This window comes from Centroberyx gerrardi, chromosome 3, assembly GCF_048128805.1.
Source record: "Centroberyx gerrardi isolate f3 chromosome 3, fCenGer3.hap1.cur.20231027, whole genome shotgun sequence".
In the NCBI taxonomy this organism is placed as follows: Eukaryota; Metazoa; Chordata; class Actinopteri; order Beryciformes; family Berycidae; genus Centroberyx; species Centroberyx gerrardi.
The window spans coordinates 6,104,834-6,236,090 of NC_135999.1; the positions used below are offsets into that span (position 1 = coordinate 6,104,834).

Below are 131,257 nucleotides of genomic sequence, written 5' to 3' on the forward strand. Positions count from 1 at the left end.
TCATTGGTAGAGTGCCACTCTGGTTAACCTGATTGGGTATCTGTGGGCAGCCACTCCCTATATAAGATGGCCTCTCATTGTGGAAAAGTATTTGTCTCTTCATATGTTCTGCCGGCTTCCCAGTCCTCTCCTACGCACCTGTCTCCTGGTATAGGTGTGCGAAGAACCTAGTTTCCTCAGTTTATAAGATTGAAATGCATATGTGATTCTGAAATGGATTTTGATAATCAAGCAATCGAGATGAAACATAGATTTCTCTAAAGGGGCTACAAACCTGATACAATTAACAAGGCTTTCAATAAAGCAAAAAACACAAATAGGGAACAGCTACTGACCAAGAAACAAAAGCCTCAATCTGATACTAATAAACCTTTTTTTGTTGCGGTCATACAGCGGTCCAAATTAAACATATCATTAGAAGAAATTGGGATATTATTCTCAGTGACACACAATACTTTATATTTTTAAATGGGCCAGGCATTGGTTTTAGAAGAGCCGCTACCATCCAGGACAAAGCGGTTAACAGCTATCTCCCTCCTACTATAAATAGAACCAGCAGGCAACCACAGCTGTGGTAGTTGTAACCACTGCAGCAACATGGTAAAAACAGACACATTTACTGACATCACAAGTAGCAGAGTTTTTAACGTTTATTCTTTTATTAATTGCACACTACTTATGTGGTCTATAGACTTACAGTTTTTTACGATCGCTAGCAAGCGTTTTTCAATACTTATAATACTTTTTCTAAACTCTTCACACACCAACTCACCTACAACACACAGTTGGCAAAACAGTTAATTTTACACTAACTCTACCAAAACACTGCAAACATGTCTCAAAATCAAATAATTCTTTCAAAACTCTAGCACATGTTTTCTTCCAACAGGAACATTTAGTCAATCACAGCACAATGACATACAAAATACTAACAGCAGATGGTATTACAGACAATGCATCACTTTACATGTGTCAGTTCTACCCTTATACAATAGACAGTATATTGATAATCAATTGTTTTTCGCACTGCAGTTACTTTTGAAGTCACTCTACATTTTTCTTTTGTTGAGTGTAGTAAATGTTTTGCAAACATTCTATATCAGAAGTGAATGACTCATCTTTACTTTATAGAATGTACAGTATATGAAAAAGGAATAAGTGACAGAATTGCTGCAGTAAAGGCTTTACAGTATTTGCAATAGGAAATTACTGCAAGAGATCAACAAAAAGCTGCAGTATAGCTGCTGGTTACAGTGGTGTAAAAATAAAATATACAAACAGAAAATGGCACAGAAGAAAAAAAAAGAAAAATACACAGTCCTTTTCTAATCTACCCGGTCTTCTGCATTTGGCCACATGTTCTCGTCCACATCACTCCTTATATTTTCTCTGGCTATACACCTTGGGAAGTATCTTTTGGCGTGCCTTATCCACCCCTGGCAGTGTTCAGCTGTGATTGGTCTATTTGCATAACTTCAATCAGCTGTTTCTCACTAGCAATAAAAATGTACATGTTTCAATGTACAATGTGAACTGCTGTTCACTTCAACTTTAGCCTATAAGTTAGGTTTAGAACATGAGGTTATCTGTTCTGACATACAGTGTGAAAGCATTTGTAAATTTGGCAGTAAAAATCCATAGTTTTGGTCTTGGTTGAGCTTGTGTGTAAAAGAAATTCAAGAGTTTTTCAAATGTGTTCAGTGAATGCATTTTGTGTCAAAGGAACAAGAAATGTGTTAATGGTATGGCCCGCAACAGACCGATGTTGTGCTAACTGTGTTAAGAGTTATGAAAATGTGACTACAGAACTGATAAAAGGTTGCTAGCAATCGTAAAAAACTGTAAATGCCCTTGCCCTTGGTGCTTCTACATAGGGAGAACTGAAGGAAAATTACAAGCAAGCGTGGCAGAACATGAATTTGCCATTCATACCTGTAATCCGGCACTGCTACTGAGAGACTTATTGGATTCATTCTCTCAAGGCAGCTCAGTACCCAGGTTTAAATAGGGAAATAGATTTTTCACTATTTCTGTAACAATTTGTTGTTTGCTGGGTGTGACACGCTGATGAAGGCCTTTGTAGCCACAACACGTAGGTCACCAGCTATTTCAATGTTTTAATAAAAGCTTTTATAATAACCAAATCCACTTGAGTACCTTGGACCTCTCCTTTTTTCCAGCAAAACAACCAATTCCGGTTCAGTTTATTGCACTTGTCTTACTCTTGTTATGAACACAGGTGGGACCCAAACGCAGGACATGGACAGGGTGGTGTTGGTACGGAAAGGTTTTATTGTAAGGGAGGATCTGGATGAGGAGCTGGCAGGGAGCGGGGATCCGGTGGCTGCAAGGGTGAGTGATGGTAGGGAGGAGCGGGGCTTGGGGTGAGCGTGGGATGAGGGGAAGCGTGGCAGGCAGGGGTAGCTTGGAGGCTAGGAGGTTGCTAGCAGGCAGGTAGGGAGACAGGCAGGAGGACAGGCAGGCGGGTGATGATCCTGGGATACAAGAAAAGCTGGTTAGTAACATGAAACACGAAGGGACAAAGTCACTGGGAGTTTAAACTAGATTTGGCCTGGAAGCGTAACTACCACTATGGTTGAAACAACAATCTGGCGAAGAATGGTTGAAGAGCCAGGGTAGATACTGCAGGCAGATGAGAGGCAGGTGAGCAGACTGGGAGAGGGGATGAGCCGATTGCAGACAGGTGTGCAGGATGAGCAGAGCCGGGAGCCAGGAGAACGAGGAAGGGAGACCACGCCCACGCCAATACACACACAAACAAAACATAGACAGAGAGAGAGACAGACAGGGGAGCGCTGGGAACACAGGGAAGGGGAAACACAAGGAAACACTAGGGAACCTTCTGGGGGTACGGCCACGGCCGTAACAACTCTTTGGGTAAAACTACCATATAAGGCCAAAAGACTTTTTCCCACAGCAACAGTAACACTCCAAGCACGCTCCTCGCTCCCGCCCTTCTCCTGCTTCCCTGGCTGACACAACAACATGGGCTGGCTGTTAGCTGCGTGTCTGTCAAAATAGATCACAGTAAACTCAAACTCAATCTACAGTTACTACCAACAGGCAGGACTTAAGCACAACAAAGGATGGTTTTAACTAGCTCCACATAGCCTTATTCTACAGCTCTGTGCCCCTAATGCTATTTATTACAGTTTTTTACGATCGCTAGCAAGCGTTTTTCAATACTTATAATACTTTTTCTAAACTCTTCACACACCAACTCACCTACAGCACACAGTTGGCAAAACAGTTAATTTTATGCTCAAAATCACATATTGTAAACTAAACACCAACACTAATTTTCAAAATGCATGAATACTTTGTCAAAATACACTAACTCTACCAAAACACTGCAAACATGTCTCAAAATCAAATAATTCTTTCAAAACTCTAGCACATGTTTTCTTCCAACAGGAACATTTAGTCAATCACAGCACAATGACATACAAAATACTAACAGCAGATGGTATTACAGAAAATGCATTACTTTACATGTGTCAGTTCTACCCTTATACAATAGACAGTATATTGATAGTCAATTGTTTTTCGCACTGCAGTTTCTTTTGAAGTCACTCTACATTTTTCTTTTGTTGAGTGTAGTAAATGTACGCATTTTTATCTTCTTTTTTGCAAACATTCTATATCAAAAGTGAATGACTCATCTTTACTTTATAGAATGGACAGTATATGAAAAAGGAATAAGTGACAGAATTGCTGTAGTAAAGGCTTTACAGTATTTGCAATAGGAAATTACTGCAAGAGATCAATAAAAATCTGTAATATAGCTGCTGGTTACAGTTGTGTAAAAATAAAATATACAAAAAGAGAAAGGCACAGAAGAAAAAAAAAGAAAAATACACAGTCCTTTTCTAATCTACCCGGTCTTCTGCATTTGGCCACATGTTCTCGTCCACATCACTCCTTATATTTTCTCTGGCTATGCACCATGGGAAGTATCTTTTGGCGTGCCTTATCCACCCCTGGCAGTGTTCAGCTGTGATGGGTCTATTTGCATAACTTCAATCAGCTGTTTCTCAATAGCAATAAAAAAATATAGGACATATATTTGTGTTTCAATATATAATATACAATATATATATATATATATATACAATGTGAACTGCTGTTCACTTCAACTTTAGCCTATAAGTTAGGTTTAGAACATGAGGTTATCTGTTCTGACATACAGCGTGAAAGCATTTGTAAATTTGGCAGTAAAAATCCATAGTTTTGGTCTTGGTTGAGCTTGTGTGTAAAAGAAATTCAAGAGTTTTTAAAATGTGTTCACTGAATGCATTTTGTGTCAAAGGAACAAGAAATGTGTTAACGGTATGGCCCGCAACAGACCAATGTTGTGCTAACTGTGTTAAGAGTTATGAAAATGTGACTACAGAACTGATAAAAGGTTGCTAGCAATCGTAAAAAACTGTAAGTTCTTAATACTGTCCGTTTCTAGAATAGGCCTATGTACTTTACATTTTTTCTATTAAAGGTATGAATATATATTGGCTTAGAGGGTCATTCTAATTTTGTTTATTTGCTGTAACTTTATTTTCAGATGTCCAACTTGACTTAACCTGCTTGAGTTACGTACTGATAGTTATCAGTCAATGGCATTGAGTCTATTTCTAAACAGGTGCATTTGTGGACACTGTATAGGTTCAACCATATAGAAATATTGTTATGACAGACTCCTTAGAAACTCATTCTGTATAGTCTTATCAAATTATCGTAGCAAAGTGTTAAACCTTCTGTTTCATAAGCTGGCTTCACACCATGCAGCTTGTGTGCAACTATTTCCAAACTCAAATAAACCATAGTGTTGCTGTGACACCCAAGCAACCCTAAATATCCCTAATGATAATACAAATTAACTGATTTTTTTTTTCCATCAGCAAAACATTCAAGTTGCATAATGCAAACCCATCTTCATAGACTGTTCACATATGATTTCACCATTTGTTCCTGGAGAGCTCTAATGTCATTTAGATCATGGCCAAATGTTGTAAGGTCACCCACCTTTGATCCAGTCTGTGTACAATCCCATGACTTCAATCCATTGGTACAGCAGAATAATAAGGGCTACAAGCAACAGGTTGTGTCCACCCCCTCTCGCTCCAATTGTGCAGAGAGTGTGGCTGATGAGTAGAGTCCTTGCTAAAGAAAGCTTTCAACTCCACTGACTGGAAAAGGAAAGGTTGAACACTTCTATTTTTGCTGTGAAAGGATCCGCTTCCTTAGAGGGCACAAAAGACAAGCCTTTAGACCACAGAGTCGCCTCATGAATATTCAACGGTCTGTTAGATAAATGTTTTATGTTGGAGGCCGCGGGGCGTCCTTGCTGCGCCCGTCTGCGCCTCTTACCCCCCCGTCGTGTCGTATGTACATTTTTCCAGCTATCATCCAGTTAATTCCCCCTCCTCTAGCAACCACTCCACTGTGTTTGCTACCACCTTTTCCCCCGTCTCTCAGTCAATTATGCTGGTAGTTGTGAGACACTGGCACATATTGACCAGCAACCGAACAGCCGAGTCCTCCTTTATTTGCTACCAAGCATGCCAGCAACCTGGGAGACAGGCTAGCAAAGAGTCATTTATGTTAAGGCCGAAACATTTCTTCCTCCTTCCTGGTAATTTCCCCTGTTCCAACTGTGTTAATTGCAATGCCATGACCAAGGGTGATCACTTTATACACCCACACACAGGCAAAAAAAAAAAATCAAAGTTGGGTAGAATCACATGTAAAACTACGCATGCAGGGTACTTATTGAAATGTGCTTGTGGCTTTTGTCATGTTGGGAAAACGAGTTTTCTTTATTTTCTGAACATAAAAGTAACATCAGGAGCAGAGATGAGTGTTCTCTCCTTGCCAGACATTGCAAAGCTACTGGCCATGAGGTCTGTAGACTGCGTTTTCAGGGTTTTGAGTGCCACTGAGGAGGGGAGGAGACGGATAGAAAACTTCTGCAAAGAGAAGCTTAGTGGATACATCAGCTAGTATCCCAAGGCTTTGAATGAGGAGTTAACATTGTCCTGCTTCTCATAAAACTGATCGATGATAATGTGTCCATAAAATGTGACTGCAATTGGGTTTTTTTTCATACTTAAGACCGTATAGCCTATATGTAAATATGTTTGTTGTATTCTTATGTTGATTATGATCTAAGCATGGTTATTGCTTGATTGATAATTGAGGACCCTGGTTCTTTATAAATATGGGTCACTCCCATTAGGGAAATAGAAACGCTGAGGAAGGCCAAGGGCTGAAACACATACATTGCTCTTGCTGCTGCTGTGCAAATAAAAGACTGTCAAAAATACATACGGTACTTCTATAGCTTCAAAGTACTTGACGTGCTTACTTGTATGTAAGAACTCCTTCGCGCTACCCATGCCAGGCAGGCTACTTCGATTTATTCCTTAGCAAAGGATAAGTACTACACTGAATTTTAGGTGGAAATAGTTAGACAGCGGGTGAGATCCAACTCATCAGTCAAGCAATAACCACAGCAGGGTGGAGTGACTCAGAGTACACAGTGGTAAAATAATAATGATAACAATAGAAGTGCATGTAGCTTGTAGTGTGGTGTTCTGGCACTGGGTCTCTGGCGAAACAGAAAAAATAGAAACACCAGTGAGGTATCGACCTTGGGTCCCCTCTTTTTCTGATAAAAAGCTCTTTGTTACAGAACAATACAAAATGTGACAATACAGGGTACAGAAATGGTGCTAACAAACACCTGAACACACTGAAGTGAAAAGAAACTGGAAGCAGTTTGAGGTGCAAGGCTTACTCCGTGAAGTCTTTCATATTGATTGGGAAAGAATATTCTTGACTCCAGGTACTGAATTGGCATTGTCTTACTTTCATAAACAATTGCTGGGTGTGTGTGACAAACATGCTCTATTAAAGAAATACAGAATTAAAGGAAGAGATCATCCCTGGTTTACAAATTAATTGTCAAAAGTCATAAAGGAATGTTATGTGGGCAAAGGCCAGGAAATCCAACATTTAGGTACTTAAGAAATCAAAGTGTTGCCTTGGTTGGGAAATCGAAATCAGACTTTTTTCTCAAATACACCTCAGATAATCTGAATAACCCATCGGAATTTTGGAAAATTATTAAATAATAAGAATGGATGATTCTAAGAAAATTACAGAGAAACACTCTATGCTTAATGTGTTCAATACCCATTTTGCGCAAAGTGGATCTTTATTCAATCAAACAAACATTAAACAAACTTGAACATCTCAAATCAGAAAATACCTGATGAATCTGTTGCACCTCACAATTCCACAAGTCGAAATTCTCCTTCAGAAACTTTAGCACTTTGAAATCAATCAATACCAAACAATCTCCTGGCCCATATGAATTAGATCCTCACTTCTTGAACATGGCAGCAGAAATTATTGCATTCCCTCTCACTCATATATTTAACCTTACATTGTCAACTAGTAAAATCCTGAGTTTGGAAATCAGCATATGTTTTACCTCTGCATAAAGGTGGAGACCCCTCGAATCTGAATAGTTATCGGCCTATTTCAAAACTTGCTCCACTGGCCAAAATACGGGAATCATTAGTTAACACACAGTTAAAGGAATATCTCCAAGAAAACAACATTTATATGATCTCAAGCTTGTTTTAAATGCTGACAAGACAAAATACATGGTTTTCTCCTATGCAAAATCTGAGAATTCATGTCAAAATCACATTTACACCAATTCAATTACATTGAATGATTAACCAATAGAACTCGTCAATTCATATAAATATCTGGGGATCTGGATTGACAACAAGCTGAATTATTCAAAACACATAGAGACCCTGGTGAAGAAACGTAAATTAAGAATTGGTTCAAACGCCTTTTCCTTCAGTTCTTGATTACAGAGATTCTGTCTACATGCATGCCTCTGCTACAAGCTTAAAGGTTTTGGATTCAGTTTCTCATGCAGCACTCAGATTTAAAACACATGCAAAACAGTTAACACATCACTGCAATCACAGTCCATTCTACTGCAGAAAGGTCATTTAGCTATCCAAGGGCGTAGGTTTACTTTGGAAAGTGGTGGGGACAAATCAGTAGGGTGCCTTAAGGTCGTCCCTCAAAAAAGTTATTATGCTTTAAACACATTTACTGCAATTCTACACAGCTTTCTATGCCTATTTAGTACTCTTGAACACAATAAAAGTTGGATAATTACCAGTCCAAACACATATACACATTTGAATAATTTATTTCAATTAAGCAGCCCTTCAATCACTACAACACTATACAAGCCCTCAATCACTATGACACTAACAAGCCTCCAATCTCTAACACTGGCACCAACACTCCCTCCACTGAGGATGACCCTGCCTGCACCAATGTCTGTGTATGGCCCAAATACATGCCTGCACCTGTCACTGACAGACACAAACCTAAATTCATGCGCAGGCGTCGACCAGGACGGCCACTTGTTGCAGTTGCTCTCGCTCTTTTCGCACTTTTTCCTAAATATCTCTTTCTATCTTGTTCTTTTTAGCTTAGCTAAGTAACTACTTAGGTTTCTAAGTTGTGCCCTTCTGTAACCATGCAGTTTAGAGGAGTTTTAATCACTTTTCTGGTGGTTGGATTACTTTTTTCTGAGCGTCATGCCGCCAGTGCACAACAACTCAGCGGCTCCATTGTTATTGTTTACAGCCGGGATCAGCTGATGGCGCTCCGACCGGCCGGCATGGCCGACGTAACTCACCAAATTCCTGAGGAGCTTAAGGCCCTGACACACCAAACCGACGTCAAAGAACCAGCGGCGACGAAGGCCGACTGTTGCGTCGCCTCACGTCGCCTGTGTCTGGTCCAAAAAGTTGCACTTGAACACACCGCAAAAACTACAGCCGACGGCCAACTAGCACGTACGTTCTGCGCCTGCGTGAAGGGAAATAATCATATGTCTGATAAGAAGTTGCAAATGGCACTGGCGTTGTCAGCCCTTGGTCTTTGGTTGTGGAAGAAGAAAGGAAGAGGCGGAGGTGAAAAATAAATAATACCGCACTAAATGGGTGAAATCATGAATAACGTTACTCCAGCGACAGGCTCAAGGGGCTTTCCCGAACCTGTGTCGAGAGCTGGAGATAAATGAAACCTCCGATTTTAAAAATTTCGCTCGGCTCTTTCCTGTTCAGTTCCACATGTTGAAGGAATTTATCAGTCCAATCATCCAGAGGCAAATCACGAACTACCAATCAGAGTGATCTCTCTCACCGACGGCTCCGACGCCGATTCAACATGCTCAATCGGCCGAAAAGCCGCCGACAGGGTCCGACTAGTGCCGACGGTGCGGGACACACCGCAAAAACTAGGGACACCGACGCTTACCGACGGCCCGACATTGGCCGACGGCCGACTGTCAGTTTGGTGTGTCAGGGGCTTTAGGAGAACGTTTCGGGGACGACGGGGTAAGGGAAGGAGGTCAAGAGAGCGGAAGGCAGAGGCATGGAGGGAGAGAAGGAGACACAAGCCATATCTCCCCTCTCTCATCATGGGCAACGTAAAATCACTGGCTAATAAGATGGATGAGCTGAGTCAGAGGGAGTTCCGGGAGTGTAGTATTATGTGCTTTACTGAAACATGGCTGCACCAGGATATCCCCGACCACAACGTTTCCATCGATGGCTTTCAGACTGTTCGGGCCGACAGGGATCGCACCGAGAGCGGTAAGCGTAAAGGCGGGGGGGCTTGCTGTTCTAGTTAACAACAGGTGGTGCAATCCTGGTCACATTACGACCAAGGATCATATTTGTTGCCCGGACATTGAACTGTTAGCCGTGGGACTCCGGCCATATTATTTGTCCAGGGAAATTTCACATGCTATTGTGGTGGCTGTTTACAACCCGACGTCGGCGTGTAACGTCATTCACACCACCATAGCTCGACTCCAGTCTCAACACCCGAGCGCCCTCATCGCAATTCTCGGGTGACTTCAACCACGTCACCATGGCAACAACCCTGCCCAACTTCACCCAGTATGTGAGCTGTCCAACCAGAGAGGAGAGGACCCTGGACTTGCTGTATGCTAACGTGAAGGATGCATACAGCTCTTCTCCCCTCCCCCCCCGGGTAGGTCAGACCACAACCTTGTACACCTCAACCCCTGCTATGTGCCTCTGGTGAAACGACAGCCTGCGACCACAAGGACAGTGAGGAGGTGGTCGGAGGAGGCCTATGAGACACTTCAGGGCTGTTTTGAGGTGACAGACTGGCAGGCACTCTGTGAGCCGCATGGAGAGGACATTGATGGGCTTACTGAGTGCATAACAGACTACATTAACTTCTGTGTGGACTGCACTGTCCCAGCAAAGACTGTCCATTGTTATTCAAATAACAAGCCATGGGTAACAAAGGACATCAAGGCCATCCTCAATACAAATAAGAGGGCTTTTAGAGCTGGCAATAGGGAGGAGGTGAGGACAATCCAAGGGGACCTGAAAGTGAAGATCAGGGAGGCTAAAGAGAAGTACAGGAGGAAGCTGGAGCGGAAACTCCAGCAGAACAACATGAGAGAGGTCTGGAGTGGCATGAAGACCATCACTGGTTTCAGGCCGACTGGCGGCAGAAGGGCTGAGGGCGGCTTGGACAGGGCCAATGAACTTAATCTGTTCTTCAATAGATTTGACACGGTGGCCCCTGCCCATCCCCCCCCCTGACTCATCTGTTGTCTGTCTCCAACCACCATCTACTCCACCGCCCCCCCCTCCCCCTCCTTACAGCCCCCCATCCTCCAGTGAGGGTTCTACTCACCCCCCCTCTGGCTCCAAGCAAGCACTCAAGCAAGGCTGCAGGCCCTGATGGTGTCAGCCCCAGGGTGCTCAAAGCCTGTGCCCCCCAGCTATGTGGAGTGCTTCACCATGTCCTCAACATGAGCCTGAGACTTCAAAGGGTCCCCGTGCTGTGGAAGACGTCCTGCCTCGTTCCTGTGCCAAAGACGCCGCGTCCCAGTGGCTCCAAGGACTACAGACCGGTGGCTTTGACCTCCCACATCATGAAGACCCTGGAGAGACTTGTCCCGGAGCAGCTCCGACCCATGGTCAAGCCACTCTTGGACCCCCTCCAGTTCGCCTACCAGCCCCGACTTGGAGTTGAGAACGCCATCATTTACCTGCTTAACCGTGCCTATGCCCACCTGGACAAACCGGCGAGCACTGTGAGGGTCATGTTTTTTGACTTCTCCAGTGCTTTCAACACCATCCGGCCGGCTCTACTGGGTGAGAAGCTGACAGCGATGCAGGTGGATGCCCCCCACGTCTCCTGGATTGTCAACTACCTGACTGGCAGACCACAGTATGTGCGCTTGCAGCACTGTGTGTCGGACAGAGTGGTCAGCAACACTGGGGCCCGGCAGGGGACAGTCCTGTCTCCCTTCCTCTTCACCATCTACACCACGGACTTCAACTACCACACAGAGTCCTGCCATCTTCAGAAGTTCTCTGATGACTCTTCTATAGTTGGATGTATCAGCAAGGGTGAGGAGGCTGAGTATAGGGCTGTGGTGGGAAACTTTGTCACATGGTTTTGAGCAGAACCATATGCAGCTCAACGTGGCAAAGACAAAGGAGCTGGTTGTGGATCTGAGGAGGGCCAAGGCACCGGTGAACCCTGTTTCCATCCAGGGGGTCAGTGTCGACATTGTGGAGGACTACAAGTACCTGGGAGTGTACACTGACAATTAACTGGACTGGGCTAAGAACACTGAAGCCCTCTACAAGAAGAGCCAGAGCTGTCTCTACTTTCTGAGGAGGCTGAGGTCCTTCAACATCTGCCGGACAATGCTAAGGATGTTTTATGAGTCTGTGGTGGCCACTGCTCTCCTGTTTGCTGTTGTGTGCCGGGGCAGCAGGTTGAGGGTAGCGGACGCCAACAGACTCAACAAACTGATCCGCAAGGCCAGTGACGTTGTGGGGGTGGAGCTGGACTCTCTGGCGGCAGTGTCAGAGAGGAGGATGCTGTCCAAGTTACGTGTCATCTTGGACAATGTCTCCCACCCACTCCATGACGTGCTGGTCAAGCACAGGAGTACATTCAGTGCAAGACTCATTCCACCGAGATGCACCACAGAGCGCCACAGGAAGTCATTCCTGCCTGTGGCCATCAAACTTTTCAATTCCTCCCTCAGAGTGTCAGACACTCTGAGTCAATAGACTCAATAGACTGGACCTTGGACTTATTTCACCCCTGTCAGCAGCTTAATAACCCCATAATTTATAACTTATATTTTAAACTGTGCAATACTGATTCCGGTAATAATTTTGTGCAATAATTTAAAACAAAGGGGAAGGAAAAAAGCAGGAGTGAAAGGCCCAGGTCAGGGATTTCCTCCTACTCCTCCTCCCCCACACCCACCCACAAATTCTTATTTTCTTATTTCTATATTATTGTTGTTATATATTGTAGTATAATGCACATACTTTACATATTTTTATTTGCACATATTTTTAAAATGCACATACTTTACATATTTTTATTTTATTGTAGTATAATGCACATATTCTGCATATTTTTATATTTATTTTCTTATTTTCTTATTTCTATTTTTCTTATAATTTCTCTATGCCTATATATATGTCTGTGAGCAACTGCAACGAAACCCAATTTCCCCTCGGGGATCAATAAAGTATTTCTGATTCTGATTCTGATGGCCCTGAGATCCAGTTTGTCCACCTTGTCCTGAGGGACATGTTCATGTTCATACCTGAGCCTCAGCTGTAGGAGAGCTGCTGCCTGCCCCTGTGCTGCTGCTCCACCCTTCATCCTGGATCTGAAATTTATATTAATTTATCTGAGTGACTACAAGCAATCATGCTTACATGAAGATAAAATATATGCTACCTTTCTTTGCTGGATATGCATCATTAGACTACAATTTCTAATGTAGCCTGCTTCAACTATTATTATCACTAATTCATTATACACATCAACCGCAACTCCTTGCTTCACTCATCTGCTAACATGAATCCAATATGAATAGAAAACTCATTAAAATAGGATTAGTGTTTATCTATCACTTAAACAGTTCCATTAGGCCTTCTTACATGTTTACTGTTATGTCCCCTTTCCTTTTTTTGCCTGCCATCCTAGAGTGAAACTCTGTTGTTAGTTCTAATATCAAAACATACAGCCACACACTGACGGGACCACCAGCTGCTGAGCCAGTGCTGCTAGCTGTTGGCAAAATACAGTGGAAGCTGGAAACAGATAAGTCACCAAAACAGCGACTGGCTGAGGTATGAGGAAATTAAGTATTTCATATTTTAGTATGTGAATTAATTCATAATATTGTATAAGGTTTATTCAGTGAATATGTAATGTTAGCTGACGACCTGAGTCTGACCATACCTTACATTCTGTCCAGTCCCAGTGGTAACTAGCTTCGCTACGTCACCAGCAGACTGCCAGCTAGCTGTTTTGATTGACTCTGCCAATACAGGGGCACGTTCAAAGTTTGCACCATTTTGCTACGGTCCAAAACATGCAAAAGGATAGTTCAACGCACTGCCGTTTCCTTTTAAACTTTCTGGGGCGAATTCACAAAAGGATTGTGCGGCTTTTGCTGACGCTAAACCTGTGCAAATAAGACAAAAAGAAACCGTGTAATTCACAAAGCACTCGCAAAGGGTGAAATGCCCCGCTAACTGTGCTGCCACGCAAACAGCGTCTCGGTGCTCCTGTGCTATTTGCACATATTTAAATTAGGTAATATGCATACATTTGGCGCAAAATTGGCCCCTTTCTGTGCAAATGAGCCTCATTGCAAAAACAGTCCAATTCACAGAGATTGGCGCTAATTGCCACACGCAGTTAGAGTGAAATTATTAGCGTCTTCAGAGAGTTGGTGGTAACTGAAGCGCATTTATAAGGGGTGTCACGCCCAGACTTTCCAGTGATCATGGCAGCAGTGATTGGAGCCAGGCGAAGGCATCGTAATGCCAGGCGTGCTCGTGAGCGGATATTTCCAAGGAGAATATCACTTGTTGATTTAACTGAGAATTGAATTGAATTGACCTTGCAAATGTCTCTGCAACAATTCCACCTTTGTGTGACCTAGAAAATAAAATTGTCTGTAAGTACAGTCTGTAAATAATATTTTGACATTATTTTTATTATTACTATAGAACTTTAACACAGATTGCTTCACAAACAAAAGCAAATAAATCAGTACAACCAAACAATCAATACAACTCAATTTCTCACTCTGAAAATATTTTTACTTATCTTACTAGTCAGCACAGTGGGCTTTAGTTTGGCCTAAAAATTCAGCACCATGGACAGCCCCGCTCAAACTCATTTATTTATTTTGGGATGCAGTGACAAACAAAGGATGCAGTGACAGGATGTAATTGAAAAAAAATAAATGAATAAAGCTCCCCTACATTCTCCTTTGTTCTCCGCTTCAAATCATGCCATCTTCTTTTGCAGTCTGAAGGTGTGCGCACCAACAGCACTGACAGACTGGGATATTAAATCCCAAATATGGTTTCTCGCAGTCCCGGTTAAATTTCTTGCCTGAAGTTTTGAGAAATGCCTCTGCACCTCGTCCGTCAGGACTTGCAGCTCGCGGTCTAAAAATTTCATTTTTCTCTTTCTCTCTGCCATTGTCCTGCCTACTGTGTTCTTGGCGCAAAGGCAACATTTATACTTTGCCACATTGATAATTGAAATCAGACGCAAAACAGGGGCAAATTGCACTCAGTTGCAACAGGTTATGGGCGTGTTTGCGCTGGCATATCATTAGTGCAATATCTTTTGTGAATCGGTCCTTGAGACGGAGTAAATAGCGGTTGCAAATGATACGCAATTCATGGTGCTATTAGCGGCCGCAATCCATTCTTTGTGAATTCGCCCCTCAGTTTGCTACGTTTTGGGGCAATAGAACGTGCCCAACGTAGCGCATGTGATGGGAGCAAAATGGGTTAACCCTTTGTGGAGCCAATAAAATGTTGGCTCCACAAAGGCAATTATGACAAAGGCAAAGGCAAAATAACAATTAAACAGGCCGTCAAACGTGGTAGGGACATATCCCTACCTAAAATGACACCCATGTAGCTATCACGCTCCCTGGTCGTGAAGAGAGTCTGAAACTGCAGCTTCTTGTTACTCTCTCAGATTTTAAATCCATGATAGCTGATTACATTCCAAATCAATGTGTGTGCTTTGCAAATATAACATAAACTGAGTCGCTCTGTGAAGATCCTCCGACTGGAAAATCTTTTGGGGCGGTTTCGTGGGTGTCTAGTCCTAAAAAAATTAAAATTCCACTCTGAATGGAGTTCTCTGTTTGGGGTGCGGTTTTTGATCCGGGCCTGGGCTGGATCCTTGCCCTGATTCCACAATATGTTTAACGTCGTTATGTATATTTGTATCTAATTTTGTATGTATTGTGACATGTAACATTGCTGCTGGTACTGCCATTTCTTGAACCAGGTCTCTCTTGAAAAAGAGATTGCATCTCAATGAGACAACCTGGTAAAATAAAGGTTAAAAAAAAAAAAAAAGTGCTGTTATGTTCTTTTACTAAATCACATGAGTAGAATTAGGCTCGATGGATCCACAAGAGTCTCAGGTTTACAACCATGAACAATATAAGCAGCTCCACAACTGTTGAGAGGTGACAGTATGCAGAAAAGGGGCTACCATTATTTTAAAAATTGTGGAAATCATTGGCATTATCATATTTTAAAATACTGCTTGGTTTAAGCTCTAAAGTGCATTGGACTGTCATGAAACGTACAAAATGTCATAGTTGTTGCGGCTGCAGCAACAGCTGTAGCTACAAGCTCTGAATCAGCCCACTGTAGCTAGATAAAGAAAGAGCCAAACTGAATAACATTAACTGCCAAGTGATTGCTGTCTGTTATCGATGTGTGAACCATCTCACATTGAAAATGCTCAACACGGAGTTCAAAATAAATCTCCTTACCTGGCTATGCATGAGTACAAACTCAGAGCTCAGCGGTCTGGGTGCGTGCCGTTTGATCCAGATTGAATCACTTCACATCAGATGTAACATTTATACAAATGAAGCCAATGTTATATGGAGCAAGAACCAAGCCACAATAGCTGTCAGATGGCTGTTTAAAGTGGATTTGACCTCTGGGCTAATGTTACTGTGAAACACCTGTGAATTGTTTTTTTAGTTGTTTAGTGACTTGTGTACTTTATGGGTTAAGTAGTGTATTCAAATTTATTGCATACTGAATTAGGTTATTGTGCTTTCTATTATTAGTGTGCTTGCTGTAGGCAAAGCACACTATTACTATTGTCTTTTTTCTGGCAGACATTTTTTTGGGACCTTTCTTCGTCTACCGTTATGACGTTACATAGACATATCATACATCAAAATGTGCGTTCTACGTCGGGCGAGTGCGCGTGTATTTTTCTAAGAGATCTGTCTCGAAGTTTCGGAGATATTAACTATAAATCTAAGCTGACACTTATATCAGACATGGCAACCCTTAATGGCAGCAACCCAGACAGGCTGACAGTGAACTTCCGCTTTGTCTGTGGACTCAGGGAGAGACTTCGCTGCTACAGCTTAGAAGATGTCGAGAGCAAGAGCAAAGCACGCTAAATGTCTTGTTGTTGGATGCAAGGTTGAACACAAATCAATACATTCCCTTCAGCATCTCAAGAAAAAAAGGAAAGAGTGGTTAGAATGTATTTTTGACAATACGTTCCAACTACAGTTAACTTAGTCCAAGTTTGAGCAAATGAGGTAAGCTAAGGTTAGCTCCTCTGGCTCATTTTGCGGACACATCTCCTTAAACAAGACAGCCGCACCTGTGACGTGGCAAAACTCGAACAGTACTTTGTTTATCGGGGACTTTTGTCAACGCGAACATTTCACTTCTAACGTCCAATGAATGGAAGAGAGTTATTGGTTGATGAGATGTAACATTTCACGTTCTGTCTTTGCACCTAGTCTGGTGAGTCTAGTCTTGTAAGCTGTCAGCTGGGGTTGTGGCAAAACATTACTAGAAAACCTGAACACCAAGACTACAATAAATGCTACCTTTCTGGAGGTTATGATGTCCTATTTTTCTTGAGACTGTGTTGGAGACATTTAGAATCAACTACATAGTAATTATTGAGGCTGTAGTTTGTGGTAATGTAGTACTGGATTGCAGTATATTGTAAGGTATAGGTCATGATGCAGTATCCTAAAAAAATATTTGAGATAATTGATTGCAGTAAACATTTCTATTCCCTGCTATTAGGCCAGCACATTGCAGACATTCCCAATGGTACAACATGTTGGCTACAGACCACTTGGCACACAGCTATCACTGAAAACTCTGCAGCATCACATCAGAAGTGCAGGTTAGTGGTCTGACAGACGAGATCATGTGTTGAATACACCAGTTATTGTGTTCAGAATTTTTTACAGGAATGACTCATTGCAGCTCAGACATGAAAAGTCAGAATTTTCATTACTTCATATTGCACAGTCTGATGTCACTGACAGGCTTTTCAAAATCTGCTTCTGTGCATACAAGGTACCCAAGCAGCAGTGTCCTGCAGAGATTTCAGAGTTGGCACTTCAACTGTCCCATTTGTTCCTCCACAACCTAGTCTGACCTCCCCACCTATCAAGAGACCATCCAGGAGGAGGACCCTGGGTCAACTGAGCTGACCCCCTGAGCCAACTTTCAGTATGTTTACCAACACACATTTTTACTGCACACACAACACTTTGTAAGTATAAAAAATTTAATAAATATACAAATGTCATAACAAAGTATAAACTATAGTAGGGCTTCTCAAGCTCCGGACCAAGGTCCAGATCCATACCAAACTACAAATCAATCCGCACTGCACCTTGTGTCACATTAGACATAAGTTAATGTAACATTAGTTAATGTAGGAATATATTTTCTTGTGTCCGACGCATTGTGTGATTGAACGTACATATATTTAGTTGTGTGTGCGAGCACATGTGTGACACGCATTGTAGAGATAATGTAGAGATAATAAAAATTGATTTTTACTTTCACGGAGTTGCTTGTGTGTGTGTTTGTGTGCCGCGTGCCCGTCGTCAGTTTCTGTGGATGCGTTCACTCTGGTCCAATCACACAAAGCGTAATGTCGTTGCTATGACAACGAATTGTCACTGTCAGTCAAATGTTCCCCACATTCAGAAGGTGGCCAATCATGTCCTCACCATGTTTGGTTCCACATATGAGTCTGGATTTTCCACGATGAACATTGTGAAAAACTCCTACAGCAGCAGTTTGACCAATGAACACTTGGGTCAAGGCCAAAACACACCGGCGCCGCGGCGCGTCATGTGCCGCCCCGAGCACCAATAGGAAGCGTTGCGCTGCAGCGCGTCAACAGGAAGACGACCGACCACACACAGCGCGGGACAACGGGTTTTTTCAGGGGCGGCGATGCTGGAAATAGGACAGTGGCGTGAAGGGCGGCGGCGCGGTGTGAGGGTTGTACATAGAAAATAATAGGGGCGGCTGTTTTGACGCACGGCGTACGGCGCCGGTGTGTTTTGGCCTTCAGTGCCTCCGCCTGGAAATCACACCATTTGTGCCCAGGTTGGAGGCATTGGTTACAGGCAAACGGTGCCATTTCTCCCACTGATTCAAGCCACCAGACTGTGCTATTGAATGTGTGTACTTTAAGTTATGTTTAAGTTATGTTATGGACAAGTTATGGACGTTGATTTATGTCGGCGTGTTTTACTGGTATTGTTCCGGGCCATTGAAATTGTGTAAAATTCATAAGTGGACCTTAAATAAAAAGTTTGGGTACCCCTGAACTATAGTATAAAATAATCTATAAATCAAAATTGTACATTTTGCTACTTGCCAGTGTCAGGCCACACTAGTATGCAATGTACATTCTCTTGTAATGGAACAACTGATGATTTCTGTGTTTCTGTTACTCCACAGATTACGTTGATGAGTTGATGGACCTCATCTTTGATCACGTGTTCCAGGACCCTGCACCTTATGTGAGCCAGGTTTTGAAGATCCCCATCCCAGAAGACCTGTACGCCCAGTCTGACAAGCCAGAAAAGGAGGATGTCATTGCGGTCACGTATCTCAGTTCAATCAAGAGGGAGTCTGAACCCAATGCAGCTGGGTACAGTACAGCACCACACACACTGGTATCACTACTCTGACCCTGTGACCTAGAATCCCCCAGCACTAGCTGACAAAGCATCTGTAGTCTAGATACATGTAACCACTGAGCAATGGTACACATACTGTCAATACATGTCATTTGAATACTTAGCCTCTTCCTCCTTCGTTTTAATTAACTGGCATGAGGTCAGGTTGTAGTTAGGTGTTTTCCACGAATATGTAACAAATAGCTAAACACATTAAATTATAAATCATTTTTGTGATTGATACTGCACTACTTTACTACACTGCAGTAACTGCTACAGTGGAACATTCCCCTGTGTACACTCAGATATGTTTTTACATGTGCCTTTTTTAGCCTTTTCTATAATAAAATAATTGTATTCTGTATGAACAGTCAGTGTTGTGGTTACTTATTAGTTTAACATTTAATTTACATGGGTGCATAAGGAAAAAAATATATAGCCCCACCATGCAAATGTAGACAGTTTGTGGGATTATATTACTTTTTCAGTAACTTTTTTGTCCTATGTCACTAAAAGACTTTTAGGTGTGGTAAAGTTGTTTTTCTACATGGATGTGTAACAAAGTATAACAACACAGAGTTGTTTTACTCAAATTTCTTGTCATGTACAGTATTATCCAAAGTCACATGAGTAGATGTGAGTACTGTACAAACTAATGTAACTTAGGACATAAACAATTGTAGCGTGTAGAGTCAAAATTATCAAATCTAGAATTTAGTAAAGGTATGAAAATATGAAACTTTGATAAAGATATCAGTTTACACTCGTAAGGGGCACCACCTTCGTAGATGAAGGACCTTTACTTATACTAATCAGTCATCAGTCTAAAGATCGTGAAATCTTTTCAATTCAGGGATTACTTTACTCTGCAAGTAAGGAAGCACATAGCAACTTCTCTGTAATAAATGGGAATATTTATTTAACTATTCAAGCATAACAAATTCAATGAGATAAGCAATATAACGCACGTATATTGATCACCAGAATGAAGCACGGAAACTATAGACTAAAAATAGACATGAAATGCAATGAAACAAAATAAGAATGAAAGGGAAATGATAATGAAATATGGGAATGAGAATTGGCAGCAGTAAATGGAGGTATGTATGGATCAATCAACCAGAGAAACGAGGCGGAAAGCTACGGGGCAACTAGACTATAAAAGCCTAACTTTTCCTGATCTATTTAAGTAATTTGAATCTAAACTTTTGCATCAACTCTCAGCAGTAAAGACGTGGATAATCAGAGCCTACTTTGTTCAGTTGGGAAGTCCTGCCGGTCGGGTTGTCTGGTCCCGCTGAGCTCGGAGAGACGGACTCGGCTTGGCCGGTTACCTGGCAACGGCAGACGCTGTAACAGCTGGTCTCTGATGTGTTATCGTCACGTCGAGGCAAGCAGCGCTACCGGCTTTTCACAGCTGTAGACAACAGGCCTCTCTGGATGTGGAACACTGCGGCGATGTTGAACCAGTGTTTGACTGCTGGTCTTGGAAGAGTTGACGTTTCTAGCTCTTCCAACTGTTATAAAAACTAAACGATCTCGTTCCTAAATAGCTTCGAAAATGATCTTCGCTTGGCCGAGCGTTGATAACTTCTTAACTATTAGACGCGAGGTTCAAACTTCTTGTACGCGATTCTTAAGTTCATCTGGAGAAGACGTCTCTAACTCCAGGTTCAAACTCTAAGTTTCAGCTAAAGTCGAATTGTAGCTAAATTGTTGGTCTTGGCTTCAGCAGGTTTCTTGGCGAGGGCGGAATGTTGAACTGTCTGAAAACCCAGATAAGAACATTTTATAGCTCTTTGAATTCTCAGGCGTGGTTTGCCATGCAAATCACGCTTCGCGCTCTTTTTCTGTTTACTAATTAATTTCTTTGTTCGAGAAGATTTCACCCCGAACCAAGAGGGAGGGGGGAAAGGAATGCAAGAGGAATCATTCCTCTAGTCTATTTTATTTTGGGATCCATTACTAAGTGATCTTAATAAAGATTTCTTTTAAAATAATACGTCGGTATTTTACATCTCCACCAATTACTGTTGTCAATTGATCGAAATAATAAAAACCTGTCAACTTACATTCAAACTTGTATAGCTAGCACATCAATATAAGGACATCAAATAAACCTTCCTGGTAAAATCTGTAGCTATAAAGTCTTCACCAAGTTAACTCATATATGTGACTTGTGTCTCTAACTGCGTGATTAATATCAAAAGACGCACTGACATTTTATACTGACATGTCGTTGCTATAAATGACCACAAGGTGGCAGGGTAGGACCATGAAAATGGGAGTGTCTCTGGATGAATATCTGATACACTTCAATTATTTAACACATCATGGTCCATGCATGTAACTTTAGCTATTGAACATCTTCAACATATATGGGCCTATAGTTAACACATCTAGTATACTTCAAACTACAAAATAGATTAGTTGAAGACATTTGGAAAATATAGTTGAAAGTAGGTTTTAAAGGAATGTGAAAAGGGAAGAGATTTATGACTGTCCTGATTCAGAGAGGGGGTAGTGATGAGACTCTGGAAAGTGTCAACAGCCGTCTTTGGTTCCTTCGTATTGACACGGTGTGTATTCCCGTTCTCACCCAATGCTGACTGTCCCTTCTGATTAACCAGAACAGTCTGGTACTCCAAATGAAGAAAGGAGGGTGATTCCCTATATTCAGATGTGTGAAAAGTATGGGTGTCTGATTGCATAGTTCATTAGTATTCCTGAGTCCTTCTCCTCCTGATGGCTGAAAGATAAAGGTCGTTAATTGTGGAATGTGTGAGAGTTTCAAATCTCTCTGCCGGGTTGGTATCCTGTCGTTAATTTCTTGAGCTGTCCTGTGGAGACATCTCTGGCTGGCATAGACTCTACTCCTTGAGCCATGGACTGTGTCAATTCGACACCTTTACAGCCTAGAGGTGGGAGGCCATTTGTGCTGATTCAAGAAAGCAACAGAAAGGTCGTGGGCTTTCTGCAAAGTGGTGTCTTGTGTCTCGCTACACAATAAAGGTGTCAACTCCAAAACTGGTAAGATGTGCAGTGTTATGTACAGGGGGAATGACCAGCAGGCCTCCATGAGATGCAATGTTTGAATATTTCAGCTATAGTTGTACGTATACGTTAGATCTCAAACTGTTGAACTATGGCTGAATAACACTGGCACTGGAACATATGTCCAAACGGTAGATAGCATGGGACATAACCATATGGTTTGCCAGTGTCATGACAATATTTCTATTCCCTGAAGATGATTTTTTCTTTTGCGTCACATCAATTTGATGTAATTGAATGTAATAACTACATAATGTCTGGTGTTGATTTGTTTCCTATCGCTGGCCAGTACGACGACAATTGTAAGACATTTCATGGAATAACATTACAGCAGCTATCAAAGTAGCCAGCAAAAAAAACTACTGCCACCTACTATGTTGACGAGCTTACTAGACAACCTCAAACCACCGGCACCGGTGAACGTCATGCTAAAAATGTATCAAACCATACGGTACGGTAACGTAATGACAAAACAATACACTTCAACAGGTAACATTAGATATCATCTTTACAGGACACACATTTATCTGCTATGGCTAGCCAGCAGGACAACATAGCCGACACAACCACATACACACGCACAGTGAGAAAGCACCAACAACACACTCAAATTTCAACCTACCAGTCAGAGACATCCACAGCAGGATGTCTCTGACTGGTAGGTTGAAATTTGAGTGTGTGACAGTGTCTGTAAAACTTCGACAGCTGCCTCTCGTTCAGTTGACAGATTCCGCCTCAAACATGTACGGTCTTACATGTTCTGTCACTGAGTTTTCTCCTGTAGCAGCTGCCATGTTGGTTTTGGAGTTTTTCCACGTCTGCACCCTCACCCCTCACCCAGCCGATCAGGCAACAAATCACAGCATCCCCGCCCACTCAGAACAGCGCATAGTTAATGAGGGGAGAAACTGAGAGGATGGAGAGGCACCACAGAGGCTGGATTTGTGTGTTTGTTTGGAACAGAATTCAAAACCATGTTTGAAAGACCACTGGGAATTTTTTTAAACTGCTAAAAAGAGCATAATATGGGACCTTTAACATTCAAGTCCTGTATTAAGTGATTTGATATAGTCACTGCCACCTGTAGTTTTTCTATAGTTTTTGTGTGTTCCAGTCATTAGTCAATGCAAATATGACCATCTACAGTGTATTTTCGGATAAATTAACACACAGTAATAAATATCCAAATCTAAAAACTGTCAGAGACTATCAATAAAAACCAGGCAAAGTGCTTAACTAGGTTCTTTCGATCAGTCAACACAACACCACATAGAACCGTTGTTTTACCAAGGACAATAAGGTTATAATAAAGTATTACAATACGACAACTCAATTGGATTTGCATTGCGGCAGCCATTTTTGTTGTTGTACCTTTGACTGATTGATAGAAAGTCCAGCCACTGACAGCAGTTTCAGTGTGAAAGGCGGTATATGATTGGCTTGGATTATGACAGAGGGCAGATGATTGGCCAAGAGCAAATGGCCCCACCCCCAAGCCCCACTAGTTTACAGGACTTGAAGTACAAGCTGACAAAACCTGAAGTTACAAACTGATCCCCTGAACGCTGACAGAAATTCCAGGATCCGTAGCTCTGAAAGTGATGCGCTGAAACTTCGTAAAAAGACTGTTGTAGCATTGCATGTAAAAGTTTTGTGATTTCATTACATGTAACCATTAATTAGACCAATACAAACATTTAGTTAGAAACATTCAATTTTTCTTCACAAGTATTCATATTGAACTTACAAAGACCAAAGACATTTTTTTTTTTATGACCACAGAATCTCAAACACAAGCACAAATTCCAGTAACACTTTAGATTAGTGAACATATATTAATTATTAATAAGTTTCTTATTAAGATACATATTAGTAGTGTGTTGGTTCTTTATTAGTAATTACAAACCACTTATTAGCACCTTATTCTGCACTGTTGTATTCTACAAGTATAGCCCATTAACTATGGGTTTTCACTTTCACAATAGCCTCCTAATTAGTGTTTATAGCAGGTTGTTGCACATGAATTGAGCTCTTTGCTCAGTTTGGGGCTTATAAAGTGCTAGTATCACATATTATTGAGGGAAATTATTAAACTATTGAGGGAAAACCCATAGTTAATACTTAATATGTGTTCCATAGTCTAAAGTGTTACACAAATTCCTTCCCACAAAGATTCAAAACTGAGCTTCAAACTTTAACATTCAAAAATAAGTGTCAACCTTTGAAAACATAGCTTTAAGCTTTCGGTCAGCCTTGTTGTTACCTCCAAAAGACCGGTGTGAGCTTCACATTTCATTAGGCAGTAAAACTGAGGACAGGAGTTTCACAACCAATGTGGAGCAATTTAATTTAGGGCCTGAACTTCATTCACTCATGAATGAATACATTTTTTATATAGACGGAAGGCCATTGGTGCGCGTTATACAATAATTGAATGAAGAACCTATAGGAAGATCTTTGTAGACATATAAATTCTTCCGCAATAGAAAAATAAAATAGAAATTGGTTTGCAATGGGACTTCCTGTTAGAGGTGCATGCTCTCGTGTTTGTATATGTTTTCTCTGAGGGCTGCACTTACTTTCCCACCACTGTCCAAGGACAAGCCGTTATTTGGATTGGAGAGTGAATCTGAGAGTGAGTTTGTCTGTCTGTGTTTGCCCTGACTTCTGCCCAGTGCATGCTGGAAAAGGCTCCAAAACCCACACAACTCTGAATTGGATATTCAGGTCATGATAATGATGTTTTATAATGAATTACAGCAGCAAACTTTCATAATGATGATGAATATAAACAGTGAATAGTATCTGTGCTGCCTGTGATTTCTTTTACAACAATACAATACAGTAAAATGTCCACGGCAATACAAATCATTCTGTGGTGGGATTTTTGGAAGTGGGAGGTTTGGAACACTTAATGGTAATTTCTTAATATCTAGGACATTTATTGTGGAATGAATGGCATAAAAACCAGATTAGTGGTTCCAGTAGATGAGTGAGAGAGGGTAGGTCAGGTTTTGTTGATACTGTGAAGGTAATACATTTTTACCAAACACTGTCAGACAGCATGCTCCGAACAGGCAACATAACAGATCAATATCCCAGGAAACATGCCACTAAATGCCACAGCAGCCCTGCTATTAGCAAATAATATCAGCTCTGAATTGGTCATTGTTTGAAATCGTGTCTCTTTTGAAAATAAATCTGCAGGAGAGACAAATATGAAAATTTTTAAAAAAAATTAATAAAGGGATGTCAAACACTGATTGCTAAATTCTGGCTCTAAGGGCAGTGAAAATAAATCTGCATAGTTAGGAATAGGAGGATAGTATAGGAATAGTTAGGATAGGAAACCATAAAAAAGTAAGCTCACTCTAGCTTACTCTTTCAGAAAGATACCGCAGCTTTGCAGCCAAGTGAATCAAAGGCTTCAAGGCTTGACAGGCCTTCCTGTTGTGCTGTTCTGTGGAGGATTAGAAGGAGATGCAGCATGCCTGTTTAAAAAGAGGAGCATGACAGAGTCGCTCAGTGAGACATCTATTCACAACTCGCTTTAATATCACCCACACTCTTACCATGGCCTTTCACTGACACCCATTAGTTTTTCTTAATCCCTGCACTGCATCATGAGCATTTTTCAGTTTTGCAGTTTGAAGGACATACAACTAGCATTTTGTGTGAAAATGGCTCAATATATCAAGTACAAGCTTTTGAAGAGCCTGAATTTAGACATTGCAACAGGTGTAAATCTCGTGCTTTGCCGTAAACCAACTTGGTTAACCCTCATATCGCTCAAATATCACTGGGCTATAAGCACAACCCACTTTTAGCTCCTCTAAAGAAATGACTTATAAAATCTTAAGATTAAAGGAATAATTCACCCAAAAATGGAAATTCTGTCATTATCTACTCACCCCCATGTCAGTAGAAAATCGGTTAAAGTTTGTTAGTCCATACAACAGCCCGGGGGCTTCCCAGCTGAAGTATGTTGCAGCATTCTCCAAAACAACTGAAGTTGCTGGGGTCCGGTCTTCAGAGTTAAAAAAAAAAACGGAAAATAACCATAAAATGGTTCATGCAGCTCTTCCAGGATAATCCAAGTCTCTTGAAGCCAAAAGATCCCAAAGTGACTTGAAAAGACCGACATTTACACCATTATTTAGCTGAAATCATCAGCTGTTGATTTCAAAAAACGTCACGTTTGCGTGCACCCTGGCCTCAAAAACTAGATAGGTAAGAGTAGCTCAAATAACCAGAAACAAGGCTTCCCGTTTGTCCGTTTAGCCTTCAAAATAAAAGCGCGAGATTTTAAACTGGTACAAATACTGTTTTCACTTTGTATTTAATCATCAAATTCAATAAGTGAGCACCCATATTAATGTTTGATGTCCACTTTAGTCTCTGTTCTGTATGTATTCTGCACAGTGTAATACATGTAGTGTTTATAGTTAAAATGTCACATTTTATGGCATTTTTCATTATTATTATGACATCAAACATTAATGTGGGTGCTTGAGGTAATTGAGAATTGAAAAATGCAAAAAAAAAAAACTCTGATACCAGCGAAAAATACTGATAATACCACCTAACAGTATTAATATCAACAAAGACCAGTAATATCAACATGCAGCCTATTCAACATAAAAAGGCACAAATAGCCAGTAAATGTGAAACAGAACACCCTTTTTCCATGATTTATTAATTTATTTTTCTAAAGGAGTGGGCAGACCACATCTGTCATTTTATTGAACAGTACACAGACAAGAAAGAAAGGACAGGGAGAGAGAGCGGGATGGTGTGTCTCATCACAGCGAGCCACCAGACCACCCCAACCGCCATTTTATTTGAGAACAAATAGCAAGAAACAGCAAAAGATATATTTTATATGAGCAGAGAATAGAAAATCAACATTTAACAAATATATACTACAAAGCACAGGAAGCAAACCAAAAAGGAATCATCCACAGGTCACAGACAGTGTGTAATAAATTCTTCAGTTTAATTTTTAGAAATTGTCTCAGTTGTTCTATTTTACTGTTGAGTCAAAGTGCTATCCTCAAGATGGGTTGCACCAACAAGGATTAAGTCTTAAACTGGTTTAAATCTAGGTTTATCTTTTAATTCTGTTGCACCAATTCTTTATTAAACCTAAACATAGTATCATTTAAACCTGGATTTAATCTTAATTAAATCTAATCAAGTTGCACCAAAATTGTAGACTCATTTTTAAACCACAATCAAGGATTAATTCTAAAGTGCCACTCAAGGTGGTTTAATTTGTTAAAATGGCAGCATACCTACAGTGGTTAGAGCACCAGAGGCAAATTCCTCACAGAAAAATAAGAGATAGGTTCAACCCACTTGAATTCTATGAAGAAAATGAATTTCTTCAATGATATGGCTTTATGAAAGATTCAATTAACAGAAGGATCAAGCACCAAAGTGAGAGGAATTTTGCTGTTCCACCTTTGCTTCAACTTCTGGTTGCCCTGAGATTTTATGCGATTGGATGCTTCCAAATGCTTCAAGGTGACCTTTTTGGAGTGCACAAGTCAACTCTGAGTAGGATTGTCCTAAAAGCTTCGAAGGCCATTCCTGAGCTGAAGCCCCTCAACATCCGATTCTAACATGCATTATCAAGACTTTGGATTTCCAGGTGTACTTGGTACTGTAGAGTGTTGCCACATCCCAGTATCAAACCCTGGAGGAGATGATGAGGAACTTTTGAGGAACAGGAATGGATTTTCTCCCTGAATGTGACTCGAGGTCCTCAATCACAAACATTGCTGCAAGATGGCCCGGGCCGACACATGATGCACGCATATTTGAAAACAGCAATCTCTGTGCTCAAGTAGAGAGAGGGGAGATAGAGGGGCACCTGCTTGGTGACCCATGCTGGAGGTACCTACTGACTCCACCGCTGAACCCCACCACACCTGCAGTGCGGAGATACAAGTCGGCTCATGTCCATGAAAGGCGACCCATCGAGAGGCTGTTTGGTGTATAGAAACTCAGGGTGCGTTCCATTTGATAGCGATTTCTCCTCGTCTCGTGTCTCCTCCGCGACTCCTCGGTCAAAGGTTATACGGGGGAAAGGAGGAGAAGATGCGAGGAGGAGAGGAAGCAAGTGAACCGTGTCCTGTCAAATGGAACATCCACGCACGCGCCGTACTGAAGTGACGTTTGAAGCGTGGCATTTGAGGCCACACTTGAAGGACATACTTTGCATTCGAGGCACAGTACATCCTTCCCCTTCCCCTCCATTGATAACAGCTGTCTAGTTTTATCCACAGAGAAACGTTTCACAAAGATCAGATTGTGTAATTCATCTATGTCAGTCCCTAATGAGCCTCGTCTTCCTCCAGAACTCCTAAAGACATTTCTTACGCTGATGTTTGTCTATGTCTTATTGTCGAACTTGATACTTTTTTGTGCCTTGGGAGGCAATGATCCTGTAGGCTATTTCTCACTAGCAATGAACCAAAGTTTGATTCTTTTTATTCCCCTAGATAACCATAGATCTAGCTGTAAGACGATAATGTGCAAAATAGACAATGAAATGCTGTTATGAGGTTTATATGAAGGTATGAATTTACTCTCCCGGAAGAGAAATTCCATACACGCACAAAGACAATTCACTATTCACAAGAAAGTGGATTGGAACATCCTTAATGATGGAGGCTCATTTTTGGATGGCGAGTCAGCGAGGAGTCGAGACTGCGAGGACAGAGGAGAAGACGCATTTTGGCCAAATGGAACACACCCACAGATTCCCATGCTTTAAAATTTGGCCTACGCACCAAATTGTCCATAATACAGACTTTAATTGTAGCACTTGCTGTGCTTTACAACACTGGAAGGAGAGAGAGAGTGATTAATTACCGGCATCTGTTGAGCACCATGTGGAGGAAGACATGGAGAGGGAGGCAGACCATTAGGCTCGCAACACCAGTGGGAATGCTGTAAGAGGAGCCTGATAGAGCAACACTTTGCCCAGAGGTGGGTACTGTATTGTATCTTAAAACAGATTAAGAAGGTAATAGAAGATTAAGATTATTTAATATTTATATAAGTGTGATTGTATTGTGTACATTTATATCTTCTCAGTGTGTTCATTGTTTTTACAGCTCAAGCGATGTTTGACAGGCTACATCAAGGCAGAAAAAAGGCTCAAGACAAGATCTACATGTTCAAAGAAATTATTTGACTACAACCAATCTTTATATCCACACATCTTACATAAAATGCATTTTCAGTTCATACAGTAACTTTAGTTAATGGCAGAATAGTAAAATGTTTTATTGTGAATCATTTGTAAAATATCTAGCATCCATTAACCTTTCTCTCTCAGCATGTAAGCTCAACTGTTTGAGCACTCTTTCATGGATCAGCTTTTGTTTCTGGAGAAGCAACACCTCTCTCTGAGGCAGGAGCACTTCTTTGTGAAGCTTGGCATTTCCAATTTCAAGCGAGCTCCGCTCCCTCTTAGCATTCAAGACTCCCAGGAGGAGTTCTGTCAGGTCTGTCTCCTGCCGCTTACCTGTCCGAGGGTCTTGGGGCTTATTTATCCTATCTGTAAAGAGAAAAAAAAAACAATCTTTCTTTCTTTCTCTCTCCCTGTTACTCACTGACACACACACACACTTCAAAGTCACATTTGATTGTTTGTTTACAAAACTTACTTGTGGGAGGGGGTTCACAAATAGGATGGTCAGTAAATGGGACTCCATCATCCTCCTTTTTCAGAGTCAATGATAAAAGGGCAGATAGACATTTTGCAGGTTAGCTTTTAATATGCACTTTATTTGCAATTTAGATCTCTCTTTAATGACAGCGTATTAGAGTCACTGTAGGTGAATTTTTGTTTTACTGTAGCCAGAGGAGAGAATTTCTGAGATTAAAGTCAAAAATTTGCAAGAAAAAAACTCACATTTTCTGGATAAACTTGATGTTTGTTGCACCCCCTCACTGACGTGGAATTCATGTTCAGTTTTTTTTTCTCTCGCAAATTTCTGACTTTAATTTAAGAAATTATGAGATTTTTCTCATAATATTACCCCATAATATTATTAAAGTTCAACTTTATTGACCTTTGACCTCTACAAGGTGCGTCCAATGGCATTCCGGCATTTACAGGAGGCGGACGATTTCTAGGCGCTGGTGTACCCAGTTTCTGTCACACTCTAGTGGTCAAAAAAGTTTGCTTATTGCAGCTTTAAAGGAACAATCAGTACTATGGACACTTCAGTAACATCTAACAGCAGCTACAGAAACTACAACAACATCAGCAAGCATGTCCTCCTCCAGAAGTCCCAATAGCCTTTAGCCGCTTACTATAGCAACAGGTTGTTTGTGAGCATATTGCTTGACAGATATTTATGTCCAGCAAAGCTGTGGCAAGCTAGTCTGTAGTTCTTGCTCTTATTTCTATGCGCTGTAGTCTTTGGTGCTCTTGTCATCTATGATAAATGCTACTTAAATTCTTGATTTTTTTCATTGCAATCCATAATCCATTTTTCATTAGGATCGTTTCCCTGTGCTCTTCTCATAGTCTGCCCTTTTCATCCTCTCTGCTTAAGCAGTCTACAGTATATAGGCTACATTTTTTCTTATCATCTGTTGTCTTCTTTTTCAATATCTTCTTTTACTGTCTGTTACATGTTACTGTTGCCAGCTTCTGTTCTTATTATGTTACTTACTGTGTTGCTTATTTCATTTATGCTTCCTACATTTAACCTAATATTACCATTCATGAGCTCATGCCACCTATACAGTACATTATCATGTGTTGGCTATTACACAGCAGAACACAATGGGCCTCATTCACGAAACGTGCGTACGATCAGATTTGATCTTAAAGTGTACTTACGAACGTTTCCACGAACATTTCGGCATTCATCATTTTTTTTCTTACCTGAATTTGTTCTTTGGTACGATCAAAATCTACGTGTGTTTGGATGCGTGGGGCATTACGCATAAAGTGGTTTCTGCTTAAAATGCCTTATTCTTTAAGGGAAATCTATTAAAGCAGTCCCAGACCTCATATCAACAACAAAATGTGTTTCAGGTCATTTGTAAGCCTGGTGATAATAACCATATTAACAAAGCTAGGCCGATATGAACAAATTCATAGGCAATTCTATTCAATTGGAAACATGAGTGATTAAAGTGATTAATTAGTATCGTATATATATTATCATATTATATTATTATATTATTTATTGATCAATAAAGTTCTATCTTATCTTACCACAGGAGCAATAGACTGTGCACATCAAAGCACCGTCTCCAAACGCTTTCCCTATTTAAATCACAAACAATAACACACCATAAACATTCAATTAATTTGTGACGCCAACCTAAACCTCCTACATGTGGTTTCCAGCCGCGACTCGGTGCTGCAGAACAGCATTGTGTCGTGCGTCTTGAGCAGGTGCTGCTGGAGACGCACGGCGCATATTGGACTGAATGGAAGTTAAATTAACCAGAGTCTCAAGACTAACTAGTTTGTCTCCAGGTGATAGAGGTTATACATTGACCACATTGCTAATAACACACCTGATAAACCTTCAGACCCCTCAGCAGAGATCATATAATTATCATATGCGCACTCGCTCCGCCACAGAGCGCAGCATGCTGAGCTGGAAGGCTGTGATGAGTTTGGACACCGCAGGAAGAAAGCTCCTGTCAAGAGCTACAGTCAAAACCAGCAATATTATTATAAAGCCTAAAGTCTGAGCTTACCATCAGATGGAGATGCTGCTTGAATTAAACCAGTGCCCAACTCCGCTGATGACTGGACACCTGACAGCGCAGTCTCCATATTATTTCCCCAAACATTTTGGCAGCGCCCTGCCGTCCGCCTGGAGCTAATAAACTGCATCTATTTGGAGTTAGACTATCGCCCTCGCTTTTTAGATTCTAACTGTAAGTCAAACGGTTTCTTTTTAATTTAATTCAAGGTGTGTGTTTCTGATGTTGCAGCATTGACAGCATCAGTAATTTATTGCCATGTTTTCTTTCTCAGTTGCTGCCACTCCACCGCTTACACTTTTAAAAAGTATATATATTTTTTTCTCTCACTCCCGACAACAACACTTCTATTTCAGATTTTGAATTTTTCTTCTTGGGTCTGTTTGCCATTCTCCACCACTCCAGTAATGCTTTCCATTTGCGCACGACCCTTCAGACAGCAGGCCTTTTATGGAGTTGCCAGGGCGTCTACCTATGCTAATCAGCATCAACAGGCACGCGCATCTAATTAAGGAAGAAGTGGCATTCATCATCAGATACACCTGGAATACGCAAAAATCGAGACTCTGCGCATGCTTCATGAATCCCACGTTGGTTTTGCGTAGGCATGTTTCTTAAGAACAAAAGTAAGAACAATTTAAGAAAAGTTTCGTGAATGAGGCCCAATTTTCTTCATAATCTGTGAACTTTCTTCTTCTTTTACTCATCTCTGTTCGCATCTGTACTTTTCCTTTTATTGATTTGATCTGATATCATCTGTGCTCCCTTTTCTGTTTCTTTTTTTACTTTCTTCATACTGTGGTGTGGCTTGTTTGGCAGATTTAAGCAGTTTCTCAGATGTTTCAAGGTCATAGCAGTCTGTATCAACAAATTTGTTGATTTTGCATCAGATTTGCAAATGTCTCATGAGCCAGCTGATGTCTGAATTTGATCTTTATATGACGCACGATGCTGAATGCCTTTTCTACATCACAGTTGGAATTTGATTGCACCAAAAGTAGCTTCATCAACTGGCACAACTCACCTGCCCTGTGGAAACCGATTTTACACTGGCCAACTTTCCCCAAAATTCATCCACAGGTAAACTTTTATAATTTGGCAAGTCTCTCAAGATTAGTAGAGACATAGTCCATATGAAGCTTCCAAATGTGGCTGTTCTCTGGCATCTTCCTCCATAAAATGTAATAACATTTGGAAATATTTCAGCCAAAAGCAGAATACGCTCTGGGGCAACTTGGTCGACAGATTTTTTAAGACTGGGTCTGTCACTGGGAACTTACCCAGAATTTTTTTTAAAGCTGTTCTCATAGAATGTCCTGACATCTTCTTCACCTCTTAGCAGTCTCTTTGCCAGAGAGCGGATGTAAAGCTCTTCATCTGGGCAGTGAATTTCAGCGTTGGTTATATTTACAGTTTTTTACGATTGCTAGCAACCTTTTATCAGTTCTGTAGTCACATTTCCATAACTCTTAACACAGTTAGCACAACATCGGTCTGTTGTGGGCCATACCATTAACACATTTCTTGTTCCTTTGACACAAAATGCATTCAGTGAACACATTTTAAAAACTCTTGAATTTCTTTTACACACAAGCTCAACCAAGACCAAAACTATGGATTTTTACTGCCAAATTTACAAATGCTTTCACACTGTATGTCAGAACAGATAACCTCATGTTCTAAACCTAACTTATAGGCTACAGTTGAAGTGAACAGCAGTTCACATTGTATATTGAAACACAAATATATGTCCTATATTTTTTTATTGCTATTACGTAAGAAACAGCTGATTGAAGTTATGCAAATAGACCAATCACAGCTGAACACTGCCAGGGGTGGATAAGGCACGCCAAAAGATACTTCCCATGGTGCATAGCCAGAGAAAATATAAGGAGTGATGTGGACGAGAACATGTGGCCAAATGCAGAAGACCGGGTAGATTAGAAAAGGACTGTGTATTTTTCTTTTTTTTTCTTCTGTGCCTTTTTCTGTTTGTATATTTTATTTTTACACAACTGTAACCAGCAGCTATACTGCAGATTTTTGTTGATCTCTTGCAGTAATTTCCTATAGCAAATAAAGCCTTTACTGCAGCAATTCTGTAACTTATTCCTTTTTCATATACTGTACATTCTATAAAGTAAAGATGAGTCATTCACTTCTGATATAGAATGTTTGCAAAACATTTACTACACTCAACAAAAGAAAAATGTAGAGTGACTTCAAAAGAAACTGCAGTGCGAAAAACAATTGATTATCAATATACTGTCTATTGTATAAGGGTAGAACTGACACATGTAAAGTAATGCATTTTCTGTAATACCATCTGCTGTTAGTATTTTGTATGTCATTGTGCTGTGATTGACTAAATGTTCCTGTTGGAAGAAAACATGTGCTAGAGTTTTGAAAGAATTATTTGATTTTGAGACATGTTTGCAGTGTTTTGGTAGAGTTAGTGTATTTTGACAAAGTATTCTTGCATTTTGAAAATTAGTGTTGGTGTTTAGTTTACAATATGTGATTTTGAGCATAAAATTAACTGTTTTGCCAACTGTGTGTTGTAGGTGAGTTGGTGTGTGAAGAGTTTAGAAAAAGTATTATAAGTATTGAAAAACGCTTGCTAGCGATTGTAAAAAACTGTAAAAAGGAGAAGAGCGGTTGAGTGAACTAGCAAAGTAGAAGAGGAGTTTATGTAACTAACATTATAGTCTTATGGTATCTGTCTGTGTGGCCGCTTTCAATGTGCTGGTAGAAAACTGATGTTTCTGTTATGGATTTCTTGCAGAACCAGCAAACAGCAGCTTGTTCTTCACACCATAAACACACTCTGTGTTACTGTAATATCTGAACTGGATGATTGCCAACATGTTGCTGATCAGCTTCGCACACGGTTATTGCTGAAGGCAGCAGCAGTAGTCAGAACACAACTGATGAGGAGCATGAAGTTTTTCTTCCTTTTTTTTTTTTTTAATAATGCACTCAGTGGCAGGAAAGGGAATGAGAAGTCCGTAATGGTCTATTAACTGTACATAAAATAATTTGTGAATTTTATATGACTGTTGTTTATGTAGTATCATCTTAATTTCACTAAATACAAATTTGAGAACTTTGACACCAGCGCTCAAGACCAAGAGCGGTCGCAAACTACAACACTGGTATCTGTCTGTTTGTCTGTCTGTCTGTTTTTTGGCTTCATAAAAGGAGTTTTAAGATTTAGAATACACAAAAGACAAGCTGCTTCCTGTCTATGCCAACAATCCAAACAAACTATAAATATCACTGTTAGAAGTGGCCAATTTCCCTATGGGGATCATTAAAGCTTCATCCTATCTTGAAGGGGGAAGGGGACTACTTAGTGATCTTGACGAAACGATGACAGATGACATGTTATGTAAAAAAATATATATATATATAATGAGCCAATTTGCAGTGCAGGAAAGACATCAGGGGGACAGTCATGCATGCAGTTCTCAGTTCTTTCAAATTGTCATATCCATTTTCATAACTTCAGCTTCTAAAAATTCATACAGATCACACAAGTATTCAGAGTATAATGAATACAAATACAGTGTTTGTGCCACACTGTCAGTATTGTAAATGAATCTGTTTTCCTCTCAAAAGTCCCCAGAAATAAGCACGGAGACGCTGCTCTGGAGACTAAGACATTCAGAGAAAATAATAACATTGTCTGCAGTGCAATGTGATAAGCATCTTTATCCATATTGCCTGGTATATATTTTAGCGACAAATGGAAATATCTATTCCATCTTTGTCAAGAGCAAATTATGGAGTGTGTGACTAGACAGACAACTTGCCAGCAAATCTATGAAAGGTCATAATAATTGTCACCTTTGAAAATACCCAATGCCAGTGCAACACTAACAGAGCATTGTTGCCTTGTAATTCATTTCCATTTGACTTTTTTTTTTATCTCTCTCTCTCTCTCTCTCTCTCTCTCTCTCTCTCTCTCTCCCTCTCTCTCTCTCTCTCTCTCTCTCTCTCTCTATTGACATCTTTGGAGCACTTAGCAACAAGTTATTTGAAAAGTTCAACAAAGAACTTGTGAGCTCTGTCAACTTGTGGACCTCAGCTTGTGATCCTTCAGCGTGCAAAGCATGAAAAGCCCTATTAGTAAATGAATGGCAGAAAAAAGATGGAATTTATCTATTGCTTGTGGTAAATAAACTTCATATTTTCACATCAATATGTTTGAAGATATGTGAGGACTGAAAATACTTGTGATAGGAAATGATATAGGTACAGAACTAGCTAGCGTCTTCCTCTAGATTTTACAATTAAGATAATAATGAATTTATCAAGTGATACATGATTTTATTAGCCAAACAGGATTAAAAGGTAGAATTTAGTCTCTGGTCCACACCAGAAGCAGAAGGTGGTGGTAATGCACCTGTGATGCTGGTTGCCAACCGCCGTTAAAAGACAAGAAGAAGAAGAAGTCTTCCTCTATGCCAATGCTTCTGGGCATTCATGAGAGGCGATATAGAAAGATATTTTTAGGAGTGTGTAGTTGCCGAGGCCGTACAACCAAAAGTCCGGACATTCCGAGGAAGTGTAGCAGCCTCTAAACCTTTGGAAGCCATTGCTATTTTTAATTTGTACAATCATATCCTACACCTGATCAGCGAGCCAGCACAGTGGCCCGGGTGCTGACTGAGAAGTGGTTTTACATCTACGGCTATGCCACCTGCATGGAATTGAAAAGAGTCGAACCACTCCATATCATCCTCAAGGCAACTGTCAATGTGAAAGGTTCAGTTGAACTCTACATAATAGGCACTACCAACCTACAGTAACTTCCCTACTTGCCCCTGGCACCCTTTGGGACATCACAAAATTCAGGATGTCTGGGACCCTATGGTATATGAAGTTGTGAAAAACTTGGATGAGGAAGGAAAGGTCTACAAACTTCGCCTGAGAGATGGTTCTGGTCCAGGAAAGAACCTTAACAGATGAGAACTTAGAGTACTGCCTGCTAGAGCTGCTGACCTGCCAGTGAATGAAAATCAGTTTTCACCTGACCCAGGGCTGGAAAGCCAGACAGGATCAAACCCCAGTTTGGAAAGAGATGATGGCAGTGACTCAGAGGATGTAGTGCTCTTCCTAGAACCCGGGGAACCTTCAAAGCATTGCCTTCTCCGCTGTCCTCCAAGAGCCATCTAGCTCCACTATGGGCACAGAGCTGTGTACCCCAGAAACCTCTCAAACAGATTTGGGCTATGACCAGATAGATGGCTTAGGTGAAAATGAAGAGGCAGCAGCTAAACAGCAACCTGACATAGCGTTAAGACGCTTACACAGGAGTACAGCTGGATGTCACACCAACCCTTTCAATCTACCTAGGTCAGCAAATCAACCCCCAGGTACCGCAGCTAGGGACCCACAGGTAGCTCGCCAGGTGTGTAACCAAATGGTACAGGGGATGTTTAGACCTTGGCTATAGCCAAGGGGACGGTGACCTTTCAAAATGGGGGCGGGTGTAACAGGGATACCTGGGACCCTGGGGAGTGATAGGTACAGAACTAGCTAGCGTCTTCCTCTATGCCTTGTGCTATTGCAGCACGCCATTGTTTGGGTACGCCAGCTTTCTTTCAGTATCATGGTAGCAGTAGCCTCATTTGTAACACACATACTCACGGCAACACTGGGCACACATTTCAGCTGGGTTTGACTCTGATTATCTAGAGGTCAGCTTCACAGTTTTTAGAGACTGATTCTGTGTTTTTACCTTATGCATGTGTGCAATCCTCATAGTTGTTATTTTATCTACAGGAAGGTCCTCAGGTGCAACGCAAACGACAAAGTCTGTCACTGTTTTTTCCCACAAGTTACTGTAATTATTGTGTCCTAGTGCTAGGGCAAAAGGGCCTATTATATTTATTGTCATTTTTCTTTTCTTTATTTTTTTTGGGTAATGTGCAATATACGAAGGGTAAAAGAAGGTAGGTACAAGGGCACTTTAGGGCTCAGTGTAGGCACCACTGTTGGCAACAGTGTTTCCAGAGACAAATAAAGGTAAGATAAGATAAGATAGCACTTTATTAATCCCCTTTGGGAAATTCTGGACAACAACCATAGACACTAAAAGCAGCCATAGGTGTTAATCCTGGAACAATTAATGCTGACTGTGGTGGAAGTTTTCTGTAATAAAAGAGACTTGGAAAGTAGAGTTGTCCTTCTGTTGTTTTTATTGTTTGCAAACAAGGCATAAGATGTTCACCCATCAAGTGTGTGGAACAAAAGAGCGCAAAACAGTAGTTTGCCTGCAGTATTAAAAAGGTGAAATCCAGTTTACAAAGGGGGCTGGATCACATTCATCAGAAGTGCTAAGATAACAGTTTTGGTGTCTCACAAAAGCCCTGTTCAGCAACATCCTCTAGACCCAATTACTGAAGACAAGAGACCATTCAACTGAGAATGGCCAGGTTCCGGGGATAAAAGATTTCCTGTTCAAACAAGGACCAATTCAACTAGCCACTATCTTATCTGTCTCAGGTCAGGTCAAAGGCATGAGAGAAGTGCTGAACAGCAGTTTGTAAATTTCCACACAGAGATGAGCTCTCATAATAATACAAAGAGAGTACAGTAAATATATTAAAGACAGAGTAATATATTAAAGACAGAATAGTATAATAGTGTAATTTCCTCCACACTGACCTTACACTAGATGATATTTGAAGACAAATTTTCAAAGAGTAAAATCACACCTGTGCGTGGAAAATCCTGCTGGAGACTTTTATGGGACAGAATCCTAAGACGTGAGCAACTCAAACTCATGACTTGAGACAGATTTTTGTTTAATGTGAGAGTGTGAGACTAAATGTCTTCTAATGTATGGTAGACATAAAAGGCTGGTGCCAGAGGACTGGAGGGATAGAAGGAACTTAGCCTACCTAAGCATTTATGGAGCAATGAGGCAGCACTTTACACCAATCAAATAACTTTTTTTGTTTTGCTCAGCTTTTACTCAGTCACAAAAGCTACATCAAATGAGCTAACTGTTTCTGATGCAGCTGCAGCGATTTTCACACCTCTACATATTCCTCAAGGTGAAGCCATGGCTGCTGGCAATTTGGCTAAGTTCTTAGAGATAGAAGCGCACTACATGACAAAACATGTACTGTAGTTCATTAGACAGTGGAAATCAATAAAATACGATATCATAAAATAGAAAACAACTGAGATAGCAGCTCTAAGAATGAGAACCTCCAGTGAGAAAAAGTACACTCTTGAGCTGTATACACAAACTCCAAGGCACTCTAAATCCAATGAGGGAAGAGACTTGGAGCTTTAAATCTAAAAAGCCTTTATTGTCATGGCTTAGAGCCAGCGCGTTTCAACCATGAGGTCTTCATCAGGGCAAGAATGGCGCCACAATGAGCAAGTCACAATTTAAAAGAACTACAACCAATCAAAGACTAGCAATCAAGGCACATGAAAAAGGTCTGTGTAAAGAAGACCAAGGCAAAATACAAAAACACAATATAGCCGCAAGCGGCGATTGCGGGGTCCAAGCACAATTTGACAGACAGATAGACAAAACATTACAGAAGGTAATGTGTGGCCTGTGACTTCTGTCAAGTTCATCTTTTCATTGCAACCACATTGTTGGAGTTGTTCACAACTCAATGACTAATGACTTTGGAAAGGACAAGTCTGGATTAGAACCCACAACCTTCCACATGAAAGGCTGATGCTTTACCTACTGAGCCAAAGGCCTGTTATACGTTTAATGAGGAGAAACTAACTAATGGGAGAAGTAGTGTGATATTGCAACCTATGATTGACAGACTGACAGTGCTAATCACTTTATAGAACATTGTAGTGCTCTCCATTAACAAATAAAACAATACTAAGTCACATGGACCAGAAAACTGCTGCTGCACTGATCTCTATGGGTTGGGAGGTCTGGCCACACCCCAATCAGTGATGCTGTTCAGATATTTTGCCATTGGCAGATGATGTCAAACACCTGCTTTGAGTTTTCTGCACTGTGTGATTTAGTGTTGATTTGCTTTTCATGAAACTTCAAAATGGTCACAGTTCATCAGGGGCTTGAACGTACAACCTTGTGGTCCAAAGACCTGAGGTTTACTACTCTACCATCTTCCACTTTGGTGTGCCACAATGGGGAAACAAAACAAAGGGACAAGTGATAGGTCACAGGTGCTAGTCCAAACCATATTGAAAGCCTCAGAAAGAATATTATAAATGTACTAGCGTGCCACATTAATCAAGTTACACATGGCTTTACAGACATCATCTTGACAGCCCAGACATCATTTGTATTTAGTTTGATGAAGATTGATCAAACTATCTTGACCATATCACATTGTCAATTTATCAAACTATTTGCAGCTGCACATTTCCATCTACTGTGCGCTCAGTTTTCAAGATATCATTATAATTTTTGGGCTGTTTACTAATTAAGGTATGGCGATTTCAAAAATCATGTTGTTTTTTTCCTGTAACGTACGGTTTAGGAGGACAACACTGTGGGATCAGTCAGTTTTTGCTATAAACAGAGGGGGGCAACTTCAGAATCGGGGGTAGGTACCAGTGTACGCAAGATTTATCTCACTTCAGCCGACATGTTCTGAAACTTTCAGCTCTCTAGGACATACGGCTGATTTTTAATGAATTTTTGAAGTTGTGACTTTAATACCAATGAAGATTTGGTTATTATGCAATAAGCCACACCCACTTTCATCAATAATGACCAAATTTCATGGATCGACTTGGACATCATCCTAGAACATGTGTAAAAATTTTCATAAAAATCTATGCAGTCAATTATGAGATATGAACTTTTTGCATTTGTAGCACCCACTAGTGGTACAGCTGAAAATGCTTTTGTGGGTGTGTTCACGCAACACTGGTCAACGTGTGTTCAAATTTTGGCTTGATTAGATGAATGGTTAATGAGTTATGGCCAATTTAGTGTTATGGCGTGTTTTGTTAAAAGTTTATTGGTCGATAAAAGCCAAACCATTTGACCTATCAATAACCTTCATACAACCTTGAAAGAGGACGGTCCCAAGATTCTCCACACCAATTTTCATGTGAATTGGATGAATGGCCTAGGAGGAGTTGCGAAAAAAGTGTTTCTTAAATAATTCAAAATGGTGGACAATGCAATATGGTGGACATTGAAAGTGGTATATGGGTTGGACTCGGCACATTCCAAAGAATCTAGGAACACAAGAATTTTCAGTCTACGACACACAGTTCAGAAGTTATTGGCCAAAACGTAAAGTTGCTTGTTATAGCGCCACCATCTGGCCAATGTGCATGGGCTGCCTTGCCTGAGTAGTGGCCGCCATAGGAGCCCACCTGCCAATATGGTTGCTGTAGGACTTATTTTCTGAGCTGCAGATACTTTTAGCGGAGAAAAAGAAAGAAAAAAAGAAAGAAAGAAAGAAAGAAGCAGAATAATTCCAGCAAATACAATAGGGTTCCAGCACTACGTGCTTGGACCCCTAAAAATACAGGACAATACAAAAATACAATACTCCAGAGGTGAAAACATCTGAGTGAGAGTGAGAGCAAGACAGAGAAAGAGAAAAAGAGAGAGAAAACTTAAAAACACCCACATAAACCATAGAACACAATCCACTGGATCATTATTGGACCATAACACAAACAGCACTGTAAGCCCATATTATAGGACGTGACAGATGGCAGCAAGATTTTTTACCAACAGCAAAAACTATAAAATCTCTCCTGTCTCAACCATGATCCAAAATACTGTAGACAATACAATCAATCAGCTGATTCATCATTAGATCCTATTAATATAAACCACACTTAAAGCAATAGTATTATATAACAAAACATGACAGATATAGTAACAGATTTACAAGCAAACTTTAAAATCAGTCTCCTCATTTAACCCAGGATAATTACAAGCATCAAACTCATGAATCCAAAAAGTTTCCCTTTGGAGTAACCTCTGAAGTCTTACCTCCCCGTGCCGATGGCTTGATATATTCAAAACCCTCAATATAAGGAAATAATTGCTGTTATTATGACACTATACAAAATGTCTATCCATAGAATAATCCTGTTTGTTGTTATGGATAGCGTTTTTATCCTCGGCTAACCGGTCCTGTAGACGTCGCTTAGTATGGTCGCAGTAAAAACAATGGCATGGACAGCGTCAATACACTGCAAAGGATGTCCTTCAACGAATAAAGCGTTTCTGTTCATATCTCTTGTTAGTTTTAAAATCTTTTAAAAAGTTTCACTGAGAGCAATGCTCTCTTTTTCAGGAACACCCTGATCACATTCACACCTGGAAGCTGACCAGTACCACCACAGTCTGATCTGCTGCCACTGAGCAGCTCCACTGGAGCGGTTGGGGTTAAGGGCGTTGCTCAAGGGCACCTCAGTGGTGGTAATGAGGGAGGGGCAAGCGCTGCTTTCCACTTTCCCCACCCAGATTTATCCTGCCGGTCCGGGGGATTGAACCGACGACCTTCCGGTCACAAGCTCGCTTCTCTAACCTTCAGGCCACCACTGCCCTGTTTTGTACAACATTCCCCCAGCATTACAATTCATGCACCTGTACTGTAAATACCAGTGAGTTTCTTGTAGCTTTTCATTAGGAGAAAGGTAGCTAAGAACCAATCTGTCCCTCAAAGTAAGGGTCACATCCTCAAAGAACTTCAGTCTTTTTTAAATAACTTTCCTTTTCTTGCCTGTCCAGATTGTCTTTGCTTTGGCTACATTCACACCTCCATGCTCAATTCTGAATTGCTGCTCATATCTTATTTTGTTGGATGATTCAAATCTATTCTAGGATCTGCCCCATATCCAAGAGCAAAATTAACTGACAGCCAAACATTCAAAAACGTATGCATGTGCCTTCGTGTTTTGACTCAATTTAGGCATCTCCTCACACACCAGTCAGGCCTGTTGTCATCCATGTTAACACTTGCCCAGCCAAGCTGCCGTGGGTAACAGTTGTCTCAGGTAAGTGATGTGAGATTTACTTATCGTCATGGCAACTGTGACAAATATTGATGCAAGCATTCAAATACAAGTAGCCTGTGGCTTGCATGCCTTGGGATCCGATTTTGTACCACATCTTCATGTGGTCCAGATTGGAAACGAAAAAAAAATTTGAATCCATGAAGCTTTTTGCTGTTCACACTCATTACCAAACATTAGATCTTTGTCACATGAGGGAAAACTCTGAATTGGGAGCCTTTCAGCTGCAGTGTGAATGTTCCTTTTTTTGTTTCTTTTATTATTTCTACCTGTGTATACTTGTTTATGAAAATAATTGATTGGTTTTCAAAATCTTGCAAGTGTTTATAAATACCAACAATTTAAAGTCAGTACCTGTGGGCTTGTGTAGAACATGTTACCATGGCTTCTGAGAATTAACTGTTACCACACCATACACACAGTAGCTAGTTACCATCACTGAGATTTGTTTTTAAAAAGAAGAGAAGGATCAAAAGAGATGGATAGTCAGTGGTAAATCTTGTGGATTTTCCTTTGTTCTTGTCAGCCAAGTCACCATCTGATGCATTCTTGATATTTGCGGTTGACAAGGTAACATCCACGACCTTCATCCATTCTCCATTTTTGGCGTTGTTCTGTTTTGGAATTGTTCTAAGAAGGTTAAACATTACATCAAAGGAAACATGAGAGGACACAACACCCCGTTAGCCTCACGAACGATGTCTGTGTTTCAAATGCTCAGAACTCATTTCTTGCATTCCCATCCATTTCAGTACAACCCAAGGGCGGATATTTCATTTCACTGTTGGGGGGGACAATAAACAGAAAAATTTCTCAAGACCAATTCCTGAAGGGGACACCAAAGGTGCCGCCAAAAGTACTGTTGTATTAAATGTATATAGAGGTCCATTATGAAACATTTCCATAAGCACTTCATTCCTTTGTTATGAAGATTTTATCAAATTGCCTTTGATATTACTGGGGTCTTTCTACTTGGCGTTTCGGTGCACTGAAAAATGATCGGATGTCTGTTTTTCTTTTCTCTGCCATTTTAACTGACCTGGCTGGCTGACAAATAGAGACACACACAAACACACACACACACACACACACACACACACACACAGCATGCAGGTTATTTACAGTAGTAGGTGAGATGCAACACCCATTAACTGAACTAAAGCTAATATATGCCTAATTAGATTTAGTTTTCCCGAAAAAGCAGATCTCTAATGTTTTGCTGTCAATGTGTAAAAGTCCAGAACGCTATGAAGCCTGCCAGAAACTTACTTAATATTTTAACATAGTGTTTGTTGTAATTATGTCTTTTTTATGAATTAAGTCTTCATTTATTTCCAAAATTATAAACAAAATTACATAGTGGCAGCCATTTTACATGCAGTAAGAAAAGAATAATATACTTAGAACCTAATTACGTAGGGTAAGTTAATCTTAAATATTATATTATAGAAATATTACTGTTACCATCTACAAAAGATAATTTTGGTATGAAAACCCGCATTTTAATTTAACCAAGTATCCTGTATCATAAATACATGTCTGGCATTTGTAACAAACCAAACCGCTTGAAAATCGGTTGAAAATTCAGTGAGTTATGATGATTTTAATTGTGGACAGACCTCCTGCCTCCATACACACACATGCATTAGGAGACGCGGCTGCTCCGTACCAACACGCTGACGCACAAGATTCAACCGCGAGGTAACGGAACAAAATGTAGTCTGGTTACAATTGTGAATGTGTTTTATTCTGTTGAGTGGTAGAAGTAAAGAAAAATGTCTGACACATCCTTTGTTTTAAGTTAACCTCAGCTACTTACTGGAGGTCAGCCACCACTGACACACTTCCAGAGATCCTCCACACACACTCGTACCGAGGGCTAATGTGTGTGTGTGGGGGTTCGGGGAGGCAGGTAGGCAGTGGACCAAACCACTGTGAGGCATATGGGGGGCGGGGGGGCGCAATCTTTAGAAACTTAAAAACGCATTGTTTTGTGTCTATAATTAGCACAAGTGCTTTCAATACATATTATTATATTATTTAAAATTATATAGTTATGTTTACAATGATATATTGAGGGGGACAACTCTCTGTTTTTCCCAGGAAGGGGGGGTCCGGACCCCCCTGTCCCCCCCGTAATTTCCGCCCATGGTACAACCGTCTCTTGGTATGTTCTTCCATTGTACTGTTGCATTCTCAGCTACCTAGTGTAAGCCATGCTGCATGAATGCACATAGTGATACAATCTTGATGTATGTAGAGTGATATGTATAGTCTGCTGTCTGTTGTATGACTTGCACTGAATCTGAAGTCCTGTTGTCCCTGTACCACGCATGCCAGTATGAACTTGCGTCACTATGAGAGTCGTCAATGTGTGTGTGTGTGTGTTCTTGTACCAATATCACCAATACAAAGTCCTGCACAATTATTGTACTTGACAAATGAAGTGATTCTGACTGTTATTCTGATTCACTGTTCATTGGCTGGTATCATCTGCTGGGATGACGCGTCGTGCTGAGCTCCCTCAGGTGCCATCCTCAGACTCACACTGCCGCCATCTGTGGTGCTGGGGTGGACGCGGAACTTCCTGTTAACGGGGCGTACGGCCCTGAGGGACTGCCTCTTGAAGGTCTCACTGAGGACAATGTAGAGGAACGGGTTGATGCAACTGTTGGCGTAGCCCATGCTTATGGCTATGTTGTAGGCGTAGGTGAAAGCCAGGCTTGGGTTCTGCACCCCCAAGTGGACCAGCTGGAGGATGTAGTAAGGGGCCCAGCAGACGAAGAAAGCCAGGCAGATGGCCACTGCCATCCGGGTCACTTTCCTGGTGCGTACCCTCAAGCTCCGCGGAGGCAGCGGGGCCACGCTGGTGGACATGTGCTGGAGGATCTTGAAGAAGACCAGGCAGATGATGGCCAAGGGTAGAGCGAAGGCCAAGAAGAACTGGTAGAGCGTAAACCAGTAGGTGTCGGTGACCGGGTTGGGCAGGAGGAGAGCGCAGCCCACCAGGCCGTCCGGCAGGGGCATGAGGCCGGCGTACATCCACACGGGGATGATGGTGAGCAGGGACAGCACCCACACCAGGCCGATGACCAGCGCCGCCACGCAAGGCGTGCGGACGTGGTTGAAGCGGATGGGATGCACCGTAGCCAGGTAGCGGTCGAGGGTCATCGCGGTGAGGATGTAGGTGCTGACAATCTGGCTGTTGGAGTCGAGCGCGGTAATGACGGTGCACATGGTGGCTCCGAAGCGCCACGCGCCGTTGCCGAGCAACTGGTGGATGAGGAACGGCATCCCGAGGAGGAACAGCAGATCGACGATAGACAGATTGAAGATGAAGACGTCCGGAACCGTCTGCTTGGCGCGGCACTTGGTCTTCTTCATGATGGTGTAGATGACGATGCAGTTCCCCAGGATGCCCAGAAAGCAGATGATGCCGAAGATGGTTGGGAGGATGGCGCTGCTGTGTGGCGGCCCGGCCACTGCTGGAGACAAGAGGGGAGGAGCAGCAGTTGAAGATAGAGTCATATCATCATATTGTACCGTATCGTGTCATATGGTATCATATCATATCATATTGTATCATATTATATCATTTTATATCTATATCTATATCATGTAGGCCTTTACATATTATATTGTGTCCCAGTGTATCAGCAAGAGGAGAGGAATATTAACGCTGGGGATTTGCCAGCATTGCCAGGGGATTATAGGTGCACAGTTATATTATCCCAGATAGTACTTTTATGAGGATCTATGAATGTGCTTTCTCCCTTCCTTATATTGGATTTTGTGTGTGGGGGCATGTGTGTGTGTGTGTGTGTGTGTGTGTGTGTGTGTGTGTGTGTGTGTGTGTCTGTGTGTGTGTATGTGTGTGTGTGTGTGCTGGCACCTACGGCACTGCATAAAGCAAAGACAGATGATGACGATGACAAAGAAGATCAGACACTGAACAAAAGGGTTTAAACATAGGTTATGTTTTGCACACATAATCTCCAAGTAAACCACACAAAATATGACAAGCATCTTTGTAAGATTCATATCAATGTGATAAATCCAGCCAAATCCATTCGGTGACTTAATCTTCTTTTTTTTACACTAATAATTCTGAGCAGTAAAAAGAAACCACAATATTTTGCAGGTGCCAAAGTTTAAATTGGTGTATATTGGTCCTGTGAGATAGAGGCTTTCTCCCAGTTTTGCATTTCATGGCATTTCTCATGGATCATATGAGGCTGTAAAAGGTCACACATGTCTGCGTGTCATTACTTGTAAGGCAACTGTGACATTTTGGAGATAAAATAGAATTTAAAAAAGGAAAATGAAATAAAAACATCTATTTGTTTTGTTTTTTAATACATAACTATAATATAAAGAGTTGTTTTCGAAGATGAGATGCTCAGAAACAAGGTGGTCGATATACATTGCTGGAAGGTGGATGCTGTTTTACCAGCGTGCCGCTCGGCTCAGCCTACCTGTTGTTGTGGAATTGGCATCTCCGATAGAAACATTCTCGCAAGAACCGTTAAGGAAATGCATTGGTAAAAATCCCAAGTATACCCAAAGACAGCTCAGTTTAAAAAGTAGCAACAAGTGCTTGCTTGCCAAGTGTCCAAAAAAGACACCAGTTGAAGTACAAGCTTCCCCTTGACTCTTTTAAGAGTGATTGCAGATATTTTGAAATAGTTGTGTCATCTTTTAAAGCATAAGCATTTTGTCACCCACTGTCAACAGACCAGCGCGCTCCCTGCCTTCACTGAGGATAAAAAATATCCATCCGTGCGCTGCTGAAGAGCGTCAGTGAATCTCCACGCTGTGTCGCTCTCTCCGGTGCGGACTTGCGACTGCGTTGCAATTTTATTTATTTTTTTCCTCAAGTGCTGGTGAGAGGGAAAAAAAAACCCAATTTATTTAGATGGTTTCCTCGCTCGGAGAAAATCAAGTGTAGATCAAAGTGGTCCCTTGCTGACATTCAATTCAGATGTAACAGTTTATTGCCATATCGGACAAGGTGAGTGCTCAGGATAGACACATCATGCAGGACAACAGGTAGGCTACACACAGACATAATATATATGCCCAATGCAATACCGATTACCAGTGTCAGCAATAAGTAAACACATAGGCTGTTGATATAGTGATATATCTGAAGTTCACGTTCGATGTTTTCTGTTTTATTTTTCAATGTGTTGTGCATATACTCCGTGTGTGTGTATGTGTGTGTGTGTGTGTGTGTGTGCGCGCGCGGGCGGGTGTGTTTTAAATTAGAAATTGACCCAAAAATGTTTCCTATAGTGAGTGTTTGACTGGCCCAAATTAATGTTGAATAGGCCCATAGCCTACTTGCAGATGTCCACAGCGCAATGGAAGAAGATGTATTCCCAGTGTCCAAAATATATTTAGAATGAATGTCATCTGAAACGTATCTCAACATATTCTGAAGCATTCTGAAGTGTTATTATTTGTGGCATTTAAAGCGCAGTTGGCGCAGCTTTGACTGACGTGTCCAAAACCACCAAAAGGAGCAACGTTTTGTTGCAGACTAATTAGGCTTTTTCTATTCACTTGCAGATTAATCCGTCAAGTTAATTAGACTGGACGGTTTGGAACCGTTTCCCCAACAACCGCAGACAGATCAGTTCACACTTTGAACCGCTAGATGGCCTTCCTGTCCCTCATTTGGAGTCCTCACACGTCTCATTCATGTAAATTGAATGTGACCCTAACATGGTTTGTGGGTCATAAATAGGCCCGTCGAGGAGCCCCAGGCAATGTTGCGCATTCATATGTGACTGGTGGCAACCGAGAGCAATTAAGACTGTAACATGCTTGGAGGTGGAGGTACCCCAGAACACTGAATAAATCAGCTGAAGGTGAATGGAAAACAAGATTGCAGTGTGTGTGTGTGTGTGTGTGTGTGTGTGTGTGTGCAAAATATTAAGGCATACCTCTACTTAAAAATGTATGTTTACTTGCTCAACATAACTGGATTTTACTTTTTGAATTACATTATTTAATGACATGATTTAAGCATTCAAGCGTAGCTGTACCCGCTTCTCCTCATGCTGACTATAGAAGCCACTAATGTGAGCACATCCATGAAAGATAAACACCATTTTCTAAGGACAGCATGTGGTGATGTAGCTGTCACACCTGCTAGCCAACTGTACAGATGAATCATCGTTAAACAACAAGAAAGTGGGAGTGCATATTGGATTAGGTTGGAGCACAAAGAAGTGGTAACATTACAATCGCACAATCGCACAGCATGACATTCCCACCTCATCCCACAGCAAATGTCAGTTTGTTTATTAATTCAATCCACTAACTGATGAACTGCATTCTCATTTAATTAAGTCCTTTATTAATGTCAGTTCAGAATTATTACACCATGTGGTAAGCAACTGAGTTTGCCCCTGTCTGAGCACACAAAAGGGGAGCTGTATATTATATCTAGAGAATAGGCACTCCACCTTGTGATATGTTTTAAACCACTTAATTATTGGGTATAGGGATTGAACTGCATACTCATTTTCATCATAATTCTTTTTTTATTTTTTTTTTATTAGAAATGGACCTATGATTCACCTAACGTACATGCATAACCAGGCTGTATGCTCACGAGGGCCTACTGTGTTATATGTTTACCTGAAAAACTCCAATTGTCATTGTGGTTCTTAAAGCAATATTCCACAGTTTTAACATGGGCGTTATGTGGCACTTGACCGCCATGAAAACCATAATATAAATTAATCACCAAGATTGGATGCAGCTGGACAAGTTTGTAGCGCTCAGATTTTTACTTGCAATTCATTTGAATGAGGCCACGAAAATAGGCTGAAAGATTACCACTGTAATTTTCAACTGACATTTGGTCATATTTTTTAGAGCATAATTTCGCCAAATAGCATTTTTATTGATAGAGGACAACGTAGCGGAGGGATACATGCCTCCGCTATGTCCTCGTGGCGGAGGGATACATGACTCCTTAACTGCCAAATACCCCCATGTCAAAACTAAGTGGACTATTGCTTTAACGTTAATTCTCTTTCCTTCCTTCTCTTGTGGATTGGACTCCACTCTGTCTCGATCTAGACCAGTGGTTCAAAATGAGGACAAGTTTAATTTCACAGTTATTTCACACACTTAGATGTGGGTGCAGTGAGAGAATTGGTAATGACTGTTTTGTTCATGGGTTTCACTGCGCACTATTATCAGCGCACCTACAGAGCAGACAGTTACGCAGTTCCACACTAGGCTACATTGTATCTACTTAGAAAAAGACTTCTCAGATGGCGTTTCTTTGTACAAAATCTTATGAATGATTCTTATGTTTATTTGTGGGTCCTTGACATGAAAAAGTTTGGGAACCCCTGATCTGTAAGTGTATGGACAGACTGAATAACCCAGGGTTGGGGTCAATTCATGAATGAATTTATTAATCCCAGTTCAACTGAGGAATTGGAATTGGAATTGGAATTTGCAGGAAACCGAATTGGAATTGAATTGGAATTTCAGGAAGTTGAATTGAATTGAATATTTTTTTTCTTACCACATATCTGAGATTAAACAATGTTAGTGTTATCAATACTGAATGTCATAAAATGTTAATGTGACCTTACAGGTGGTAAAACATGTAATCATAACACATTATGATTGAATGTATTTGATTTGTTGAACTGTCTTTTATTAGATTCATAATGTTTGATTTATAATGTTTATCAGGTCAACACAACCTCTCTTAGAAGTGGTTTAGAAATTTCATGGAATTAAATTCTGTTTCCTGTCACTCCAATTCAATTCCAATTCTCTTTTCTTAGAGCTGGGTGACATTTCAATTCCAACACCAGGGATTGAAATGGATTTTACCATACATTCTCAATTCAATTCATAAACTAGAAGGGCACTCGGAGAGCGCAGACCTCCGCCAAGGTTCGTGCTATTATTGCTTGATCGTGAGTCGGATCCGGATCCGCTTCAAAATTGAATGGGTTCTTCCTTGGCCCATGCTACACTCTTCCACGAGGTTTCATGAAAATCGGGCCAGTAGTTTTTCCGTAATCCTGCTAACAGACAAACAGACAAACAAACAAACAAACAAACAAACGGCACCGAAAACATAACCTCCTTGGCGGAGGTAATAACCGACATAATAACGCTCCTGACCTACTATTTGGCTACTACCAGTAAGCAACATCTGGCTGTCAAAGCTCTCCACACATTCCCGTTGGTTATTGGACGGGGCTTTCCCCTCACATGCCATTGGCTAATTAATGAGAGCGTGCGCTGTAATTGGCCCGAGGAAACGTCAATCACGTCGTTTCCTTCCTCCGCTGGTCACATTCACCTCTAATGTTGTATTGTCTGGGCGCGGCAGCACGTTAAATACAGCAGATGCTCTGTGTTTGTGAATTGTTATCTAGTGTTATGTGACGATATATTGAATTGTGCTGTAGCAAGTCTATTTCTCGGGTGTTTTTTCTGCTACAAAGGAACTCGCCGTGAAGTTTTTCGCCTCTGCGGGAGCTGGGAGAGAAAACGTGAACCGCGGTGTCTCTTGGTTACTTAGTACATCATTTGATTTACTTTTTGGAGGAATAACTCAGACTCCGCTGGAAACTTCAAAGGGGCCTTTTCTCCGAGTTTTTTAAACCCATAAACGGTGTTTGTACGCTTTTTCTCTATGGAGGCCATAGCCAAGTTCGACTTCACAGCGACAGCAGACGACGAAATGAGTTTTAAACGTGGGACTGTATTAAAGGTAGGCTAAATATCATTTTGTTTACGGCCCGTAAAATGTCAGCGCAAGCATTGCTCTCTGTAATGTTAGTTATTAGGCTGGTTTGTTATAGAAAGAAACTATAGTAGCCTATATAAAACTGGTTTAATGGTGTATTATACTCGCTGTGTTATGCTAAAACTTGTCATGGAAGAGCTAATTTTATATTGGAATGTCCAAGTTTAAAGAAACAGTCACTAAAACATATTACTGACAGTTTTTAAGACTATTTACAAATGGTTCGAAAAGATGATAGTGGTGAGAGCTATTGTCATGCAGAAATGTGGACAACGTTTATCAAGCAAGACCTATTTAATGTAACAATGTAATCCATCAGATCTGTGCATTTTAACCTGTGGTCCCGACAGTGGGAAGCTTTGAAGCTCAAGCTGGGAGGTAAAGTCAAAAAATAAAACTGTCAAAAGTTCACAGAAACCACCGTCCAAAGTTTGTGATGTAGCTAGACTTTCATCAATACATAACAATTTTTGTGGTGAGATATTGGAGCAGGAAATCTTCAGTGTCCTCCTCCTCCTTTCTGATTTTCCCACTCCTTAGTGGAATACTGTGTGTGTGTGTGTGTGTGCGTGTGTGTGTGTGTGTGTGTGTGCAAGTGCAAAAATCTGGCAGTATGTTTACAACCACTCCCCTTCCCTGGGAATTGGACAGCTCTGTAATTTGAGGGTCTGTCAGTACTACACTTCCAACTCACATCACCCGTGACAGCAGGAGTCAGGCAGTGAGAGCGTTCAATCTGTACAACAAAGTGCATGAAGGCAGCCAGTGTGATGGCGCTGCGGCCTGGGCCTGCTTTGCAATCACTGGCCCTGATTAATACTCAGTGGTGCTTCTCACTGGCTTTACCCCATGGCACCAAATTAGGAAATAAGCTTCATCTGAAAGCTTTGCACGAAGCCTTCCTCCAGCCATGGTTGGCCTGCCTGTATTGCTCCTACACTCTGTTTTGCCATGCATTTGGCCATTACCATCTGTCAGGTAGCGAGCACAGTCACTTTACAGTTAGGGGCTACTGCTACTTTTCTCAGATTTTAATGGGGCTGTAAGTAATCTGTGATCCCTCTCACCTCCCCCGTTCCCTTGGGTTACAGTGGCGTGTCACAGAAATGATTATTAAGTCAGCTAATTAGTGAAGTGTCTTGTGAAGAGGTAATATGTCATGATGCAAAAATACTGTAATAATAATACTACTTTGTTATGACCTTTTTTGGCTTGAGAACAAGGCTTTTTAGCTTTCATAGCTGAAATGTGTTGTGACGCTGGACGCTCGCTAGTGCCGTCCTCCATGGTTGAGCAGTTGAAAACACATGGGGAGCAGATAATGGGTGGGAGTGTCTTGAACCTGAATGAGTGATGGGCTTTTGCTCCAAACAAGTATGGGTCAGAAAGTCAGTTTTGAAAAGGTAGAAATCTCAGTACCTGGCGAAGCAATTGTTGAGTCATTGATATAGATCAACAACCCAAACAACCCCTGCAGATGTCATTTTCTGCCACGGGACAGTAAAAAATATAATTTCCACTTTAAACCTATGATTTAAGTCCTTGGCTTACAAGTAAAGTTGCACATTGGCGAAAATCAATCATTACATTCAATCTGCAATTTTTTGTATCCTCTCCTCATTTTTTTTGTGTTTAAGCCCATGGAAAGACATTACATAGAAAACGCTGCATCCATATTCATCCATCCATATCCCAATTCATGTCACAATGACGATATTCAGTAAAAAAATCACTAAAACAGGTCCAGCTGGAAACCTTCATGCTTCAGTAAAGGTATGCTAAAGCTGTGTCAGTCCTCTACCTTTCTATCTGTCAGGCTGTCTGTTCAGGAGAAGGTCGTTTGATGGAGACGGTAGGAGGCATTTGAGCAATGAGCGCATGCTGGATTACACACACAACAAGAAAACACACTTAGAGACATGCAAGCATACACACAGACACGGACAAGCATGGGTAGGCACACACAGACTAGCTCAAGTCAACATTACACACACCACAAACTAGTAAGTCACTGTGACTGCTACATCCACAGAGGCCAAACCAACAGATGTCTTGCTCTCTTGTTGTGCCTGTTAGTGAATTCTGGCCCCTTGGATCAAGTTCAACACGGAAAGCTCTTTTAATCCAAGCTCTATTGAAGCCTACTGGAGAGAAGTGCCAGCCTGCCTGAGTCCCCGGGGCCTGCATGTGGCTGCGCTTGGCAGCTCTGTAAAATATTTATCATTCGAGAGTGTGAAGTGCGTGTGTGTTTGTGTGGCAACCGTTGGCTGATAATACCCCCTTCGCCCCGCGGCCCGGATCTCAGCACTCCACTCCTGTGAGTCCCGAGTTGTGCAAGTGCTCTGTCAGCTTCCCGGGGCAGCGCTGTTGCAAGCCGCCATGCGTGCCAGATCCCGAGGATGAAGGGGGAGGGGGGGGGAGGTGGAAAGGTGGAAAGGGGGAAAAAAGAGAGAGAGATGGTGGGATAAGTGGATGAAAAGAGCATAGAGAAAGTATTCTGGAACGTTAGCTCTCTCTTGTTCCCAATTGAAGAATAGACCGCAGCGGACGGGGCTGTTTGGTCGGGCCGTCCCGGATTCATTGGAACCCTCTGTGTCTTTTCTCTCTCTCTAACCACACATTTCAGAGCTGCCTGGTTTGGGTTTTGGCAGCATGCCTCTCGCTGTGCTCTCCACGCTTTGCGAATGCTGATCATATTATACCATGTGATTCAGTTAGTCCTCAGTCAAATTCTAGAAAAGACTTGCATGTGATTGCACCTAAACATCTTGCTCATTTTTTCTGTCAGTAATAGTTATTGAATTAAAGATACATGTCCTGCATTCCTCCTGGGTGTATTTATATATTTTCCATCACTGTGTAGTTCTTCCACCACTTAATCAAAGGAAGAGATGGTTCATAGACCTAATAGTCAAGAAGTGACCAGTAGTTATTTTTGTATATAGCTGGTAGTTTTTAGCAGTCTGGTAAGGAGTACAACTTTCCATGAAACCTCTTGACATTGCAGAGAGGAGAGGATGAGGCAAGAACACTTTTCCACAAAGGCCCAAGGCTGCTTCTAAAATTGGATTGGTTATACTAATGTGCTTTGAAGGATATGCCGCTTCTGTGCCCACGGTAGCAAACTCTTTCCTCTTCCAGCAGACACCCGTAGCACCTGGGTAATAGTAACTGTGGAGTGTGTGAGACTTCCCCCAGAGCAGAGCTGTCAGGACAGACCCGGCTGCAGACTAAGAACTCACACCTACACATTTCACCTATTTTGCACGGGGCCACCTTTACGTTTCCAGGTTTGTCCCATTAAGATCAATGATTTCTTCTAGAAGGGAAACCTGGCCATTATACTGTAGCAGCAGCACATTTAGTAACAGACAGCAATACAAATACAACAAGAAAAACATTTCATAGTAACTTACAATGTGAGAGAGGCACAGCACTAAAATAATCATCTTTATCAAAGCATCAACAATTTCATTAAGGAACCAGATCTTCGAGTTTCAAATCCTTCTGCAGGCTGTTCTCATGCAGAGGGGCATGGAAGCATTCTTACCCATCACTATCCAAGCTTTAGCCACAGTCAGCAGGAGTGACTCTCGGGACCTCTGACCAAAACGTCCTGTGAGGTCCTTTATGAACTGTACCTGTCCGTTACGCGTCACTGTTATCAGTATTACATTCACCCCTGTTGCTACCGCTGTTATCGGCTCTCCCCTTACAAACCCTTCACCCCACGGTGGGTATTGAGTGCTCTCTGACAGGAAGGTTGCAGGATGTAGGGGGAGGAAATACACCCAAATCAATTGTGGCCATTTATAGAGTTGCTCCAGGACACGGGAATCTATTTCATCCTCCACTGTGACAGCCACACGGCTCCTGCTCTCCCTCAGGCTGCAGCAAACAAAGGTGAGGAAGGCAACTGCATTCGACTACCAGTTTCCTCGCACCTTTTTCCAGCTCATCCGAGAAACAGACAGCGAGGGACAGAGAGGGAGGGAGGCAGGAAATGAGAAGCTCTGGAGAAATGGTCTTGTTTATTTTATTCTCCCCCTCCTTTTGGCCTACTGATAGAGAAGGAGGGAAAGAGGGATATACACAATCACAGAAATAGTGTGGGAGGGAAAAATCAGGCAAGAGAGACAGACAGTCAAGTAGTTGAATTGTGTCAAACCAGGTATTTATGTCTGTGCTGCCTCTCTGTCTGTCACTGTCTCTCTCTTTTTTTTTATATCACCCCCCACCCAACTCTGTCTCTCTCCTTCCCTGCCTATATACCTGCTTCCCTCACTCCCACGTTCTGTATGGATTATGCAAATGAAGAATAAAAATGGAAAAACGTGTGCAAAAAATGGGTTACTCCAAGCATGGCACAAAGAACGTACTCTTCTTCTCCTTCCTGTTCTTCTCCCTCCTACGTCTAATGTTCCTCCTCCCTTTTTACATGATGCAGAGTGAAGAGTAGAAGCCAGAAACAGGAAATGAACAATGAGCGAGCAATCAGTTGTTGTCAGGCTATTAGTACAAATTGAGTTTTTATCCCTTCTTCTCCCACAGCCATGGGAGCATTAATAATACGTATTGACATTGAAACAAGCCTGACCTAATTAAAAGCCCACTTGACTGGAGGGCTAGCGCATGCACACACACAACACAGACACAACAGACACAGATGTTTGAGCACTACCCACGTCGCCACTTTGAACGCTGCTGTGTTATTTATCAGAGAGCGACAGTAAGAGCTGACCGTGTCCCCTGTTCTCCATGTGCTGAGGGACGCCTCTTTGAAGCTCGCTGTCAGCTTTCCTGTGTCTCCTCCTTTTGTGATTTGACGGAGCGGGCAGCGGAGCCGTTTCCTGGGTTTCTACACATCCAGGGGAGGGAGTGAATCCTATAAGGGGGAGACGGGACATTTGGGAGAGTTTCACAGGTTGCGAAAATAAGGAGAAAAAGAGTCCGTTTAAGTGATTCATAGGCGATTCCAGGTAATACTAAAGGATGTGGTGTGCAGAGATGTGGAGACAAAGCCCAGCCGTGGATTTCTGTAGTTTTCTGTGATTATAGGTTGTGATTATTGGCTTTCTAAGGCTCTTGTGACCAAATATGTTTGGTTTGGATTGGCAGAAATTACTTGTCAAAATTGCAATCAAGTGCTATGTATTGTTTATTTGTTGTCTATGCCAATTGCGGCCCATCATTTGAGGACTTGAGGGGCTTCCGGGGGAAATGTTCAAAATTGCAAGCACTTGCGGTATTTGCGGGGAATGATTGAGCTTGAAAAAAACAAAATTACAATCGCAGAAGTCTTGGAATGACTATAATTTGCCTCGGGACGCAAGTGCTGGAGGCGATACACATCATTTTCTTCTGATTGTTTGCTCCACTAGCCAGCTTTATAACCAGGAGCACATTCATGTGTTTGACAGTGTGGAAACAGAGACATGGTTTCCTGTCACACCAAATACCTCTTTGCACACATCGTGGGAGCACACACGCTCGCACATTGCAGGAACACACACAGATATTAGACACACACACACACACACACACACATACACACATGGAAGGTACAATCCTGATGGCTCTGCATAACAATATTGACTGGTGTGTGTGTCCAGTGCTTTAGAGACGCCATCACACTGAGTTGAATGCTGGTTTCGACCTCCACCAAGTGCACCAACCAGTTATTCAAAATGATCACGCTGCCTTGTTCGCCTAACAGAAAAGATGGTGCTCCCTCTCAATTTGGTTTTGTTTGTCCCACTGGGTTTACCTTTTGTGTGATTCCAATAAAGCCACTTTGTGTTATTGGCCAATCTGTGTCTATACCCAGATCTGAAAAAGAACACAATGATATCCTTATGTTGGCTCGTCTGCCTTCAACATCAGGAAATTGCTCCATTGTTTTGAGAACACTGGTTGGCTTGAAGGAAAAATGGAGCAATCTTGCTTTGTCAGCTCTCTCTCTCTCTCTCTCTCTCTCTCTCTCTCTCTCTCTCTCTCTCTCTCTCTCTCTCTCTCTCTCTCTCTCTCTCTCTCTCTCTTAGTGGCTTTAAGGCTATTGTTTAAGTCTGAATAACAGAAATAGATTGGTATTCAGCTGTCTTGACAAACAAGGCCTGTATCAATACTTGAGTGAGGATCTTTTATTTAATTTCTTTTCAAGTTTTGAAGAGAAGGTGAAAATTTGCAGGGGAAAAGACTCTCAGTGGGGATGATGATGATCATCATTGTTCTGGCTTTCTATGTTCCTTTTTAAAATGAAGCCAGTCAGACGCCATACGAGACTTCCAACACGCACATTTAGGTTATCTTCTTACCGTGAGATGAATTTGCTTGTAGGTCTCGTTGTACAGATGAGGTGAATGAATGTTTGAATATGTTATGTAAATGTGTATATCTATGGCGGCCTTACGTCAAGTTCAAATCAAAGTAGCTTAACGTAGGTTAAAGAAAGTTATTCACATGAGTTCAAAGTATCAAAACAACAAACGGTAATAAAAGATAATCAACAAACTTAGGAGCGTGCGGTTGAAAAACTGTTTCTTTGCGGCGTCTCTTTCCTTTGTCGCACACCTGGTTCAATTAACCTCTTGCCGCACGTATGCTACGTCATTGGCTGGTATCAGTCTCAGCCAGTCAACTACAGCCAAAAATATGCTCATTAAATAAAATGGCTCCAACAATCATGCTGATTCATCCTATCGAAAAACACACACTTGCAACACATGTATTCACACCACGACCCCAAATTGCACATGCGTATACACAAGAATACACACCCACACCCACACACATTCAGACTCTTGTGACTCATCTTCATCTTCCTGTCTTCCCGGTGATGTCATTACTGACATCACCTGTGTGTGTGTGTGTGTGTGTGTGTGTGTGTGTGTGTGTGTGTGGTGGCAGTGAAGCTCTAAAGAGTAATTGGCCCTCAAAGTTTGGTTTATGCTATTTTCTGCCCAGTTCATCCGTTCCCCTTGATATATTTTCTCATCGGCTCTGCTCTGCCCGGTCATTAACCCTCTCTTTCCTTTTAAATTCTCCTCCCTCCCCTGTTCCCTCCCATCACTGTGATCCCACCAGTCCAATCTGGGATCCTAGCAGTGCCCAGATCCTGTTCATGTGTTCGCAGCAGGGAGGTTAAAATCCAACTTCCTTTGCGGCTTTCTATGTTAGGCCAGTTACTGGAGTGTGCAGAAACCAGTAAATTAAGGCTTGAGGAATGCAAGATTTGTTATTAACCTCAAGGTGTTTTACATTAAAGTCAGGGTAAGATGTCTTACAAATAGTCTGCTACAAAAAGTAAACAGTTGTCATTCAACCGTGGCTCCACTGCCTTTATTGGAAGACTTGGCAAATCATGCTTTTAGGAGAGAGAGAGATTTTAGGGATTTGGCTGACTTTTTTTTTTGCCCATGATGCTGAACGGCTCAGGAGCTGCTGTTCCCCACAGCTTTTCAGTTAGATTGGTGCGATGACTTTAACACCCCGCTTTGGAGAGAAGGACACACGTTCACAAGGCAATCTAATTGCAAAGCATGGTGAAATTTAAGTTCATTTGTGATTTATGTATTAAAGATGCAGGTAAGATCACATTAAATATTAAATCCAAGTTTTAAATGAGTTCCCTGCATAAAAACTAGATTTGGTGAAAGTCAAGGTCCGTTAATGATACTAGGGCTATACGTTAGTAGAGAGACATTTATGCCCATTTGTGTATTCATCAAACTTTTAGTATACTTATATCTGATCAAAATGTACACCTGACTCACAGAATGAGTAAAGTGTGTGTGCGAACTACACAGTTTGTCTTTTACATCTTTTACTGATGAAACTGGACCTTAAATAGGCTCCTTTGAATGTATGCCTACTTTTTCTCAAATTATAGCCTAGTATAAAAGCATAAAGAGAGAAATTTAAAAAAATGTATATGTTATAGATGCTATTTCAATTAATGATCAATCATTGAATCAATGTTCTTTTTTTCTGTAATTAGAGAGGTTATTTAAAGTCACACTCCAATGAAAAAAAACGTTTTCGCCTTTTTAGCTCATTCAAGCTATCATGCCATGCACTTATTTGACAATTTATGCCAATCCCGCCCCTGTTCCCCTCCTATTAAATAAAACTGTTTCTCCTCCTAACTGATATTCCATTGGCTTACACCTCTGAATGATCCCTCTCCTCTTTATGCCATACCCCGATATCCTGTTTCAAGAGGAAATGCATCACATTAAGGAAGCAAGATGCTCTCAAAATGCCGTTACATTGTGACTTTAAAGGGCTGAAACGCTTGTTCCCTTGAGCCCGTCAGCCAGTGAATAGTTTCAGCGCTGGGCATGATGTCACTGTCCCCGTCTGGAACAATGCCAGAGACCGGCACATCCCCAGCGGTGGCACCGATGTGCTTATCGCTTTGAGAGAGCACAGCAGCAGTTATTCCGTGGCTTCCTCCCATGGCCTTGGTGTTTCTTTGGTTGGCAGCGATGTGCTTTTTAGTGAACAGTTGTTTAAGTCAAACCGCTGTCTTTTCATTTCTTGCACGCTTCTCTGCGAGGATGTAACGGCGTTCACCTGCTCCATGATCTCCTTGTATATGTCAGCTTTTTGTGGGGGCATAATGCCACTGCTTCCACTGCAGAGGAACTGCAACGGTACTGAGCATTACCACAGTTTCTGCCTCGCTGAAGTTCCTAATTTTCACTTTGTTCAGTGCCATTTTGGTCCGGAAGATTATGAACGTGGGCGTTCTCATTTGCATAATATGGCATTTCTGAGGCAGTGCAATTATGTTAATTCATAATTAAGGTCCTGTGAACGCACTTCCCATTTACGAGTGATTGGGATTCATCAACAAACGCATGTGAATACGATTGGAAACAGATGCTTCCGAACATTTGATGAATTCATTTTTAGTTCGTACACTGGGCTCTGCGACTATCCCAGGTCCTGTGTTTGTAGCTGTGGTAGCTAATCTATGTGACCAAAAATTTTTTATTTTGCCAGCGAATATTCGAGCAACAACTACCGAGCTCGCAGATTTTGTGTAAAAGATTTGGAATTTATTAAACTTGTCGCTCTCATGCACACGCATGAGCCTGTTTGGAGGGAGGAGTGTGAGCAGAGAGGGAGAGGGGTGATTCTTGTTTTTTAATTCCTGTTCATTTCTCCGAAGTTGCCGACCCGAGCTTTAAATGGCCAATCCCTTTTTATCCAACGTAGCGTGCTCGCCAGCCAGTGGCATTAGCGGGACAGGAAATTGAGGTTAGGCTTGGGAGCCAAATATCCAGGAACCAACATCCCATTTATTTCAGTTTCAGTTCACTGTATGGATCTATTGAAGTTGAACTGCAGTGTGTTGGCAGCCGCTCCACGGTTCTTTCACTCCATTACTGAGATGAGAAATCTAGTCACTCTAGTCTAGTCTGTCAACTGTGCCTCTTCTCTCATCCTCCTCCTTCGTCCTGCCATGCAAGTCAAAGATAGGCCCTTGACAAATTAGGGTGCCAACTTGTAGCAAGAAGCCAGACATCGGCGTAATTGAATCTGCCCCGCCGAACTAAATTATTTCGCTTAATGACTTCTCAAAAAAGTGTGCAATGATGAAAGGATAGTAAGCTTCTGATGCATTGAGGTCGTCTGTTCTGATCGAGGTGTCGCGTCTGATTGGCTTCACCCAGACCGAGGCTCTGTCGGATAACCAATGGGACGCCCGTCTCACCCTGGATTCTGTCAGTCGCCGCCTGCTGCCTGCCTCTCAGTGAAAACAAGACTTCATTAGCATGCTGTTTTTCTCATTTTCTCGCTCTCCCTCTGCACTGCACTGTGCAAATTTCCTTTTCTGTCTCTCTTTCGCCCTCCCCCCCCCTCCTCTCTCTTCCTCAGCCTTTCTCATTATCGCTTCCTCTCCTTTTTCATCCTTTGTCATGTCTCCGCTGTACTCGTATCGGCGCCTCACCTTTTTGAAGGCAAAAAGCGTGTGAGGACTTCTCGTCTCTCGCCAATTCGAAAACATAAATGTGCAGGAAAACCTGGCAGCAGCTTAGCTTTTGTATTCTCTAAAAGTCGTAGGTTTCAGTCTCTCTGGTGCCTACTGCTCGGTAATTGAATTCACATTCACATCGACCCCCCCCAACCCTTGTTATAATCCAGCGGTTTTGAACCAATCCTCCTCCATGGCACCCTACAGCGCAGTGGCAAATCCCCTTCTTCTCCTCCACTCCCTCTTCTCATCTTCCTCTGCCCTCATCTTCTCTCCCTCTTTGTTCAGGTAGGAGGTAGTCGAACAGGGATTGAAGGGGGAGGGGGGGGGGGTGTATGAATAATCATCTGTGCCCTATATTTAGGTGGAAAATGACAGCTTTGGTGTGTGCATGCGTGTAAAACCGCATTCCATGTGGAGCTGCTGACAGGCGTCCCGTCTGCATTCACGAGATACAGGTGTTCACTTGAATTTGTTAACCTCCTTTTGCTTTTTCAAAACCTGCGTTACCACCCTAGATATTTAATATATCGTGTGTTGTAAATATTGCTGATTGACGTTTACTGAATATGTTTTTATTTTTTGAGGTAGACTGAATCTGCATCTGGAATAGTGTTAATATTAACTCTGATTTAGGACAGGAGTGGTGTTCTCATCCACAGATACTAATGTGGGTCAGGGGGCCAAACATGTTCAGCCCATCATGTGTTTAGTCTTTCTCGAGTGTGATTCCCTTCCTTCAAATAGACATGAGCAGTGTTTCCCATACAGCGGTAATATTTGGGTCAGCCTGCCCTGGTAAGTGGATAGCCCATATTGAACAAGCAACATGTTCAATGTCTCTTCCAAATACCTAGAAATCACTAGACAGACTCCATTTCTTGTGTTAAGAAATGGAGTTAAGGCAGTTTTTCAGACTTGGAAATGAATTTCATTCAGACGTAGCACAGAACATCGCTTTTGATTGCAGTGAATTTGTCCTGGATTTAGGCAGCAGACCTTCAGACACATAAAATAATCATGTCTGTCTGAGCTGAATGATGAGGTTTTATACAGTATCTCTCTCTGTCTGATTGCACATTGCAGGCATTGCACCTTCCTTCTATACTCTTTTTATAATAGCTTCCTGCATTCTCACAAATTGCTGTTTCCAGACTCGCTCTCAGAGCCAAATCTGTGCACATTTTCCACCGCTGGTTCACACGGAAGACCCCTGTCCTAGAATACCTCTTTGAAAAGTGTTGTGGTAAAGTCTGGAGGGTTTCCTTTTTCAACATCCCCGGTCAGTCCAAATGTGTGCGGATTCAATTTTATGCTGTGGCTTGCCAATTGTTCAGCCTTTTCTCTCAATTCATTATTCTCCTGTTGGAGTACCTCATTAGATGTCTGTAGTGGAGTTATCCGACTCTCCATGTTGGACAGCTCCGTGAGTTTCTGACTCATCTCTCATTGAGTTTTACTGTGGTTGTAGCTTGTCAGTTGCAGCCCGTATCTCTGCTGTTATTATAGAGCAAATCAGAGTAGGCCACTCACACTGATTCTCTTCCTGAGTGCTTTCACTTGCCATGTCACCTGTTGTTTCATCTGTGGAATTGGAGCGCTGGTGTAGTAATTACCTGGTATTTTTATTTTATTTCTTTGTTGGCAAAACCTCATACGGCTAAACACTTAAGTTAGAACGTGCACCTTAGTCATAGACTTAACTCAGAGTAGTAATTCTCAGCACTCGCACTTCACAAGCGGACATGACGCTGGACGTGATGTCAGCCGGACATGACTCACGACGTGACAGCTTTTGCCCTGCTATACCCCGAACTAGGTCAGCACTACTGCTGTGAGATACCTGACCCCCTCTCCTCTTTTCTGCCTCCCTCCCTCTCTCTCCCTATCGCTCAAACTTTTTCTCTATCTCATCATCATGTCTCGCTCTCTTTCCTTCCCTCTTTTTTCCATCCCTCTCCTGCCTGTCTCTCTCTCTCTCTCTTAATCTCATCTGTCGGCCACTTTCTTTCTCCTCTGTCTCTCTCTTTCTCTCTTCCGGTTGTCAGAATGCTGCTTCTTCAGTATAATGACTCTTAGGAGTCTGTGTCTGAGCCTAGTAATTATCTCTTCCCGCATTTCCGAAAACAAGCACATACACGTACACACACACACACACACACACACACACACACTAGCTCATGGCAATGTTTGAGCCATCCTGACCCAAACAAACCAAGTCATATCCACTCTCACTGTGACTCAGCAGTGTGTGTCAAGCCTAGACAGCGGGCCTGACCGCCACATTAGCACCTGTTAGAGCCCCAGTGTCTCTGCTGGATCACTGCCATCTCTTTTAGATCCATGTCTAGCTCATTAGCGCTCCCAGGCAAGAAACTGACTGGATGAGTCACTGTTTCTAACAGTTTGCATGTGTGTGTGTGTATTTGTGTGTGTGTGTGCTCCTTCTCTACTTCATTTGCTTTAGCATCCATATATAATTTGGCTGTGTGAGTGTGGGTGAATGGGTAAGTGTGTGTTTAGAAGAGAGAAAGCGGCGGTGTGTTTGCCCAGCTCTCCCTCTCCATTCATTAGTGCATTTGGAGGATAAATTAGCTCTGTGTGTGTGTGTGTGTTCCTCTCCATCATCATTCATTTTAGTATCCATTTTTAAGTTTGGTGGTGTGTGGTTTTCAGGGTGTTTTGTATTCTGCTCTGTCACACAGAATTGGCAATCGCTGAGTAGGACTGGGCGATATGGCAAAAAATATGATCACGATAATTTTTTCCATATTGATCAATATCGATATTTATCACGATATATAATTTGATAATGCTGCCAGTTTGAAGAGTATCCTGATAATGACTGCTGAAGCCTGAAGAAACCAGAGGGTTCATTAGTTAAACTTTAGAATATATTTTATTAACATAAAAAATAGAATAACATCAGAAGAGGGGCAGAAAAGCAGATTTCTACTTCTTTTTAGAAATCTTACTGTCAAAAGTGCCACAACTTGCCATTGTCAGACCATAAATTTTACATTCATCCTGAATACTTCTATTTTGAAAAACATTGACAGGAAGTGTTGTCCTGATCCCGGCTAGCTTGACGCTCGTTGCTGTCACGATGTCGGCGTCGTTCAGCGTGTTGAAAAGCGGTTTCTCTGCTCTCTGGCCCGGTGGTTTCACTACATTCCTACACCGGACACCGCCGGTTAGATGTCCCGGTGGCAGGCGGTGGCTGTCATGCGCACACACAGGTATTTAGTCGGTGCTGGCTAACGTTAGCTGTCCGGTTAGCTTCCACTGTCACTTCGGTTACTATCTGATGAAACGGACAACAACGAGCTCCTCACATGATGAAATAGTATTTCATGTTACCTTTTCTGTTAACAATTTCCTCACCTGAGGATAACGCGAGTTCACTAGTTTCACCGTCGCCTTCGCTGTCCCTCGGCACTCATTTTTTCCCTCTTTTCCACTTTCTTCACCAGTAGCTCAAACACTGCTTTGCGGTAGGAAATGGGCGTGTACTTTGACGTGCAAGCCAGAAACTGCAGACTGACTGGCTGTTGTCGCGTTTATTTCTGCTGTGTGGTAGGCTGTTAGATCTATCCATATCGAGTAAAACATGTCCAAAGTTTATCATCGTTATCGACATGAGTTCTATCGCGATCCCCTATCGAGATCGTTTTATCGCCCAGCCCTATCGCTGAGTGGAAATGAGAGACAGGTGCGCAGGTGAACTCATGCACACAGTGAAGTGAGGGATATGACCAAAAATGGGTCATATCCCTCATTTCACTGTGTGCATGAGGACACTTAATAATCATTTTATTCATTCAATCACTGGAAGTGGGTGACACAGTGGGCTTTCACCATGGCTATTTCTTGCAGTATCAATATCATAAATTTGTGTATTTATGAGAAGCACACTCAGTCATTGATATTCATTGGTCGCAAAGAAAGATTGAAGCACACACACACACATGCACACACCTGCCTGTGTATGTGTGTGTGTGTGTGTGTGTGTGTGGGGTGTGGGGGTGATGCTGTGTGTAGGCTGACAGCTGGTAAATATGCGACAGACCAGACCAGAACAGAACAGACTGTACTAGACAGCTGAGAACTCCTCCAATATCAGTGTATATGTGCTCTGCTAATTACATCGGTCCACCGCACATACACAAGCAACAAAGGAACAGGTCAGGACACTCATGCTCGCATGCACAGATGTGCTCATAAAGATAACAGGCACATATTAGACACACGTGCACACCCACACACACGTACATACACAAACACACACCTTACTCAGTGATGTAGTGGTAAATATAAAAGCAGGCAACAGCAGGTAATAAACTCTATTCGGTGATCACCAGGGGTGAATGACAATAAATAAAAAGAGTGTTAATTTAGGTTTTATTTCTCTGAAAACACCCTATGCTCATTTAACTAACATCAGTCTGATAATATGATTCTGTATACAATAAATATAAGGTTAAACTAAAAAATGGGGTAAAGCATGCTCCAGATAAACTCACTTTATCCATTTTTACACTAAAATTCATTCATTCTCTAATTTCATTCTCCTCACACACATGCATCCACATCTTTCAGGAGTCTTTTTCTCTATTCTTTTCTTCTGGCGATGTGTCCCTTTTAAAGCGTTCATCTCTGGCACTGGGGGGGTTGTTGACAAAAATTGGGTCAGATTTTGCATTAATGCCGATTTCCTTCTACAGGGAAAAAAAAAGGAAAACGTAAGCTTGAATATAAGCTTTAGGCTTTCTCTGTTTTTTTGGAACAAATGTCTACAGTATCCCGCACATGACGAGGAAAACGACAAATGAAAAATGCCAAATAATTATTGCAGATTATCTAAATCTCTACAGAATTCACATCAGCAATAGCCAGAAATAAATGCAGAGCTGCTCTTCTTTGATGGTGTGCATAATTCCCCTCCCATGAATGTTTACAGTAGTAGTCAGTCCACGTTATTTGCGGCCTGGGAACAGTGGCGCCACCACTCAGTAGCGACAGCAGACCAAGATTAATGTGTGTTTACTGGAAGTAGATGCAGGCTACAGGAGCCACAAGCGGTGGTCATTATTCTCCAGTGATTCCAGTGGTCATCTCCCATCTCAAGCTGTCGTCTCGTGTTTCGCTGTGAGTCTGAATGATCGAGCCACTCGAGACCCACCAACTATTATTGCAGTTCTGTCTGTGTGTGTGTGTGTGTGAGTGAACAGGAGGATGCCTATTGGAAAGGACTTGATAGTGGAGGTTCTCCTGCATTGGGTGCCGTTTAGGAAACAAATAATTTCCAACTATGTGAATATCTGTTGATTTACAAATCAGAGCATATAGGCCTGAAGCTGAGTTTCTCAGCACCTGGCCACTTGTTGAGTCACATCCCTATCAATCACCACAGATTTATTACGGTCATTTCGTGCTGTGGGACAGTAAAAATCTTACTTATTGCCCCAATTAAGTGCTGAAACCTGTTTTTTTTAATACACAGAGAAAGTAACATCAGGGCAGGAAACAATATCTTAAGTGAATTCATTCATTCAGTTGTCATACATTTAATACCAGATGACAAATAAACTCTTTGTCTTGATATTTCATGTATTCACGCATATTGCTTTAGCTGGATGTGTATTACTAAATAAAGCATTAAAAGATCATTACAAGTCAACTTCAAAACATCTTTTGGACTGAATGTACTTGGGGTTGGGGTTCATATGGCCACTAAGAACATTACAAGTGCTTTAGTACAATGATCAGGTTTATCAAATATTTTACATGTCAAAATATTACCATAACCTCAATGATCAGTTCAGCTATGGGAGGTTTAAAGGAACGTTTTTGTAATCAATAGCTTGTAATGGCCTTTAATGATAATATTCATCTTCCAATCCATTCTTCTTTAGAGAACCAAATGTCATCAAAAACCTGGTTGTCCAATGTCCAGACATAGAAATCTGCTTCACAGCACTGGAGCAGTTTTTGGAAACCGGATCACAACAGGGGGCACAATCTAGGATTTTGCTATAATCATTGGCAACTAGCCTACAGGTAATAGACTAGGTAATATTACAAGCTGGTCATCCATGACAAGTTGCCTGCTCTTGTCATGATAGTATACATATCATTATACACGTGTTGATATACAGTCTTTAACCAGATAGTGCTCACTGCAAGCTTTTACCCACCATGAATATGAGTTAAAAATAACCATTATATCAATTCAACAGAGATTGTTCTCATGTCTGGCCACTTTAGATGTAATTCCAGTTCATAACAAAACAGTATCACATACATTTATATTTTCATTATCAAACTCACACTTCTCTTTCATCTAATTTGAATAAAATAAATACTGTACACAAGTTAAGTTTGTTGTTTTTGTATATTTATGTAACAACAAACAATCAAACAACAGTAAAACGATGAATATTTGTAGTAAAAGTTTGAAAAAAGTGAAAAAAGTTCATCCTCCAGCTGTGTGTTGATTGGCTAGAGGTTCAGCGGGTTGGATCTGCTCTCGCTCTCTTTCTGGGGGGAATAATGTCTCCCTCACACTTCATGGTCTCCATGGTTCTCTTGTTGGAGGTGGTCTGTGTGTTCAGGCCAGAGTTACAGAGGGACTGAGGTCCAGACGTGAGGCTGAGGTCGGCAAAGCAAGCCGAGAGATCGTCCTCAATCAAAGCAGCCGGTATGAAGGCAGGAGCTGACATGTTGGAGCGGCAGGACGGCTGCCAGTCCATCTCCTCAACAGCATCATCGTCAGTGGCTTGGTGGTAGTTGGCTGTGGGCCAGCTGCTGGCCATGGAGCTATCCAGGTTGTAGTCCACCTCCATGTCCTCCACATCATGGAGAAAAGCCCCACCGTTGCTGCCATGGCCAGGGTTGAAAGGGAGGAAGCAGCTGGAGTTCTGGTAGGAGCCAAAGACTTCAGTCCAGGAGCCTGGGTCAGCAGGACCGCTCAGTCCCAGCTGGCTGCTGTTGGTGATCGGACAGTCAGAGGAAACGCTCTGGACTGGCAGAGACAGACTGCAGGTCTGGGAGGAGCTGGAAACACTCTGGACTGGCAGAGACAGACTGCAGGTCTGGGGTGAGCTGGAAACGCTTTCGACTGGCAGAGACAGACTGCAGGTCTGGGGTGAGCTGGTGCTGTCAGTGCCCACGGTCTGAGTTGGGACAGGAGCAGGGTCAGCAACCGGGTCGCTCAGAGCCTCCAGTAACTGTCTGACTTCAGTGTCGTTGGCCAGAAGCGCTCGGACCATTTGATCAGAATCGTCCTCTTCTTTTTGCTGTCATAAATGTGTTGACCTGCCTGGTTGAATACAATTTTAATTAAAAAAAAAAAAAAGAAACACCCTCTTTGCAACATATATTTAGGAAAGGTGTGAGTTAGTTAGTAAGAAACACTTAAGCTAATGATCATGTTAGAAAACTACCACAGGAAGCCCACACACACACACACACACACACACACACACAAACACACACGCACACAAACAGTGGAGGTTATGTATATGACAAGTGGCCTGTTGTGTGGCGTACACACACACACACACACACACAGAGGGTAACACAGAGTGTAAGTAACTATTGTTTCACATTATGAACTGAATGAAAACCACCTTAACAGTTAATGATTTATTTCCTAAACAGCACCTCATACTCCTGTGTCACATAGTTATGTGTGTGTGTGTGTGTGTGTGTGTGTGTGTGCGCATGCGCTCCCTTTGTGTGCCTCTGGGCATGCAGAAACTGTCCCATTACCCATACCATCCGCTGAGAGTGAGATACTGAAATATAGTCCATAAATAGTTGCCACTTATAATGCATAATACATTTCATCTCTACCACCATTGGAACTTTATGTGCGGTGCCTCCTGTCCAGCTGGATATACTGTATTAATAACTAATTTGTATCACCACTGGAGGTATATCAGTGTATCTGTGTGAGAGACTACCTGCCAAGTTTGAATGTATTATAAATTACTTTAATTTTCATCACCATGGGTAGTATGTCAGCATGTCTGAGTTAGAAGAAAGCCGCTGTCCACTTTTGCTATATAGCATAGATTGATTGGATTTGTACTGCTACAAAAGCTCCCTCTGATGATTAAAGATGATATTCCTGCAATTTCTGCCTTATTACATACATGCTGATTTTCAATCTACCAGTAGCCTGCAACCGGAATTATCGCTTTTGCAAATATAAAAGAAAAAAGGATTTACCACCACCATTGGCGGTGTGTCAGTGTGCCAGCATGAGGGAGCCCTTGACCTGGTGAGAGGGCATCAGTCACCCTGATGGCTCTACTGGTGCATGGAGACAGATGGTGACAGATGGGCTGTCAGTGGCAGTAGGTTGGGAACTGTGGAAGCCTGGTGGGAAACAGTCTGTGGAAACAGATACGTACATACCAGGGTGTCTGCACATCCTGAAAATGTCATATTATCTAAACTCAAGGCCTTCAAAAAGGTCTTGGATACAAATATAATAAATATAGCATTTCAAGTCTTAAAAATATTGCAATTTTTTTGTGCACTGTTTTTATTGGGTGAAAAGCCCAGTCACATCAGCTTATATTCTCACAGGTCTAGAGTTGTTTTCATATTCACATTTACTTAAAGTGTTATACTAAAAGGTCTTGAATTCAACTTGATACTTCGGACTTGATACTTGCGGACACACACACTCACTCACTCACTCACTCACACAGGCACAATCTGGCTGGGAATCTGTGCACTCCAGACAAAGCTGTTCAGGTTGTCTGATTGTGTGATGGCCACATAGGGCTCAGCCTGTCTGCCTCTCTGTCAGTTTGTCTATTTGTCCCAGAGACACGCTCATCAGAAGTACGCCCCAAGTCTCAGGTTGGATTCAAAGTCAGACAGTTTCTGACAGCGTTATTGGAAATCTGTTGCAGAAAAAGAAATAAACCTGCTTCCATTGTTCCTGTCATCTTGGCCATTTTTTCCAACACTTCAGTCAAGTCAGTGTTTTTTTTCTCTTTTCAGGTTTTGAGTGAAGATTGTGACCAGAACTGGTACAAAGCAGAACAGAACGGGAAAGAGGGCCTTATTCCCAAGAACTACATCACAGTTAAACCGCATGGGTAAGTCCTGATAGGTGATTCGAGGGAAATAATTACAATTCAGTATCTATGCCAACATAAATATATAAGTTAAGACTTGAGATACTAGAACTGGTCAACTAATGCTCTTTGAACTAAACTTTGTTAAAACACAGCGGATGAACATATTACATTTTGAACAAAGTGAGCCATTTTAAAGTGTTGTTTGGCTGGTCATGCTAGGTCCTTTGACTACAGTGGTGATTTTTCAGCGTTTATTTATCTTGGGAAAGTTGACTGAGCAGCAACACCCTGCTCCACATTCACACAGCTGCCCATTACAACCAGTCTTACACTGGTGGCCACTGAGCAGCTCCACTGGTTGTTGTTGTGGGAGGGCAGAGCGTTACTCATTCACTTTCCCCTACCGCATTTTGCCAGCCGGGCTTCCACCCACAAGCCCTTGTCTCTAAGCTCCAGGCTACCTCTGCTCACGATGTTGCCTTTCGTGCAAAGATAAGGGAGGATTTGGTGTTACGGTGTGGCCTGCAGTAGGAAGAAGCCTGTTGGAGCTGATTTGTGGCTTAGCCTGGGCTGGTTGTCAGGTCCTTGTGGGCTCGTGTCCCTTTGGTTTGGCTCCCCAGAATCCCTCTATCTGTATGGAAGGTCCTCATCATGTGGCGCCTGGACTTTTTCTACTGAGTCAGCTGCGTCTCAGTTTTCCCTCTAGCCTTGCTACTTTGCCCAGTATAGCCCTCTGTAAATAATCCAGGAAACTTAGACAAGTATTACTTTCATTCACTTGAAACTTTGAAAAAGGTTACGGGCCTAGAGAGAGGCCTAGAGAGTTATTTGTTGGGTGTATAGTATTGTAGGAGCAAATTGGGGCATATGAGGATATGCCAAACTTCAGTTGGTAGCTTGGTCGTTTGTCTTCCTCCTTCTTCCTCTTTCATTTATATTTTCACTGTTTGTCAAAGTCTGCAACTCGTCCATTAGAGGGATCATAAGATACTGTAGGTTAGATACTGCCAGGATTCACGCTGTGAGAATCTTACATTAGTCTGCGTTGGCTGTCCATGCCACACTGTCACTAGTGACTTAAAGGATACGGCTGGTGTTTTTAAATACATTTCTTATCGTCAACAAATCCTATGAAAATAACAAAATCAACAATGCGTTTGCTCTACTCCCATTACTTTCCGACTTCCCACGTACCTTTTTTAGCCTTCAAACCGGAAGTCATTGGCTCCAATTGTAAGATAAAAACCTTTAAATACAGCTCACAGAGACATAGTGTCAATTTTAAAAATCGCTAACTGTTACCATGAAATGTTAGGCTATTGTAGTTATTACCAAATCAAATTCAAATGAGAACAAATTCTTCATTACGACGGGTACTATTTTCGGTGCTAAGGAACTACTCTCCTAAGATGGAAAATGTGTTTACGGTCGGCTTATTAAGTTGTTTGAGGAAAAAGTCGGCCGGCCCGGTGCATCGTGATGATGAAATATGTTGCCCAGAGCAACGGCATGGCTCAGTGACGTGTTTTTAATCGTTTTTTTTAGTACAATGGAGTTCTATGGCTACTGAGACATGGCTTTATCGGGCATCGGCTACATGGACTTGTTAGCAAAACAAATTTATTGCTGATTTTGTTATTTTCATTTGTTGACGGAAAGAAATGCATTAAAAAACACCAGCTTTATCCTTTAATAAAATAGCAAGCACATATTCAGTACAATCCCATGGTACATTCGTAGCAATGATGACTTTCTGATTCGACAAAAAGGCAAAGGTGCAGATTAATTCATTCATTGTTGCGGTTTCAAAGTAATACAACTTTTACTTCCTTTCATTACTTGGATACTACTCAGCTCAGAACAGACATGATTTGTAGAAAATGATTTTCTCAAGTGCTGTTCATCACGATTAGGTTTTTAAAAGGAGTGAAGTGTCTCATCCCTGAATGACTGACCTGAATTTGCCTCTAGATCTCTAAGGAATCAAGGTGACAGCACAGTGGAGTAAATAGTCTCAGCCATATTGATTGTCTTTCACTTCAAAGACCTTTTTTGATGGCGTGAAGTAGTCAAGCCCAATACCACTTTCGCTACAGAACAGGAGGGGCTGAACATAATAGGAGATGTTACTACATGGCTTTGTTGAATACTCAATTCTGATCGGCCAATGAATGCATTCTGAGGTCTGTTATTTCTGAATAACAGACCGCTGTTTCAAACTAATCATGTCACTCCGCAATCAAGAAGTCCGGTCAATCTTGCTGATTCCTAATCAAATTAACTAGCGACACCTGGTGCCAAAACGACGTCACTGTCCTGCTCGACTATTTTTTGGCAGAAGCTTGTAAGTTACATTAGCTCGTAATAAATTTAAAGGGGCATTAAGTAATCTATGACTTTTATCGAGCTCTATCGGTGACGGGTCGGAAAGTGACTTTATAAAGCCATAAATCTCAGCACCCGGTGAAGTAATGGTTGAGTCATTAGTATTGATCAATAATCCTATCAACCCCCTGCAGATACATTATGGCTCTCTTGTACTGTGGGTCTTTGGGGGAGCGCAGCAGGGCTCAATCCGTCTGAAGGGTTGTTGCTAAGGGGAAAGTCCACCCTAAAAAAGCATTTACAACAAAACCTGTGATCTATGAGTGCTGAGCCTGAATTTGTGGACACAAGTCTCCCCTCACAAAATAATAGGAGACTGACTTTGTGCATGCTGTGGCAACACCTAGGGCATAAAAGCTCAAAGATAACACAAAGTCAGTCTCCCATTTCATTTGAAGAGAGCAACTTTAGAGTGTCCCTTAAAACATCTTGGATAGAGCTAAAACATATTCTCTGGTTCCCTGGTTTTGGAAGTAAATTTCCCAACCAAACCAACGAGTTACCAGTGGAATCGTGAGCTTATGAATAGATACAGAAAATATGTATACATATGAAAAACAAAAAAAGACAAGGCTACAAGACATGTGTACATGATGCTTTTCAAGAGCGAATGAACTAGTCATCCCGTACAGAATTGCGAGTGATGTCATCGATTCCCTTTCCATAATCTTTTAAGTGATACTAAATAATATAATCATGTAACTGTGATTTCTATTTGTAATGATTTTTGCCCCTGTTCACACTCTTTTCCTCATTCCTAAAAAAAGTCACCATGTCTGACAGCAAAACCATGCTGGAACGGCTTCAGTCACCGACACAAGTTGCTAGCCCACTAATGTTACTTTGCTCTGATCTTGCTCCAAACATCTGCAACTTTGGAGCGCGTATTGTTTCTATGGTAACAGCAACCTCTCTGATTGGTGGGAACTTCCAAAAGCTTGTGGGTAGGAACTCAGGAATGAAAACACGATTTCTTGACAACAAAGTGGAAATGGGACTGACTGACGGCTTCTACAGGAGCATGTAGAGTCTTTTCACAGGCTGATAGCTCCTGGTAAATCGACCTTACACCTTATTCTCCAGTGTTATAGCTAATAATCAAATTCCCTATTGGAAAAGTGAAGGGGAAATTTACTTCCGGAACCTGATGTTTCAGCTCTATAGCTTCCTGAAAGAGCTTACAAATATTGACTGAACTGTACAAAAGTCAGGAGTCCTTAGCTTTGTCATCCAGCAGTAAACACAAAGTACTCACATTGAGGGTAAAAAAGCATGCAGAAATTGTCTTTGTTTTAACTTTGGCAACAATATTACCATTGTTTCAGCTCAAGCTTCAACGAGGTCACTTGCTCCAAGCAGTACAAAAGTCTAATGTTTTCTCCTAGAAGCTAAGACTGCAGTTGACTGACCCACATATGTCATCTTTATTTTACTCAAGTTGTCTTCCAGCTGTGATGTTGCCTTAGGGATGCTGGAGGTGCTGACATTTGTCAAGTGACATTCACTCAGCTGATTCTCATCAGGTCTTTTTATGTTTAATGTGTAATCTAAAAGCAGCAGAAAAGCTTTGAGCTGCTGCTCCCAAACCCCTACTGCCACAACACAGTCAGGATAGACAAGAAATGACTCCATGGCACTCTGAATTATCAGTTCCTGATACAGCAGAATGTGAAACGCTGTGCTGGCCCAGGAGCAAATGACATTACTTTTTGAGGTGGGAAAGTATGATCGAAATCCTGATTCTATTAGTCTTAAATGATGTCATTGTAGTTTTCTTTTGACCCTGATCAACATCTCTTGACTCATCTGAGGTCACTCCACAGTACACCAGTGTGCCTTGCCAAACCATTTCAGAACCACTGGTGTGAAGCAGACAACAGATTGTTCCCAGAAAGGACTCCGATGGTTTTATTTGACAAAACAGGAGGAGACTCTCTCTCTCTCTCTCTCTCTCTCTCTCTCTCTCTCTCTCTCTCTCTCTCTCTCTCTCTCTCTCTCTCTCTCTCTCTCTCTCTCTCTCTCTCTCTCTCTCTCTGTTTTGTGAAACACAGTTGGACCCTTAGAGGATAGTTCCTGTTATTTTCAACCTGGGTCTTATTTTCCTAGTGTTTTGCCATCATGATGATTCATTGTGTTCAAAAGAATTGCTGCAGTTCATTGATTTTAAGTTCATAATTACAAGTGATTACAAGATTTTGGATGTGGGCGGTCCAACGAGTAAAACACGTCACCGCTTTCAATTTAAAGACGTGTAACTGCAGTGTGAGTGTTATTGTGTTGAAAGGACGCGTTTTAATCACTCTTTGGTTTTGACTGTTGGAGATTGTGTTGACAAGATAAGATAAGATAGCACTTTATTGATCCTCTTGGGGAAATTCAGTTGTGGCCCTCTGGGTGTGTGTTGGAGAGCAGCGCTCCCTGCAAACTGGAGGTATGAACGCTCTACAGTGAAGTAAGTGATATTTTTTTAACACAATGAATCATCATGATGGCAAAAACTAAGTAACTAATTAAACGGTCTTAAAGAGTCTGAAACCTGCAGATATTATGTATCTATATCCTTTGGGGGTATTGGGCATTAGCCAAACCAGGCGGCATCACATAGTTGTCATTTCCAAGTACATTTTTAAAAAAGAAACCCTACCTACCCTCGAGCAGTAACAGGATCAAAGCAATTCTGTATTTCTAGGTCACCTTTGTCTTCAAAGCCGGCTCCTGTGACTGTCTGCATCTCGCTTGTTTTACATGTTCTAAGTGTGAGTTATTGTGTTTCACGCCGCTGATTTTGACAGCTGGTTTCATGGGAAGATCCGGCGAGCCAAAGCTGAAGAACTGCTGAACAAACAGAGGCTGGACGGAGCCTTCCTCATCCGAGAGAGCGAGAGCACTCCGGGGGATTTCTCCCTCTCTGTCAAGTAGGTAGACATTTCATTTACCTCGTCCGCCCTGAAGCGCTACTCCTGCTGGCCGCCGCACACACACACACCTGCTTCCTCTTATATTTCTTTTGATATTGATATTTCTCTTCCCAATGCCACTGCACTAGATGAATTTCCATCCAGGGTTTTTTTCTGCAAATGATGATGTATCAAATTAGAAAGTCTAAATGAAGATGAAGTATCGCAAAAAAATGTCACTCGTTTTAAGTGGATTATTTCTTTTTTTTGTCGATAAAGAAATTATGCAATGAATAACGCATTTGTCGACTAAATAATGCCGAGAGCTTGGCATGATCAACCCGACAAATTGTTAAATTTCATTGTACAACAATTCAAAAATGGCTTTGGACATCCTGATATGTAAAATATCGGTCCACCATGACTTTTTAGAAATGGACCTGCTGCCACTCTCTTATATAAGGTTCCCATTATAGTTGTATGGCCACTAGTTGGTGTTTAAGAATATAGGCAAGTGCAGTTCTTTGTTTTCATCAGCAGGAAACATAGCCAAAATTACTGACACTAAAGAACACTAACTTGAAAGACTAATCAATTCTTGAAAGACATTACATTTTTCTCTTGGATGAGATGTTTTTGATCTTTTTTTCTGAAGTTCGGGAAATTGATTTGTGTGTTTCGACCCAGCTGATGGAGACACACCTAATTAATATTTCAACATTTCAAAAGTTTGTGTAAAATGTGCTTGACAGTTGGATAGAAACACAGCTACTGCTACTCTCTTTATCACCCCAACTTCCAAACAGCGCTGCATACACAGTGAAACACGACAAACGGTTCAACACTGGTTATGATAACCTCTAACATTGCAGGTCCGTTAGGAGTAGTTTATTTATAATAGGACCTGCAGAAACGACTCATTGGCCAGGTGGCATGGCTTGTGTCAAAACGTTAACAGGAGCATTAGCCTGATTAGCTCTGTATCAGCCTGAACAGTTAAAGGAGTGGGACGGGCTCTGGCTAAAGGGGAGGAGCTTTTCACAGCCCAGAAAACAGACATTGAGCTGAATACAGGGGACAACAAGAAGCCAAATGAAGAAAGAATAGAAGTTGATCCTTCCCCCACATCTTTACACCTACTGAGAACTGAGGATACTTTTTTAATGTAAAGTCAGCTCAGCAGTCTGTGTCATCTCTCACAAGGTGACTTGTGCCTTTGTGAGAACTCTTCAGTCTCGGTCTGATGGCGTGATCGTGCTATCAAAGCGAGCTAGCGCTTTCTTCCAAGCTCTTCCGGCTTGATGAAAAATGCAGCTGCCTGGGCCGCACTCTCATCATCTCTCTTTTAATGCAACCAGAGGCAAATGCAGTGGCTGATTGTGATGCTGATGGTGGTGAATGTCAAAGCGGGTCAGCACGCCTTCATGGACACGACGCAAAAATTAATGCTAAAATCGGAGTCGGGGCAAAAAATGAAAGGAAAAAAATTTGATCTGTACTGATTTTGACCGCAGTATAGTCACTTTCTATGCCAACACATTTGGGCATCAGATAAAAGGTTTGAGTTTGAGATCCATTTAATCTCCCAGGAGATAGAAATGATAGAAATCAACCTTCCTGCGTGGTGTGTTGAATTTTTCATGAATCCGTCTAGCCTTGAATAACTGACCATTTTAATTTAACTTTTTCTCCCTTTGTAGGTCAGCAAACATCATGAAGAATTTGGTTTTTTGATATTATAGTGTTTCACGTTTCACCCTCCACAGGTACGGCAGCGACGTCCAGCACTTCAAGATCCTGCGCGACGGCTCGGGGAAGTACTTCCTGTGGGTGGTGAAGTTCAACTCGCTGAACCAGCTGGTGGAGTACCACCGCACCTCCTCGGTGTCCCGCAGCCAGACCATCCTGCTGCGGGACATGGAGGAGATCCAGCTGCAGCAGGTCGGACGTGGCAGAAACGCACACACACACACACAAACACGGTCATACATCATGTAACCTACATGTGTAGCAACTAGGGGTGTCACGATTTCGATTCTAAATCGAAAATCGATCGAAATGAGCGTTCGATTTCGACCTTCGAAATCAAAAGCAGGTTCGCGATTCTCCCAGTATTTTTTTTCTCTCCACCCCTGCCTACTTGCACGCGTCTGAAGAAAAAAAACAACATTTCAATGACGACACAGCGTAGCTGCTAGAGAGCGCCCGTTCTATATTTCACTATAGCGCCCAAGAGCACCCGTCATTTTTAAATCGTTTAAAATGTACCAAAAACTGAAAATCAAGTTATCAGCTTTGTTTTATATATACTTCAAGTTGTCATCGATGAACCGGAACCGGAAAATACTGTATACCTGGTGACACTGAGATGTTTGATTTTCCCCGGGTTTAGTCGTCCTCCACCGGTAAAAATGGCTTCGCCGGCTAAGCGTCACGCTTTTAAAGTCGAGATGAAACGGCATTTCGAGAGTATCTAACTTCCGTATCGTGACGTATTTCCGAGTGAAACAGGAAAGACAGGCGGGACATAACGTTGGGAGGAATTTGATTTGAACGTTGAAAAGTGGGCGTGTCATAACACCCGAAGACACACTGAAGTACCGTGCTGTTGCTAGCTAGCTAACTAATGAATCTTAGCCTCTTAGCTCTGTGTGCTAAAAGTTGAAGATTGATTGATGGGTGGATGTCATGATATTATTGGTTGAAATTAGTTACGGGCATGCTTACGTAAGCACACGGCATATTTTGTTTTACAGGAAGAAAACATGATTGAATTTTGATATAAGAATACAATGAAATTGATTTTTGGTATTTTTTTTGGCATATATTGTTAAATAGGTGCACAGTATGACCGGGGATGTGATCTAAAAGGGTTAAAAAGGCATTTTTCATTTCATCTCGTCTTTAAAACCTTCTGGAAGCTGTCAGATTGTGCTGTGAGACAGAACCTGACCCGCCGTATGTAGTGGAAAGTTACGAAGACATTGTGAGTTGAAGTCTTTTGATCGAAATCGCTTGTTCTTGCTCGATAAAACAAGACACAAGATCACCTTCACTAAACAGCGGGACCTGCCTGCTCTCACCGCCGGAGACGGACGCTGTTTTCCGGGAGGCGGTGCGCCGAAGAGTCGGTAGGAGGACTGGCCGGGTCGCCGCGACTTGTATCCATATAAGTTTGGCGACTTTTTCCATATTTGTTTGGCGACTATTATTGTCTGATCTTATTACTGTGTGGGCTGAAGCGCTGGAGGTTTTGTATGTATTTTGAAAGCTTATCGTTAGCCAAGATAGGAAGGATCTGTTTTGTTGTCATACTGTGAATGTTGACACTGAAGTGAGGAGACACGCTGAATCAACTTGCCATGTATTTGGTACCAAATTAAAGGGAAAGTTGTGTTTTTTTAAATGGAAAAACTTTTTTTTTCAAAAAATTTGACCATATGGCCTTAGTGTGGTACATTCCAAAAAAAAAAAAATATGGCAGTTATATCACACTTGATACCATCTTTTTAAAGAAGAATTAAAAAATGTAAATGACAGTTGTCAGGGCATAAAACCAATGATCTGTTGATCTTTACAAATCAAGACTTGATAGTCTAACAATGGCATAGCCGTCAGTGCTGGAAAAAAAAAAAGTTTAAATCGAATCGAATTGTGACCTTAAAATCGAGAGTCAAATCGAATCGTGGATTTGGAGAATCGTGACACCCCTAGTAGCAACCCACACGGTCATACTGGCTTATACAAGCTAAGAAGAATACACACAGAAAGACAAACACACACACACACTCACAGCCATACAGAAACATGAGCACACAGGCATTGCACATACAGATGTAGACACATACAGGCACAGACACACACACACATTGGCACATGTGTGCACAGCTGTATTAGGGCTGCACGATTAATCGTATTAAAATCTCGATTCATACCTCTGTGCGATCTCATTCCTAAATGACAACGATTCTGCCGCATGTTCATTAGGGACATCCGTTGCATCAAAGCAAGCGCTCCTAACAAGTGACAACACTGCGTTACACCACGTGACGAAATGCGCACATGCAGAGCGGGCAGAAACCGGCAGAAAGGAAAACAACTCCAGAGAGAAACATAAGGGAGCACAGTAGACGCACACAGGAAAACACTTGTTCTAAATAAGAGAGGAAGAGAGATGTAAATTGATTGTTTTTATGATAAGTGTTGGATTCATCAAGCATTTGAATTAAGCTATTTTGGCTGTTAAAAAACAAGGGCATATCTTTGACAGGCAGACAGCGCGTGTGTTGAGCTCAATTCAATTCAATGCACACGGTTATCAATTAAACTACCTAATTCCACTAACATTACTTAACTACCACAAGGTAATGATGCTACCTACCGTTAATGTTTGTAGGGCAGCAGATTATGAGTTATCAGGTTGTTTACACTAGTGATGCTTGGGTCAGGTTTTTTTCAACCCGCGACCGCCCAATCCGACACATGTATCCGAACCCGCCCGACCCATTTTCATACACATAAAACAATGACCCGAAACCCCGAAAAAAAAGATTCGGGAAGCCAGATAATTTTCCAAAGACTCACATAACTCAGGCTGTACTTACTGCTGCACTGTGCAGTGTGTGCAGAATCCTAATGTATGGATGGCGGGATAAACCAGCTGGAGATTGGAGAAGTTTATACTGTTAATTAAATTTAAATTTCATTGGAATTTAGTCTATAATGACATTGTGTGTGTACTGTGTGTGTAGCCCATTTGACCCGCAAAGTTGATGTGACAGTCCCATTACAGTCATTATCATATTTTTTGTTGTTTCTGTCTATATCAGGCAAAAGAGTGCACTAAAAAGTTATATTAAACATGTTTTTGCTTAAGAATCGTGATCTCAATTCTAAGCAAGAAAATCGAGATTCTCATTTTATCCGGAAGCTGTATGCATGTACACAAACTGGGGAAAATCCTCATGTCGGACAAACATTTCAAAATATTGCATAATGTGATATTTTGAGCAATCCTACAAATCTTATGAAAACTGCAAAGCTCCACGGATGATAAAGTAGAGTCGTTCATATCCACCTAATGAGGCAGCATTGTCTGTAAGCAAAGAAGACATGACTTCATCTTATAATAAGTTTCTTTGAAATGATACCATGTTGTATGCAAGTGGCAATTTTCGGGGTGTAAAAGGGGAATCGCATGCACTTTGTTAACATAAATGACATTGATCCCACTTTTTCCATCAGGAATTTGAGAGAAAATTTCCCATCAACAAATCATGCAACTATACTTTATTTATTTATCTCATTACTTTGTGTTCTTGGGATTATAAGGTTCTGTCTGGGTGGAGTGCAGCTCTGAGATATTGAGCATCAAACATTTGAAATACCAGCTGGAAAAAAACTTTTTTAAATATATTTTTAAACCTTTTTAAATATTTAACCCCAAGAGGTTCTTTAAAACAAAACCCTCACAACTTATTTTCTCCACCTTTTGCAGATTAACAGCCAACCAAGTGGAAAACGACAGATGCTAACCCTTGTTTTCTCCATCCATTCCCCATTCAGAGTTTGTGTGTGCAGGCGCTGTTCGACTTCGAGCCCCAGGAGGAGGGCGAGCTGGGCTTCAGGCGCGGGGACATCATCCAGGTGCTGGACAACTCCCACGCCAACTGGTGGAAAGGCATGTGCAGCGGACAGACGGGCACCTTCCCCCGCAACTACGTGACGCCGGTCAGCCATCACATGTAACCGCGCTCGTCCTCGAAAAGCGAACCGGATGGCGGACACACGGAGGCGCAGCACCGTCGCATGCTATATGCTTCAACCATCGCATGTAACGATGCTCGCCTCCCCCGCCCCCCCCCCCCCCCCCCCCCCAAATTTTTTTTTAAAAAAAACTGAAGAGGTGAAGGATGCTTCATTGAGGATGCAGAAGCAGACCGCCGTCACTTGTTCTGCTTCTCTTCAAAATGGAGAGAAGGAGTGGGATGGATGAGGGAGACGGAGCTGAGCGAGCTCACACAGATGGAACATGAAGCAAACAGGTATGGGCCTTCAGTACGGATATATCATACTGTCGGTAGAACTGGGGGAGAAAATAATCATTTATTCCAGAGATGCACTACGCTCACTTCTCCACTCCACCCTTCATTTTTATGTTTTTCATCTTAAAATTGCTTCCTGTCACTGAACACATCTGTTGCAAAACAGATCGATGAAAAGATGTCAGTCGCTTGTGGAGGAGACCAAAGACTAATGTGTTGACGTCAACCCCGCTTTGGGACGCTGGATAGATGTGGGTTTTTTTTATGATTAAGATGTAATGTACAGTATGCTGTATCAATTTGGATGATGGAATCTTTTTTTTTTTACCGTTTTATTATTTTTTACCGTACGTCGATATTAGATTCTGTCTATGAAAGTGATTGGTGTCTTGGAATGTCAAGCAATGTTTTTTTAATCAGGAAAAAAAAAGCAAATCAATATGTTATTTCACATTTCAGCTTGGCATGCAGCGTAAACAAACTTAAACGCTATAATTTATATTCATATTTTCAAACAATTTACTGCGTACGCTTTCATTTGATGAGCACGAGTCGTGTATCATCAAAATCGGTCGACATATGCATGTGAAAATCTCGTCGGATGCGTTTGCTCCTCATTGTTTACATGTCTTCGTTATCTCATTCTGATGCAGCCTGACAAAATGCAGCGGTTACAAGGCTAACGCTTTCTTGAAAACGCCATATTTATTAATGCTTCTTGGGATAACGAATGTAGCCATTTTACCCTATGTGTTGGCATCAGGGAGAGTTTGACTGGATTAAATACATGAAAAACTAACAAGTTTGATGAAAGTCGTGTAGGGGATATGTTTTTTGATAATCTTGAGTGCATTGAAGGTGACACTTTTTTTGACAGTGCCTTCTGTACGGCAACTAAGTACTGACGGCAAAGAAGAAATGTGTTTTGTGCCATTGTGTAGTTGATGAATAACTGTCCAACTCTTTGACAATGTACAGCAGAGAGTGTCGTTCACACAGAAATAGTTGCATGTGAAATTTTAACTGATGTCAATGTGGATGGTGGAGCATTATCAGAAGGGCTTCTGTAGTTTTACTGCAATTAAAGATGTTTGTTTTCAACATATGTACATGTTCAGTGTTTTCAGTGGGTCCAAACTGAACATTGGTGTTTTCATGCTTTCACCCACGTTTCATCTTTCCAATGTTGATGTGACTCCCGACATGGACACCCAACACCCAACATGGACTGCCAGACAGCCATGTTCAGTGTGAATGGTCAGAAGATGGTCTACAATTGAAGCCAGTGTTACGAATGTTCACGTCACAGTGTGATGTCAATTACTAATGACCCCATACTGCGTCAGTTTGTCAACCAACTTCAAAAGCAACATGTGACGAGGGACTTAAGGCCGCGCCTCTTCTTCAAAGCCGATTATTGTGGCACAGGGGAAAGTTCTTCTGTCTTCTCTAGTGGAATTCTCTCATTATTTCACAGCACGGCAATTATGTATGATGTTATGCGGGACATAGAGCTGATATGGATGTGTGTGTGTGTGTGTTTATGGACATTTCAATAGAACCTGTTTCATCATTGAAAACTGGGTTTGTTTCTCAATAATAAAACAATAAAAAAAACTCTGTATCTGCCACCGTGGTCTTGTGCATTGTTTGCGACGAGCTGAGCAGTACGTTCCATTTCTTCATTTTTTGTTTTATTCATTACCCATTATGTGATGGGGATGAAAGCTGATGCACCATGCTTCCGCTCACATGGTCCTCTTCAAATGGCAACCATAAAGCCTTTCTTCATGGCTGTTTTATAGTGTGAACGACAGCGTCTCCCGCCGCTTTAACTGAGATGAATGCTCAAAGCTGAATTCCCTGTGAATAACAAAGAAATCACAATGGGCGCTTTCCTCACATCGATAAAAGCAGGAGCTGAGGAAGCAAAGCCGTGCATTCCCTTCAAATGTTCCTTAAATCCATATTTAATAATGATGGAGGCACATGTTCTTCATCAAATCAGTGTTCCTCCAATCACTGGCCTGCTATGAATCAGCTAAAGCAGCCCACAATGCTTTACACATGAAAAGACTAAGAATAAAAGTGTATTTTAATGACTGATAATACTCAGCTGGGTCCCATGCTGAGAACTTCTATGAACCCTTCATTTACAAAACAAAAAGAGAAAAGCTCTACAAAGTATGCAGACAGCAACTCTCTACTCAGCCTGATCAATCCCCTCGGCTGTCCCAGTGTGTACACAAGCTGCTATTAGTGCAGGCTTGCTTCAAACAAACCTCTACCCGCAGTGCAGTCTAATGAATGAGTGACATCTGACCGCTGTAAACACCCATGACAGGTCCTCTGGGCTGTTAGCGCCACCTAATGGCCACACAGTCATATTGAAATCAGAGCCAGTACACTGTATGATAACTCAGATCCCATGACCATCTCCTTCATTGTCATCTGAATGGTGAAGCTGTTGTAATATTCGCCATACAACTCTGTCATATACTGCTTTAATGAAGTAGAAAATGGCAGCTTCATATCATATAGTTTTACAGTAGTCTGCATAGGACTATCCCTCTATATGTACACTTATAGACTTCAAGTTATAGTTAGAGCTCATTTATTATCACGAGCAATAAGGGAACGTGAACTTTTTTAATTAAATCAATGTTTATAATGAGGCCCGTGATGCTGCCTTCACGTGCTTCTCGTAAGCTCCTACTTCATTCTTCAATCGTAAATCATAATATGATTTGTGGTACATTCAAGAACTTTAGGTTGGAAATAATAACAAAATGGACCAGAAACAAGCGTAGTTTTTTTAAAGGCTTTTGATGACTTGTTTAAATCGAGCGGCACAGAGCTATTTTGTGCTGAAGAGGAGAAAATATCCATCATGCATGTAATTGATGTTTTAGACCCTTTTTGGCTCGTGACACCTTAAAATGAAGCCTACTCTTTAAAAGACAAAGAGTGAAAAGAGAAACATGCAACAGTAGTAATCATTAACATAGAATGGCAAACAATAATATATAATAATAAAATTAATCACTCGTGAAATACATCGTCACATCTCGGCAATAAAGAAAATTCAGACTTTCCCAGTGCTACTTAGCACTTTGTTGGGTCACTTACGTGCGCTCAACCTCTAATACCGATATATCCGACAGCACGTGAAGGCAGCACGAGTCACGCGTTGTTTGCCTCCCCCTGCCCAGCACAGTGCAAATATGGCGGGTGAAGGGGAGTCACTGGAGTCCTGGCTCAGTAAGTACATCCTTAGAGTCTTTTTATTTTACATAATTTATTCAAATAGCAGCTAGTTGCTTATTTGCTTTATAACCGTAGGTGTCTGAAACGTTGCTTGGCCCAACATGACAACGCTGTCCCTGTAAAATGTCCTGCTTTTCGGCAGTGTTGTCAGAAACTGACTGTCGCTGGCTACCATGGCAAAGCTGCTGGCTACTGATGGATGTCGCTAGCCAAAATTAACGTTTAATGTTTGGCTTACTTAGTAATTGGGGTCGGTAGCTAACAGCAGCCAGTAACGGACACTGACTACATTTCTATTCTCTTGCTGTCCCACATAAGCTTGGCTTTTGCTTCTGCAGCTAGCCGCCTGTCGTGCACCTGCTTCATCTCTACCTGTCAGCTTTCACTAGCTCAAGTTCAAACAGGATTTGCGACAACAACAAACTGGATCAGCTGGCTAACATAGGCGAGGTGCCTGCAGGCTTTTAAAGAATGCAGATCAACCGCTGCAGAAAGATGGATAGTATATGTCTGGGTTGGTGTAGGCTCTAAGAGGGGATAGAGCTTGGTAATCGAGGATTGACTAACTCTTAATGTAAAACACCTGTATCACAAAGCACCAGCTATGCCTACATGGGGCAGGTTAGCCAGTTTTCCTATTTAGCTGTCTATTTGCATGTCCTGAAATAACCCAGGCTCTGTGGCTCAATGTTGATGACAGACTGTATCTTGTTCTTTTTACAGACAAAGCCACCAACCCCACCAACAGACAGGAAGACTGGGAGTATATTATGGGATTCTGTGACCAAATCAATAAGGAGCTAGAAGGGTATGGTCGCATTCACTCAATACATTCAATTCTCTCCCATAACATCAGATCGCACCCATCTAATGTTACTCCTCCATGTCCCCGTTGTGGTAAAGAAATAGAATAGGCCTATTAAATCCCAAACGCTGTGTTGTTGTTGTTATTACTGGGATTGTAATAGATTGTTTCCTTCCATCATGTTTTTCAGCCCACAGATATCGGTTAGGCTGTTGGCTCACAAGATTCAGTCCCCACAGGAATGGGAGGCGATACAAGCTTTGACAGTATGTCGCTTAACTTTTTCACAGCATTTCCCATTCTGACATCCATGAGCGTAACCCCGTGCAATTCAAAGATTTTTTTTTAACTAATCCCATTTTCCTTTCTGCAGGTTCTAGAGGCTTGCATGAAGAACTGTGGCAGACGGTTTTATAGTGAAGTCGGAAAATTTCGTTTTTTAAACGAATTAATTAAAGTGGTTTCACCCAAAGTAAGTAACATAGAGGTTAAAAGCCCTCTAGTGGGGACGTGTCTGCTACTAGAAATGCCGTTTGGTGTCATTCTAAGCTGTGCGTCGATTCTTTTTCAGTACCTAGGAGACAAAGTGTCAGAGAGGGTGAAGACAAAAGTGATCGAGATGCTGTACAGTTGGACCGTCTCTCTACCGGATGAGGCAAAGATCTCGGAAGCTTATCAGATGCTGAAGACGCAGGGTAAGATGCCAGTGACTGAAAACATCTGTTACAATATGCTCATAAGACATTATAAAGATTGTGTCGTGCCTGAGACTGTTTTGAAGTAATTCTAATTTTGTCATCTTGTAGGCATGAAGCTGTCACAGTAGCTGACTGTTGTTTATTTTCAGGTATCGTTTCAGTTGACCCAGAAATCCCTCTTGATAACGCACTAATACCGTCACCTCCTCCACGTCCCAAGAACCCTGTGTTTGACAATGAGGAGAAGAGCAGGGTAAGAAGAATTATTTTGGGATGTGATCATTTGAACACTGTGTAACACGTGCATCTCTCCCTCTCTCTCTCTCTCTCTCTGTCTCTCCCTGTCTGTCTCTCTCTCGCTCTGTCTCTTTCTGTCTCTCTCTCTCTGTGTCTCAATTTTTCAATTCAGTGTGCTTTATTGGCATGACAGTTTGAAAACAAAATAGGTGAAGGATCTGGCTTGCTGCGTATTAGCTCGAGTGACTATTAGTATTTCTATGTTCATGCAACTCATATTTGTGAGGAAAAGTGAATTAACCATTGAAAACAGAGCTTCTAGAGGAGTATACATTCATACATATTCTTCATATTTTTTATCCAACAGTATTGCCCCATTCCCCCAATGTGTGACAACAGTCAAATTTTGCAGCTAATATTGCATGCTGAATCTTCTCACCACATAGATAGGGATAGTTTTAGTTAGAGTATCAGGAGAGAACGAGGATCTCTGTCTCTCATCATTGACCAATAGCTTTGCGTCCCACAGAAATAAAGGTCGTCTTAATGATGCATCTATGACATTAAAACCGCTCTTGTCGCTACAACAGTTGCATGATTGGTTTCTCTTTTCGTCCCGCTTCTCCATGTATTCCCATTCTGGCACACTATGCCCAAAACAGGTCACGTCTGCATGTTTACTTTGCGTTGCCTCAAGTTGATCTATGAATGAAGTTTGTTTTGTCAAGGCCTGGGAGCTGAGTGCGGCTTTGCTGCCTGCGGCCGGGCGATCTGTGGGAAACGGGCTTCGGTACACACTGACTGATGGCTCTGTCCTCTCCCTGCAGAGACTAGCAGAGCTACTGAAGAGCAAAAAGCCAGAAGATCTGCAAGAGGCCAATCGTCTCATCAAGAACATGGTTAAGGAGGTGAGACTGCACCGGTGGCCAAATGAAAATGCCACACTATCTAGATAGTTGTCAAGTGCGCCTCTTATAACTATCTCCCTTCTCGCAACCTTTGCTGCTGTAATTATGCTGCAGCTTCTAAGCGTATTTTTCAAATGTTAAGATTCTGTTGTAGTTAATTTTTAGGTTCTTTAGGGAAATTTGAAGTAAATGACTGTGTACGTAGCGATATGCACTTGCGACCATCCCTCAGTTTTCACCACAAAGCAATGTGTTTATACAGGCAATTAGGTTTGATGAAGATTATTAAAGTAAGCCATAACTCATCATGAGGCACTTGTCAGCACCTAGGGCATAACAGTCAGATTGTGTTTTTCTCCCAGGACGAGGTGAGAGCACAGAGGGCGACCAAGCAAAAAAGCACACTGGAGGAGGTCAACAACAGCGTCAAACTCCTCAACGAGATGCTGACTCACTTCAGCCCAGAAGACTCCACGGACGGAGACAAGGAGCTCATTAGGGTTCGTCTTCCATTAGATCCGACTCAGATGACCTTTTGGAACAGATTCAAATTTTTTTTTTTTGACACCGATTGGCCTTTCTCATAGCATTTGTTGCAGAGGTCCAAACCCTGCCCATACAGCCCCCAGGCTGCCTGAAGCAAATTACTGCTGTTGCATGTAAACTTGCGGGAATAAATGAGAGCAGCCTCATTTTGAGACTGACAAATCATGCATTGGGTGTTGAATAGGTTTCATAAGCCCTCCATTCTCGAAATTTCCTTGGCAAGTAAAAAAAAAAAATAATTCAGCTAAGTGCTCAAAGTAATTGAAAGGATTTCATTTAATAATTGAACCTGGGCTACTCTTCATACAATGATAGAATGGTTCCTCTTTAGACGCATACTAAAAACATATTTCATATCTCCCAATCTAAGTGACATCTATTATGTATGACCTGCCACTTTTTATTTTTTTCCAACCAGTGATGCTAATATGTCTGAATGCACTTCAGATGTGAATATTCAGTTTTTCTCCTCTTTTTCCAGGAGCTGTATGGTGATTGTGACAAGCTTAGGCGGACAGTGTTCCAGCTCGCTACTGAGACTGAGGACAATGACAGCAGCTTGGGTAAGAAATCCTCTAACTGCACCCTATTCATTCAGTGAACCGCATCTGATGACTTCCTCTCCCTATTCTAGTTTGAGTATAGCAAGGTTGAGTCAAGATTTCTGGAGTTCATGTGCTGACGTGAGAGCAACGTTTTACCAGAGCAGCCTGTCCACCTCTGGTCCCAGACCTGGGCACATGTTTGCCAAACATTGCATTCATTGTGAAGGATTGTTTCTGTCTAGATCTCAGGATTGTATAGACCTCGTCCCAGTCTAACCTTTGACCTAATGCACTCACCAGGAGACATCCTGCAGGCCAGCGATGACCTCTCCCGCGTCATTAACTCCTATAAGAAGATTGTGGAAGGACAGACCATCAATGGAGAGGCCGAAGAAGCACTAATGCGATCGTCAACCAGACAGGGTAAACATTACTGCTAGGGCTGCACAGTTAATCGTATACTGCGATTTTGTTTCCACGATTACTGATAGTATCATGCGCCGATACTGAAGTCTTTGTTATATTTTCAAGTCTTGTGTGTTCAGTGTGTATTATGTGTGACAAATTCTAACCTTTGAGTGCACAACGGGCACTGGACGGTTAAGATGGAGAAGCAGGCTGCTCCACTGGGAAAGAAAGAGAGAAACCTGACGTGGAAAATACATTGTCTGTCGTTTAGAGATACTTACGTTATAAACCAGATGACGACAAACAAGTACAGATTCTATGCAAAGTTTGCCTTAGGGTTGTAGCTGGGCTAATTATTTATAATTTGAATTTTGTAAATAAGGACCACACTAAGAGTAAGACTGTGAGACTGAAAAAAAGACTGCTACTTTGACAAATTGCACTGAAATAAGTGAAAATATATTTTAAGATGCAAAACAGCAATATAGTAACTTTGTTTCCTGAGACAACTCATCATGATTAATTATGGTGATCACAATATTTAACAAAATAATTGGATTGTCACTTTCACCATAATCATGCAGCCCTAATTACAGCTATTCACTGGCTTTTTGTCTGTAGCATTTCACGCCTTTTATTATGTGTGTATATCTCTGTGCACATAATGTCTGTTATCATTTTTATCCAAATACAACTAAAACATTTTTTTTCACAAATGATCATCGGTAGCTGGCTTTCCATTCAATTATTTTTATGCAAATTATGCTGAATCAAATTACTACAGCTGAATGATAAGTGCAAATTACAGCATGTTTTTCTGCTCTGTTGAGACGGAAACGATTTTTATCACGTTTGCAGCCAAAGGTTGAAATTTGTCTAGTGCAGTCTCCCAGAAATGTAACACGCACTGCTGCTCTCATGCACAAGGCACATGTCCTGGTTGCATGACCATTAGTTGGTGCATTAGAATATTGCCAATTGCATGTCTTTGTTCTTGTTTTCAGACATGAAATATGGCCGGTGTTAACAGGCACAAAAGAACAATAACAAATTGTCCAATACTAATGGATTCTTCATAGTCTTTCTGTTTTTTTTCGTGAGTGTTTCTCTGACATAGCAGCACTTTATGCTCAAAGTGTTGTTTACTCTCTTCGGCCCAAGACACTTAATTCATATTTTACGTTTTTGCAGCATTTCATACATTCAAAATTCACTGGAAATTCACTTGGACAGTTGGATGGAAACAGAAAATAAATACATCTTTGTTCTCATCCTCTCTATGTCTCTCTCTCTCTCCCTCTCTCTCTGTCTGACAGGCACCAAACCCCCCGGTAGCAGCACAACGCAGTCAGAGATCCTGATCGACCTGGCAGGTCTGGACGTCCAGAGCCCCTCTCCGCCGGACCAGCAGCCCCCAGCGTCCTCGCCCTCTATCCCTGCCGACCTGCTGTACGGGTCTGCAGCCTCCACCAACCCTCAGTCCCCCAGCCCCAGCACACCCTCCACGGCACTCTCTCTGCTAGACGGAGAACTATTATCCTTAGGTAACACATGCAGTATTGCACGTTAAAAAATCTGTACTTTATAGTTTTCCGTGACAGCGTTGCACCTTCGCTAATTGACTTCCGTTTTTGTTAGAGTTGTTTTGTATTTTGAGAAAGTCTTGTGAACATGCAGAGATAATGTTTTGTCACTGGAATGAATATATTTGTGTTCATTTCCAGGCCTTAACGACCCTGTTCCTGTTTTATGTAAATCAACCGTACCAAAACATGAAAACTTGAACGATCATTTGACATCTTTACAGGTTTGCACACTTTTTTTTACAATTCATTTACACCAATGTGAACTGTTATTTTATCGCTGATAACGGTGACTTTTATCATTTGTTCCAGGATGCCAGTCAGGATTTTGACCTTTTTGGCACCACGTCGCTTCCGGTTCCTGCGTTCTCTACATCTTCACTCTTTACAGATTCCCTCTCTGTGACTCTAGCCCCGGTCAGCCCGCCCCAGTCTTCCACCACAGCCTCCGCCTTAGCCTACCCCGGCCCTGTCTTCTCCCCCCTTCCTGTTTCCGCCGTCTCGACAACATCGGCTATAGTGCCACCGCCGGCCCTCGGTGCGGCCTTGACCGCCACAGCCCCAGCTGCTCTCCCTCAGTCATACAGCATGGCCGCCTCCTCTCTCTCCTCCCCTGCTGCTCCAGTCGTCCCACCACAGCGCTCCAGTGCGGCGTCCTTCCATCCCAGTGGTGTTGCCCAGTCTGCCTCAGCCTCTCTCAATCACAGTCTGCAGGACCTCGCCATGCTGGATCTGGGCAGTCCTAAAAAGTGAGTAATAGTTATCCCCTGCAGTGAAATTTAGGGGGAGGGACTATGGATCGGCCCTGGTCACTGATTGAATTGACGAATTGACGAAACTTCAGGGAATGATCCATGTCATTGTTCTATTCCAGCATTTTTTAAATTGCACTGATTGGCCTAAGGGGGGTGCTACAGCGTTTGTTTACTTGTTACTGATTGGCCCAAAGGGGGACTGCATCATGTTTGCTTTGATTGCCTTGTTTCAGTTTTAAACCACTCTAGGCTAGTTTTAAAACACATCCACCCACTGAGCTACTTGACAAAGTGCTTCCTGTGTTCTGGTCATGGCACATGGAATTTCAAGTGTATCTGAACTGCTTGTTGCCGGATGGCTGATTGATCTACTGGAACCCTATTGGCCCTTGACACCAAGTGATCCTTACATGGCCCCACAGCCATGCTGTGTTGAGTGAATGTTTTTTAGAATATTACCAAATGACATTCAGAGCACATGATAAAATGCTGTTTAGCGAATGTTTTTTGGAATATTACCAAATGACAGTTTAATACATGAGAGAACTTGTCTCAATTGCGACTGACCTTTTTAAAGTGCCTCGCTAAGTGTCTCATGGCCACTTGGTCAAATGTCAAGTGGCCAAGATGTTTTGCATTTGTATGAAGGCAAGTGCTGTTACCGCTCCCACTCATAATTACCAATGGTGATTGCATGATTAGGGGTCCAAGCATGAAGTGCTGGAACCCTGTGTTTAGACAGTTGATACAATCTTCCCCAGATTTGGCATGCAGCATCTCTGGACTTATTTCCTATAAGTCTTCACATAAGACTATAGGGAATAATAAATAAAGTCTTTCATTGTGTGTGTAAGCCTATGAATGAAACCTTTCATTCATAGTCTTTCATTAAGACACTGTGTGAATCTGTCATTATCCACTTAGTACGCCTGGTGTGATGGACCTTAGCAGTTTGCTGGGCATGGGCGAGGGTCTGGGCGTTGCTGCCGCCTTGTCTTCCAGTCCTGGTGTCCCCTTGTCCACACCCATCCCCCTGCTCCTGGGAGGGGTGCCGGGAGGCTCCGCTCCCCCACCTGTAACGAGTCAGGCAGATGATAGCCCTCTGTTACGCTCCCTGTCCCCCATCCTCCCCCTGAGCCAGGCCAGTCCAGCCAGGGGAGAGGAAGTCTCCCTGGCCAACGTCTTCGTCCCTCTGGACGCCATCAAGCCAAGTGAGTTCCAGGAAACGGGCTTTATGGGATTTGTTTTGTTTGTTTGTTTTTTTTTAGATTATTTTAATTACTTTTATTGCTTTGTTAAATACTATATGGTGATGGGTGACAGAAAGAATGTAGGTGAGAGAGGAGATGTCATATCACATAGTGAGTCAAATTTGAACCCATGACATTTTGAATCCATCTAGGCCTGCATCCATGTATCCTCATAAGTTAAATGAGGTACCAGGGTGTTTGAAAATGACATTTTCACTGAAAAGGCCAAACTGACAATACAAGACCAGACAAAGACAAAGAAGAAATTTGATGCTCATGTAATGTTTCGTTGTCATTATTAAACATTACGATTTGGTAAGGGCTTGATTTATAATCAAATGACAACTCAGGAGGACATTGGAGCAGGACGGACGTATTGCAGAAAACATCCAAACTAATTAACCAAGAGTATAAAATAATATATTTTGTGTACAGGAGGTAGAATGTACAGTACTTTGATGTGACACTCATAGGTTTAACATCCCTGGAGGTGAGAATGGCATACATTATTGACTTATTGATATCGTAGCTTTATCAACCATAATGGTTCAGTCAGTGCAATACCTTGAAGTGTTGGTAATCATCATGTTTTTTCCCTCTGTGTGCTGTTTTAGGTAAGGTGTGTCCAGTGACGGCATATGACAAAGACGGCATCCGAGTTCTGCTGCATTTCGCCACTGACTGTCCACCAGGCAGGCCTGATGTGCTGGTGATGGTGGCGTCCATGCTGAACACAGCCCCCCTGCCTGTCAGGAACATTGTTCTGCAGGCTGCTGTGCCCAAGGTAAAACCTGTGCATCCCTGCTATCACTGTTATCACATAGGAAGTCACGCAGTTTACATTTATGGTTAAAAGTATTCGTACAGACAGACTTTTTCCTCATAAAATTTGGCTGAAAAGTAAAGTTATGTGGGTAGACACTTGTATTTAATGTACATAGATCTTTGAATCTGCTCCTTCTCCTTCTCCTTCCCTAGTCAATGAAGGTGAGGCTGCAGCCGCCCTCAGGGCCGGAGCTGGCCCCATTTAACCCCATCCTTCCCCCCGCTGCCATCACTCAGATCATGCTGCTGGCCAATCCACTCAAGGTAGCACTCAGCTTGGAGCTTTTTGGATGTTCATTCATTTATTAATGCATTCTTTAATTTAATAATTAACAGAGCACAACAGATAAGTTATTTTCAGTTTATGTATTAATTACTCTATCCGTGTTTTTGATGTTATCCATGTTTGACATCCCATAATATGGCGCAGTATTATCCCTTCTCATCGTCTTATTTAAACGTGTACTCTCGTGACAAATGAGTCAATGACTTGGTCAGTGCACAAGGTCATGTTTATTCAACACAAAGTGCAACTGCACTAATGAGGGGGCTAAGTTAAGCCGGCAGACTAAGCGTGTGCATGTGTATGTGTTTTGCAGGAGAAGGTTCGGATGAGATACAAACTGACATTCACACTGGGAGAGCAGCCGTGCACGGAGGTGGGGGAGGTGGACCAGTTTCCACCCGCTGAGAGATGGGGGGCTCTATAGCCCTGTCTGTCCCAGCAGGCCGGCCACACACTACAAGATTTCTTTAACAGTTCGGCTGCTAAAATTGACAGTGCAGCTAAAAGTTCGAGTCAAGGTTAAGGCGGTATTAGAAAGCCTCTGAGGAAAATTGAGGTGGCCAAAATCCTGCAGTGTACCATCCAACTTAAACCTCACTGCAGTGCCAGGGGAAGCCAGCATGGTGCAGTAACACATGGCGTGAACAGGTGGAGCATAACAGGTCAACAGAGATGGTCTTGTGGGGAAAATCATTGTTTGGTACTATTTAATATTAATAAGTTATTAAGTGCTGTTACCATTAGTATGCCATTTTCCTCTCATTTAAATATTGAAATTAAATCCTGTCACCCACCCCTCAAGCATTTCAGAACTGGTTGCAGACTTGTTGCACTTTAGAATGCCAAACAGTCTTACAATATGTGGTTGAAGAGCCAAAACGTGTTGAAGAAGTGGACAGTGAAGCCGTGGTCATACCAACACGTGATTAAAAACTGAATTTTCACATGACCGTTGCAGCTGACCGTTTATGGTAACAATATTTTACGCTGAATACATTGGACTGGAGCAGACAATGGCCCTTCTGTTGCTCACTGAAAACACACTGATGGGACAGCTCATTAACAATCCGTTACCCTCTATCCACATCTGCTGTAATAGATGCCTCAAAATGACTACTGAATACTTTTACTTATCTTCTGAGTTCTTATCTTATCACTCCATTTCAGAATCTTGCTGTGCTTTTTTTTGGTTTGTCCTGTATTTTTGTTTGGGGGAGCTGAGATTATTAACCTGACATGAATTTGTTATATCTTGTTACATGATGAGTCATTGGTCAGGAGATTTTCTTCTTTCTTTCTCTTATAGATTTGATACTAATTTATTAGGGCAGATGTGTGGCCACAGTCTTTCAGTATTTAGTTATTTTTATTGATGAGTCTTGAATGTATTATTTATACTGGTTTGGATATGAAGTGTCATCAGATCTGTTAACTGTTATGGCTTCACAGTTCACTGCTGAATTCCCCTCTGCATACTCTTCTTATGACATTCACTTTCAGTATTGCAGTGAAGGCAGCACAATTGGTGTGTCCCACAGGATGTAATGTTCAGACAAGACACACTAAACTGTTTAATTATGTAGCACAAAGAGTGGGGTGGACTCTAATGAATTACATGTCTCTGTGAATACAGTCCATGCAGTTCTCCATTTGACCATACCAGGCTGTGAATCCTGGATAGCATTTTAATGTTAATCAGATAAAATGTAATGCCAGCAAGATAAATAGTGATAAATAGAGACAGTAGCCCCTTTTCCTTAGCAGGTACAGGTGGGGCTTGTAAGGGCCAGCATCAACTCTATACATTAAAGCAAGGGGAAAGTGTTTATATGGATTGTATAGACCAGCTGACAAGTCATCTCTGGCAACAATAAGCAACAAGTAATATTGTTGTGTATTAAACTGAATGCCATGAATGATTAAGCCCTTGTTACTCCTATTAGACAACGTAGTGGAAACCAGGTTAATGTTACAGAGGCAGGTTATCTTCCCTGGACCAACCACAAGGCCTGGCTTATATGGGAGTTTCCTATATCAAACTAGGAAAATATTAATTTCTTTGAGTGAGCCTTGAGGAAATGGGAGTATTGTATAACAATCAAAACTTGGTGGTTTATCCAATGCAGTAGGCCTACCATGTGTTACTCAAAAACTGTGACTCCATATTTTTGTCTTTCTGGAGCTATTAGTGCTATATAGAGGATTCTCCAGACATTTCTTATAAATTATTACTTTTATTTATTTGTCTTAGATTGCGAAATGGACTTGTGTCATTGATTACATATTTTTGAAAAGCTGTTTCTCTGCATGAAGAATAAATAATGAGATGGATCTATTTGTATCACAAATTCCACATATCTTTTACTCATTTTTCAGTGTTTGAAGACCAATATCAGTGCAGCAGCACTAGATATTAAACTCAGCATTGTTGAGGTGTATTTACATTTGATTGTCTACTGTAAGTTTACTATATTAACTGTTATTGTACATATACTCTCAGATACTTTTGGTATTAGCTTGCAAGTGCTGCAGTAAAATATTTAAAGAACATTTACATGTCTAAACGCAGACTTTATGTGAGCCTGTAGTTGAAATAGTATGCATTTCCAAGGCGCTCAGTTCAGGTTGGCGCAGTCGTGTGCACTGCAGCCGACGCGAAGTGGCGCGCCAGACAGCGCAGCCGCACCAGGACGAGCGCAGACACAGCAGCAGCCATGGCAGACGAAAAACCCAAGGTGAGGAGTGGATTTGGTGCGGGGTTTTTATGTTTTAGGCGTATATGGACTCAACGTGCATGAACTGGAGGATGGAATTGTTAAAACCCTCATGCGGACCTGTATTTCTTAAATCGATGGCACATTTGTAAAGAAGCAAATCAACAAGCACCAGGGCTAGCTCACGTTAGCTAGCAAGCTAACGAGTGAAGTTAGCATGCTAAGCTAACGTAGCTAATGTGCTTGAGAGCCGGCCGGGAATGAAAACTAAAACTATTGTCTATGGTCCATAAATGTACTTTATTATCACGTTTTTAATCACAGTTTCACCATACTAGCGAGCTACATGACTATTTTAATTCTAGGTAGCAAGCAATAAAGCAACGTGAATGAGGAGCAGCAGCGCAAAGCCAACGGGCCATAATGAAATGTTTCCATTCAAGGGAATACACGGATCCAGGATCAAATAGTTGTACGCTGTACGCTCACCTCTCCTTGGCTCAACATAGGAGGGCTTCTTGGTGCTTGCAAGTCTTAATTTCTATACCGAGAAGGCTACAGGCGGTGTATTAGCATGATTGGAAACTGTAGGCCATCGTAACTTTGTTTGCTAAATGCTAATGCGCCGCTAATGCACTGCCCCTCTGTCTCCTGTTGGCACACCGAGTTCCCTCTGTGTTTACCAACCAGCGCAGGGAAAACATCCTAAACTCAGTTTACTCTACTTTTTATATGCGGAGTAGAGTTTGCACTCCTTTTTTGACTGAAATAAATAATTATCAGGTACATTCATAGTATACATCTTCGTAACTAGTATCAGACTTATTGTAAGTTATATTAGGACAGGGTCTTTTAAAATATACATGATTTGTGTTTGTATTAGTGGTTGTTTGCGTTATGATGATCACCCGCTGGAGGTCATAGGTTACCAATCTTTGTAATTTCCCACTACATCACTGGTTAGAACCAACTTCCCATTCTGCATCCTTTTGTTTTCCTTTCTTCAGGAGGGAGTGAAGACGGAGAACAATGAGCACATCAACCTGAAGGTGGCTGGGCAGGATGGCTCAGTGGTGCAGTTCAAGATCAAAAGGCACACGCCTCTCAGCAAACTGATGAAAGCTTATTGTGAACGGCAGGTAAGACTGCTCCACAGCCCTGGACACATGTTGGCAATTGTAAAATTAGGGATTACTCTAGGGAAAATTGGAATACAGTTTATTTAATTAATCTTCAACTTCTACCCACGCTAGAGGCTTGAATCAGTGGTTCCCAAACTGGGGTCCAGGACCCCTGGGACTAGCCAAATGAGGAATAGTTCAATGTCACTCTTATTTCATTCACTAGGAGAGAATGTAGATGAAGCATAGGTTTTGCTCTCTACTGTTATTTCACAGGCTGGGCAATAATTCAATATTATTGTTTATTGTCTTTCAATAGAATCATATTGTCATGAAATAGTAATGATATTGAGTTATCATGATACACAATTCTTCTGTATAAATTAATGATAAAAGACAAATACTAATTAAAATCTCACAAAATGAGACCTGTCTAGGGAATATTATTTGAAAATGTATTTCATCACACTTTATATGTTCACTGTTCAGTACGATGAACATCAATTTGATAAACGTGGAATTTTGCATATGTTAGCAGATATTATTATTACAAAATAATTTCTTATGAGTATTATGATATTCGTTTTGTTAATATCGCTCAGCCCTAGTTACCTTCCCACCCACAGTATAGACAGACAACTAAAATCTGCCCAGAGGAGAGTCCATGGGACAGGACCTCCATCAGATGGGGGTCTGTGGTCTAAAGGGCATCGATCTGTGTTGTTTGGGATCCCCTGGCCTTTGTAGTGCAATATCCCCATCACAATTTTCTGATGTTATAGATTTGTATGATAATTGCGACCTGCATCACACCCAGGCAGGGCAGAATTGGTTATTTTCTGATTTCAGACATTACAATGCTCTGTCTCTCCATACAGGGGCTGTCTATGAGGCAGATACGGTTTCGGTTTGACGGTCAGCCCATCAATGAAACAGACACACCCTCGCAGGTAAGGCTACAGTGTAGGGCTACACCCTCTCGGTCGGTTAGTTGTCTAATTGATCATTAGGGTTAAGACTTGAAATCATCTTTTCATGTTATGTGGTATTTCCTTGAATGTATATATTTATTTATGTGGTGTGACAACAGGATTTAAAAAAGCATAAGGTAAAGGTTCCTCTCAAATCACTCACTGAACGTTCCAAAAAATGAGAAGAGAGCTTTCTCAGCAGTAAGAAAATTTCTATAATTGCAAAATAAATGTAATCAAAAAATCTAATTGCCAAGGTATCCCTGGTGGGGAAAATCATGTTTACAGGTTTATCTATTAAATGTACAGTTGGATTAGATAACAAACTCTTGAGGTTGCTAAAAAGTGCTACTAAAGTATTAGTATGGTGGATGCCATTCAAGATCATCTGCCTATCCATTTTAAATATTATAAGCCACTATAATTTACCTCACACATTTGATATGGAAATTGTATTCATATGGAATTGCTTCATACATGATATTCTGTATGGATGCCCAAATCTTCTGAATTAAATCTAAAATCTGTACCCTAACAAATCTGGACACAAAGCATTTCTAATAGCTGGAATGAGAATGATTTTCACTGCCTGTTCAACAGTAGTGAATCTAGTAGAAGAAGTACATCAGTTTCAAATTTGACACTGATTGAATCTGTTGCTACTGAGCCGAGTAGTGCCAAGTGAGGCGAGGACTTCCAGTGTAGTGGAACACCATGGTGGAGTATTGAATGGATCTAGGCACCTAGGGCAACTTGAATGACGCAACATGCCCACACACACACTCACACACACACACACACAAATGACTAAGGGAGTCAGCCTCCTAACAGACATTTAACCTTTTTTCTTACAGCTAGAAATGGAGGACGAAGACACGATTGACGTGTTCCAACAGCAAACCGGAGGCTCTTTTCTTTAAAGACTGTTTCCTCCCAACGCCCCTACCTCCCCTTCTCACCCCCGCACCTCTTAAGCCCAGTCTTTAAATGCTCATGACCAGTGTTGATACCATCCAGTGGAATACTTTTACAAAATGCTCACAGGCAGCGGCACAGTTGTTGTAGATAGATTTTTGTCATCCTGTCATTTGTATGTTAACCTATGTTAGACCTGTGGGGTGCAGACAACTTGTGAGCTGCATTGAGTCTGATGTGCCGAAGAAATCTAACTCGTCATGATTTTTTTTTTTTTTCTTTGAAGGTGTGGAAAAATTCCTAGGTCCTTGTTTTTGTTTTTATACTTGTCATTGAGGTTTTGATTCAGATGGAATTTTGTTGCTGTCCCGTAAGCCTGCGTTTTAAATTCACTGACATCTGTTGTTATTATGAAAATGTATTATTGGAATAAATTGAGTCTTTTTTACATATGTGCCTGTTTGTGTTTGTTTGCTGGATACTTCAGGAGTCTGAACATGCACATATTGTCAGTTTATTGTAAAATGAAAATTGAAAGTGCATTGTATTGCTGAGCATGAGCAGTAAACTGGCTGATCAAAGTGTAAAGTCGTGTGAAACCGTTGACATTTATTGTTCATTCAAAGATGCAAGACAATGTAAAACCTTGAGGTGATGTGGCTTTAGTTTTTGTTTTGATTTGATAACCCCAATCCAAGCCAAGTTTTCACACAATGCTCACCCTAAATAGCACAATGGATAGTTGACATCACATCCTGTGTATTTGTAAAACATTAGCTCGAGCTGATCCAAAGGCTGTGATGCTGAGAAGAAGTCAGCCGTTTTTTGTGTTTGTAGAAGACACGCTGGTTGTCCAATCACACACATGATTGAGATGCCGGGATCCAATGAGACGAAAGAACCGCTCACTCGTGGGCGGTACTTGGGCTCCAGAAACGCCCTCTCCACGTTGGTTTCTGCCAGTCGCCAGACATGAGCTGCGTCAAACCAACCACAGATAGGCAGAGAAAGACAGGAAGTAGGGCGATTTTGCCTTCAAAATTAATCGTAAAATGTGTCACTTCTGCACAAGTATTGGAGTGTACAGAACAACATCGTCGTCTAATATAGTTTCTTCTTTAAATATATTCTTTATTTTCACTTTGCTAGTTTTTATTACTCAAAAATGTCGCAGCCGTTTTTTGTCAGTCGGTTTTATTTTGAAAAACGTGGCAGGAAGTGTTATTTTTCATTCTGTCGCGCTTGACACTGGTCCAGACAGTACAGCAGGTTGATGAATTAGCAAGCGCCACCGGCTGGGGTAGACAATGATGATGTGGTGAAATACTGGTTATGAAACTGTAATTCGCGACAATTATTTTATCTTGTCAGATTTATAAATATTTTACGACTCCTTTGTGCAAAAATGACGACGACCACGACATTTCAAGGGATGGAACCCGGTTCCAAAAGCAGTTCCAGGTAAAACACGCCATTCAGACAGTTCTGTTGCACCGTTAGCCACCATCAAGCTAACTCCAGCATCATCTAACCTCAACATTGCGTAGGTTAACGTAAAATAATAAAGACATATTCCTTTTGACCTCTGGCCATGAGGTTAATTTAGCCGCTACAAAATCTCGTCGATGGTTTAAAAGCGTGCAGTGATGATGCTAGGATGCAGCCCGCTACCACACCTTCCCGTTTTTGTCGGGATGGATGGACCATTCCCCTATTCCCAGCGTCAGCTAGCACACGTCTCGCCTCCCTTTTGTGGAGATGCAACTTAGCTAGCAAGCATAGGCGAGGTGCATTGGTACCCAGTGTTAGGGCGCTGCATGGCTCGTGGTTGCGTGCATGTGTTTAGCATCCTTCAGATTTCATTAGTCTTTTTGTCTTTATTGCTTGAAAACCAAACTGCACCTAGCAATCGGGTCCACGGTGAGGCACTTGGATCTGTCATATTCGACAGCCAGCATCAGCTTGTGTTGTAGTTGGGTGGGGCCCCGTGGATTTCAAATCAGTTATCGAGAGATGAGCAGTGGGGTACTAGACATCCACTCTAATCTGCTCTGTGTATGGCCTTTGATTAAATCAGACTGATGTGAGGGCCATGTTACAGCTGGCACACACACAGCTGACATTGCCGTGAGCTATTTTTTCATCATAGAGAGAGAGTGATGCCAGGAGAGGCACAGCTAAAGCAATAGAAAAACCCAGTGCTAATAAAAAAAATTGGAATACAGTCTATTTAATGAGTGTTATGTGTAGCATTGTAACATCATTAAATCATTACCACATTAATTTTGTGACATTGGTATAATTACTGTAACCGAACGAGACCACTGCTGAGAAGATGATGCCTCTACACTGCACTTTATACTGTGCGCCACCTCATGGGAAATCTGCTGGATTGCTTTACACCACAAGAGGAGACTGCTGTACGGCACAAAACAAGAAGAGGAGGAGGGCCGCAAATGGAGCTAAAGCTGTCAGTTTCGTGCAATGGCAGATGGTGTAATGAGTGACTGTTGACTGCACTGTTTTCAAAGATATGAGCTTGTTTCAGGGAATGTTACAGCGAGAGAGTGGTTTTGACATTTGCTAATCATCGAGCAATCTGTCTAAGTCAACCGCATCAACTTTTCCAAAGCAGGACGCCCACAATGACTGACACACCATTTAAATTGATCAGGAGATAGCGGCCTCCTCCTGGATTGACGTCATTCACTCCTCTCAGGTCATGCAACACTACAGTTTAAAAGTGGATTTAGTAATACACTTACAAGTTTACAGTGTTACTCCACAGTGGTTGAATGACTTTCTTATTAGCACACTTAAGTGTGCGTAGCCGAAATCGAATGAGTCCGAGTGACCTCATCATTTCGCCTTATTTACTCATTGCACTGTTTGAAGCAATGCAGTAAAAGGGTGTTAGGTGTATAGAATTTTTTTATATTTTCATTAAGAAATCTCACAATGTAGAGTAGAACCTTTTTAATTCTTACCAATCTGCACTGTTCTCTCTCTCTCTCTCTCTCTCTCGTTCTCCACCCCTCATATTTCAGGGTTTTGCGCCCTCCAGGTGGCGGCTCCAACATTTCTTTTGGCACAGACGAGGAGAAACCCCCCGTCCGGAAAAACAAGATGGCCTCCAGTGTTTTCGCTGAGCCAGAGGACCCCTATGCTCATCGAAGAAACAATCCACCGGGTACAACCTGCCTCGTCCCACACACTCACAGTCTAGGCCTACAGCTTGTTGCTGCAGCATGAAAGCTTGCAACTCCAATTTTATTATTCTTTCTCTTAGATTGAAAGTTTACCTCTCCATTTATGGGTGGTGTAACTTTCATGACCCCCAGAGCCCGTAATACCTATTCAAAACACATATAGTGAAGGATAATGAGGGTATTAATCCTTTTCTTTATTTCTTAAATTGGCTTTTTGGAGATACAAGGTTTTCACCCTACAGCAAGGTTGCTGCAAACTGATCTGCTACCTACTGTCTCAAACAGCTGAATACGTTAAATAAGCAGAACCCCCTTTGTTTACACCTCCAAGCACAGCGAGTTGGCATGAAATATGTAGTGCCACTTAACTATTCTATATGCTCAAATGGTCAATTAATCCCCCTTCTCCACAGTCGATCAATCAACAATCGATAATCACTGGTTTTCTTTTATTGACTGCTCCCTTATTCGGGATCTTCTCAAGGCTGAGGTGTCCTAAAATATTCATGAGGATATGAGCTGCCTCAAGTCCTTGTCATGTCACAGGGTTTGTGCTAGAATAACAAAAAAAAAGGTATCTTTGCCCAATCCCAACCTACTGATAAAACACTAAAGGCAACAAAGGATGCCACTGAGGGTCTGCTTAGTGGAGCTGCACGCTTGCCACCAGTCATTCTTGCCCCGTGCTGGGCTTTGCAACAAGTCCCTCTATAAGCCAAGAATAACCCACAGGAAAATGTGTCCCTTGATTCCCTATCCCTATTCCTATATGCAGGCTGCTAATTTTCATAGAATCAATGCACTTCTAAGAATTTCTTTCTGCATAAAACTGTATCACCTTTGCTGCTAATTGTTTTTGAATTGAAATATTTCTGTCATAGTTAAATGTTCATTTTTCAATCGAGCAGATTAAGTAATGTAAGAGCAGACACAATAACCCTGTTAAATTCGCCCATTTAACTTTTTTATTTTTTTATTTAATTTTTCTAAGAACACAGTGAGAAATAAAAGTACTGGAAGATGTGCGTTTCCAACAATTTCCTCGCAAAGCATATTGTGTTTGCGCTGTGGGTGACGGGGGTCAGCGCATTGCAGCGGGAGAGTTCAGGACTCGGTTGTTCCCCCCATGAGATTTTTGTCCTTTGCCCTTATTGCCTACTTCTCTGTTCTCTGTGGACTGGACTTCTCTGTTTCCTTTCAAACAAAATCATTGTTGGGAAATGCCACACTTGTTTTTAAAAAAAAAAAAAAAAAGTAAACTTGTCATCTTAATCAATGTCATCCAGTCCTTTTTTGCCAATTGAAAAAAATAATTCTTTGTCCTATGTCGTCCTATGTTTCACATCTTCTTGGGTGTTTTTATGTTGTGTATTGTAGATAGGCATGCACTGATAGTTTTTTTTTAATACCGATATCTAATATTTTCCCACCCATATCGGCTAATACCAATATTCATGCAAGATAACTAAGTGGTTTTTAAGCAAAACACCATGTTAGTTTTATTCTGTTGCTAATTTTGACAGTTGCATTAAGTGACACGCACCTGGAAAAAAAGGTCACAAAAATGCCAATTCTACAATCGGCCAAATATCTCCAGTAAAAATAATATCGGACCGAGACAGATATTGCTTTTACCTGATACTGATAGTCTGCTGATATATCATTGCATCCCTAGTTGTAGGCGTCGTAATTATTTCAGTGAAGTAGGATAACTATTTGGATTGAACAGAGAGACAATGTGCAGAAAGTTTACTGCCTTTACACTTGTAGTGCAGCAACAGATATGTGTGTGATACTTGCCCACAAAAGCTGTGTGCGACAGGGGAAGAAGATGAGAGCAGTGATTCTCAACCTTTTTCACACCAAGGACCCCTAATGTAGTCCACATTAGAGCCACGGACCCCCATTTGATGAGATTTTGCCTCTCGGAGCCAAATCTGAGAATATTTGTATTGCTAGATATGATTTTGTCCAGAGTTCCGTGACTATCTGTATTGTAGGTAAAGAGATAGCAGTGAAACTATGATCTAAGTAGTCATTCTTCTACATTCTCTAATTGCGTTAACGTCTTTTAAATGAAATAATGGTGAAGTTTAACAATTCATCAATTTGCTGGGGACCCCCTGGAACCCCCTCAAGGGCCCCTGGTGGTCCCTGGACCCCACATTGAGAACCACTGGATTAGAGGACACTGTTGGTGCATAAAAGCGTATTCTAAGTATTCCAACATGCAAGCAGTGAATTCTTGTTTTTCTCTTTGCCACAGTTAATCATATTAATTTATTCACAATTCCCACAAGTCCCTCAACTGCCCACGTATGCTTGTACATTGTGCAATGTTTCAGCCACTGCCAAACAAAAGTTCCCACCGTTGTATTACCTTGTAAGAAGTAGAAAAAGTAACATAGACATTCAAATGATCATTCAAGTCACAGTAAAATGATCATTCAATGTAAAAAAAATAAAAATAAAAGGCATAAGGAGGTCAAAAAAGTATGCAGACATTCAAATGACCAACTCATTTAAGCAAGCAAGAAACAAGCAACACAGCATCTGTGCTTGTGGGTCATCCAAGTCAGAAGGCATCTGCGGTGAAGTGAGTCTGGAGCTGGTTTGATGGTGCAGGCTCGCTCCTGTCTCACTCATTCTTCCCCTCATCTGTCTGTTGTTAAAAGTGGCTTCTCTTCTGGCTCATTCTCTTTCTCTTCCCCCTTAAGCTAAACTTCCATCGGCTCTTGCCAGGATTGCTCTCACATTTCGGCCGTGGCGAGTCTTGAACCAGTTCACGCTACGTGAGCCCACCCAGACCGGGCTCAATGAAATGTAACACGTCGAAGGGATCAAAGTCCCACGTCCCAAACCCTTTATTCACCCAACGCCTGTCCTGAGCGCCCCCAGATCTGCCCCGACTAGCCGAGGCTCACCCCGAAGGTCAGAACGGTCCAGTCAGGCTTCTAATCAGCGCAAAAATCATCCGGTGTGACCTAAGCCTTAAGCTGTGGTCCAGCCAGGTTTTGTCAGGTTCCACAGACAGTGGAGACGCTGGCTGGAAGCCACACAGTCCACGGCACATTTAAGTCCTGGCTAGCAGAGACAATTCTGTGTGTTGCACCACCGATATTGACTCTCCTGCCTCCTCCCTTCTGGTCTTGTGTACATCATGGGACAGGGACATACTTCTGGGATGACCTAAGAACATCTGCTCCCTCCCACAGCCTCAGACAGCTGAACTGGCAGAGGATGGATGTACAGCTCTTGTGGGAAGGTTGTGCGCGGGACAGAAATGTTAGCAGTTAAAAAATCCCCAAAGTATTTAAGACATTTCCTCCTCCCCCATATGATTTGTGCACACTAATAAACTAAATTCCAACAGTTCATTTCAGCACCACAATGATAGTGAAAATAACTCAAAAGTTTATCCTTTCACTATGCATCGTAGCAACGTAATCATGCGGAAGTACTTGCATATAATTTCTGTGTGATTTCCTTATTATATCTAAATCATAACGTGCGTCATTTGTCCTGAGCTACAGACGGACTATTGACAAGTGCCACAATAAAATGCCACCAGCGAGGGCATGAGTCAGCAGATACACAAATTAAAAGCCTAAGAAATTTAACATTACTGTGAACAGAGCACATTGTGAGAATGACATTTAGTGTGAAAATGAAACTTCATCTCGGGGGTCAGCGCATTGCAGCGGGAGAGTTCAGGACTCGGTTGTTCCTCCCATGAGATTGTTGTCCTTTGCTCTTGTTGCCTACTTGTCTGTTTCCTGTGGACTGGACTCTGTTTCCTTTCAAACTAAATAATTGTTGGGGAAAATCCATGCTTTGGACAAGGAGTCAAACTTACTGTCCTTGCACCTGATTTACTAGCTGATAGGATAATTTGGTGCTTCCGTTGTTTAGACGGATTGTAGCCAACTCCCCCAATTCGGTCTGTTTGTAACTTCCTGCAACAACTCAACTCTCGCGAGACTTGAGCGAGACTTGGTTACACACAGACCGGATCAAGCGAAAGGTAAAGAAAAACGTTTCATCTCTCTGTAGGGTCCTTTCCATAATGTTGTCAGACACTTATAATAACAATCTGAGCCTGTCAGTGGCAAAAACAAGAACTTTTAGTGGACGTACATTGACGGTGCGTTTTGCCCCGTCGGATTACATTGCAGCCCGTTTCGCGGCTGCCGGCTAAAGCGATCTCGCTCAATACTGGACCTATTTCAAAAATAGTTGTCCCCTTTAGTCACTTAGACACAAAAAGATGGGAAAATAGGGTCCAGCTTGGAAAATACCGAAGTTACCCTTTAAGTTTACTGAAAACATAGCCATGTTGATGCAGAGAAAGAATGTTGATACGACCAGGCAGACATGTCTGGCCGATACTGAAAGAATGTCTCAAATTGAAAGCTTAAATGTTGCAGCTGCACAGTTTGTGCTTGAATTTCCTTTTACTTTTGTTTGTCTGAATACACCAGCGCCAAGTCCCTTGCATGAAAAATTTAGTTTTTCTTTTTGTGCCTTCTTTGTGTGTGTGTGCATGTATGTGTGTGCGTATGTGCAAGTGTGTCTGAATATGCACGTGTATCTACTACCTGTACACCTGACTTGAAATAGTGTGAAGTAGGGATGTACCAATCAGGTTTTCTGGTGGCCGTATTTTCAACAGTGTGGCGATTGACATGATGCATTTTACCCAGACTCCCTACTAGAGCTGGGCGATATTGACAAAATCAAATATCACAATATTTTTGACCCAATACCTCGATATCGATAATGGGACGATATTTTGGGGGTGAATATTGGTGCTTTCAGAAGATATTTACACAAGAAAATTTTGAAAAACAATCATTAGTAGGCTAATGGGGATATGATGGTGAAGCAGGTCAAGCCATTCACTGTTCATTTCACTCTAGAACAGTTAAATAAGTTCAGAAGATGTTCTTACTGTAAAAGATAACTGTACCACAGCCTTTAAGACCAGGAAAAGACAATATTTAAGCTATATCACGATATTACGATAACCAAAATCCCAGAGGATCTCTAGTCTGATATCGCAATATTGATATTATATCGATATATCGCCCAGCTCTACTCTCTACTAACAGCGGCTCATCATGTAAAAGCACACAGCCTGCATAAACATTAAAATTCCAACGCAGCACTGTGTTTAACAGATTCTTCTTATAATTGCCACAGCCAGACATAGCTTGTCACAAGTAAGATAACCCTTATCTTGTAACAAGATAAGCTATCACATGTCAAGAAATCATAGGTGTATGCTTGATGACTTAGGTGCTTACTCACCTGTTGCCACTAGCAGCACAAGTATTTCAATGCAGCAGCAGCATAGGTTCTTCCTTCTTTCCACTGATTAAATTATCAGAGGCCTAGAGGCTGAAAACTATTCAGTATTTCACTAGGACAAAAAGCAAAAATTAGAGAAAAATCTGAAAAAAAACATATGGTAATACACTTTTATAGTAGAAATAGTTTTTTTTCCCTATCCCGTAAATCGTCTCACATCTCCTTGTTCCTCCAGGTGGGAAGCCCACGGGGGTCCTGTGTGGCGAGTCCTCCGCCCCCCTGAGGAGAGGAGGGAACAACACCACCAACCACTCCGCAGAGGCCCCCGCCGCAGTAAGACCGGGCCTCCATAGCCTCCGTTCTGTGTCCCCCAATGAATTGAACCGATCACTCAGTAGGAGGGGCGCAAAAGATGAGCTGGGGTTACTGTTTGGAATCCAAACCGCCCTTTCTTTTTCTCTTAATCTTCCCTTGACTCGTCCCACAAAGGCAGCCTGTGTGTCAACAAGCACAGGAAGGGGACGCTACCAAATGGCATTTCAGTAGCAAATGCTTCACTTCTGACTTAAATGCCAAGTTTGATTTTATCATTCAGGACTTGAGCAGTTGTCCGTCAAGACTGTGATGACACAATACACAATTTCCATTCGTTTATCTGTGAAGGCTGCTCAAATATGGGCCCGTTTGAAGATTTCATTATTATTGTTATTTGTTCAGTATTTGATTTCTATTACCTAATAGCTATATTAGTGGAGTTGGAACAATTGTTTGGTTGATAATTCAAAGCTGTTAATGTTTAACTTTGCCTCCCTGCTGTGTTCTGATAACAAGCTCTTATCTTCATGTTCCCTTAGGATGGAAACAACTATGTAGGCGATGCTGGTAAGGACTTGTGTTTTTATTCTGATCACATCACACTGTTTTAATTAGATAGTGCATGACCATGTAGCCTATTTATTGGCACTTTTGAGAAAAGTTATTTAAAATGTTGCAATGCGCACAAAATATGTATCATATTTTTAAGGGTGTACAGATTTTTGTGTTTGGACTTCTTTGTGTGTGTATGTGTTTGTGTGTGGTGGGGTTGGTGTGGGAACCACTAATCTTAAACACATCCTCCAATATTGGGATAGGGAGGGACCAACAGTCATCAATCTGTACCTCCCTTACCATTCCCTTGTCATTTATTTTTATTTTTTTAACAAACTGCCCTCTGAGTCATCTGTCTCTCTCCTGCCTGTGTTCAGACAACAGCATTGCCGCCGAGCCCGAAGTCGTCCCAGAGCAGAAGGAGGAGGGAGGAGCCCCCCCGGCCGAGGATCCCGCCGCAGGACAGGCCTCTGGCCGTAGGAACCCCCCGGGGGGCAAGTCCAGCCTCATCCTGGGCTGAGTCACCCGGCCAACTTGCCCCCCCTCCGTACCTCCACTTCTCTCTGAACTCATCATCTTCATGTTTTGTTTTTTTTTCCTTTTAACACCAGGACCCCCCCCTCCTCCCTCCTCCCCCCAATTCATCTGTACCCCAGGAACCCCATCCGGTGTCCACCCAACACCATTCTCCTCCCCATCCCCAAGTGCATTGTTTTGATACCTCCTTTTTTTAAAAAAAAAAACAAACAAACTGTTTTGTACTGTTTTCGTTTGACAGAAGCACTTTATGTATCTTTATGTATCCGATTCAAAGCCTGCCTTTTGCCCCTGCAGTGCGTTCCACCTGCTGGAGAGGGCACAAGGTCCACACCGTTTGTCTCTCATATCAACTAACCCTAAATATCCCCCAACCGTATTGTGACGGCACAAGCTCTCATCGATTATGTGACCAGTTTAAAAACAAAACGCAAAAAAAAAAAAAGCAAAGAAAAATGGATATGAAGTGAGTTGTCGCTTTTGCACCGTGTTCAATTTTGGCCAACCTGCATGCACATCTGGTCTGTGATGTATGAATGTGAGAACAAAAATTACTGTGAAGGACTTTTTTAATTTTTTTTTATTTAAAGCTGGTTACGCTGGACTAAATTCTTTTTTTTTTGTGGGATAAATGATGTATTGTTGTTGCATGAAGTTGGAATCTTTCTACTGATTACAGTATTATTATCCACATAGGAGCCAAATAAATTAACTGTCATTGTACTCTGAAGGATGCAAACATTTGTCTTCAGATGAATACTGTAGGTCCCATGTCAAGAAACAGAGAATTGGAATTAGACTTTTTTTATATTGTAGCCATTGCCCTTAGGATATTGTAACCCCAGTGCCGGTTTTGAGTGCCATGTGTTTTTATAGGTAAAATTTACTCTCAAGCAAAGTGTGCCTGTTTTGTGTGTTAGGCTACAACATCAAACAGGGTTGGGTTTCCCAAAATACATCTTAGCAGTAGCACTAAGATACTTTTGATTCCAGTAAGTCAGTGGAATGTCGTCGGTCTTGACGCTCCAATGTTTCTGGCAAACCCAGCCTCGATTTGACAAGTGACCTTATGACAGCTCAGCCTATTTATGTCTGTTCTTTTCCCCTTATACATTGTTACTATGGCCTTTTGTTCCTGCTCACTGGAAATATATGTAACACAGTCTTTTTGTACATTTGATGCGATTTAGTATCTTAAGGTTTTCCAGACCGGAATCCCTACTCTTTCCCACTTCTGTCATGTTGTGTCACGGGTCTGATGCTGTGTCAGCCAGCTGTCATGCAAGAAAACCAACAGGTCAATCAGTTGTATCAAGCAGTACTTGAAATGTAACCCCGGTGGTGTCAGCAATGTCTTTGGAGTCGGGTGCTTTAAGGTGCAACACGTGTCTGTTTGCATCCTATACTCAGTCTGACTTGTTGCTGGATGTAAAGTCACTGTAGGAATTTGAATTCAAGAATTGGCACAAATGGAAATGAGCATTAAAAGTCATTTTTGACCATGGAAACTGTGATTATTATCTGACTAAGTGATGTCGTGGTAAAAAAAAAAAAGTCTGAACCATCTGCAGTGGTGATCATAAGGCAAACTACCTCGAATACACACAATACACCCTATCTTAACGTTTAGTTTGGTATATCCATGATGTGTGCAATATACCGCATCAAGATTTCTGTCAATCTAAAACAGGCGGGTATCTTGAGTTTAAAGTGGGTTTAATCTAAACAACTTTCCATTTCAGTACGCGAGAAAAAACAACAACATCTATATAGGCTACCCCTATATCACCTGAAATAGAAGTAGGCTGTATAACCTACAGCGTGCCGTCGCCGCATTGGTCAACGAGTCATACCGAAACCGAAAGTATTTCAAAGCCTCCAGGATCAACTGACTGCTGCCACACACGATCCGTCACCGTCGAACAAGAGAAGTTGCAGCTGCCTTGGAGAGGAGCGTGTACGGTCAGTGTGATGTTACTTTATTATTATTTTAGTTCAGCACTGGTATGTTTCTGCTTTAGACCCATTGCCTTGTTGCAACATATGGTAAATAGCCTGTGTGGTCGGATGACTGCCTAGTTAAGGGCATGTGTTTTTTTTTAATTGTTTTTATTTTTTTTTAAATTAAATGTAGTTATACACGTTCAGTGAAACGTTAATTGCCATATTTTTTATGATGTTGAAACGACAGAAGAAAAAGCCTGTTGCGGTGGGGGAAATGGAGGACTGTGCGTTAGCTTCGCACAGGCACTAAGCGGTTATGCCGCCTTCAGGGCGCCTCGTAAGCTCCTAAACTCCCAAGTCCTACTTTGTGATTAATTCGAACGGCGTCAAGTTGTCCCTTGCAAAGCATTTACAGTTGCTTGCATACTGAGAGCGAATGCAACTCATTCAAAACCGTGAAGGAAGTCTTAACTCCATAGACACACGGGCGCTTTTTCAATTTCTAAAAAGCTCAAAGTGGATTTCAACAATGTGACTGAACGTTTGAGTGTCTATTTTCAATGAGGAAGAAGGAAGCTATGCAAAAGAACCAGTGTTCAACCACCCGTGTGTTCAACCAGCTGCATTGTATGATTTGTATGATTCTTTATGCTTGGTTAAACAATGTTTACTGGTCACAATAAACGAGACAGAACAAATCATATTTTCATTCAATTCTGATTTATCCTTTTGGTTGGTTTGGTCGCTGGTTTCTTATTAATACTACAATCTATACAAAATACAGCACATTGATTGTCGTTCATGTGCGCTCGCTTCGTAATTGCGATATTTCCGACAGCACAGGGAGGCAGCGTTAGTTCAGTTGCTTAGTCACGGCTTGTCGGAAGAAAACTGACTTTTGTAACGTGGGTTTGTGTGTTGATGTCTTAATTCTTCCATTTCTAAGCGCGGGACTTAAAGCAGTAACTATAATAGCCTGCAATTTCACGTTGTGTTCACTTTCACATTCTGTTCAGGTCTGTCATTTCCAACAGTACCTGGAAACACGAGAAGGTCAGAGAGGATGTTGCTTATTAACTAACGTTAGCCGATGTGGCAACTATTCAAGTGGTGTGAAGTGGAGAAGTTGAGTAGAATTTGCCTGTCAGTATTATCCCTTGTGTGTTTCTGTGTAGTGGGCTGGTTGTTTTAAAGCAGAAGTTGGAAGTGAAAGTTTAAGTAAACGCACACAGACACACATACACACAAGCACAAAACAGTATTCTGTGGTTGCGTCCCACTCCAAGTGGGTGCCTATAAATGTGTCCTGTGAGTTTCCAGAGTGAAGTACGACGTGGCATACATTCGTCTTTAAGGTTAATCCAAAAATAGAATGGACTTCTTTCCACTGTGAGCCATTCAGTCAACATAATCGCTTCTGTTATGTGAAAACCACATTATCTCCAAAATGTCAAATATTCAGGAACTGAGAAAAGAAGCTTGATCACAATTGCATGGTCACAAATGCCAAATTTCCTCTGTAAATAAATACTAGTTCTGTAAATACTTAGTTTCTAACAAAATGGCCCAAACACGCACGCAGTGAGTGCCTACAAAGCTTTCAGCAGTTGAGAAACTTCCATACAGACAGAGGGTTTCTGGGACAAGAGAGCCAGATGACCTACAGGCAGTCCAGGATAAGCAAGTACTGCAACAGCATGGTAACAGTTAAAACAAACAAAGCCTGCTGTTAGTGAACACTAAAACCAGCAGAGAGCCAGTGAATTCCTTTCACCCTGATATTTATTGTAAGTCAAGCTTTTTGAGTCTGAAAAAAAAAAAATCGTCCCTTGATATGGAACAGATTAGTTTATTTTGATGCTGGTTGTTGACCAATAAAATCGGTCTGTGTTCACTTGCTAATTAGTTCTGCGAATTACCTGCTGGTAGCCAACAGTGAGTCATGATCCATATTTAATAAAAAAAGACTGACAAGAAGCATTGGCCTTTATTAGAACTGAACCTTACTAATATAATATAGCTGGGGTGGGCAAATAGTGACGTGTGGAAAAAGATTGGAACTTTTCTTTGGCACCCTGCCACTGTCAAGCTTGTACATGTTGAAGAGTGCAAGTTGAAAACTGTGTGTGCGTGTGTGTGCACGCACAAGCAGGATGGTGAGGATTGTACTGAGTTGTAAACAATCCAGTCCCCATGTGACTTTGTGTGATGTGTTGTTGCAGGACAGAGAACATGGCCTCATTCGGTACCCGCCTGTTGTTTCTGGCTGTCCTCTGCATCAACGCCGGAAACGCTTTCTGTAAGTTTTGCCATAATCTGCAGATGAGAATCTAACACGCGACATGCTGCTATGCCACTGATCTAATCTCTTTTTTTTTCTGACTATATTTCTGTCTGCAGCCTTTATAAACGTGGAGTGCAGGGCTGACAACTACGGACAGTATGGCCAGCAGTCGATGCTGGACTGTGTGGTCAAAACGGCACAGGAGGCAGCAGACGCCAAGATCTTAGTGGTCACTTGGAAGAAAGCTGGAGTTGCCTTAGCAGTTTTTGCCAGAGGTAGCAGAACACAGGAGCCACGCTTTCAGTTTGCTAAGCCGTTCTGGGATAACAACCACATGAATGTGTCCCTGCTCATCACCACTACTAAGACGACGGACAGTGGAAGCTATGAGTGCAGCGTGATGACCGACAGCGGCAGTCACTCCACCTCCACCAGCCTCAGTGTCACAGGTGAGAGCCAAACCAAGGACATTTCAGCCTGTCAAGGGAATACCACCTTGTTTCCAAAGCTAAACCCCAAGCCAGGTTGGATCTGTTCCAGCGGGCAGTCCTGCTTGTCAGCTTCACAGAGAATGGTGTAGGACAAGGTTCAAATGGTCAGTATGAAAGGCAGGATGATTGTCTAGAGATTAGGGTATTTTTCTGGCCGGTATTCCCCTTGTAGACTTGCCAGCTAGCTCACTGTTGACTTTCTGTTTCACTATGACGCAGAAATCACACATAAAGACACGGCCGTACCAGTCAGTTCCTTCTTTTCATTTAGCCTGTTTGCCACAAAATGCATGTCAATCAATTGCTGGGTCTCCACATTAGTCAGACATTTTCATTTCATTATCAAATTGCCTCATAATACTGTGTAATGCCGTGATCAAGCCAAAGTCCGGGTGCAATGTTCAGCTTTATGACCATGTTTATTTTTCATTTTCTCTTCACAGCCAAATACAACACGCCCACTGTGCGCTCCCAACCTGCTGCGAATATTCCGCAAAACACAGACGTGACACTTTTCTGCAACTCCGACGGCGGTTACCCCAAAGGTGAACTCCGCTGGTCCGACGAGCACAACGAAGACTGGACACGCAGCTCTGAGCCGGAGGTGAAGCAGACGGAGGACGGTCTGTTTAGCCTCTCCAGTAAGCTGACTCTGCTGCGAGGCTCCGTTTTCTTCAAGTACACCTGCTCCGTGCACAACGCCACCGGAACCCAAGAGGGGGAGGTCACGTTTGATATCCCATACTCCGAGCAGTTTAAAGGTACATGTTGCTGAGCGCCGCACTTGAGACTTTGCAGGAAGAAAAGTGAAAGTGTTTTCAGGCACTCGGTTGTCACGCGAAACGCAGGAGCCAGACATAAATGAATGCACTGGAGATAGCTTTGTTGTCCCACATTGTGTTTTTGTGTTTCTTTTATCCCATGGCCAAAGTAAACAGCATTATCTGAGCTGCTTTGATACACAACTCAATGCTGTAGCCAGGCTGCAACATGTCTTCCAAATCTGAAGTTAGATCTTCCTCAAAAAATCAAAATAATAAGCATCGGGAAACATGAAAACAACCGGTGCATGATGGCCCATGCCTAATGAATCTATAAAATTGGGCAGTGCCTTTCATCTCATGGACCTTGTAATAGTCAGCAACTCAATCTCATTGGTGGAGAAGACCTCACAACCACCATATCTCAGCTATTAGCTTCCTTTCCCACAGCTTTGCAGTCTCAGTGCTGCCTGCCAATAGCAGGAGTTCATTTGGTCCCGGCCATCTTGTTTACCATGGCTTCCCTTCCTTCTCCACAAGGACAAGGGATTACTCAGTGCTGCTGCTATGCAAACTGTTCAGACACTTCTGGGAGCAACAAGAGGAAGTGAATGCAGATGGCGCCAAGTATTTTAGGAGAGACCTCCCGCCAGTACACATACCTCTCATGTTAATATGTACCAGTGATGGGTACTTGAGTCACATGACTTGGACTCGAGTCACAGTTTTAATTGCTTGAGACTTGACTTGACTTGGGTTCTGCTGACTTGGGACTTGACTTTGACTTGTACTTTGATGACTTGAAAAGGTTTCTAAAGTCCTGACAAAAGATCTTGTGTTTGTGTAAATGACTTAGATTGAAAGTGATGAGATTTGTTCCAGCAGACGACTGGTTGGAATGCAATTGGAATGATTACATTTATTGAAGTTGAAACTGATTATAGAAATCAAACTCATAATGCTCTTACCAAGTTTTTATCCTATTAAAACCATATTCCATTGAAAAGTCCTACATATTTAGTTTTCTTTAAGATATTAAATTGATGCTGGACTCTTGATTTGTTCTGACTTGACTTGCTGTTCTACATTTAGACTTGAAACTTGACATTAATGACATGGACTTGACTTGGTGTTCTACATTTAGACTTGAGACTTGACTTGAGACTTGTGCCTCAACACTTGAGACTTGAGACTGACTTGGGACTCGAGCAAAGTTGACTTGGTCACACCTCTGATCTGTACTGATATTTTATGCTTTTACTAGGAAGAAATTAATTATGTCATATAACCCTTATTCCGTTTTTATTTACGATTTGTTTAGATCCTGGACCAACGACAGTCTCACCCATATCCAAAATCGTGGCTCCTGTGGTTGTCATCGGCTCGTTGATCGTGGGACTCCTGTTGGTGCTGGTGCTGTTTCTTAAAAGGCGCTCTCAACGTAAGTACGGAAGGTATTTCATAACATAATGCTGTCTGTAGCTGTTTAGCAGATCCCCAGTTTCCCTAATGAGAAATCACTATCATCCTCCCATAGGGATTTACAGTGTGTCTGTGTTGCTCAACAGTGAATTATGGCCTTATTATACTTTATGGTATTGTTTATCTCCTTGGGTGCTACTATAATATTCCTGTAATATTCCATGATGATATGGTTCCTTTTAGTAAAGGAAAAAAGAACTACAGGGAAATCACCATATGCTGGGTGAAAGTTGAGACCGAGATCAAGTGGGAGACGAAAAACCGGTAGAGCCGCTCTGTGCATTTGGCAGGCAGCCATTTTATTCAGGCCAAGAGGAAGTAAATTCTTTGTTATTATTAACGTGGCTCAAGAGTTTTAGCCATTGTACACTGTAGCCTACACAACTCAAACACTGTAGCTGAATGAAAATGTTTTTCTACAAGTTGGTACTAAGATTGATGGAGCAAGCACATGTAAATGTCCGTCATCCTTACAGTGAGTGTGTAATCTGATAGTTATTTTCTGTCATTTTCTTGACAGAGGCCCGAAGGTTCTCTGCAGCACCTCTTATGAGTACGTCTTTTAATATTTGAAGCAGCATGAAACAGTGACTAACTCTTTCACACCTGCAGTTTCATTAGTGGTGTTTGGTTAATGTTTCTGTAGAAATGCATTTAATTAACTAAAGTGTTCCATCTTTTGCTGGAATGTATTATTGACATCCCTGCATGTTATTGAATATTTTTAAAAGTCAGTTCTTTATTGATGAAATGACTTGAAATGATCAATAGCCTGAAACAACAAACAAGCAGTGCATACTTTGGGCTTGTAAAACTGGAAACCACGATCACTCTCACCACAATTAAGTTTCTGTTCTCACTCCAAAACCTGTTCAAGCATGTACTTCTGCCAAGTTCCGACACTTTGCTCAAGGATTTGATTGAAGCACATGCAGGTCATTGACCCCCTTCTCTCTCTGTCTGCCCTAACTGGGTATCATGTCTCATCATGTCTCATCATGTGTATATCATACTTTGCATTGGGTTTGAAGTACAGTGGAATGTCGACTGGACAAATAGAAACTGATTTGAAATATTTGAATTTGTCGCCAACTCTCTCAAAAATGGACAGTCTTAGGTTGAGGTAAATAACACCTCCTTGTGGTTTTATAAACAATTCAAAATGTACTCAACTAGTATTTGCCCAGGGCTTGACGCACACTGGGCTTGGTTATTGGTGATTCATCACAAGTCTTTGAGTCATTGTAATTAAATTTGCCTCATGTCAAACCTAGCCTTGGGCATTCTTCTCTTCTCTTGGGGATTCTGCTCTTGCTTGCGTCTTAATCGTCTCACACAGGGTGATGGTTTTACATCTGAGGGGAAAACATGTCTTCTCTCACTCTTCTTTTTCTATGAAACAGTTAATCCCTCTGAACAAGAATCTACAACACAAAGTTTCTCCCGGTAAAACATGCAACTCTTTTATTTCATTGCAGGTGACAGTCACGAAATTCATATGCATGACCAAGACGCCGAGAAAGGTACGCCTCTATTGTTTTATTGTTGCTCATATTGTGTGTGACAGTAAATGGCTTCGTTAAGAGATTCATTTGAACTTTATCTGTCTACCGTGAGGTTTAATACAGGCTTTGACATTGAAGTCTTTTTTTTTCGCAGGTGGTCGTCAAGAGATGGAGCCATGCTTCCAAGAAGGTAAGGCCCGAGTTCATTATACCATATCTCATTGTTTACGATAAAATATCAAATCTAAAATCAAATCTAAAATCTCCCTCTCTCTCTCTGTCTTCTCCCACAGACACACCGGGAAATGATCATAACTGACATGAGACACTAACTCATTTACGGCGAAGCTTTGAAAAGGAACACTTCCTCGTTTAACAGGAATCATTTCGCCATTCTCTCAAATTCCAGCACTCTCCTTTTTGCAAACGTGTGGTGTATATAAGCAGAATATTACCTGTATCACTGTGATTTATCAGAGGAACCTGCCAGGAATTCTTTATGGACTTAAGCTCGATAAGTGAACGCTCTGAAATTCAGTCCAAAACGAAACCAGGCTTTTGACTGGCTGTGAAGCAGCGATGGAACCGGCAACCTGCCGGTCCTCTAAGTCTCAACTCCATATCGGTTTATTAGTGATATGTGAACAACACTGTCTCCTAACACTGAATTTAACAGCAAGTTTGGGATCCTTATGGACCAACAATACATCAGTTTTTTGGTATTATTGCAAGGAAAGCTTAGTCATATGTGTGTGGCTCGCAGACACTACTTCACTGTAGCTCTTGGAAGTGACCTCCCCTCTTGCCTGATCTTGTTGTTTCAGGTTTACTATCATCTCCAGGAATGTCACAGACAGCTCATCTCTAATGACGAGTACTTCCAGGGAAAGGAGACAATGCAGTCGGGGATAGGGAAAGCTTTGGTAGCACTGACAATGATGAAGCAGCGGGTGAAACCGATTTCATTCATTTTTGCTGTTTTCACGGTCCAGTTGTCCCGCGACTCGCCATGATTTGCTGAACATTATCCTTTAGTCTTTTGAAGGCGTTGAGGGTAATTTAGAATTCGGGCACAGATTTAGAAGACCGGTTGCCTGGGTCCAGACCTTTGAATCCGCCCACTCCACTGAGTTGACTGCTTCTGGTGTGGCATCATGACATGAAACAGCGGTTTCTCTCGGTTGAAAAATGATCGGTCCAATGAGCGCCGGGGGGGGACTAACGATTAGCCAATCAGCGCCACGGGTGGGACTAACGCCGCTGTCAAGCTGTTGTCAAGCTGTGCGCCGGAACCAAGGAGGAGTAATGGCAACAATGGCGACCGCTGTAGACAAGGTAGACGCTGCTATCGAGGCTGTTCTAAATCGATTAAAAGTACCAATTACTTTGAAATCCCAACAGCACTCTGCTTTGAAGGCATTTATTCAAAGGGGAGATGTTTTTTTCGCATCAGTGTCGACTTAAAATGACGTTAGATTCAGGCGGATACGTTGGTCTCTAGTGACTGATTAGGGAAAATCGAATCCCCCTCCCCCACGGAAATCGGTTAGAGTGGAGGCAATGTCAGACTGAAGATGGAAATGGAGTGTAACGAGTTGACAATTCTGTCTGATATCAGGCAAGAAGACCGCTAATTTCCAGCTTAAATATACATAATTTAGCGCAGACGGTCATGTGTGTTAAGACCAAAATGTAGCAGCTGACTTGTCGAGGTTGACCATTTCCACATGAGACTTTTTAGGCAAATTTCAGTTCCCCCCTCCTATGCAAACCACAGAGAAAGTGCACTGCATGCTTCCGCACTTCACATGATCTTCACTTGACTCTTTTGCACTTGCTGAATTTTATGTGTAGTGAAAATGCCAGATACACACATTTGCATTCCTCTAATCTGTGTGGCTGTGTTTATGTAACTTTTGGCAGCACCAGCATCTTTAACCGAGTTCAGTGCCAAATGAATCCTTATCTTCACTATTTGTGTTGCTGAAGTTATCACACACCAAAATATCCCGTCCTAACCCGTTTTCATTGACTGGTACTCTATTCTCAGGCTTTGTGAACAGGCTTAGATTGTATCTGTGGCCCCACTCCATCGAAGCGAGTACACCAAAACACCTTATCAAAAGTATATGATTAATCTGAAGTGATTAGTTTCATTGACTTTTGGTGTGGACAAAAACAGCACCTGTTTTTAAAAACTTTATCCTGGAAATTGTAAACTCCATATATGAAAAAAAATGTGCTAAAATCAAGTTTTAACATCAACAGCCACTGATGAGCTCTTACACACTTTTTTGTAAATACTGTGTTTTATATGTCTGTGAATATTTTACGTCTTCATAATGTCTTGTTTTTATGTGATTAAGTGTGCCATTTAAACTGTGACCTTTTTAAAAAAAAAAAAATTGTTATCAATTTTACATGCAACCAAACAACTGTACAGTTTCATTCCAAAATTAAATACCCAGCATTTGAAAATGTGACACCGATTGCTGGCATGAAAGTGAAATTCATGCTTAATGTTTATTAGCAATCTTAAACCCTTTACAATACTTACAAAATAGTAACATTTTAGAGAATGCAATCATCTGCGTTTTCTTTTAATATTTAGAATCGAAATTCAGGTAACTATCCAAAATTGATTTATAGCATTTTGGAATGAAACACTACAATTTTGCTTTTGTCTACAAAATTACAAATAAATCTGAATTAAACCATGTGGCTGATGTCCTGTTCCTTGGTTTGATGAGTGAAGTAGAATTGGTTATTTTTGCTGCACACGTGAAAATTGTAGCCTATTTTTGTCAGCTTTTATTACCTTTTGCATACATGTTTAACCATGTTGGAATCATGTTTTTGTGTTTATTCCCTCAATTTACAGTGAGCACAAAGCTGCGTAAAGTTCAGTTGAGCCAAGTCTTAACTGCTTCTCTTTCAGTTGGTGCTTGATTGTGGGAATTTCTGATGCTGAATAGGATGAAATCAGGAGATGGACATATTTAAAGGTTTCCACTTTACTCAAGATCCTTCTGTATTCTTGAGAATTCATCATGTTGTCATCATCACTGACATCATCAGTAAAGAGCAGTGGTGCGTCCCCAGCCTGCTTCCTCCATGCAGATGAGGTGCTGGGCTGAGGATCATGTGCAGTTCCTCTTTTTTCTCCACACTTCACTTTGAGAAAAGGTTTCTCTTCACCTCGTCTGACCATAAAAAACCTGGTTTCGGAACTCTTCTAGCACATCTTTGTACTTCTGCAAATTCCAATATGGCCTTTCTGTTCTTAGTGTTGACGAAACTAGTGTAGGTTTACCAATGTGACTTTTGTATTAACAGAGTAACAGTACTTCCACCCCTGCACTCTGGGCCCAGTTTGACAAAATGTTTAATCTTGATCAGAATTATATAGATTTTCTAATCCAGGATTTAATCCCTAATCCAGAATCAGTTTGATCTTGATGATTTTTAATCAAAAGTTTTCAAAAAATGATCAGATAGGATCAGAAGATGAAAATTACAGAATCCAGATTTGCAGTCTTTAAATAGACCTCTATCCTGCCATCTGTTGGACAAGTAATGTTACAACATGTTGCTAGGCCAAAAAAGTTTATGTGCACTAGATGAAAAGGTGCTTGAAGACAAAATTCAAAGTCTCATTGTTTTGTAAAAAATAATTCAAGACAAAACTTCCCATTTATCTGCCGACTATTTTTATTCATTAATTCTATAGGACCTTTTAAAGGTTCACAAGAACCATCCAGCTGGTCCATCCTGTTGTAATGGTGGCAGTTGGTATGAGACTTTGTTTTGAGATTTTGCACATTTAATGAAATGTGAACATTAAATACTATTTTGATCTATATTCAAGTTGTATAGGCTGCATTCTCCCCACATCCTCACCAGCTACATCACAATTTCCACCTCTCCAGTGGGATAAAAATTATTCTGGTTTTTGGCATCAGAACTATCCTAATCTCTGCTCTGCCATTGAGTTTGGAAAAACACAGAAACAGCATTTAAGTTACATTCAATGTACAAATCCCAAATTGAATGATTAGGATTTAATTTTTCAGTTTTGAAAAACCCAATTTTTTACATTTAATCAAATCTGACTACTGAAATCCTATCAGGAAAGTTTTGAAAAACTGGGTCCTGCAGATTGACTGTGATGTCTTTGCCAGTTATTCTGGAATTTTTCAACACAGCTCCAATGATTTTATCTTTTCCAAGACATTCCGGGTTGTTGATTTTTTTGCAATTCCCAGTTGCTCTGCAATGGTTCAAAATGAAATTTTATTTATTATTGTTTGCTTTTCCATCAAAGACAATTCTCTAGTCTTCATAAAGAAGCAGATATTGTTGAGGGTGGACTCGAAAAGAGTCAGTTCCTCCATTCCAACAGGCTAGACAGTTGCGGTCGACCCTCAGTCATGTAGGGAGTCAATGGCTCTGGTCCAAACTGAGCAGAGTATCTGATGATTCCACTTTTCTGACCAATCATTTCTTTGTCTGTGTACATAAAATAGCTAATTGGTCCAGAGGCGTAGCAGTTCACCAGTTGTTCAGCTGCTTTAACATGGAGACAGGACTTCTCCCTTACTTCAAAAAGGTAGACCAGTGCTCACTCACTGGTCTGTTAGAGAAACTACCTGTGTGTACTACGGCTACCTCCACAGTGTGGCAATGAAAACTATCAGTTGATGATATCTCCAATGTACACAGTCACATACAATTTTGTGAAATAAGCAGGAACTCTAATGGCAGATTACATGTTGTGCACACGAATTAGGTGAACATTATGTTAATCCATTACGAATTGGATTTTGTCATATAGCATGAATTGGATGCACCATTTTCACCTGTTAAGTTTAGGCAACTATAACAACTTTGGTTAAGGTTAAGGTTATGTTCAAGCAAGGTTAGGCAACTAAAACATTTGGTTAAGGTTAGTACAATGTTTTGGACATGGTTAAATAAGAAAAACTTAAACCTTCATTCACAGAAGAGAACTTTTTTTTTTTTTTTGTGCAATAAAGTGATAACAATACAAGTGTAAAACAATACAAAACATGGTGTTGGAAGACAGGACAGAAAAGGTAACAGAGTCACAAAATAATCAGACATAATCAAAACAGAACAAAACAAAACAAAACAAAAAAAAGAAAACAAACAAACAAACAAACAACCAGAAAGAAAAGAGGCAAGTTCAACTCGATGGTCTTTGAGGGAGTGAAGGTTCAAATGAGAGGGGTTAATGTGCCTGAATATGCGCATATGAGTGTGTTGGTGCGTATGTCTGTGTGATAGTGTGGAAGGGGTCTCGGGAGGGAGTTGGGTGGGGTTGAGGTTGGGGATGGGGGTAGGAGGAGTGGGGTTGGGGGGATGGGAGGAGCCGCAGGAGGTGTTTGTGACCGGCGCTCCACTGCAGATAATGAGAGGGTGTAGTGGAGGGAGTAGAGGAAGGAGGGGCTAAGGAGCTTGGTCTGAGATTTCTGGCCCCCAGACCCTGGGGAGGGGGCCTGCCAACTGTAGGACCCAGCCTATTTAGGTGTGTGCCAGACGGTGAGAGGACCCCCAGGCCCAGGGGAGGGAGTCCCCCTCACCACAGGGCACACAGCTTCGTTGATGTTATTTATTTATTTATTTTTATTCATTTATTTTATTATTATTATCATCACTATCATCACCAGTCTTCACTCCCGCCCCTCCCTCTTGAGGATGTGAGGGCAGCACTTGCCAAACTGCAAGGTCTGTCTCTATGTGAAATGATGGGCAAAATTCCGGGGGAGGCAGTGGGGCTACCGGTCTGTGGTAGAGATTTAATCCAGCCGGCGGTGGTGGGGGGTGGGGTGGGGTGGGGGTGTGGAAGGCGGAGTGGGTTGTATTGGAGGGGAGGGGGGAGAGGGAGGGGGAGGAAGATGTTGAATGAGTGTGTGAGAGGGAGAGAAAGTGTGGCAGGTGTGTGTGCCTATAATATTTATAACTATTATTATCGCCATCTCCTCCACCACTCTTTATAACAAAAAATAATAATAATGGTAATAATAATAACAACAGCAACAGCAACTATTGTTACTATTGTTACAATAGTAACAATAGTAATCAATAGTAACAATAGTAATCAATAGTAATAATGATAACATTACAAGAAATTACAAGAGCAGGGTGGAGAAAAGAACAAAAATAAATAATAAAATAAATAAATAAATAAATAAAAATAAAAATAATAATAATAGTAATAACAATAATACTAACAACGAAAATATATATATATATTATAAATATAATATTTATTAATAATAATATAATAATAATGTAATATAATAACTTATAAATATTACTGATAATAATAATAACCATAATAACAATATATTTGATTAGAAATGAAAAGAATATTTAAGGAAGTAGTAAGTACACATAATAATAATAATGATGGTTCACAGGAGCAGTTAAGAGGGAAAGCGAGTTAGAAGAGAGAAAAAATAAAAAAAATAAAAAATAAATAAAAAAAATATATATAATAAAAATAAAAATAATAAAAATAATGATTATAGTAATAATAACAACAATAATAATAATACTAACAATGATAATAATAATAATAATAATAGTAACAATAATTATAATAATAATAATATCACTGGTAATATCAAGAAGAAAATAAACATGAGAAGGGAAAAAATATATATATATTATAAATATAATATAATAATATGTATTAATAATAATATAATAATGTAATATAATAATAACTTATAAATATTATTGATGATAATAATAACCATAATAACAATATATTTGATTAGAAATTAAAAGAATATATAAGGAAGTAGTAAGTACATATAATAATAATAATAATAAAGATGATTCGCGGGAGCAGTTAAGAGGGAAAGAGAGTGAGAAGAGAGAAAAAAAACGGGAGGGAAGGATAGATTAGAGGAAGCTGGGGGGGGTCTAAATGTGTGTATGTTTGTTGGGTGTATGTGTGTGATGCCTGTGTGTGTGCAAGTGTATGTCAAATTACAAATTTGTAGGGATTACAGTGTATGCGTAATGGCAGATATGTGTGTGAATGACGGTGTGCATGTTTATTGTGGATGGTGGACAGGCAAAAAAGTGATGAGTGAAATCGGTGCGGAAATTAAGAATTTAGGGTGTAGATGAATGGATTCCAGATTATGTCAAAATCAGCGGTTTGTTTTTTAATGGAGGCAGATCATTTTTCCATTGATATGTATTCGATTAGTAGATTTTTCCAAAGTGTAATATTGATTGTGTTCCTTGATTTCCAGTTCATGAGGATAGTTTTCTTGGCGATGATTAGGGCTATGGAGAGTATTCTACTGGATGTGTTGTTTAGGTTGATGTTGGATATGTCTCCTAGTAAGCAGAGTGGAGGGGATAGTGGGATGTGGCAGCCTAAAAGAAGAGAGAGGTTGTCAGTGATGTCCCGCCAGAATTATTTAATAGGTGTGCAGTCCCATCTGGCATGCATATAGCTGTCTGTGGTGTTTTGTGTGCAGTGCGGACAAATTTCAGAGTCTATAAAACCCATTTTAAACATCCTTTTCCCTGTGTAGTGTACTCTATGAATAATCTTGTATTGTATGAGTTGGATGTTTGTGTTGGTGGATATAGAGAAGATGTTTTTGCAGATTTGGGTCCAGAAGTCGGCACCGGGGATGATCTGTAGGTCTTGTTCCCATTTTTTTGAAGGGATGGATATTGTTAGGTCGGATGTGGAAATTATCTTGTAGATTTTGGATAGTAGTTTTTTTTTAGTAGCGATGTTGATCAGGTCTAATGTTAATGGGGGAAGATCTAAGTTAGATGATTTAATGTTGATTTTGGTCTGAATAGAGGATTTGATCTGGAGAAATTCTAAAAAATGATTCTCCCCAATGCCGTACTTCTGGACCAAATGAGGGAATGAGACCAGAGTGTTATTATGGAAGATATGTTTGAGGTGCGTGACACCTTTACTAATCCATGATGAAAAGTTTAGTGGTTTTCTGTTCATTAAGAAGTCAGGATTGTTCCAGATGGGAGTGTGTTTGGTAGGTGAGATTGTGGTGTTAGTTATTTGGTGAAAGGGTTTTTGAAACAAGGATGGTGTGCGATGGAGCGGCTTATGAATGGTAAGTCTGAAATATGGATTTCTTTACATAATGTTTGTTCTATGTCTGTCCAGGAGCTGTCGGATTGATTGGGATTGGTCCATTTGTGAATGTATTGGAGTTGGTGGGCAATGAAGTAATGGAGAAAGTTTGGTGCTTCCAGACCTCCTTGGGTTTTGGATTTTTGTAAAGTGGCTAGTTTGATTGTAGGTGTCTTGTTTTTCCAGTAGAAATTTGAGATGATGGAGTCTAGGGATTTGAACCAGGAGGGTGGGGGCTTGATGGGGATCATTGAGAATAGGTAGTTTATCATGGGTAGTATGGTCATTTTGATTGTGGCAATTCTGCCTATGAGGGATATTGGTAGATTCATCCAACGTTGAAGGTTGTCCTCTACTGTTTTGAAAAGTGGGTTGAAGTTGAGATTGAATAACTCTGACAGCCTAGGGGAAATGTTGACTCCTAAATATGTGATATTACCAGTGCGCAGAGAGAGAGGTGGTGTTTGGACTGCCACATCCCAGCTATTAGGGCTGAGTGGGAGAATGCTGGATTTAGACCAGTTGATAGTGTAGTCTGAGATTTTAGAGAAAGTGTACAGTATATGAGGCGGATGGTTTCGGGTAATGAAGAGGAAGGATTTTGTAGGTAAAGTATAATGTCGTCTGCATAAAGGCTGATCTTATCATGCGTATTTTTTGTTTGGATTCCTGTGATGTTTATTTTTTGACGGATAGCTGCTGCAAGTGGTTCAATGAAGATGGCGAACAAAGATGGGGAAAGTGGGCATCCTTGCCTAGTACCCCTGTGCAAAGTGAAGCGTTGTGATATTAGTCCATTGGTGGTGATCATGGCCATTGGTGATGTGTACAAAACCCTCACCCAGTGGATAAATGATTCACCGAAACCAATTTTTTTTAGTGTAGTGATGAGTGTCTTCCTTTAATAAAGCCAGTTTGGTCTGAGTGGATGATAGATGGAGTAACTGTTTCAATTCGTGAAGCTTGGGCTTTGCTAATGATTTTCGTGTCTGTGTTGATGAGAGATAGGGGGCGATAGCTTGATGGGGAGGTGGGGTCTTTATCGGGTTTTAGTAAAAGAGATTGTAGCAGTGTTCATGTCTATGGGAAGTTTGGATTTTTGTTTAATTTCAGCTGTTAATCTGTTGAAAATGGGGGCTAGAGTATTCCAAAAGTGTTTATAGAACTCAGCAGGGAAGCCATAAGGTCCTGGTGATTTATTGTTAGGCATGAGTTTGAGTGCATTGTGGAATTCTGTTATTGTAAACGGTTTCTCAAGTGCATTTGCTTAGTCTTCAGTAAGTTATGGTAAATCAATATTGCTTAGGAATGTATCAATGTCTTCTTGGCTTGGTTTATGTATTGATGAGTATAGGTTGGTATAAAAATCTTATTTATTTCCTCAGGTGTCTGCACGATCTTCCCCGCTGAGTTCATAATCGTTGGGATTGTTGTTTTTTGTTTGTTTCGCTTGATTTGGTTGGCCAAGTATTTTCCAGATTTATTACTGTATTCAAAATTTTCGTGTCTGAGTCTGTGTAGGAGGAATTGAGTTTTTCTATTTGTGTGTTCATTCAGTTGTAACTTGTATTTCCGTAAATCATTCTGGATTTGTGCTGTGGGATTATTTGCGTTGATGTTCTCTAGTTCTTTAATCTTTGGTGAAACCAATGTGCGTTTTCATAAATACAAGTCAGCATCGTTGAGTGAACAGAGAGGAATTAGGGGGTCAAGGGGTAGAAAGAGAGAATGATTATGCTGGGGGGGGCTAGAATAGCCAGGGGGTTATTTTTTTGTCCTGGTAGAGTTTGCCATCAATGTACAATATCGACTGAAATGACTGCTTTTTTACCTTCTTGCATGTTCTGTTTTCTGATTGGGAGTAGTATTTTGCGTCTGTCCATGATTTCTCGGGGGAATTGGTCGTTAAGTCCATAGTCCGTGCCTTTCAGTTGTCTGCCTTGACATTATACCTGTTGTTTCTGTTTGAAATGTTCGAATTTTGCTAATATGGGTCGTGGGCGTTTGTTTGCAGGGTTTTTTGCTCCTATGCGGTGTACTCGGTGGAATGTAATGTCGTTTACTGTGTCAGGGGAGATTTTGAGGTGAGTGGTCATAAATTCCTGTATCAACTGTTCTGGGTTGTCGTCCTGTGTTCGCTCTGGGATACCGGAAAAAACGAGGTTATCTCTCATGCTGCGTGATTGTAGATCGAGTATGGTTTCTTTCATGTCCTTGTTTACTTTAGCAATGGAGGCGAGCTGGGTTGTGAGGGAGGTAACGGAGTGTTGGAGGGATCTGTTTTCTTTAGCCAGTGTGGTTAGTCGTTCCTGGTTGAATTCCAGGCTTTTGCGTAGCTGCTGGAATTCCTTGTGAAGCACTTGGACAAGAACTATTCTTGCATCAAGTCCAGAGAGTTTATTGTCAATTGAAAGTAAAATGTCACTGACCTCAGTACAGCATGATTTGTCCGGGGAGCTATGAACGGAGTCGGATTGCCGGCATCTCTTGGTGGTTGGTGTGGAGGCGAAATTGTCCTTGTCTCGGCCTTTTTTCGTGTTGTTCATGGTGCAGAGTCGGTTGAAACATTCATCAATGTAGTCCTCAAGGTCTTCCAGATCGAACGGTTGTGTTATTCCAGTTGATAGGGTACAGAAAAGGGGTTTATTTTGTGGGGAAAAATAGTAGTTGTGTTTGCAATCTAGCAGCTGGTGTCTGCCATCTTGAATCTCGCACCGGTCTCATCGAGTAGAGAACTTGATGGCATGAGTTGGGACTTGGGCCCAGGTCATCAGAGATGAATGTAAGCTTCCATTCACCATCCTGACCTCCACACCCTTACTTTCCACTGCGCTATTTCTGCCTGTTTCTAGTCATGTCTGCTCCTCGTTGTCGTTTTGTGGTGGGAAAACATATTTCTCTCACTTTTTGGGCATGGAAAACATATTTGCATTGACATTGTGCTCATTTCATAGTGTTTGTGTGTGTGTGTGTGTGTGTGTGTGTGTGTGTGTGTGTGTGTGGTGAGACAAGATCAGAATGGAGAGAGCTGTCCAAGAGTTACTTGCAATAGAGGAAGTAATAATTATTCTGTTATGTAATCTGCTGATGGCTGCATTTCTTTCTTTACGGCGGTGACGACTAAATATTACGGGCAATATCGTAGGAGAAATGCCCATTCAACGACGGTCGCCATCTGGGAAAACAGACGCACAAAACAATTCTGGGGGGTCACTGTGCGAAGGCATTTTACAGACTGAGAGCCTTTGGGTGCAACACTTTAGGATCCAGAACAACATTTGACCTGCTGCAGGATTATTGGGCCGGTCGGGTCACCGGTTACGCCAGAGGAACGCATCGCGACAGACTGGACAAGCTGCTGTGCAGAATACAGGGTTAAGGTAACTCTACGTCATTATTAATTCACAAAATACGTTTCCAACGCCGTTTTTTCGAATAACCTCTTATCCTAAACGTAAAAACTTTTTTGCGATATTTGGGGATTGTTTTTTTTTTTCTTCGAAATTTGGTGTTTCCCTCAGCTTCCCATTCAAAACTTCAATTTTCGCATAAACTGGCTTGATGGAAACGCGACTACAGCTCTTTATGGATGTACAATTAATGAGCAACTAGAAACACCTGTCACCCATTTGTCTAAAAACGTTTGCTCTCTCCAGGGGAATGAACACAATAAATTACATTATTCCATAATGGTTGTACATGTAGGCTATGCAAAAAAAAAGTGTTTCTGTGTCCCATATTCATTTTTCGATCGGACAAATAAATTTCATGAGTATGCAACAAAATAAAAAATACATTTTACTTTACCAACCACGTTTCACTGTAATTGATAACAATGTAGAGTTTTTTATTCAAACATAAAGTGGTGTTTCACTGACCGTTCTCAGTTTTTATCATGCACACTTCCACAGGAATTGAGGAAAAGGCAACCTCCAGTATTAGCTGCCCTCTATTAATTATAAACAGATGTAAGTGATTGTTTGTTCACTGTAAACCTGAGCTGTCCCCAGAACACCCAGGATTTGTGGTTGGCCTTTCATGAACTCCTACAGAGGCATATGCACTAAAAACTGTTTTACCAAAGTAAAATGCAGCTATAGCAACGTAACAAAATATGTAATCAAAAAGAAGCAAGCAAAAGTTTTAATTAAACCAAAAACACTCTCAATCCATTTTACACATTTATTTTCCAGCATCTCTCTGAGCCTTACCAAGAACAGGCTGTTTCTGTGTCTTTAAGGCTCATTAATATTAATGACCCCAGTCGTCAACAGTATTGTCTAAAAGGCATTTTCAATGTCTCTCTCATGAGGTGGAATGGTGTTGCATGATCCCTCCTACATCATTTCAGATGCTGTTAGTATTTATGGAACAGTACATATAAGCTGCTTAGGTCATATGTGGAAGCCCAAAACCATCAACCACCAACATCAACCCTATATGATGTTGGGCCAACGTGCCAAACCAGCTTGTATGTACTGTTACATAGAAACTAAAAGCATCTGGAGTGATGTAGGAGGGATGAAACATCATTCCACCTCATGAACATGAATCAACATAGAAAATGCTTTTCATACAATAATGTTTATGCAATCCACTAGACGTCTTCAGCACAGACAAGTGTTTACATTATTTTGCATACCCCATGTATTAGACTGATTTACTGATTTAAAAT

The 131,257-nt window shown here is 41.5% G+C and overlaps 6 protein-coding genes across 7 annotated transcripts; 5 read left to right on the top strand and 1 right to left on the bottom strand.

Moving 5' to 3' along the window:
- Positions 1-45,460: 45,460 nt before the first annotated feature.
- mchr1a (melanin-concentrating hormone receptor 1a) lies at positions 45,461-47,502 on the bottom strand. The gene is made up of 3 exons (XM_078282651.1): positions 47,467-47,502; positions 46,888-46,939; positions 45,461-46,476 (listed from the first exon to the last, which is right to left on the bottom strand). The coding sequence occupies exons 1-3, from the start codon at positions 47,500-47,502 to the stop codon at positions 45,461-45,463; spliced, it is 1,104 nt and encodes a 367-aa protein (XP_078138777.1).
- A 3,870-nt stretch (positions 47,503-51,372) lies between these two features.
- grb2a (growth factor receptor-bound protein 2a) lies at positions 51,373-83,302 on the top strand. Its single transcript, XM_078291250.1, has 5 exons — positions 51,373-51,752; positions 70,792-70,889; positions 76,049-76,171; positions 77,920-78,094; positions 81,719-83,302. The coding sequence occupies exons 1-5, from the start codon at positions 51,675-51,677 to the stop codon at positions 81,899-81,901; spliced, it is 657 nt and encodes a 218-aa protein (XP_078147376.1). The 5' UTR covers positions 51,373-51,674; the 3' UTR covers positions 81,902-83,302.
- A 2,119-nt stretch (positions 83,303-85,421) lies between these two features.
- Positions 85,422-95,606, top strand: gga3a (golgi associated, gamma adaptin ear containing, ARF binding protein 3a). Its single transcript, XM_071912895.2, has 17 exons — positions 85,422-85,458; positions 86,188-86,272; positions 86,460-86,535; positions 86,643-86,741; positions 86,841-86,964; positions 87,117-87,220; positions 88,032-88,112; positions 88,475-88,612; positions 89,140-89,221; positions 89,504-89,626; positions 90,928-91,155; positions 91,336-91,418; positions 91,507-91,943; positions 92,952-93,160; positions 93,814-93,983; positions 94,178-94,288; positions 94,624-95,606. The coding sequence occupies exons 1-17, from the start codon at positions 85,422-85,424 to the stop codon at positions 94,732-94,734; spliced, it is 2,298 nt and encodes a 765-aa protein (XP_071768996.1). The 3' UTR covers positions 94,735-95,606.
- Positions 95,607-96,970: 1,364 nt separating this feature from the next.
- On the top strand, positions 96,971-100,483 carry sumo2a (small ubiquitin like modifier 2a). The gene is made up of 4 exons (XM_071912911.1): positions 96,971-97,045; positions 98,032-98,163; positions 99,024-99,095; positions 99,971-100,483. Exons 1-4 carry the CDS (start codon positions 97,025-97,027, stop codon positions 100,034-100,036), a joined length of 291 nt encoding a protein of 96 aa, XP_071769012.1. The 5' UTR covers positions 96,971-97,024; the 3' UTR covers positions 100,037-100,483.
- Positions 100,484-101,311: 828 nt separating this feature from the next.
- Positions 101,312-111,456, top strand: jpt1a (Jupiter microtubule associated homolog 1a). Its single transcript, XM_071912920.2, has 5 exons — positions 101,312-101,492; positions 103,079-103,221; positions 108,786-108,883; positions 109,405-109,432; positions 109,798-111,456. Exons 1-5 carry the CDS (start codon positions 101,437-101,439, stop codon positions 109,938-109,940), a joined length of 468 nt encoding a protein of 155 aa, XP_071769021.1. The 5' UTR covers positions 101,312-101,436; the 3' UTR covers positions 109,941-111,456.
- Positions 111,457-111,799: 343 nt separating this feature from the next.
- LOC139922406 (butyrophilin subfamily 1 member A1) lies at positions 111,800-121,143 on the top strand. 2 transcript variants are annotated; one of them, XM_078282684.1, is made up of 9 exons: positions 111,800-111,919; positions 114,124-114,200; positions 114,302-114,634; positions 115,120-115,437; positions 116,759-116,878; positions 117,440-117,472; positions 118,398-118,442; positions 118,579-118,614; positions 118,718-121,143. In XM_078282684.1, exons 2-9 carry the CDS (start codon positions 114,134-114,136, stop codon positions 118,741-118,743), a joined length of 978 nt encoding a protein of 325 aa, XP_078138810.1. In that variant the 5' UTR covers positions 111,800-111,919; positions 114,124-114,133; the 3' UTR covers positions 118,744-121,143. The 2 variants fall into 2 exon arrangements, with proteins under 2 accessions (XP_078138810.1, XP_078138811.1); XM_078282685.1 differs by lacking the exon at positions 117,440-117,472.
- The last annotated feature ends 10,114 nt before the right edge of the window (positions 121,144-131,257 follow it).

Coding starts and splice junctions, on each gene's coding strand:
- sumo2a (XM_071912911.1), top strand. CDS start 97,025: ATGGCAGACGAAAAACCCAAG. Junction 97,046..98,031: donor TGGCAGACGAAAAACCCAAG/GTGAGGAGTGGA, acceptor TCCTTTCTTCAG/GAGGGAGTGAAGACGGAGAA. Junction 98,164..99,023: donor AAGCTTATTGTGAACGGCAG/GTAAGACTGCTC, acceptor CTCTCCATACAG/GGGCTGTCTATGAGGCAGAT.
- grb2a (XM_078291250.1), top strand. CDS start 51,675: ATGGAGGCCATAGCCAAGTTCGACTTCACAGCGACAGCAGACGACGAA. Junction 51,753..70,791: donor AACGTGGGACTGTATTAAAG/GTAGGCTAAATA, acceptor TTCTCTTTTCAG/GTTTTGAGTGAAGATTGTGA. Junction 70,890..76,048: donor ATCACAGTTAAACCGCATGG/GTAAGTCCTGAT, acceptor TGATTTTGACAG/CTGGTTTCATGGGAAGATCC.
- gga3a (XM_071912895.2), top strand. CDS start 85,422: ATGGCGGGTGAAGGGGAGTCACTGGAGTCCTGGCTCA. Junction 87,221..88,031: donor ACAATGAGGAGAAGAGCAGG/GTAAGAAGAATT, acceptor CTCTCCCTGCAG/AGACTAGCAGAGCTACTGAA. Junction 88,613..89,139: donor GAGACAAGGAGCTCATTAGG/GTTCGTCTTCCA, acceptor CTCTTTTTCCAG/GAGCTGTATGGTGATTGTGA.
- jpt1a (XM_071912920.2), top strand. CDS start 101,437: ATGACGACGACCACGACATTTCAAGGGATGGAACCCGGTTCCAAAAGC. Junction 103,222..108,785: donor TCGAAGAAACAATCCACCGG/GTACAACCTGCC, acceptor TTGTTCCTCCAG/GTGGGAAGCCCACGGGGGTC. Junction 109,433..109,797: donor CAACTATGTAGGCGATGCTG/GTAAGGACTTGT, acceptor GCCTGTGTTCAG/ACAACAGCATTGCCGCCGAG.
- mchr1a (XM_078282651.1), bottom strand. CDS start 47,502: ATGTTTCTATCGGAGATGCCAATTCCACAACAACAG. Junction 46,940..47,466: donor TGCCAATTCCACAACAACAG/GTAGGCTGAGCC, acceptor CCTTTTGTTCAG/TGTCTGATCTTCTTTGTCAT. Junction 46,477..46,887: donor TCTTTGCTTTATGCAGTGCC/GTAGGTGCCAGC, acceptor TCTTGTCTCCAG/CAGTGGCCGGGCCGCCACAC.
- LOC139922406 (XM_078282684.1), top strand. CDS start 114,134: ATGGCCTCATTCGGTACCCGCCTGTTGTTTCTGGCTGTCCTCTGCATC. Junction 118,443..118,578: donor TGACCAAGACGCCGAGAAAG/GTACGCCTCTAT, acceptor TTTTTTTCGCAG/GTGGTCGTCAAGAGATGGAG. Junction 118,615..118,717: donor GGAGCCATGCTTCCAAGAAG/GTAAGGCCCGAG, acceptor CTTCTCCCACAG/ACACACCGGGAAATGATCAT.